The sequence below is a fragment of the Rhamphochromis longiceps genome, linkage group LG17, assembly GCF_057381845.1.
Source record: "Rhamphochromis longiceps isolate RC_006_pf linkage group LG17, R_longiceps_female_GT1.1, whole genome shotgun sequence".
NCBI classification, from domain to species: Eukaryota; Metazoa; Chordata; class Actinopteri; order Cichliformes; family Cichlidae; genus Rhamphochromis; species Rhamphochromis longiceps.
In genome coordinates this window covers 6,647,116-6,769,011 of record NC_140573.1, presented here as the reverse complement: position 1 = coordinate 6,769,011, position 121,896 = coordinate 6,647,116, and the positions used below count along the sequence as shown (strand labels likewise).

General features: G+C 41.1%; 8 protein-coding genes across 10 annotated transcripts; 1 reads left to right on the top strand and 7 right to left on the bottom strand.

The window, feature by feature from the left end:
* Positions 1 to 1,563: 1,563 nt before the first annotated feature.
* Positions 1,564 to 20,401, bottom strand: lurap1 (leucine rich adaptor protein 1). The gene is made up of 2 exons (XM_085387451.1): positions 19,703 to 20,401; positions 1,564 to 8,656 (listed from the first exon to the last, which is right to left on the bottom strand). Exons 1-2 carry the CDS (start codon positions 19,919 to 19,921, stop codon positions 7,784 to 7,786), a joined length of 1,092 nt encoding a protein of 363 aa, XP_085243577.1. The 5' UTR covers positions 19,922 to 20,401; the 3' UTR covers positions 1,564 to 7,783.
* A 4,848-nt stretch (positions 20,402 to 25,249) lies between these two features.
* On the top strand, positions 25,250 to 31,550 carry ttc22 (tetratricopeptide repeat domain 22). Its single transcript, XM_085386629.1, has 8 exons — positions 25,250 to 25,632; positions 27,112 to 27,412; positions 27,740 to 27,795; positions 27,868 to 27,983; positions 28,721 to 28,839; positions 29,565 to 29,726; positions 29,857 to 30,009; positions 30,092 to 31,550. Exons 1-8 carry the CDS (start codon positions 25,361 to 25,363, stop codon positions 30,629 to 30,631), a joined length of 1,719 nt encoding a protein of 572 aa, XP_085242755.1. The 5' UTR covers positions 25,250 to 25,360; the 3' UTR covers positions 30,632 to 31,550.
* A 13,040-nt stretch (positions 31,551 to 44,590) lies between these two features.
* Positions 44,591 to 46,914, bottom strand: LOC146649194 (macrophage mannose receptor 1-like). Of its 2 annotated transcripts, none has more exons than XM_085386927.1 (4): positions 46,881 to 46,914; positions 46,345 to 46,738; positions 45,526 to 45,884; positions 44,591 to 44,937 (listed from the first exon to the last, which is right to left on the bottom strand). In XM_085386927.1, exons 1-4 carry the CDS (start codon positions 46,912 to 46,914, stop codon positions 44,591 to 44,593), a joined length of 1,134 nt encoding a protein of 377 aa, XP_085243053.1. The 2 variants fall into 2 exon arrangements, with proteins under 2 accessions (XP_085243053.1, XP_085243054.1); XM_085386928.1 differs by having other exon boundaries at positions 45,526 to 45,882; positions 46,352 to 46,738.
* Positions 46,915 to 66,790: 19,876 nt separating this feature from the next.
* LOC146649193 (macrophage mannose receptor 1-like) lies at positions 66,791 to 69,206 on the bottom strand. Of its 2 annotated transcripts, none has more exons than XM_085386859.1 (4): positions 69,173 to 69,206; positions 68,545 to 68,938; positions 67,726 to 68,084; positions 66,791 to 67,137 (listed from the first exon to the last, which is right to left on the bottom strand). In XM_085386859.1, the coding sequence occupies exons 1-4, from the start codon at positions 69,204 to 69,206 to the stop codon at positions 66,791 to 66,793; spliced, it is 1,134 nt and encodes a 377-aa protein (XP_085242985.1). The 2 variants fall into 2 exon arrangements, with proteins under 2 accessions (XP_085242985.1, XP_085242986.1); XM_085386860.1 differs by having other exon boundaries at positions 67,726 to 68,082; positions 68,552 to 68,938.
* A 1,762-nt stretch (positions 69,207 to 70,968) lies between these two features.
* LOC146649192 (C-type mannose receptor 2-like) lies at positions 70,969 to 75,279 on the bottom strand. Its single transcript, XM_085386635.1, has 3 exons — positions 75,000 to 75,279; positions 74,171 to 74,530; positions 70,969 to 71,402 (listed from the first exon to the last, which is right to left on the bottom strand). Exons 1-3 carry the CDS (start codon positions 75,262 to 75,264, stop codon positions 71,056 to 71,058), a joined length of 972 nt encoding a protein of 323 aa, XP_085242761.1. The 5' UTR covers positions 75,265 to 75,279; the 3' UTR covers positions 70,969 to 71,055.
* Positions 75,280 to 95,301: 20,022 nt separating this feature from the next.
* LOC146649191 (macrophage mannose receptor 1-like) lies at positions 95,302 to 97,981 on the bottom strand. The gene is made up of 4 exons (XM_085386869.1): positions 97,948 to 97,981; positions 97,327 to 97,713; positions 96,500 to 96,856; positions 95,302 to 95,773 (listed from the first exon to the last, which is right to left on the bottom strand). Exons 1-4 carry the CDS (start codon positions 97,979 to 97,981, stop codon positions 95,427 to 95,429), a joined length of 1,125 nt encoding a protein of 374 aa, XP_085242995.1. The 3' UTR covers positions 95,302 to 95,426.
* A 3,045-nt stretch (positions 97,982 to 101,026) lies between these two features.
* On the bottom strand, positions 101,027 to 105,603 carry LOC146649190 (macrophage mannose receptor 1-like). Its single transcript, XM_085386560.1, has 4 exons — positions 105,570 to 105,603; positions 105,041 to 105,427; positions 104,224 to 104,583; positions 101,027 to 101,460 (listed from the first exon to the last, which is right to left on the bottom strand). The coding sequence occupies exons 1-4, from the start codon at positions 105,601 to 105,603 to the stop codon at positions 101,114 to 101,116; spliced, it is 1,128 nt and encodes a 375-aa protein (XP_085242686.1). The 3' UTR covers positions 101,027 to 101,113.
* An 8,810-nt stretch (positions 105,604 to 114,413) lies between these two features.
* On the bottom strand, positions 114,414 to 116,441 carry LOC146649189 (C-C motif chemokine 25-like). The gene is made up of 4 exons (XM_085386754.1): positions 116,332 to 116,441; positions 115,156 to 115,267; positions 114,933 to 115,021; positions 114,414 to 114,845 (listed from the first exon to the last, which is right to left on the bottom strand). Exons 1-4 carry the CDS (start codon positions 116,393 to 116,395, stop codon positions 114,838 to 114,840), a joined length of 273 nt encoding a protein of 90 aa, XP_085242880.1. The 5' UTR covers positions 116,396 to 116,441; the 3' UTR covers positions 114,414 to 114,837.
* Positions 116,442 to 121,896: the final 5,455 nt, after the last annotated feature.

Sequence of the window (121,896 nt, the reverse complement as noted above, 5' to 3'; positions counted from 1 at the left end):
GTTCTTAAAGGTTTTAAAAGGATTTTTTGTTGGTCTAGACAAGCTCCACTTTTAACTATCTACTTCTGCGGTTTGGCAGCTGGGTGTCTCAGTGCTCACCAACCCAGTGTGCATCGTCACACCTCGCTAACATCACCTCAGTCTGTTAGCCTAACATTTACATTTACATCAGTTGAGAACACACAACTACCATCATTTTAATCCACTCAGCTAAACATGTTCAGCAAACAGGAGCTCAGAGGTTGCTGTTAGACTACATCCCTGTCCTCTCTGGTGGATCTAAACTAGAAGAATACTTGATTTCTAAATAAACAACTACATACATACATCCCTGTGGATTCATATATGTTGAACTGGCTGATTTATGAAGCTGTTAAAAACTACATACTCGTTTGACACCCCCTAAAATCATAGTAATGGCTTTTGTGCCTTGACCCTTGAGCAGCTGTGATTCCCCCCCTCCCTTTTTTTCAGGATCGTTTTTCACACCTTTTGTAAAAGCTTCCTTTTTATCTGGTGCCATCAAGAGGCCAGCATTCTTTCAACCAATACTTTTAATTTATTTCTTCAAATACTAAAAGTTCTTGATTTTATGCTGTTCACCAGCAGTTGTTGTTGCATGTCTGCACGGACATTGTTAGCACTGCTGTGTCTGTGCAAACCATCTTATTGTCGATACTAGCTTATATTGTTTCCCAGCCTTCCCTTATCCATGATCTAGCTCGGAAAGACTTTCTTAGTAAACATGGTCCATGGGAAAAAATATAGTTAGAGGAGTTTTGATGGGATCTACAAAGTTTACTCTCCCACAGCTGTGAGAGCCGTCATTACTCATGATCATGATTCAGATAAGCAGTTAGAAAAATGAATGAATGGATGTATGAAAATAAATGGGTTTGCCACAAACACAAACTGAATTCTGGTATGGGCTGATGTTTGCACGTATGCACTCTTTATGCTTTCTACCCTTGAACAATATGTTTAGGCCTGTGACATCACAGTCTAATGTAGTAATGAACTTCGCTCTTCAAATGCAGGTATCTTCTGTTGGTATTTAGGTGAAGCTGAAATGTCTAAGATTCTTGTGCGTTACATATCAGTGCATCTACAGAGCTGTGCATATATTAAGTATTGGTGGTTTCATGGATACCAGTATTGTGGTCGATGACATTCTTGAGAATGGAGTCCATGAATGCTTTGAGTGCTAATGGATCTTCGCTGCACTCATTGGTCGGGCTAAATATTGATCAGGAATCCACTATTGAAAGCACTCAGTAGTTTACATTAAGCTGAAATAGCAGCTAATCAGGGAGATTCTGGTGTTGAATTTCCAGTTAGTTTGCTCTCATTGGTGGAATCTGATAAACTGAAAAGTTTTCTCAAATTGATCCCAAATGAGTGTTCAGGGAAAACAGCGTTATATGACTGTGATCTTCAAAATGCTCTAAATAAAATGCAATGATAGCACGAACCAAACATTTAAAATAGCTTTAATTATTAGACACACTCGTATAATTTACATACTTCATGATATATATCGCCCACATCAATGAACATAATCTGTTAATTTTTGAACATTTTGACTTTACAAGGAAAAAAAGACAAACATTTTTTCTAGAAGGCATATTGCATAACAAAATAAAGCTTAACTTTATTGATTCAGCTGAACTGCAGTCAGTCTCTCTGGCCTTTGTCTTTTAATCCTCTAGATTTTGTTTAGCTTAAGTCAGGTTTTGGACCTGGGTCAGCACCCAGCATGCACCCAGTAGGGTTTGATTCAGTTCTCTTGCATTTACTTTGAACATTCTGAGATGTGAACAAATACACAGAAACATGAGACTAAAATATAAAAGAACCTTAAAAGAAGGAAATGCTGTCAGCTATCTAGAGACCCATATCAGTCCCAGGATAAATTGTGCTTGGGTGTTGTGTATGCATAAGAGGAAGGAAGAAAACAGCAAGACTCTGGGAGTGGAAGCTTCCTTTTAGCTGCACGCTGTGCACTCGGCTCACTGTTTATCCGCTGACTCTGCCTCCAGAGAGACACACCAGTTTGCCTTCTCACTTTTCAAAAATGGGTAAAAAATGGCAGAAAAAGGCCTCTTGGGCGAATTTTAGGTGGCTGAAAGAGAGGATAGCTGAGCTTTATACCAAGGGTGAAGCAGGAAATGTCAAAAAAACAGAAATGAGCAATTTCCTCTGCAGCATTCCCCCCAAAATGCAGAATTCGTATCATTTTTAAAGTAATAGAAGAGCAATGAATGGGTGATACTGAATTTTATTTTTGCCTCTTGAGGACACTAAAAGTTCTGTTCTCTGCTTTAAAAAATGGACTTTGGGGCTTTGATGTGGTTATCACTGGGAAGTACAGATCACAATTTTTAGATACAGTGAGAAAGATCTGTGTTTTGCATTTCATGTGTTTAACATACATAGGGGGCTGTCTACAATGATTACATGTGTCACATGTAATCTGTCACTGGTACTCGACAGACTGGATTAAAAATGAGTTCTAAAACAGAATCACTTAAAAAGTATCATATTTTTAAAAGTCTTTTACATTGTTACTAACTACATTTGATACTTTTTTTATGAACTGACCTTATGTATAATGGTCAAATAATTTGGATGTCTGCTGTCTGCATTTATCACAGATTTTATCTCACCTGCTTTCATTTAGACTGTACTGCTATGCTGTTACTGGCACTGCAGTAAACATTGTTTTATGTAGCCACTAGAGCTCAAGCCTGCTTGGCCTCATTGTCATGGCAACCATGTTCGTGTGGGTATCCGCTCGTCTATGTAATCACACTGTTTGTCTTGCACCCAGAATAGCCAGAGGAGGTATTCTGAAGCCAAAAGCACCTGAAGCCAATGCAAACACGTTGCGCACCGGCCATCTGATAAATCTTGGACACAGAGAGAGCAGAAGAGAAGGATTTACGATCTGCCCAGTGATGTTCACCTTCATACCCTATGAAAAATTCTAGAAAGAAAGAGGACATTTCTCTCATTCTAGATTAAAAGTATTTTTCACAAGATTTTCAGAACTTAGTAACACTTCCATTGTTGCTAATGCACACAGCCGTTATCATCTCACTTTAAAAAACAGTCAGATCACAAGCAGTTCCCCCTGGCACCTAAACTGTCAACACTCTCTGCCAAGGAGAGGTTTAAAACATCGTCCATTTTCCAAATGTTCCAACTGTGCCCAGTGAAAACACATTAAACCATTAGAGGACAGAGTATAACTTCAGAAAGACACACTATAGCTTCATATAATGTGTTTTACAGGCTCATTCCCTGAACTAAACGTAGTTTTTTTTCCCCATATGCCTCCGCTAATTTGGAAAAAAACCCCAAACTGGCGGAGCAGACATTTTTTTGGCATGTTGCATAGCTTTACAGCCAGCATATGTTAAAAAGGGAAATGGTTTCAAATGACTTCATGTCTATACTGTGGTCGGAGGATATACCATGGCTGAAGTAACTATCCTGGGATGGAGAGATGCTCTGCTTGGCTTTAGGGATAAAAAAGATGGGATTTTTAACATCTTCACAGTCAGTTCAAGGTTGAGCTTCATCTCACTTTTCCTCCCTAGTCTCGAGGACTAGCCTACAGTCACTGCGTCTGTGGTGCCGGCTGTATGGTGCTGTCTTCGGTGAGAAGGCATTGTGTGCGCATGATGTGTGTTGGCACTGACTGAACATTTCCATGAAACCAGTGTGGTGGTGGAAAGTAGGACGAAAAGAAAAGCAGGAGGAGAGAGGAAACACTTCAGTGGCTAAAACAAATGGAGCTGTTGAGTTTAAGAACATGATTAAATTAGGATGGAGGGAATTGACGCCAAGTCATCACATTCTCTTTTCTAATAGTACACTTGGGAGAATTTTGTATCCAAAATTTGAGCCAGATAGGCTATTTTATCACATATCATTTCATTAATCTAGAATGTCTTTTCTAAATTATGTCAACGAAAATAGAGCTTTTACCAGAAAGCGAACTTGTCCTATCTAGCTAAAGTGACACTGACTGGCAGCAGGTTACGTACAAAAGCTCAGGTCACAACTTGCACGTTTACTCTTTATTATTATCCTATGACAGTTAGTCATGAAATTTTGCCTCCAGCATCTACAGCCAATATTATCCAAGGCCTCAGTAACACAGGCCTACAGACCACTTGCTGACAACCAAGAAAAATGGGTGTTTCATAGTAACATTTATTGCTAAATTGCACTTACGCAGGTCTAGAGCCCGGCTAGCTCCTCGGGTCATCGGAATATAATGTCTATAGCCTGACTGTTTGACAAATGGTTGCTTGATGTTGCTTTTAAATTGATTGCAAAGAGACACATGCTGCTGCATTTAAAACCTTGCGATTACTTTGGTCACATGCAGACCGCCATGGTTACCTCTAATTTGCATGTGAAATGCCAACTTGTCTGCAAACACTTGCTGCTTGCTGAGCAGTACTGAACAGTGCGACACACAAAATACTGTTCACCTCCAAAGTAAAACCAGTCTGTGTCTTCCATACAAACCATGGACAACTGCAGGAGCCTGCTAACTACCAGAGGAATTGCAAGGAGCTGGAGGCTTGAGGCCTGTGCAACTGAGCCTTTATGTAGCTTCCTGTGTGCATTTTTAAACTCCTCCTTACTTGATATTTTTTCCAAAATAAATAAGTCATAGTGTTATGGTCAGTGCAGAAAAATTTTATAGCTAGCAATAGTGAAATGAGAAGCTAACTCTCGTGTATCTGAGCCCCAAACTGCATATGTGGCATGTGAAAATAGAATCTGTGACCATTCAGATACAAAATGGCTGCATGAATAGTCATCTGGTTGTTTCAAAGAAAAATGAAATGTTATGTTGTTATGGAACCAAGATGACTGAAATGTGCAGAAAGTATGAAAAATGCCCATTTGTGTTGGAACCAGTATCAAAGCTCATATTTTATCAACACTCATATTTAATAGTTTCAAACACTTCCAGGCACTGAAAGAAACTGGACAGATTATGTAATATGTTCCCCTCCATTTACCACATGTGTTGCACCATCCCTGCACCATTAACATGAATAACTGCAGACTGGTGAGTGATGTAGTTACATTGTGATGAGTAAGCTGAAAAAATCTGCGATCCTTTGGGATTCATCTATTCTTATTCATACCTGGGAGGCCGGCTGTGTCTTTCTCTCGCACATGCACATAAAAAAAACAGAACAACAATTCCTTCATTAGTAGCACTGTCATCTATTGAAGATCAGACAGTATTATTAAATTTCAGTTGCTGAGAAGAGGCTGCTTATGTAAGCCAGCAGACAGCCTTCAGGAAATATTGCTTTTCTTCACTGATTGTGTTCAGTCTTCCGCGTACTGCTCACAAATCAACCAATAAAGATGTCAGCACAGGGCAAGCAATATCCACCCAGCCAGCATAACACATTTACCAGTCGATACTGAATAGCACACAGACTTTTGGTCTAGCTATTTGTACACGCAAGCAAAGCCCACGGAGAGGCAAAACTAATAAAAGATTATCATCACAACAGTGCAGTCATCTCAGGGAACAAACAGGCATATGTAGTTAAGGTTTACACCAATCAGGCACAACATTTGCTTTAAAGAAAACTAATACAGGTTAGCGTAATTGTCAAAACAGAAGAAAGATTTTCATCCAAAGTCAAGATTTGCCTATAACCAGTCACAACTAGTAACCAGTGCACTGGTAGCTGTACTACAACTCAGTGACTATACAATCGTGCACATGTTTGGTAACGCACTGAAGGGATTAGCTTCACAAAGACACAAATGCTATCACTGGCACTTTTTTTGTTTTTTAATGTGTTAAACTTTTATCTCAGTGCTTCGTCTTCTATTGCAAGTTTGACATATTTTCTAGTGCTGATCAGGAAAGTGTTTGGGGATAAACAGTTGGGGAGAAAATCACATTGTTTCTCTATTTTTTGTTGAAACAATAAGGCGGTCATTAACCACTGGAAGAGTAGTGATATATTATCAATAAACAAGGATCAATATAGCAATCTTTATTTAGGATTTCAATGAGAGGTTGATTTTACACTATTACTGCTCAACACGTTCTCACTCCCAAAGCGTAACACTAGGTGACAAATCGTCAGTATATTATGCTTTCGGCTGCCCAACACGTCCCTATATTATGAGTTTGGAAAACATGAGAACTGTCTGGAATGACTCTACATATGTATGTTTAATTTGTTTAAATCGCACAATCTGGCGCGTAGCTTAGAAACGCGGAAGGTAACCTTTCGCGTTTCCATGGAACGCCTCGGGACGCGACAAATCGTTAGTATATTATGCGTCGGGAGTGACTCTACTACTATCTTATATGCAGTACACTGGGGTTCATAAAAGCTGTTGTTTGTGGAGTGCGGTAGTCATTCCCAACCTCAGGGTCAGGCCCCTTCAAATGGGCCCTGAGGTAAATTTGAAGAGCTCAGAAGAAACAAAAGAGTTAAATACACAAAACATTTGGTTATTTCTCATCACACATTTGCTTTTGATTTGTGAAATACACAAAATATGGGCAAAAGTACCGGCCCACCCACACATTACACCAACAGGAGCTGCTCAGCCATTGAAATGATGCCATGAAGCTCCTGGCACACAGATGTTGTGCTGATGTTAATATCACAGGAGGTTTGAAAGTCTGCAACTGCTGAGTCAGATGAGCATTGGTGACTTTTATACCAGGTGCACTTTTAGCAGTTGGTAACTTTATGTGGTCTACCACTTTGAGGCTGTGTTGCTGTGGTTCCCAAACACTTTCGTGTTACAACCTGACGTATTGCAACAGTGGTACAGCGGTATCCTGTTACAGTACCATGCTTGAATTCCTTAGAACAACTCACTCTTTCACAAATGTTTGTAAAGGAAGACTGCATGGTTAGGTGCTTGATGTTATAGAGTTAGAACAATGAAACTAAAAACACCTGAAGGATTAAGGGACTCTGGCCCGATACGTTTGTCTATATATATTGCATTAAATCTTCTGCCCTAATACCTCTACAAACTAGTCCAGGAGTACATTTTTTATCGTCTGGCACAGCTACATTTACCTTATTACCCAGAAACTATCACCATAACTGAATAATTTTTCATTTGAAGAGGATAAAAGATAAAAAGTTGGGAATTACTTTCATACAGAATCCACAAAATGTTAAATTGATTATACAAAGTAACTAATAATAACTAGTTTTTGTAAAGGTTCAGAATTTATATATTGGTGGCAATATTGTTCCTAGATTATTTTTTAAAAAGTCAAAGTCAAGGCAAAGTTTCAATTTTGACTTGCCGATAAAGTATGTGTCAAACCATCTGAAGTCATGTTTCAGCTCTCTGGCAGATCGTCTCACTGTGCTTTATTTTTCAGGAAAACAAAATAACGTAAAAGAAAAGAAACTGAAATAATATCAGGGATTGTTAAAAAGACCCTGAGGAAAATCTGTGACACAGGATTTTAAAGTTGATTTTGTGAGGCACCCCTGTTTGGCTATATATGGTCCAAAATCCCTTAATACTGACATCAATGTTTTATAGGAAGTTAGTGCAGTTACAGGAAGGAACAAAAGAAGAAACAGGTAATTGTCTCTCATACCCAGTGTCTTTCACCGGGGAAAGCCCCATTATGTGCCTTTCACAACATCAGTGCACTCTTCTTTTAATCTTCAGTGATCTGGGTTTTGATGTTGCAGAAGGAGTGTTCAATAGTGGCTTTAGTCCCTCTCTGTGATTATTCTTCTTACAAAAACGTCACATCTTCTTGCGACTGCACCCAGCGCCAGTGGGCGTCGTACTCCAGATGCATTTTGCCATTCATTTTGCACGTGTCCAAGTCAATCTTTCCATTTTTGTAAGGTTTAACTTTGGGGCTCTGGCTGGTTGCCAGTTTCTCACTGAGACAGGTGCGGGTCGGGCTGCCTCTTTGTGTGGTTGATTTCTCCAGGACACCATTAGCTTTAAGGCCTTGCGTTGGAGTACTGACCTTAAACATGGGGCTTCCCTTATCTGTCTCTGCAGTCTTGGTCCAGATAGGAGCACCTTGCTTGAGGCCCTCAGACTTGGCTTGTGGACAGCTGCCAGGAGCTGCTGGCTTCCCACTTTCAGTTCCTCCAGTTCCCTTCCCAATGGCAACATTCCCAGGTCCACCTTTCACTTCTGGAATAATTCCAACCCCAGTACCATTCTCACTTCCCACAGCACTAGACCCGGACTTCAGGCCTAACACGGGCCCTGACACCGCTGCAGTGGCTGTGGCCACGGAGCCTCCCACCATGCGGCCCCCAGCAGTAGCCTCTGAAACTAGAGGTGTGGTGGAGCAGATGACGGATTCGGAGCTGGAAGGGCAGTACTCATCCATGTCGTCTGCCAGCGTGTCCAGGTAGCTGCCAATGGAGATGTTGTCTAGCTTGTCATTGGGGTCCTGCAAGCTGCTCCAGGAGCCTCTCCAAGAGGTGTCGGGTCCCTCCCCCAGGCTGTACTGGCTGCTGGTGAGGCTGCTGCAGCGGCTGGTCAGTGTGCTGCGCTCCTCAAACAGCCATTTCACTGCTTCGATGCCCTCGTGCACCGCCAGCAGCTGTTGCAGGATCTTAACGTCCACCGAGCGCAAGTGAGCCTGCGGACACAAAAAAGGAGATATTCTAAATTTACAATAATGATGCATGCTTACTTTCACAGTGGTCATGTTTTGATAGTGTGCAATGTGCAACAAAAGAGAAATCTAAACAGATGTTGAACCTAGGAGACCGCACATATTTATGTAAAGCTGTCAGCTTTGGCTCTAGGGACAAGTGCAAACACCGTTATAATGCTATTAAACTATTCCAGATTACCCTAATTGGAAGAAACTAATAACAGAAACTGCCTGGAATCCACAATACTAAAAATGGGAAACAAACAAAGTAAAGGTGGAGGGGAAACAAGGTTACAGATGGATATTACAAGGGAATGTGACTGAAGCTGAGTTTGTAGGAGAAGCTAGTGAGAGATGGAAATTTGATACAGTGGAAAGTAAGACGCATTAGTAAAGAAAGTCGAGAAAAAGACTTTTTTTCCTTTTCAGCTGACTTTTAAATGCTGTAAATGGTGCAAAGGATTCAAAAGTTAATCTACAACTTCTGTCATAAATAAATAAAGCAATAATTGCTTCAGCGGGCCTCTAGCAGCCATGGGTATCTTCAAATACAATATGTGTGTGGGAGGATAAGAAAGCTAAATGGTGACTTAGAAGGAGAAAGATGGCTGCAGTCATGGAAAATTCTTCCCTAGAATACATTTGCAGAAGTTCTCAAAGCAAAGTGCAGAGCCCAGAGGTGATATATGGCAACAACATTCAAAGCTCTGACCACTGAGATCACCTCGGCTTTGAGCCTTTGATTTCAAAGTATTCTTCAGTTTCCTCCTTATGTATCACTTTCTGCTGGTCTATTACTGTGCCCCGGGAGGCTGGCTGTATCCCTTTTTGGGAATCATTAAAATTTGTGGTAATTTATACATATTTGTGTATTTCATCTCAGATAATTTTGGGTCAGACAGACAAAATATACAATTATAGTTTTACAGTCTTTTTATATTTTATTTTACTACATCGCACTGTGAAAAGTGAAAGTCCTGCAAGTGTAACATTATGTATATTCCAGCGCTAACACAGCATTGGGATAATAAAGTGTTGAGTAAGTTTAACACCCCAAAAAACTCCGAGCAGAGGCCTCAGGCCACTAAGATCTTTCTGACCTTTTGGAGTTTAAGTGTAACAGTTTAATTGATCCTTATAAATCAATAAATCAGTCTGATGGAATGAATTGATTGATCCAACCTACTAAGTTACTCATGTTTATCAGTTCTGATGAAAACACTGGCAGAAGAATTAAGAAAGCTGCTCTATGGGGTGTTTAAAAGCCTGACGTTCTTCCATCCAGATGGAAAATGGTGCACGTGAGCATGAATTAATATGTCTCATACTTCGTTTCTATGCATAGGTAGTGGCTGACCTTTGGATAAGCCATTCACTGTTTAAGACCACACCACAGGCTGCTTGGTATAAAAAAAGGAAAGAAAGAAAAAGCTATGGCAAATTCAATCCACTGATGTTGAGTGGTTTTCCTCCATCTTCCTCAGTATCAAACCAGCAGGAAGCTGATCGACATCAGTGGTTTCTAAACTGGGTATTAAGAAAAGATCATTTCTGCCCCGTTTTTTCCTCTAAGACTGCTGAATACTTTGACCTCTTGAATCTTTCTAAAAGTGTGGTTTGACTCAGCTGCAGGAGGGAGAGGTAGGGCAGGATGGTTCAGGGAGCAGAGTCAGGGTGGGTTGATTGGCACAGCTGTCACATACTGGCTCATCAGTCTCTCCTTCTTATGCCGTAACATGCTCGAACCTTGGGCTGCACCACAGGCCAACCACAGAGTCCGGCTCTGTGCATCATGATTAAAAAAACGTAACCAACAATTGTCAAACTCATCAATGGGAAGCAGCAGTTTTAATCACTGCATGCTCAAAGTTGGTTGGTGCCCATCACCTAAAGAATACTAACTTTCTCTTTGAGCTTACCACATTTGCTCAAAAACCTTTTACTTAGTCTGTGCCGTGAAAGATTGAAATGGCTCACGTGACTTGTAGAACATAACCACAGCATGACTAAACCATAACCAGACCTTATCCAGAGTGTAATTTTAACTGTGGAGAAAACACACAAGATTGAACTTATGGGAACCAGCTTTTTTGTTGATTATCACAAGTAAACACAGGCAACACACTTCAGAAGAAAAAAAATGTGGATATGAGATGAAATAGAAGGGTTTCATTTTACTTTCTTTACTGGAGGAGAATTGAGCTGTGTGGTCAATGTTCTGGTAAATGCTGAAGCCAAAGTCAGTGGTTATGCTAAATTACACAGGCAGACACAGCTCTAATACACACACACACACACACACACATATATATATATATATGTATATACAGCTTTTTGTTCATGAATATGTGGGTATGAACCCACCGGCATCCTGGCACACACAAGTTTTGGGGTGGGGCTCAAGGCTTGAGGTTTTTGGCTGGCAGAGACCGAGTGCTTAATGAGGGTGGCAATAAAAGTAGCTCCGTGCCTGTCAGCGCTGAGGTGGCACAATGCTAACAAAGCTATGAGCTCCACCAGTCTATGAACACTTTGCTGCAGAACTACACTGACTTTAACTGTTGCTGTCGCAACAGGTCATTTTTTTTTCTGCGATATTAATTTGGGTAACTTGGGTGGTTGGTTAGAGATGATATTTTTATACTGTGTATTAACCAAATTCACCAATGCATGAAATTAAAACAAGTTATACACCAGAGATGCATTTGAGTATGTAATTTTACACAAGCAGAGGGACCATCTGTGAGTGGCCTTGCTGCCACACCTTAGCTTTTTGGGGGGATAATAATTCTTCTGTAAGGCTACTGCCTCTGAAATACAACTAGATATATGGCATTTGCTCTTAACACAATATCTCAGAAAGTGTTAGTGGAAAATCTTCAATAAAAATGTAAAAGAAATCATCTTTGTCATCTCAACTCTGCATGCCTTCTTTACTGAGGTCACAAAATAGATTAGTTGCCTACAAATCAACATATTAAAATATGCAAAGTTTTTTCGTAATGAAATTTAAACAATGACAGCCACGTGTTCCAGCTTTTTGCTAAAAGTGAAATCCATCATGTTTGTGTCAGCTGTTTCCTGCTTTGTTTGCTCTGCTGCTCTTCAAGTGGGACTTGTTTCAATCCCCACTATATTCATTACTTTGAGACTGATTTGAAGCATTTAATTACACAACAAAGTCAAGCGTGCACATCAAAGAAAGGATGAAAAAGGTCGAAGTGGGGCCAACAAAGTTTAATGTGAATGGGACTAAGCAGCCTTAAGGATTTAATATCATTAATCATGTTTTTTGCATTTCCTGAAACATCGGTACATCGCCAAACACACTCCTGCTTCCTTACTCAGCATGAAGCCACGCACCAGCTGGCAGACCCACAGGTTTCTGGAAAGCTAATTTTCCTGCCTTTTATATTATCAAATAAGACAAGTACCTGCACTCTGCAAACAAGTCAAACTCGTTGTTTCATATTAAAAGATTTCTGGTGCAGAAGAAAGACTTCATTTGTTTTGGATCCCTGCTAAAATCTTTGTAATATTTATCCGCCTCAGGAAATATTTATTACTGTGTAATGAAAGCACAAAAAGTACTGCTTCATAAAGTGTCAAAATATACGTCATAATAACATCATTAGGTATCTTTATCTTTAGCTCTCCACATTAACAGTGAAATAAATAACTTGAAGACGTGTTTCTGGTATCTGATCAGTTAATTAACAAAAAAAAACAAAAAACACAACACAGACAAACCAACAGTGTAAATGAGTACTTGTGGTCTTAAAATGTGCAAATACTGTAGCTGGAGCACACGGTGCCCACAGTGGGACGTGAGGAAAATCTTTTAGCTCTAAGAATATCAACAGAAGAAGACGACTGATGGCAACACTTGAGTGATCTCATCTGAGGGAATTTAATTGTTGAAGGGTTTCCTTCTCTAACGTTGCTTTGATCCCTTTCAGAGTCAACAGAACAAATGGAGAACCGCAATGTGCCCCGAAATGCTTTCAGCGTTCTGAACCTTACAACGAGAACACGTTATAATTGTTGGACAATTTACTACTCTAGATATTCACCTTTTTGACTTTTTTTTTCCTTCAGTACTTTTATGGACACCATTTTCTGTCAAGCTGTGGGGATGAGAGTGTTGAGCACGCGTAGTGATTAATACGCAGAGACCCTTGCAGAGACCCTCTAGTCTCCTCTAGTCTTCTTCCTGTTCTCTTTCAGACATGATGATTGAGTTGGCATTTCATGTTATGTTGATTTTGTTTGTGCACATATGTATGTGTGTGAATAAATGAATGTATATGTGTATTTTTTTTTTTTTTTTGCTTTACATGTCCGAAATTAAAGTTTATCATCATCATCATCCTGTAGATTGTGATAGGGTATGATCCATGACGCACACTGTCCCATGTGGCTTCCTATCATCTCACAGCAACCTAACAGATTGCTGAATTACTGCCAGCTGGAATACCAGCAACATAAACACAGTCACTGCTCTCTCTCTCTCTTTCGTATCCCCTGGTGCCCGTGTCTGCTGTTTCACCTTCCCAATCTAACTCGGGCCCTCAGACATACTGCGTCCTTGCAGAGACCCTCTAGTCTCCATTAGGCAGCAGAAGGTCAGCCCTGGCCCTCCATAACTCGCCAGCTGCTCCATCTGTCTGCATTCATGTCTGAATGCCATTCTTACTGTTCCTTTTCTTCTTTCTTACTACAGGACAGAATGCTGAATGGCAACATGCGAGATTTCACCGTAAGCACAAGTAAAGCCAAGTGAAGATCACTGTCTTATGAAATAGCAACGCAAACTACAAAGAAATGCTGAATTTTGGCCCTCATGGAGCATAATATGCAAGTCAATGGATACAAAGAGGAGCAGAGGCTCATTCTTCAAAGCTGATGTAGCCCCTTCTCTGTTTGTCCATCTACTTCCTGCAAACATTACTGTCTAAACCTGCTGTCACATAAGAAGAAATGAAGCCTGGACAGAAGACCTACCAGGCTCTCTGATATTATGGTTACAAGCAACAAAATGAGATGGAGAGAAAACAGGAAACAAAATTGTGGTGGAGGAATAAAAGAGCTGCAGGTCACTCAGGAATAATTGAATTTAACAAAACCCTGTACTGACTGTGACATCAGTGACAGCATAGCCAGTAGCCAGTTAGAGAAAGAAGCCTGAGATTAAACAGACTGGATTTTAATTCCCTACAGCTCAGCTCTGCACGGAGAGCTGACTTTGCACTGACATTCATCTGCCCAGAGGTGGAAGACAGAGAGAGGCTGACATGGGAAAGCTAAAGTGAATAAAAAAGGAGGAGTTAGCAAAAAGTAAGGACATACCTCGAGCAACAGCATAACATTTGCCCTTTGGTAGCTTAAAATACAGATGCTGATCATTAATAAAATGCACAAAGCAGCTTATATATAAAAGGCCCTTCAGTGTGTGTGTCTCTGTGTGTGTGTGTGTAAGGCTTAGTGCCAGTCTTCTCTGGCTTTAAAGGAGTGTCTCTATCCAGTAAATCTGTTTAGATCAGTGAAGTGGAGAGTGGAGATTGCTGGAGACGAATGCGAAAGGCAGATGCTTTCAAACTGCTCCCGCAGAGATGAACAGCAGCACTAAAATCATTCACAGCAACATTTATCTGCCTTCAGCTCTTTCCCCACCAAATCAAGTCATGAGCCGAGCCGGCGACAAACGTGTTCTGAAGTCACCCGTTACTGCAAACACATGAACACATTTGTCTGGAAGCAGTTACATAACACATTACTCTGCTAGAGTCAGTAATCACACTACAGCTACAGTATAATAAATCATTTAGAGCAGCTGCATCGAATATCTGATGAATTCTTTGTTCGTTTTTTTGTAGTATTACAGTTTTCTTGAACAAATATAGTAACTGCCAACTCAGGTTCACTTGTGTGATGACTTGCATTATTTTCAGATTTCTTAATTGTTAAACTGTATTGTTTTTAGGTTTTGAACTAGCTGGGTATCATTTGGGCAAAGAAACGTGTCCGTATCTTTCGCTTTCCTGAATAATGATCCTACGTCACTGTTTGGTGACTCTAAGCTGGCTGTCTTAAAAGTCTCTGATGATCCATGTCTATCATCCAAGTAACAGGAAATAGGATGTTAATGACCATAACAATTTTAAAGGCTAATTTTAAAGATCTGTAGTTTCGTTTTGATTTATATTTTGTACTTTAGGCCAATCGAATCAGTGTGTTTTTCTGGACTTGAGAGTTATGCAACATGTTTGTTTAAATCAAAGACGTACTGTATTAGAAATGTAACATGACTTCTTGTTTTTCCTGCTATTTAACAAGAGTAACACTTCAATATTAGTGGTAACGTACACACACACACACACACACACACACACACACACACACACACACACACACACACACACACACACACACACACACACACACACACACACACACACAAATATGCACAGTGTTGATCTTACACAGGCAGATGCTGCAGCCCACCAATGCCACACAGTGTGGTTATGGATACAAAGTAACAGATGAATGAGGAACAGAAGGGTCCACACAAACACACACTTTCAGAGTGGAAAAAGAAGCAGTTTATAGCCGACTCATTAACATCCCGCCTGTTCGTTTGAGCTTATCAGCATGGCAGAAAATGTTGGGGAAGAAAACAACATGGTGACTTTGCTAGGCTGTGTGCACGACTGTGTGCACGACTGTGTGCACGAGAGAGCTCTTCCATTTAGTATCTCCCTACAGCCTCTGAGCACACACATTAGTACTGCACATCTTACTAAGCAGATTTCAGATGATGCTCCCATCTCTTCTTCTGCACTCTCATTACACAGCACCACTCACACAGATGAAATAACCATGCACACTTGCATGCGCACACACGCACGCGGGCACACACACACACTCACATACTGGAGCAGCCCGGACTGTACTGAAAGTTTCACTCCCTAGAGTTAGAAAACGGTTCTTCATCACTATCACTTCTCTCTCTGTCCTCCCGCTTCTGCAAAAAAACTTGATAAATGACTAAAACTACTAACAGTCCAGCATGCTTCTATAGTCTTAACAGATTTCCAGCAAGTCTGGATGCCTTGTGAATACAAATGTGGGCTAAATATGCAATTAGGTTAGGTACTATACAACCTACAACAGCAGCTGAGCTTTCTTCTGTACACACTAACCCACTAACACTCATTTATTCATTTATATTCTGATTTATATCTAAATATTGCCATGTTTACAATACATATATGTATTATGAGAAGAAAAAAAACACCTTAAAACTCAGACTTTTTGCTTTTTAGAGCTAACACATCCATTACTACGGGGTGGCTGTAGCTCAGGTGGCAGTCCTTAGGGACTGAGTAAAGCGCTATACAAATGCAGGCCATTTACCATTTACCATTACAATGCGCCTTTCTGGTCACAAAATTACAGACAGGCAAGCTGCAACTACAGAACCCATGTGATGTTCACACTAAACCTCCCGCGTATGCGTATTTCCGTTGACATTGTGGTCAACATGTCCAGAGATCAGCTATGACTCAGATGTAGGACTACATATGCACTTGGCCCAGATGTGATGTGAAAAAGGGTTTTTTAAGACTTCTGTGGGAAAAAAAGGAAAAAACAATCTGAGTCATTCACACACACCACTTCTGAAAAAATAAAAAAAGGTTTTGTGATCCATCTTCCAATGGATTCACACGAGCCTACATCAGTTAGTTCTCAGACCACACCCGTCACCAAAAGCCCTGAACTGATACAACAACCTAAGAGCGAGCGTTTTATTACTCACCAGCTATTTAAGCTAACCTAAGATATACACACACACAGGCTCAAGGAATACGAGCCTAATTCAAACTCAAAGACATGTGGCAGAAAATACTAAACAAATGTGACGATGACAGCCGATCATCTTTCTTTCTGAAAACTTTGTTTACACCAAGCAAGCGAACTTAAGACACATGCTGCCACCATCATGAGTCCTGGAGTGAAATCAGCTTCTATTTCTACCATGCGACCAAACTGCTAATGTGTTTTTGGATGTTTGAATGTAACCAATGTGTTTTGGAGCGACTCTTTCAGAAAACAGCTTGTTTGGTTTGGAAGTTCGGTTGTGGCAGCGCACACGCTCTTGTGTCACAACCACAGATGGGGAGACGGGGTGCATGCCTGCATCTGCCGCAGGAATGTATGACATACATGAACATGGTTGGGGGGGCAACTGTAGAGTGGTGCATTATTGCTACAGACCTCCACTGTTTGACGCGAGGTGGGGTTGATGTAAACCAGAAAACAGAGAAGTACTTGTTGAACGGAAGCTCTGCTGTTGAAGAAATAATCAGTTCTGAAGAAACACAGAGCGGCCTGCTGTGGATAAACGAGGGATGGAATCATTTAATAAGAGAAACTGAAAAACAGTCTTGTTCAGAGGTATGATATGAGTATGTATCACACCAAAATTAAGCCCAGTGGACTGAAGATAGAAATGTATGCAATATGTTAAAAATTACTTTCTATAAATGGTGCAAGCGCAGCTAGACAATAGGAAGAGAGCGCCTTCACCACGGTCCTGTGTGCATTTTTACCTCCACTTATTTCCAAACAAAGTGCAGCTGCTGGCAGAGCAAAGAGCAGCTTGAATTATTGAATGAGTGGATACAAGGGGCCTTCACATTTTATTACTCAAGTCCAGTCAAAGTAAAATTACATCTGTTGCATTTAGTCACAATCAAATTCATCAAATGTAGACTCCTGATTTTCTTCTTATACTACTTAGTATTATACTACTTAATAATAAGAGCAATGTTCATATTAAAATTTAGTTTGCACACATGTTAGGGGAGGCTGTAGCTCAGGAGGTAGAGCGGGTCACCTACTGATCGGCAGCTTGGTGGTTCGATCCCTGGCTCCTCCAGTCTGCATGTCAAGTATCCTTGGGCAAAATGCTAACCCCAAGTTGCTCTCCAATGCATCCATCGGAGTGTGAATGTAGTTAGAAAAAGCATTAAGCTTAAAGAAAGTGAATGTGTTGTATAGAGTGCTTTGAGTATAAAAGTGTGATATCAGTCCACAAATTCCAAATTATTTTTGTCATAATCGTACAGCGACAGCAAAGTCAATGTCACATCTTTAATTTTACCTCCTATGGCGATCCTAAGTGAAAACATTACCAAAGAATACAAGAAATGTACAGAAAGACACAGCAAGTGTTGCATTGGGTGTAAACGTAGAATTTAATTATGCTGGATTCAAAATACATTAATACTTCACTGACCTAACTGGCTAATTTTGACATGTTGATAACATAGTAATTACGTTATCTAAGACATTAAAGAGAGATTGATGCTAACATTTAGCTTTCCAAAAGCTGAAACATCCATTGGCAAGTATAATTCTTAAAGCAGGCGTATGTAACGTTTGCTACTCAGTGATAACAGCAGCCCCTGTAGCTTCAACTGGTAATAAAAGGCCTCTGGACTTTGGAGTCTTTTAAGCTCCAGTACTGAATTGTAGTGAAACAAATCATAGCAGCTGCTCGCGCAACGAACAATTCAATTCAGTTTCATTTATATAGTGCCAAATCAAAATACAAGTAACTTCAAGGCACTTTATATTGTGAGGTAAAGACCCCACAATAATTCTCAGAAAACCCCAACAATCAGACGACCCCACTATATGAAAGCAGTTGGAGACTGGAGACAGTGGGAAGGAAAAACTCCCCTTTAAAAGGAAGAAACATCCAGCAGACCAGGCTCACGGAGGGGCACCCATGTGCCGTGAAACACAAAATCGTCATCTTGATATGGAATAGAATTTGTTGGTTTACTCTTCATCCACCTAACTTTAGGAACATTTTAGCCACAAACAGCCATAATAGAAAAGTTGGCATCTATTGCAAGTTATTAGAATAAAGTAATCCTGCTCTTGCTTTGTGTCTAACCAGCAGCTAAACCACTTGATTTTGTGTCATGTAGGCATAATCTGCCGAGCTCTGCCCTCAGTGTCTCCTTAGAAATGTACTTTCCTGGAAAACTGTATACATTCTCCCAAGTTACATACAGACTGACACTTTTGAGGGAAGGAGTGGGAACAAATGAGATGCTACTGGTGCTGTTACGAGTCAGCGAACTCAGAAATCATGCTGAGGCTGGTATTATTCCCAACATTAAGGTAAAACACTTACTTATTATAGCTTTAAATGTGTGAGCCCACACAATAATTAAGGAATATCCAAAAAGCTGAGGTTAGTGAGCTTACCGGAGGCCTAACAATTAGCAGGGGCCCTAAAAGCATCCTTAAATCTCACTGTCCTAAAGTATCATTCATCACCAGAGGCACGGGATAAGAAAATTATTTGGCATTTAGCGCTTTCTGAAATACAGATTATATGGTCATTTTAAAGAATGCTGACATTTTGCAGTGAGTCCCACTGTGGGCTCTGAGCGCACAGTGGGAGCAGGAAGGACGACTTGGAGTATAAAACACAGTCATTTATTTTTTCTCAGCTGTCAAGTGGAGCGTTACACTACAGTTTATTGTGTTAGGCTAGTGATCATGTGAACATGACGTGGTTTAGGTTCATCTGGTCAAAATTATACTGTTATACTACTTTATGGATTGTTACTTATACATTCAGTTATTTTAATATAAAGAGTTGAACAGAAAACAAGAACTTAATAAAGAGAAGTAAGGAAATTTTAAAAATGGCATGCTGTATAGTCAGATAACATGTTAAGTACCTCTGTCTCTGGGCTCTCAGGAGTTGTGCAGGCTTCTGTACCTGCACATAATTTCAGATACACCCCAGCAATGACAACCCGATCTGCTGATAAATGTTCAAGTACTCGAAACAAGGCTGTCTGCCGGAGCCGAGCCGGGCTCAGCATTCATCGTCATAATGACAGCTCTGTACCTGGCTGACTTTCGTGAATGACACATCCTGGAAAACAAGAGTCTGCCACGCATCCTGCGGGCACATATATGAGAACTGTGGATTCTTACCATCTCCATCTTCAGTTTTCTTATCTTTTCATCCAAACTCTTCATCCCGGTCTCTTTACCGGTGTCGTGCGCGAGGGCCAGCTTGGCGTCTGCCCGGAGAGAGGACGACTCTTCCCGCATCCACCTGAGCAAACCCTCGGGGGTCTTCCGGCCGATTTTCGCCTCTATGTCTTTGAGGTCTGGGATGCTCTCGCTGACAGTACCTTCGTCCATCGCCATGAGTGTTTTTACACCGATAAGATCCGCAGGACAAAGATTACGTCCTTCGGGTTCCTCGGAGATTGTTCCCTGTCAAGCTGCGAGAGTCACTTCCTATAGGCTTGTATGGCATCCTATGCGACTGCTGCTGAGTTGGACTGCGCCAGGCAAGGAAAACTGTTTGACAGTATCAACACAGCAGTGTGAGCTTATTCCAGCAGTATGATACAGAGAGAAATCCTCGATATGTGGGTTATTTTAACTCAGTCATCATGTTGTGTTAAATTGATGAAGCCTCTGTATCTAAACTGCTGATGGTCATCAAGTGATAGCGGAGGGGGGAAATCCAATTTGTTGCTTTCCCCTCCTTGATTGGTTCCTTTACAGCTGTAAATGCAGTCTGATCTCCGGAGTCCCGAGTCCTGAGCTGCAGCTCGGTGAGGCTGGTGTTTGGGATCTGTACGCTGAGCCACACTGCGCAGATTCCACCTGCATGATGACAGCGATCAGGAACCGCAGAGTGGGAGAGGAGACCCGATAGCGTCAAGTCACCAGCGATAACCCTCGGTAGCTTCCGGGAAAACTTTCAAAATACAATCTGTGTGAAAGCTCTGTACCGGAGAAAACGGTGAACTACCAAAATAAAACGACAAGCACAAAGTAAAACAAAAACAACAAAAAAGTCCTTTTATCCTCCTTTCTGCACAAAGACGTCTGTGCGTTTTATAAGAAGAAGATAAGCTTGTTAATATTGATACTCCAATCAAGTTATATATGTGAACATCAACCAGTTATATGTGTGAGCATCATGGAACAGAAACATAATCTAAACATAGTCATGAAAGGCGACCTTTGGGTGAAGATGTGATGTCTGTATCCATCTGCCTGTTGTCCACATTTATGCAGGCAAAAGGACAAAAGCACAAGATGAAGCTCTTATTTTTGCTTTTGCCTTTTTGTGAAAAACTTGATAGCTTTTCCTCCACGCAAAAATTAAGTGGGCATTAATAAACTATTAAAAAGGACTAATCTAAACATCTGAAATGCCCTAAAAAGACAAAAGCAGTGGGCCACCGACACATTACACTCAGGGAGCTGCTCAGTAATGGAAACGCATGGCATGATGCTCCCAGTGCTTAATTTTGTTTGGAACTCAGCAGTAGTGAGTCAGCAAAGGTTTAGCAACTTTTACAACTGTGAGCGTCGTCGACTCTGCTCCCTTGCTCTACGTGGTCTGCCACTTTATGGTTAAGTTGCTGTGGTTTCTAGATGTCTCCACATTGTAATAATACCACTCAGAGTTGATCATGGATATCTAGGAGGGAAGAAATTTCACAAATGAACTTGTTGTAATGGCAGCATCCCGTTACAGCACCACACTGGAATTCAGTGAGCTCTTTAGAGCGACCCATTCTCTCACAAATGCTTGTAAAGACAGATTGCACGGCTTTCATAAAGCTAAAAACACCTGAATTCAAAGATTAAAAGATGTGGACTCATAGTTTTGTCCATTGTGCACTAAAAAGAAAAGCAAGGCTCTTCTTTGAACACAGCAGGTGATGGTGTGACCATGTATGGAAGGCCCCAAGTGCCAAAATGAATAGAAAATATAATTAATGATGCATTAATTAATTAAAATGGGAGCTAATTAAATATTTTTTAATGTTTTCATTTAAATTAATTAAATCAAAAATATTTGGTCAAATGTTTAATAATGTATTTTAGAATTTATTTTAGAATTTATTTTAGAATTCGTGGTCCGCTGTAACTTAGAAGCTTTTAACATGGGTCACCGCCCAAGAGAAGGAATGAAGAGTCTAATCAGTGTAATGAAATACAACAGATCTCTGTGGCAAAGGCCGGATTACTTTACTCTTAATACACTAAACACACACTTACTCATACCCTGTGTCTCTATATGGAAACTTTCTCCCGGCCCACACAAACTCAGCCCAGGCAGACTTTTCCTTAACGGGCCTGGACCCCCTCATGTGGAACTGGAGCTCAGGTTAAAGCTTGTGGTTAAAAGACCAGTGGGTCAATGTTTTGGAACAAAGGAGATTAAATGCTGCTGTCAAGGACAATTCAATAAGATCCACAGCAGGCACAGGTTTTCCACCAAGTTTTTGTTTTCCTTATGGCTTTGGATGTATAACTGGATTTTTGTTTTCCAGGCGCTAACAAATAAAGATACATATCAAAAAATGTAAGAAAGAAAGGAACGATTATAGTCATCCTTTTCAGTAATTGTTTTCTGCTATAACTTACTGAAAATGCTGCATTCTTATTACAAATGTCTGTCACAACCAGAGACACCACAAAGACACATTCAGTGGCATAATCTGCAGTCAGGAAGGGCCTCTGGAGAGCTGAAGAGATGCTTTTCACTGTGAACACTTGCTCGGGCTGCCAGGATGAAGCTGACTGTGAGTGGAAATACAGTTGTAGTGGACAGCAATGAAGTGAGATGCAAAGGCAGGGGTTTCCAAATATTAGCAGCTAGTGATTGTGCATGTCTGTCTCAGACGGACAAAATGGAAGACTCTACTTAGGAAAGGTAGGGGGGGCTAAATTTGTAGCAAATAAAAATGGGTTAATAGCTGGATTAAGGCTGTCTCATTCTTTCTGAAATGGCATGAAGATTAAGCTTGGATATAAGACTATGTCTACTTTTCATTATTTAAGCTACGTTGATTCTAGAACCAGTATTTTGCACTGATTGTAATGGTTTAACAAAAGCTGAGGAGAGAGCAGCTTGGAGAGATCTCTGGTTTAATGACACTTTCCTGTGTATTCAGTCTCACATCTCATTGGAGGCTCCAAGCATCCTAACTCGACTGCAGAAATGAATTTAAAGACCCTTAATGAAATGTACACAGGTGCAGCTTTCACAAAAAATGCTATATTTGTGCAAAAATGTGATGCTGTTTGTCAGGCTGAGTGTTGGTTTTGCATATGTCAGTCATAATACACTGTCTGTGCATGAGGTTAAGACTGACATCAAAACAATTAAGGAGGTTAACAGGGTGTTAGTCTACAAGCAAAACATGTTGCATTTGAAACATCTATTATAATCTCAATTTAGGTGGGAGTAAACAACAAAAGCCAGATGGGTGTTCTGGGGGGTCAGGTCACTATTATAAACCTCTTTGTGTTTGTTAGATGAGAATTCAAAATGTATCACTAGCATGTGGTCACTTACGACAGAAATGCCTTTAAATTTGCTTCTTTGGGGCGTACAGTCATACAAACAGGCATCTGTAATCATTATGTTGCCATGCTATCAGCCTGGTATCCATGATGACCACCATGGCAACGGTTGTTGAGAGCAGAAAATTCTGATTTCTGCACACCCACGTGGTACAAATGGAAAAAAGGGCTGCCCACTGAGGGAGATCTACAGTACCAAATGCATGTTATACAACACTTTCTGATCGGTCGTTCAGAGGCATCAGCACTGTGCAAACCTGACTGAGGCCTTTGCATGTGGGTTTGAATGTTCTCTCTTTATTTGCGTGGGTTCGCCTCAAGCGCTCAAGTTTCCAGTCAAACTAAAATCTGCATGTTTAGGACTGCGGATAGTTTGCTCGCTGACCTTTGTGTAAACGCTCCCTCTTTGTTTTTCAAAAGTGCTGCAATTCAGAACCACAGCAAAGGATTTTAATGTTAGTTTGCTTATTTTGCAGTAACACTGGCCACTACGAGGAGTGGTGAAATACCATTACAACACCAGACATGTACAGTACATTTTCCACAAATGTGACCCCTGATCTGTAGGGAAACCTTCAAAACTTAATTTGGAAAGCTATCCTATCAAACTTAACTTAGTTTATGGTAAAAAATACTCATAAACTCATAAAGTTTATTTAACTTTAGCTCCTCCTGGGTGTCTTAAATTTTTATTGTTCATGTTAAATATTGATTTGTTACTACTGGAATTTACTTTCACAAAAACCAGAGATGCAACAAAACAGAGTATAAAGGGTTAAACAAACAGTAGAGCTCACAAAGACTACAGGGAGGCACAACAGGAACGTAACACAACAAAAAGCATGCACTAGTTACACACTGAGGGTTGACTGGAAATGGGAAACAGGGTAACTAGGAAACATGGTGAAAATAATCAAGACAAACGCAAAGAAGGAAGTAAAATTGACACAAGGTATGAAAAAAAAAACTGTAGCTAGAACTCGTGTAATAAAAATGAGCCTCAGTATTATAAAATATGAAAAAAAATTAAATTCAAATACAGAAAAACCTAAACACAAATCCAAAACTCACATTTGTTAACTAAAGATTCAAGTTTTAGACACAGCACATAATCCTGAGACTATGACACCCATTCCTATGCTGTTTCAAGCTTGGAGCTTTGCCTTTAGCTACGTTATCTGATAGATTTTTTCCTCTGATAAAAGTGATGTTGCACTCAGTGTCAGTAAAGTCTTGTAACACTGAACGAGCGTGCTCCCTTTGTTGCACCATCAGGCTGGTTTATCACAATGCAAGTTTACCCTCTAGTGGAAGAGTTTGGTTTTGTTCGCAGGAGCACGCAGTAACAGAAAGTGCTCACCTCATCTTTATCTGATTTTCAAAGACAGAATGATAAGGTGAGGATTTACAGGGATTCACTGCTTTTGTTGAACTGTTGAAGGTATTTGCATATCTCCAATACACACGCTTTCTTTTTTGTTTTTATAACTGACCATTTTTTGTTATGCCTTGAAAAAAATACCATTTTCAAATCATACTTACTACCCAAATAATGATTAAGAACACAGATTGGGTTTGACTGTTTCCTCAGTCACTCTGAGTGTGATGGTTTGCATTCTTGTGTGTGATAAAACAGGCTTAGAGGGAAGGCTAAAGAATCTCAAATATCTCTCAAAACAAAGACACAAAGATAATTTTACAAAACTCAGTCAGAAATTAAATCATCCTGTCACGAGGGACTTTTAATACACCCTACCACCCACCCACCCACCTACACACACACACACACACACACACACACACACACACACACACACACACACACACACACACACACACACACACACACACACACACACACACACAGAGAGAGACGCACGCTCGCACATACAAATTAGGCAAAGAAACATGGCTGAACAGAAGTGTGGCAGTTTTATTTCCAGACAATAAACATGAATATAGATGATTTCATGTATTCAAGAATTCTGATTGTGCAATAAGAATAAAAAGGTGGGCAAACATATTTTTTCAACAGCTTCACACTATCTTCAGTTATCATTCTTTTCCACTCCCAGTCACTCCCAAGCCCAACCTGTTCAACCTGTCCAAACCTGGAGCACAAGAGTGACTTATGTGAAAGTCGACTAAAGAGGACAAGGTGTGTTCTTAGGTACGATCTTCTGCTACCTTAACCATTACCCTGGTTAAGATTATTTTTTAGCATTTTTAGCGTTTCTTAAAGAAGAGAAGATGGAGGCCACAGAAAGGGAAAACACAGAGGACATTGAGACTCTCATGGAGGACATGGACTACATCCCTGGTCACTTCCACCTGGATCTAAATCTTAACTGTGATCCTACTGGGCCAGTGAAGCTGAGACATCGGGACACTTATTTAAGACAGGAAAGCCTGCGAGCTGAGCTAGAAGCAGAAGTTGGATATTTGCAATATGCTGTGCGAAATCTGTTGGGCCTGCTGGCTTTTAACCTGGAACAGCTGGACACTGCTGAGGAAATATTCAGGTGAATATTCACTGCCATCTTTTTTTTAAGGAAGAATATGCAGAAAATTCACTGAGTCAGAGGAAGGATATTAAATATACAGTGAATACATGATTTCTTCAGAGATCTTGACGGCATTTTCTTTTCTTTCTTTTGTTTTTGCTGCCTTGTGAAGGTTGTGAAGAAGGTTTATATGTGTAAAAAACATCATACACATTTTTATTTTAATTCAAGTAACTTAGCTCTCTGCAGACTTTAGACATTAAAATGGCGCTCGATTGTCCAATTTTTATTATTTATTGACACTTTTATTATCGTATGATTCAGCGACACATTTATAGTGCTGCAAGTTGAACCCATTTTTCTGCAAGCAACAGAAGACTGGTTTAATGCCAGCCAGAAATACAAAACTATGTGGTATTAGCTGCTATAACCCTTTGTGACAAGAGACAAGTCAAAAGTATCTTTAAGAAGAATTGGTAAATAATGAAAATCAGAAATACTCATTTGTCATATTAACACGTTAGCATTTGGCTGACAGCACTATTCACAGCTGCAGGTGACAGAAATGTCAGTTTCTGTCAATACATCCATCCATCCATCCATCCATCCATCCATCCATCCACCTTTCCATCCATCCATCCATCCATCCATCCATCCATCCATCCATCCATCCATCCATCCATCCATCCATCCATCATCAGTTGGGTGAAGGACAGACCACTTAGTCCTTTGAGTACTTAGTTTGAGTAGTAATCTAAAAATTAGTTTAGATTAAATATCTTTGCAAGTATGAGAACTTTGTTCATGTAAGCTATGTAAAATTTCACTTAAAGACTAAACAGGAGGTGTCATTCAACTGGCACAGCAATTGGCCAGGTAGTTTTACCTGGCCAGGTGTCTGTGTCCACCCCTATCGTAATGAATCAATCAGATCTATATTTTGAACATATAAGTAACAATAATGGACAAAAAAAAAAACTAATAAAGGTGAAATCATTGAAAGCCATCCTATTCACATGGAGAAAAAAAATGCTGACCACTCCCAGTTCAAAACAGAGTGGGAGGAAGCAAATGCTTATTAATTCCTACCCCTAGCTAGTTCATCATACATGTCTGTTTTGATTATACAGTGTGAACACATATAAATAAATATATGAATACATACATCTTTATACATTGAACTTTAATTTTTCAACTATAACTATCCACAAGTATTCCTTTTTTAATATGTCACTATATACAATTATCAGTTCTTACTGCACAGTACAAGAAACAAGAAAATGAAGAAAAGATAATTATCCCATTGCAACATAGTCATAACTGCAGTAGCTGGTAATTCTATAGTTAAAATTCCAACTTCACTCACAGCTGCCATTTCTTATTTTTTTAGTTAGATGCTGTGTGAAATGTCTTTAAGTGCCTCCTGGATCTGATAGCTCTTTATGTTAATCTGGACCTGATTCTAAGCCCCACTGTCTGTGTGTTCTGTCCTTTCAGGGGCATTTGCAAAGAGGACCCTGGGAATCTGAATGCCTGGGCAAACCTGGGCTACGTGTATGACAAGCTGGGACGAGAACTGGATGCAGGGGAGTGTGTGGACAAAGTGTCCAACCTCATGGGCTTAGACGGCGGTGAGGCGTCTCAGGATGAGATCAGGATTATGGCTGCACGCTGCCTGGTCGAGCAGGCCTACGTCTTTCCGTACGATATAGAGCTGGACAGCGACGACGACTTGAGAGAGCGACTGAACACTGCACTGTCTTTTTACAACAGAGCCCTGCATTATGGGGGTGACCTGGTGAGAGATATGAATACTTTAAATAAAGAGACAACACATGGTTAACTGCCAAGAATCACATTGCAGAGTGTAAAGACAAAGCGGAGCACTGATATAATGACTGGTTAGATGGTGAGCATTCACATCATTCTAGCTTTTCTACTGGAATTAACTGAAGGAATATGACAATGCTCAAAAGATTACACACAGGAAGACAATGAGGCCATTTTACTTTGTTGTAGTCTAAAATCACAAATTTAGTAGCAGATAAGAGCTTTCAAATCACTGTTTCATGTTGTAGGGAGCATTTAAGTGGGGTATTACTTAACTTGTGGTGCTGTTTTTCAGATACCGATAGAGGAAAAACGAAGCTGGTATTTTAAAATGGCAACAATCTACATAAGGTACAGGGTGATATGATTTAGATTACTATCACCACACAGTGTGAAAATATTCAAGTTATTTTCTGTCTGCAGGCTGGACAACATAGTAAAGACCAAAGAGGATTCTGAGTACTCCAGACTTTCGCACTACAATAAAGGACTCCAGTTTCTGAAAGAAACACTGGAATCTGAGAAAACACAGCACAAAGGTAAACATGTGACAGTATTGTATTGAAATTAATCCACAGTTCTTACAGATGTTCAAGTTTCAGTACAGCAAAAAAAAAAATCAAAATTAAAGGTGTTCATGAAGACTGGCCACACCAGATTCTAATAATCAGAGATTGATTATAAATGTATTAGTTTGTGCAAAATTTTGCAAAAAGGTGTTTGTATTTAAAATCTGATTATACAAACTAACTAAAGACAGATCAATACAGTTATGATAAATGCTTTCAGTCATGGAGTCAGAGAGAAAAAAGAAATACAAATCTGTTCCGCATGTGGTCCTTAAAGGTCTCAGATTAAAACTACAACACACAACATATTAGATCATGACATTATATATTTCTAAAAGAACGTCTACAATGATCTTACACAACCAATTCTGTCTACGCGTCAGTCTGAAGAGGTCATTCCCAAACAATTTGGAAAGTCAAAGTCAATCATTGCACAAGGGAAAGATTATTATCAAGAGAAAAACATTCAACATAGTCCCAACAGTCTCATTATGATTATTATGATTATTATCATTATCATATTATCATTATTATTATTGATTGCAAGTCGGTGAAGGTGTATTATCCATATCAATGAGCTACTAGTTTTTGTTGCTGAAATCATTTTGTTAAAACTACAGGCCAGTTCGTTTGTCTATTTCCTCAAGTACATGCTATTTACAAAAAATAAAAGCTGAAAAACCAAATCTTCTCGTCTCTCCCATCAGCTCTAGCTTGGTGTTATGTCGGCATCATGTTAGAAAGGAAGAAGGAGTTTTCCCCTGTGCCCATGTCCATACACGACTGCGGTTTCTCGGCTTCGGATCCTCTGTCCTGTTATGGAACTGTGAGTTAACTCATGCACCTCTCACCAAGCTGGGAAAAAAACAATTACTTTCCCTCAAACTGTTAGGACTAAACCTCTGCAATCAGCCTGTCATCTGACTTTTGTTAGCGATAAAGTATCTGAATTTCAGGAGTGGGGCCTCGCCTCCGAACACGCTCCTTCAGGTTCTTACCTATATATGTTCCCCCAGTTCTACAAGCTGTTCGTTTTTGTGCCCCTCCCTCGCTCCCCTTTTCAATTCTTTCACTTCTTCACTTCTATTTAGTACACGGTGATCTTCCAGGCCCGGGAGCCGCTGCCAGTCCTCTCCGAGGCCTTCCCCAAACTTCAGCTCAATTCATGTTTAAGCCATTCACCTTTATCTGCTAAAATGCTGTCAAACCTAAAATGAGGGCCAGTGAGTGAAATGCTTTTTATTTGAGACTTTTCAGTTCAAAAGATTGAAAAATATGTATCTAACTAGGACAACAGAAGGTTTTTTTCAGCTAAAAACTGCTGAACAAGTCATTAACTCACTCACTTACTAATTGCTCATTTGGTTTAACAATGAGCGACAGACTGGCGACCTGTCCAGGGTGTACCCCGCCTCTCACCCTATGACAGCTGGGATAGGCTCCAGACCCTGAAAAGGATAAGCAGAAGCGAATGGATGGATGGGTTTAAGAAATACTGCTGCACTGTTCCCTTTTAAGATGAGATAATAACAGCTCTGTCTGTGTTTCCAGGCCATAAATATGGCCAGTGACGATGCATTTATCCTGAACCTTCTGGCCAGAGTCTTCTCTCTGCTGGGTAAACATGAAATGGCTACAGGGATCTGCAATATGGCCCTAAATGTGCTGCCAGATCCAGAACTCAACTGGCAGGCTCACTGCACCCGTGCCAAGGTACTGTAGCTACGACTAATCAAGTCAGTTGCTATGACAGCTCCTTTTAAGGCCAGAATAGCTGTATTAGTTTAAAGTGGCTAGTACATGTAAAAAGTTTACATATTTGGACAACATGTTCTCTGTGTAGATCAATATAATCCTGTACATGGGGGACCTCGAGAAGGCAAAGCTTGGTGATGGTGGAATCCCAGACCGACAGAAGCTAATTGAAGCTAGAAAAGACTTAGACAAAGTACTCGGTGTACGCCCCTGTCTTCGAACACATTTGGAGATGGCACAGGTAAAAGCATAACGTGCAAAGCTGGTCAAATTCTGTGTTTCATTTCCCAACAAGGCTTTCAAGTTGATCTTTTTCATTTCAGGTATACTACTACATGGGTGTAGATGCACTCCAGGAGAGCCTTTTGGTGGATGAGAGTGCAATAAATAGTGCCCTGGTGAGTTTGTCTCACGCTCTGAAGTTTGAGCTGGGAGACTGCTTACCGGAACTTCATGTGCTCAGAGGACGCTGCCTCCTCGTGAAAGGCGAGGAGCAGAACGCCGTAGACTGCTTCAAAAAAGCTCTGGAGTTAGAGAAACAAGGGAGCAGAGACACCACAGCCCTGCGCTGCCTCTTACAGGCTCTCCTGACTCTGTTCATGCAGGGACACCCTGACCCTGGCATTGTCATCACTCAGCTGGAAATGTGGGTGCTCAAGGCAGAGGAGCTGTACTCTCAGGACATAGTGAAGGCTGAGCTGAGGTACCTTTATACGACACACACGGCAGAGGTTACAGAGTTATCGAGGGTTCTGATCAAGACAGGACGCCTGGACCTAGTGAGGAGGCTGCTGGATACAGTGGTGCCTAAACAGCTGGCTAAAAAGAGATCACTGGTCCTTAGGTCGGTCTCATTAAAATGATGCAAAGATATGGCTTGAACAGTTATTAAAGAATGACTTAACATCATTTCATGTATTTAAATAAACAGCTCTTACTAAGTGCTGCCTATACAGCATTTACAGGATGTTTTCTCCAAACTGTGATTAATCTATCGTTCTGTTTTTTGTAAGATAATAGCTGTAAGGTATCATATTTTTTGGAGTGCTTCGCAAACTGAGTAGTTTTACATCTTAAGCAGTCTTACTGCTATTGCAAAACCCACACACTGTCCCACTACCTCTCACATAGTAGATGTTTTACCACTAATGACCTGCAGATGGGGGTATATACCATAAGATTGTTGAACCAAAAACGGAGTCGGCAACAATGTATTGTGAGCCTTTGAGAAGTGTGATGTAAGTGTTTATAGGACATTTAAAATTGCATTTAATAAAATAATGACTTTTGGAACACTTAATACACCAACTCTTGCAGATGTGGAATCTCACAGGTTTGAGGGGGTACAAGCATTTAGTTGACACAGTGATTGTTGATATTTTCCTTAATTTAAATACATGTCTATTAATTTGTAGTTAAATGAATAAGTTATGATGACATATACAAAGCAAACCTGTTGCTTCATCCTGCTGCAATTTGAAGGATAAAATCACACAGAAATGTATGTTGGGACTCTGTATTTTTTATACTAACATATACGCAAGCCTTAGTTACCGTTAAGGAAAGTACAGCTGGTTTAAGGGTTTTCTTTCCCCAATATTTGAAAGGTACATTTCTAAATTAGGGGTGTAATCTTCTGTACTTAAAAATACTTACCGGCAAGTACAGTAGAAAGTGAAAATAAAATGAAAGTAAGAGTCTGGAAAGAAGATTATTGGAAAGATTATTTTTGCCAAAGTTTTTTTTTTTTTTTTTTTTTTAAAAAGATACAAATTAGTAAAACCTTTATATATGTTTTTCTTTCTTTTTTGTCTTGCCAAGGATATCAAAATGAGTCGAGTGTGAAGGTGAGTGATTGCAAAAGCAGCTGAAGCAGTTTCCACCTTTCTGTGGAAGCCAAAATGGATTTCCATTCCATTGTTACTCAAATATGTTCACGTAGCCTTGAGTTTGTCGTGACACATTTCAGACGCCTCTGCTGACTTCACTGCCACTACACTGGGGACTCATGAGATCTTGTTTACAGGATATAACATATTCTGAATATTCAGAAAATAACATATAACACGATGCTCAGGACGGATTTCATTCAAAAGTATAAAACAGTGGAAAATTACATTGTAAATTTTTACATAAAAGGAAAAATGCTTTTATTAAGTTCATTTGACAACTTCTTTTGTTGAGCGCCGGTGCAGAAAGATAGAAACTTACATGAAGGACAAAAACCACGTGAAAAAAGTTACAGAACTACACAAAGATTTCAAAAATGTTATTAATCTTTTTGTTCTATCAAATCATAAACAAGAAAACTGAAAGTCACAAAGTAAACCTAGACTGAATGCTGAATGAGCTAAGGCAAAGACAAACTTTAACTCTGCTTTCTTTAAAAGTTAGATTTATGATAATGATTTGAGTTACAATTTGTCTGATCCCCCATCGTAAGGCCTTTGACCGTTTCTTGTTTTATTTATTGCAAATGTGTTTGATGAGTCAGAGGTCTTTAAAACAGGGATTAAATTAAAAATATGCATGAATAAAACATATTGTTCTTGTCTTTAGATCATCAAAGCAAACCTCTTACCAGCTCTTTAAAAAAAAAGTCAAAACCAAATACCAGTTCACTTAGTCACACCAAACATAGTTAAACTCAATCAAATGCCTTTTTAAAGACAGAGCACACCAATGAAAAGCAACCCTGGCATGAAGCCATAACAGACTCTCATCTTTGCCTGTGGACTTAACTGGTGCAGGCTGCATGTTGATGACACTTGTGCTTTTCTTGCGAATTTTTAACTCACGGTGCATCTCACACCAAGAGCACCACACACAGAAACAGGAACTCATGATGTCCTTACAGATAGAACCCTGTAGAGAAATATTTGGTAATTATACACTTTTACCACTTTATCCAGTCATTAGTTACAGCTTCTTCTTCCTCCCATCACCCCAATCGGTTGTGGCAGATAGCTGCCCCTGCCTGAGCATGGATTTCTTTCTGTTCAAAATGAGTTTTTCCTTTCCACTGTTGCCAAATGCTTGCTCAAAGTGGGTCATTTGATTGTTGGCATTTTCTCTCTATTATTATAGGGTCTTTACCTTAAAAAATAAAGTGCCTTTAAAAAGATTGGATTGAATTAACTATTACTGAACTGAACTATTACTAATACTTGATTCTCTTTATTTCTGACTGTGGGAATGTAAAAAACAGCAGAAATTTTTAACAAGAATTTCTTTGACAAATTTAACTTGATGCCGTATTTATATCGAATCCCAACCTTAATGGTCAAGGCAGCAGGAGGTATAACATTTGGTATCCCAATGGCTGAGATCAGTTGTGCTGAACATGTCGCATAATGGGACACAGCGGTGGTCTCCCATCTGTCCTACAACTGTGCAGGTAAGGCAAGGGCATCACCAGAAACCATAGCAGCCTGAAAACAACTGCAGTTTTACGTCGTAATACATGAGACAACACATACTGTAGCTGAACAATTGCATAGAGAGTTGTTCATGCTTACAAGGGTGGTACTCTAGTTTGTCGATGATTGTGTTTCCATTGTTGTTGAATGTTAGTCACAGAATAAATTCAAATTACCTGTTGATACATAGGAATCAGTACCAAGCAACAGCACCTAAATAGCAAAATTGTCACTTTCAGCAGCAAATATTTGTTGTTGATTCAAATGCGGAACATTGATTTGGATGCTGAAATGCATAGTAACAACATTAAAACAGAAAAAACCCAACCTGCTATCTTCTACAGTTGAAATACATAAATGTCAATGTTAAGTTTTAAAGACAAAAACACTAAATCTACACACAATGCCAATAGACATCAGTTACAGGCCCTAAGCATGTTTTAAAAACTACTTCATGCTTTATGCTAGTACTATATACTGCTTTATGTCTTTCAATAACAATCACAATACATAACATTTCCTATGAAGAAACACGAAAAAAACAAAAACAACCAACAACAAAAAAAACTGTACCTGTCAAAGCTGGGTATGTTGTTGTGAAGTCAGGTAAATATGAAAGAACATGCCTTCTGTGCCTTTTGTATTATACAATCACTTGGCAAAAACAATGTTGTAGAACCAGAATTATTGCCAGAAAAAGGGTTATATTTCTGTAGGTGTGCCAAATGTGTTGTTGACTCCACATTAAACAAATATGTAAGACTGCTTTCTTCCATTTGCGCAACATCTCTAAAATTAGAAATATCCTGTCTCAGAGTGACGCTGAAAAACTAGTTCATGCATTTATTACTTCCAGGCTGGACTACTGTAATTCATTATTATCAGGATGTCCTAAAAGCTCCCTGAAAAGCCTTCAGCTAATACAAAATGCTGCAGCAAGAGTCCTGATAGGGACTAGAAAGAGAGAGCATATTTCTCCTGTTTTGGCTTCCCTTCATTGGCTTCCTGTTAAATCCAGAATTGAATTCAAAATCCTGCTCCTCACATACAAGGTCTTAAATAATCAGGCCCCATCTTATCTTATTAATGACCTTGTAGTACCATATCACCCTATTAGAGCACTTCGCTCTCACACTGCAGGCCAACTTGTTCTTCCTGGAGTATTTATAAGTAGAATGAGAGGGAGAGCCTTCAGTTTTCAGGCCCCTCTTCTGTGGAACCAGCCAAGGGTCAACCATACAATATAAAGCTCCTTGAGGCGACTGATTTGGTGCCATGTAAATAAAAGTGAATTGAATTAAATAAATTGAATTGAAGACACAAATATGTTCACGTGGACAAATATGTGGCACTAAGCTCACAACTCACTGAGCCATCCAAACAGCCAGTTATGCACTCATTCTGATAACCTCCATCCATCCATTCGCTTCCGCTGATCCTTTTCAGGGTTGCGGGGGGCGCTGGAGCCTATCCCAGCTGTCATAGGGCGAGAGGCAGGGTACACCCTGGACGGGTCGCCAGTCTGTCGCAGGGCTAACACACAGAGACAGACAACCATTCGCACTCACATTCACTCCCGCACACGTGTTACATTTTGTGTTACATTTTATATTTTTTACACACAATGTTTGCACATTGTGTGTAAACACACCTGAAAAGGGAGCTCCTGGTATTAGAATAGCTTGCTACTTGCTTGTTGGGCTCCCACAGATCGGCACATTAAGTAGTATAAAGTGAGGAATTATTGGATGAATTAAGAAATTTATTAATCTATTACTGTAACATATAATTTGATTTAAAAGATGTTCAGAAACTTCATTTATTTGAACAATGTTTTGCCCGTTTTTGAAAACTCACTTTGTGTTCTTTGTGAGTGTAAGTTATCCATCTCAGAATACCATCAAACATTTACATGGAAGCATGGATGCAAAGATAAACATCTTTGCATCTTCAAGACGTTGAGCCATATAGTGCTTTACTAGTCCCTATAAGGACCCCAAAGCGCTTTAGATATCCAGTCATCCACCCATTCACACACACATTCACACACTGGTGATGGCAAGCTACGTTGTAGCCACAGCCACCCTGGGGCGCACTGACAGAGGCGAGGCTGCCGGACACTGGCGCCACCGGGCCCTCTGACCACTACCAGTAGGCAACGGGGGAAATCTATCGATCGGCTGCCCTGATCTCCAGTCTGCATGCCTGGGTGTCATTGGGCAAGATTCCCAACATTTGCATTCTGATACATTCATCCGAGTACAAATGTTGTATAAAGTGCTTTGAAGGCTCAGGTAGAGTAGAAAACACTATGTAAGAAGCAGTCCATTTACCTTTTACTGGGGATTAAACTCCATAATCATGTAAGTCAGCAGAATGTCTTATTTTTTCAGATTTCTTAACCTTTATTATTTTCATCTTTTTGGTCTTTATGCTTTCAAACCATTGCACTGTAGGTTAGGAAAGCTGAGTAAGTAATATAAAACCCAGACTGCATATTTAAGCTTTACACTAAGTACTCTAATAAAATTGAAGAAAAATAATGCACCCTTAAAGTTGATCATTCAATCAAAAGTTATTTAAGCATAAAGTAATTGCATGTTGAAAATGTAGGGAGATTTCAAACTGTGCAGAGTTATGGATGCGTAAAAGATTTTTAATAAGTGTGGTATATACATGAATGTTCATTATTTTGAAGTATAATTAAGAACATATTTCTTATCTTTTTTTCTCTTTTTAAAAGACCTGAGGGTAAACTGTAACTGTAGTAGAGCATAACAAGTCATCTAACAGCTACTCATTATTTCATTTTGTCTTTGGATTCGGGTTTTGCAGCATGTCACACTTAAGTGTTTTCACAGCTGTGGAAATAAACACAAGGCTTCCAGCTTAATGGTGTTTGATGACATTTTAGAGAATGGATGTGTTCGTATCAACTGAAAGAGAAACGCATCTGTCAGGTAACCACAAGAAGGATGTGTGTATATTCATGTAACATCTACGTAGTGTCAAGCCAGTATTTTGGATTTTTTTGCAAGTTATGCATAACTTTAAAGTATACAACAATTCCCCCTGGTACAGTTTTTGCAAAAGCACATGCACACTGCCCCCAGCATTGGGGCCATCATGGTTCTGAGCACTGCAGCAGCGGTCTCTCACTGTCTTGTGTGCTCACGGACAGACTTTGGCAACACAATAGTAACACATTTTCACAGGTGTGTAAGGTTGAGAACAAAATTAATGATCCAACTTCATTTGTTTCAGTTCCATAGAAATATTTTGACAGCTTTTTGTTTCACTCTATATTAACTTATGTCAACATTTTTGTGGGTCTACAAAAAAATGTAGATGATAGTTTATAACTGAGGAAATTTGCTTTAAGTGCCGCTCCTCAGAGTACACTGTTTAATTCTCTCACAGCCTAAGAAGCGACAACAACACTTCCATCTACATCAGGTACGACAAATTAAAATTTAACATGGCAACGTATAAATAGTTTAAGTATATATGTTTATATATTATAAGTAATGATAGATATTTATCCAAAAAGTTCTTTTTTAATAAGGAAAAAAGTTCTTTTTTATTATTTTTCAGTTTCAAAGTTATTGAAATTGCTATAGTTTGGATTGGAGGATAAAGAAGTATAATGAAGGGATTTATCCCTATTAAAATATTAATAAATGCACACATATGAATCAGAATGCACTACAACAAATTTTGTCCCTGCCTTTTAAAAACCTTATATACTCTACCTTTAAAATGAAGGACTTGGAACGTAGCTGCTTTTTAAAAATGTAAACAGGCTTTCTGTTGCCACATTTTACTGAATTATTATTTATTTAAAAACAACCTGTTTATTTTATTGAGTCTATTGTATTTTTACTGGCTATTGTGGAACATCATGTTCTTATCAAGTTGACTCTTTCTGTGCACAGCGCTTAATAAATGAATTTTACTTACCAACAAAGAATTTCCATATGGATGCATTCACAGTAAACTGATTTCATTTTGAACAATGTTATATCTTCTTGAAGGATCCACAGTGGCAAACCTGATTTACATGAAACCATATTTATGATATTTAGAAACATGGAGCATAGAGGGTGTTTTATATTTGTGTGTTTGTTCTTTATTCTATTTTTTTTTATAGTTAACATATACAACACAGTTTTCAGATCCAATCAGGTCATCATCTGCAGCCCAATGACAGAGCCGTCGTCAGCAGAGTGGGGCTCTGGCCTCTTTGACTGCATGGAAGACAAGTTGTCTTGTAAGAATCAATACTGGACTTTAACTTGTATTTTTGATGTGTAAAAAATGCCAATATTTTACTATTTGTGTCATGATTTTCAGGTTGCTATGCTCTTTGGTGCTGGCCATGCGATGCGATCACCATTTCAAAATCACTTGGAGAGAACCCTTTCCTTCCGATTTTGGACATGTGCTCCCCTGGGGCACTATCGATCCTCGGGATACCATTGTTTGTTGCTCCCGTAGCCTTGTCATTCAGGATTACCATGAGAAAGAAATATGGAATTGAGGTATGACACCAATAAACAATTTTTAATTTTTTTTTAACAGATATCATTTATAAGATGCATTTCTTCATCTAGAAATGCAGATTTATAAAAATCTTTACACAAAAACCTTTTAATAAACAACCAAGAATGTGAAAAAAAAACCTTTAATGTAACGTTGCAAACCTAAGTGCAGTTATCTATAATGCAAATATTATGTTATAATTAAAGGATAGAAATAACAAACAGCTACTTCCTCCATAGGGGACTCTCCAGAGAGACATCGTACACACTTGTTTCTGCAACCTATGTGTCTGGTGTCAGATTGATCGTGAGCTAAAACATCGTAAGAATAGCTCTACTGTGCAATCTCAAAATCCTGTGACTGCACAACCTGGAGCCACTGGAAAGTAATTGTAACAAAAAGTACAAAATTAAAATACATGCACCTCATGTACTTACGTATTTCCCTTTCTCTTACTTTCTGTTACAATAAAGAGTTTTAGCGACTTTCTCTTTTTAAAACAAACATTTTTATTGAAAACAATAAAATTGTGATGTAATGTAATTATGATTCAACTATTTGAAAATTGTACTGCACTCCTGGATTATGTTTGGGTACAAAGTTAATATTGTGACTGTTATTCATCTACCTGGCTATAAATCTAATGGCTACTAATGTGTGCATGTAAGTATCTCTCAATCAGACACAATAAACAAATAAATCTGAGTAATATCTTTTTTTGTCTCTAATGATGAAGAACTTTAAAGCAAAGGAAATATTAAGTTCCAATTATTGGCAAGCTCGATGTTTTTTGTTTGTTTGTTTGGGTTTTTTTTGTGTATTTATTTTATTTTATTTTCAGTTGTTACAGACGGGACAGACATGACTGGGGGATAGAACAGGGAAAAAGAAAGAATGAAAGAAACAGAGGCAGAGAAAGACAAAATAGAGGGGAGAGAGAAAAAAAGCAAAGCAAACAAAAAAACAAACAAACAAAAAAGACAAAAAAAAACACCTTCATCACCTGTATGAGGAAATAAGAAAAGAAGAGAAAACAAAGAAGAGCAACATAATAAATACAACACCATCACAATAAACTAGCTAACAGTAGATACTAAATATTAAATGTTATTGTGCAGTACGCAAGATCGACAGCGCACAATGTGCTCTGAGGTAGCAGCCACAAAGGTGCAGTTTGTGTGTGTGAACAACCGTGTGTACACCTGTGTGCATACCTGTGTGGATCCACACGCTTGTATTCAAAAGGTTTCTCCATGTAACGATCTGCTAGGGAGTGTGGGGAGCCATAGCCCCGTCCCCCAGGGCATGAAGCAGGTATGGAGGAGATCCAGGCCCCAGACATCCAGAGGGCCCAGAGTACGAGGACCCAAGGAGAACCACCAAAGGGGCAACCGTGCCACCCTCCTGGGAAGAGCTGAGGAGAACCCAAGACAAGGGGTCACCCAGCAGCCACGGAGCAGAGGCCAGAGGGGGCTGCAGTGATGTGCCCACGGCAGCCCCCCCTTACCCCACCGCAGAGAAAACTGCACCCACCCCATCATCCACTCATCTTCCAGACTACACAAGACAATAAACACCCAGGTTGAATTCATTCTCCACCTCTCCTATATCTCGCCCCCACCAGCAGAGTGAGCTCCTGGAGAGAGGTGACCTCCTGCAAAGATGTAACATCCTGCCCACCAGTTGGAGAGCCCTCCAGGTGGGCCGATGCACTAGAGGTCTGCTGCACCAGGGCTGAGCCCCCATGCACCCACCCGCCCACAAACCTGGCGACTCAATAACCAGGATCCAAGCCCCCAAGGCCCAGCCAGAGCCCCAGCCAGGGGCCGGAGCACCACCAGACCCCCAAGCCCCCACGCCTGTCCCGGCAAGCTCGATGTTAGAATAGCATCACTGTCACCGATAGTGAGAAGAAGCCTGTGCTGTGTGTTATTTGAGGTTTCTGTGGTGTTTGTTACTGGTGTTTAGTTACACCAGCGTTCCCATCATATTACGTTCAGTATTTATCTCTTATCTTTTGGGTTATGTCCTGTTTTCTTAGCTTGTTTTCTGTTGAGTTCGGGTTCCACCTTGTCATTGTCTTAACTGTCTACACCTGTGTCCTGTTCTTCTAGCTGTATCTGTGTGTGTGTGTGTGTGTGTGTGTGTGTGTGTGTGTGTGTGTGTGTGTGTGTGTGTGTGTGTGTGTGTTCAGTCTGTTTGATGTGTGTGTGTGTGTGTGTGTGTGTGTGTGTGTGTGTGTGTGTGTGTGTGTGTGTGTGTGTGAGAGAGAGAGCCTGTCTGACTCAGATCACACAGCTGTTCTATGCTTGATAAAAGGAAAATATAATATGTTAGCTATCCAGGAAGTAAATATGGAAAATTTCACTTGAAAAAGTTTTACTTTAAAAACTAAAAAACAATTTTATACTCAATTATGAATGAGTAAATCTGACAAAAGGAACACACTTCTGGAGCGATAAATTTATCCCATGAATGAATTTACTGCAGTACAGTCACTCTGTGGTTACCACTGTTGGCTCACAGCAACAAGTTCTTGGGTAGAGACATAGTATGGTTAGGTTAACTGGTGATTCTAAGTTGCCCATAGTTGTGATTATGAGTGTGAATGGTCATCAGTCTGTCTTAGCCCTGTGACAGATTTGCAGTCTAACCAGTGTGTACCCTACCTGTTGGGCCGCTGGCAGGGCTGGGATAGGCTCCAGGCCCCCTCCCACCCTGAACTGGACAAACAGAAGAGAATGGACGGATAAATTTACAGCTGAAGCTTATGAATTGAGGTTTAAATGTTAAGATCTGACAAGTTTTGTGACCTGTTGACTACATAATCTAAGGTGATTCAAATATGTAATTTTTATTGATAAAATGATCTACTTATCCATCAGAATGAGCAGGCAATCCAGCACTGCATGTTTTTGAAACTGTTAACTGGAAATGTTGTTGTAATTTTTGTCATGGATCAATAAAAGCTGGACACAGTTGTGACTAATCGGACATTACAAGACAGGAAGCAAAACAGAATACACTGACACTGAACACCAGGGCTGGACTGAGACATAAAATCGGTCCGGGCATTTTGACTAGAGACCGGCCCACCAGGTATTATAGGAAAAGCCATAAAGCCTTTATAATAAACTTAAACTATACCATCCTGCGTATTCTGGTATTCCTATCAGTACTTAGCAAAAATATAAAACAACCTAATCAATAATTACATATAACTAAAAAAAAAAAAAAAAAAAAAAAAAATAGTAAACCACTCCCCCACCCTCCGCCTCAAGATGGTTAATTGACATAGCCGACTTTAATTTAATTCATGTATAAAACAAATTCACAGAAATCTATTATTTTTCTCCAGTAATTAAATAGATTCAACATCTTTCTAAAACAGAATTGCAGACTGCACAGATGGTACCTTCCCAGAGGAAAAAGTTCTATAACTTACTAGGGTACATACTAGACTTAATATTTACTACATACAATAATAGATTTCTATACATTTTACATCAGATGAAAACTTTCGTTGTAAGATTCAGATAATTACTTATTAAAAGCTAGACATTTGAAATGAGAATAAGAAAAAAAAGTATTTCTTTGTGCCCCCCTCTCCCTGTTAATGCCCTACCTGGCCCCCTGGCAACACTTTGCTAGATCCGCCCCTGCACAGCTATCAGCTGTCAGCTACTTAGAAAAGGATCCTGGTGTTATTTGTCTGTCAGAAACAGTTCATAACTTCCCTTCAACTCATTCATGTCACCTAAAAGGTAAACCTGTTTCTCCATCACCAGTTCAGCTCTGATGATTCAGTAAGGACATCTCCTGGTTTCATCTTCATGTTTCCCTCTCACCAGATATACAAATCGATATCATGACCAGCAGCTTTTACAGCTGTGGCTCCAGCAAACATCAGCTCATACTAGAAAGTAATATTAAATCAATTCTAACAACAGCTGATCAAGCTTAAACGTGCTGCTGTTGTTTAGCGCGACATCCGCTGGTTTCCTCTTTCTGGCGCAGAGAGAAAAGCATCAGCTGATCATTGATCAGTTTCATGATTGAATTAGCAACTTTATAGCTGAAGAGAAACGGGACAAATTGTATTCCTTTTCACCTGAACTTTAAAGTTTGACCTCCTCGGCTGCAATTGGTCCAGCCCAGAGTCGATCATGACCAACTGGCACATCCACCACAATTCATTTATACCGTTAAAAATAAATAAATAAATAAAACCCCATCGTTCCATAAAAACGAAAACTCACAAGCGGCCCACCGGGTATGCCCGATGGCCAGTCCAGCTGTGCTGAACACAGACTGTCAAAGTAAAACAGGAAACTAACACACAGACGCAGACATGACAAGGGGCACAGCAAACCTGGAACACAGAGACAGAAACAGAAGGACTCTAAATAACACTGAAACCAAAGACTAGAGATTCTAAATAAGACAAAAGCAAAGACTATTAATAATAAACAACACAAAACGCTGGGTCACCGATGCAGGACCATGACAGAAATATGGAAACTGTAAACGAAAAAGAACAAACATATAGATGAAAATAATGCAGCTAAGAATAAACAAAGAAGATTAGACAAATAAATGCTTCAACAACCACTGACTTATTGCAATGCTCTTACTCTGTGGAAACTATATGAAAAAAAATCTAATTTTAAACAAAGAAAGAAAAACTACTTAAACTTCAACCTACATATTATACATTTTGAAAAGCAACACAAAGTTTTAATGTATATTTGATTATTTGTGTTTCCTTGCTTCTCTCTGATGTCTCTATTTGATGTGTTAATGAAGACTGCATTCAATAAAGTTCCTCATCCTGCTCCAACAGAGAAGACTCTGTTGAATGGATTTGAATATGCAAACAAGAACTCTAAGCTGGCCAAACACCAGGCAATATAATAACAATATTTACATATTTCCATCATCAATAATAATTTAAAATTATTGTAAAACATTTCTTTCCAGGAATTCTTTTGAGAATATACAGAAAAATAAAAATGTGTGGACGGTTAAATTATGGCTGACAGCTGCTGCTGGAAATTTTTAAGAGGTAAATATTTTTAACCCAATAATATCATAGTGGTCACTTTTTTCTACTCAGAAGAGGCACCATTTACACAAATGTTCAGTCAATCCATAGAAAAACATGTCAGTGTGGTTTAACTCAGAAACTCTGATGAGCACACAGAGACACTCATGATGTGTCTCTGTGTGCACGTCTTCAGGTATTCCTGTCAGTTCACCGTGTTTAAGGGTTTTTCATGTTTTAGTTTTAGATCACCCAGTTTAGGTTATTGTTTCGTTTCACCCATGCCCTTCATTTGTATTTATTTTACCAGCCTTAGTAAACTGCTCGTTTTCTGTTACTCCACGTCACGTTTCACTTTCTGTTTTGGTCTGCATTTGAGTCCTTTTTTGCTACACATACAGTCTGCCACTGCCAGCATAGCACACAGTGTGTCTCTGTGTGCTTTGCTAATGAAGTCTGCACTCAGTAAAATATTCCATTCTGCTCCAGTAAAGAGGATTTTATTGTGTGCATTTGGATATCCTCATACAATACAATACATATACTATTATAATATTTGCATCATATCATTAAATGGAGAGCAAACACAATGGTGAACTTTGGATCAACCAGCCCCCCCAAAACCAGTCATTTCTGATGGGACTACATATAATGAAACTAAAATAGGCGAATGGGGGTTATTTTTTACTTTTTGAGATGTATTTTGAAAAAAACAACAACATTAAAACTTCAGATTTTTAAGAAACATAAACAATTTCTTATTCCTTCAGAAAAAAAAACAATGATCTTTGCTAATTTATTTTCAAATGATACCTAACGTTCATCCGACAGCTTTCATTACTAGTAAAAATCTTCATTTTTTGACTCTCTGCTGTGTTAATATTAAAGTGGTGCAAACACATTAGTCACGTTTTTGCACATTTATTTTATGCTGGCTTTAAAGTCTGAGTTAAGAATTTGGCAGCAGTGAATGTATCCAATGAATTAACTCATTGTTCTTGCTTATTTTTTCTCACATTTCACACAGTTGGCAGTTTCAATAAAGTAGCATAATTCAGCAAATATCAAGTTTCCAGAGTATTGTTGTAGTTTATGTGGAGCACTTTCAATTAGAGTTCAAAAGTATCACAAAATAGATACATTTAAATAAGGACACAACGGCGTATAAGAGAAAGGAACACACTTCTGGAGCGATAAATTTATCCCATGAATGAATTTACTTCTGTACAGTCACTCTGTGGTTACCACTGTTGGCTCACAGCAACAAATTCTTGGGTAGAGACATATAGTCAGTATGGTTAGGTTAACTGGTGATTCTAAGTTGCCCATAGTTGTGAATGTCAATGTGAATGGTCATCAGTCTGTCTTAGCCCTGTGACAGATTTGCAGTCTAACCAGTGTGTACCCTACCTGTTGGGCCGCTGGCAGGGCTGGGATAGGCTCCAGGCCCCCTCCCACCCTGAACTGGACAAACAGAAGAGAATGGACGGATAAATTTACAGCTGAAGCTTATGAATTGAGGTTTAAATGTTAAGATCTGACAAGTTTTTTTATTTTTTATTTTTTTTACTGCACTACAAACATCTTAGTACATTTAAAAAGAGAAAAAAAAAACCCCAAAATGATTACATGCAAAATCCAGTGTTATTCTATTAAACAAAAATCCTGTCCAGAGTGGAGGTTTGCACTCAGAGTGCTTCTTGTTGTTATATCCCATCAATCTCTAGCCTGGATAAAGGAAAAATATAGTAAGTGTGATTACAACACTTACTAGAAATATAAGATTTAAAACAATTAATTTAGCATGGTTTCAAAGCCTATGATAAAGAACAGATGAAGCTAAACATCTCTGCATCATTTTTCTTGAACCATTTATGTTCTCCTCTTGTCTCCATGGCTACAGCCAGGTTACAGTCCCCAGTGTCTGTGTCATCGGCCCAGTTCTCATAGCAGACAAGCTGGTCATTGACCCAGAACCACAGATCAAGAGCACAGCTGTAGCGCAGTCCCAGCCAGATGTGGGGTGTGCTGGCATTCTTGGCTTTCTGTTGCACCAGTTCCTGCTGTTCAAGGTTTGTGATGGAGACGAGGTCACGATGGTGCTTTCTGCAGTAATTTACAGCCTCATCCCAGTTTTTCCTTTCATTGATCAGGATCAACTTTTCTGCCATGAACAAACAGATGTTCAGTTCAAATTAAATGAAATCAGGTTTCTAGATTTTCTACCTCAAATACAAAAATACATGAGGAACAAACAAAAGAATACAAAAAACGAAACAAATTTCATAAAAATAAGTGTTGGACAGTTTGTCATATTTTTTACTTTCCTGCTGTAAGTTTTTCCAGCTTAGAATTTTCAATTTACTTTATTAAAGTCTTATTATTTAAATTTAAGTGAGCCTTTTTATATTTAATTTTCTTTTAATCAGGAGGATTTAGAAACAAGAATTATGTCTCATTATAGCTGTAAATCTAGAACCTATTAGAAACAGTAGCGATACCCACACTCAGAAACTAATATGACCCCTGTGACTCAGGTTCCTGATGAAAGGAGGCTGCATTATGTGTCTGGGGTGTAGCTCTATCTCCATAACAGCTTGCATTATTTAGCTTTATGATGAAACATATACCAACCTCTTCGTGTACAGATTTTCCATGAGACTAAGAAATATTAGTTTAGCTTTAACATTTATTCCTCAGTAAGAAAACTGACAGAAACCAGATGTGAAAAATGAATCTCTGTAAATCTCACCATCGTAGCAGAAGAAAGATTTTCTGGTGTTACAATCATCAGCTTTCCATTTTCCTTCTTTGTTTAATTCAGTCATCGCACATTTCCTGGTGCCGCTGTCAGTTTCAGACAGCTCTTCAGGTAACTCACCAACATCTCTCCAGTGTCTGTAAGAATAATTACTCCCATCTGACCACCTCCAGGTGTCTCTGAACAGGCCGATCCATGATCGTGTTTTATCAGAACTCTTAAATGTACTGACTGCTTCCTTTAACTGTTCTGCTCCACTGGCCAGGTCTGTGTGGTGCTCTCTGCAGTAGCTCTGAGCCTCACGCCACATTTTTTTATTGTCAATGAAATGTAGTGATTTGTTTTGTTCTGTGGAATAAAGAGAAAGACAAGACTCATAAGAAATGTACATTTCTATCTTTAAATGTATCTTTAAATTGATTTTCTAAAGACACAACTTAAAATAGCTCAAAACCTTCAAAACTAAACTATCAACATTATGGGAATAACCACAGCTGTGACATTATGCTCAGGATGACTTTGCTCTGTGTGGCAGAGAAACAGTTTTCTGATCAAAGGTCTGGTATGAAATTTTGTGTAATGACATTTGGCACCACGAGATGGTTCAGCAAAGCAAAGAACAGTGTCCTGGTGTAACATGAGAGGCAGAGAAAGCACCGTGGGAGGACGGGTATTCAAATGAGCAGGATAGCACACAGGGGCTAAAACACCAGCAGCCAATTATCGCATCTTCTCATTTTCATTAGAGATGAGCTGTAGATATGTTTAAATATAAACACTTTGTTTAATTAATACAATTATTGTCAAATATTCTCACCATTATAGCAGATAAAGCGGTGAACATGAGAAGAACCAATATCCAACAACCCACCAGAGCTGTCAATCAGTGCACAGTTCTCAAGATGTCCGCCTCCATCATTAGGTTCATTTCCACTCCATTTCACGTCTTTATCATTGAACTCCACTCCTGGCAGAGACCAGTGCCACCTCCTGTTTTCTTTTCCTGAGATGCTGTACAGCCCAATCCAGGTGTTTCCTTGATTCTCTGTAGAATCTGTGTACAGTGTCTTCATATGTGTCATGTTAGGCACTGTGGCCAGGTCTTTATATCCTTCTCTACAGTAGCGCTGAGCTTCGTCCCAAGTTTTAGGCTCTTTAATAAAATAGTATTTATAGCCTTGGCATAAAATCAAGGAACACTGACCTAAAAACAACAAAACAAAAAAAAACCCACAGGTCATTCAGAAATCTACTGATGGCAAGTTTTGTGAGCAGTTCACAGAAACCCTGCACTAATCTGAAGTGATGCAAATCTGCAGTTTTTACTGTTAAAATGATCGACTTACCCATCAGCATGAGCAGAAAAAGCCTCCGGTGCATATTTCCTCTGTTTGATGAAACTAAGATTTGAAAGACAGATAAACAACCATCAAAGTTAATATAACTGCACCACTTTCACAGATAATAGGGTAATATAGGTAAGGTAATATATGAGTAAGAAAACATAGTTTATTTTGCACTGTAAAAAAATACATTACACATGACGGGAATAGCTACTTTAAAAATGTTTTTGAGTCTTTTAAAAATCAGCAGAAATACAGAATAAATACTGTAAGTTTAATGTAAAGCCAGTGCTGAGCTAACAATGTAAATTGAGACTGAAGTTTGAACTTACATCTGATTATTCTTCTTTCCTTGCTTCAGTCCGATGCCTCTGCGTGTTGTGTTAAAGAAACCTGCACTCAGTAAAATGTCTCTGCTTCAACAAAGATCATTCTATGGACTCATTTAAATATTCCAACAAGATGGTCATAACAGAGGTAATATAATACTAATATTTACATAATGTCAAACAAAGAGAGGGTGTTATTTAAAATAATTTACTTTAACAACATGCTTCCTTCTCTCAGGAGTATTTATATATAATAAAACTTATAATAAAACTAAACTAACTGCATGTCTTTACTGTTTGCATTTTGAAGGTTCTTTGGAAGGTTCATAAACAAAATTAGACTACTGAAACAGAACTTAATGAGCTACACAAATCAATAGGAGCTATGATGTAAGGCAGCGGTCCCCAACCTTTTTTGCGCCACGGACCGGTTTATGCCCAACAATATTTTCACGGACCGGCCTTTAAGGTGTCACGGATAAATACAGCAAAATAAAACTAGTACCGGTACCGAAAAAATAAGATTTATTGATAACACACATGAAAAGACCCAGGAAAACCGAGTTAACGATAAAAACGATAACAAAATAACGCTGAAAACCGATAAAAACCCTGAAAATAATACATTTCACACCTGAGCCTCAACTCTCACGGCCCGGTACCAAACGACTCACAGACCGGTACTGGTCCGAGGCCCGAGGTTGGGGACCGCTGATGTAAGGTATGCACGTATGCTGAGATGTATGCAAGTGTTGTAAATGCAACAAACAACAAAGAGTAAAGAAAAGCAGTGCAGGAAGATTTATAATCTGGGATCCAAAGGCCCAGTTAGCACCAGATCTGAAACACTTTAGAGAAGGTTTAAAACAATGAGCAGGGTTCATCACACCTCTCCCAAAAAAGAAAGGTCCCACAGGAACCCCCACAAAATCCAATTCAGCAGCACATTTTAAGTTTACTCATTACCTGATTGATAGCGCGCACGTTTGAGATGTCTAATAGCCAGAAATTCTTAATTGGCTGAATCTTACTGAATGTGTGTGTATATGTGCAAATGTGCATGAACACAGTTTGGCAAACTGGCAAAAGTCCTTTTCAGCTACTACAACGAGTCTGCTATGATACAGCATTAGATCCTCTGAAGAGAGCTGTGTTTAGCCTCATAATAGTGTTTAGCTATGGCATACTCCTTGTTTGTTTAAGTGCTCTCTATGTGTGTCAAGTACAAGCTTGACCACCGGTGTATTTGAGCACACAGATAACTGATGTTGTGTTGCAGTTTGTGAACTGTTTAACAGACGACGTCTTTCCACTGTGTGGATGAGTAAAATACATCTGAAGCATCGTTCAGTTTATTTGGCTGAACAATATTGACAAGATGATCCCTAACTGTCTGAGCTCCTTAAAATAATAAGACGGGAAGTTGCTCCAGTATCAGCACTCAGCAATGCTTCAGCCTCTAGAGTGTGCCAGTGTCTGCAATGCGTATTGTTAAGCTGCTGATAACAGTGGTTGAATTCAGAGATGAAGGTTAGTCTTTCTGTTTTTCCAGTTGGTTCTGCTCTTCTCCCCTTTTCTGGGAGGCAGTGGGGAGGTAGAGTGTACAGTCCAATCTGGCGGGGAGGTGTGGGAAGCCAGACTGGGCGCCCCCCTTCCGGCTCTCCTCTCTCCTATCTTATCTTACTTACTTGTCTTACATCTCTCTATCACCTTTTCTGTCCCTTTGAAGAAATGAGGCTCCATAAATTTTAAAGAGGTAAATATTTCTCAGTTGCATTGAATAGATAGAATAAACTGTAGAAAACTAAACAGTAGAAAGAAGAAGAGAAATAGAAATTTTACATAAACCAGTGACAACCCTGATCAACCCTGGCAGGGCCTCCTTGGATGAGGGTGTCTAGTGATAATGGCCGAAACACCCGATGAATCAAAGGTCCACTACCGACGATGTGTCCCAAATTGTAAAATTATAATATAGATCAGATCTCTAAACCTAACCAAGGAAAAATGGCAGATTAGCTTAGGTCAAAGAACAAAAGTTGAGGCACACAACGATGTGTGCAGCTGGTAAAGTTTCTGGGCTGCTTTTCCTCATAACTGTAACATCTGGTCCTTTTACTGAATAAATCTATTTACACTCACTCAGTATTTCCGATTGCTCACCACAGTATCCAGACCGCTGATCCACAGATTCCTACACAACAAGAAAGAGCAGGTAAGTGTTGTGGCAAGTAATAAAAGGAGCCGTGATTTCACTCACTGCAGTAATGCAGCAACCCAGCACTGACTGAAGCTCAGCCGCTCAATTAAGTAGTGGCTCTTAACAAGGTGATCACAGACATTTGTGTGATTAAAAGCTCTCATAATGAAGTTTATTCACTGAGGAGGAACGTTAAGAGCACAAATAATGTTGAAAGTTTTCCATGGTTTTATTTAAATTTTGTTTATATCTGTGTAAATGATTGTATGAATATTTTCATAAATCCTTCAGGGATGCCAGCCCGAGCTTAAAGCCACTCTGCCTCAGTAATTATTACAAAGAGTAAGGCCAGACTTACTGAACAGAATAGATATTTTCACAGTTTTGAGCAAATTTGTGAGTCTTGAGTCAGTTCTGGGGAACTGATTTTGGAATCAAATCAAACACTTTCATGAAAATGATGAAAACTTTAATTGTGTTTGTGTATTTGTGACAGTAACGTGTCATTTCACACCAAAAACTGCAAGTGATGGGCCTTTAGTTTCCCGTCACTTGCATTTAGGATACAAAAGTCTTTCTGAACCAGGAGTCAGTGTTGTGCGTGACACAACCTGGCAGTGTCCGTGTGCACACACTGGCTCTGTTTCTTATGAGAGTTTGGCACTATAACTTAATATTTTGCAATAAGGGTTTTAAGCCCACAGACTGTTTGCACAAGAATGTGAACAAAATGAATGATCCAACTTCATTTGTTTCAGTTCCATAGAAATATTTTTGACAGCTTTTTGTTTTACTCTATATTAACTTATGTCAACATTTTTGTGGGTCTACAAAAAAATGTTGATGATAGTTGATAACTGAGGAAATTTGCTTTAAGTATCGCTCCTCAGAGTACACTGTTTAATTCTCTCACAGCCTAAAAGGTGACAACAGCACTTCCATCTACATCAGGTAAGACAAATTAAAATTTAACATGGCAACTTATATCTTGTTTAAGTATATACGTTTAAATATTATAAGTAATGATAGATATTTATCCAAAAAGTGTGATTTAATAAGGAAAAAAAGTTCTTTTTTAATTTATTATTTTTCAGTTTCAAAGTTATTTAAATTGCTATAGTTTGGATTGGAGGATAAAGTAGTATAATGAAGGGATTTATCCCTATTAAAATATTAATAACTGCACACATATGAGTCCGAATGCATTACAACAAATTTTGTCCCTGCCTTTTAAAAACCTTATTTACTGTATCTTTAAAATGAAGGACTTGGAATGTAGCTGACTAAATTTTTACTGGCTATTGTGGAACATCATGTTCTTATCAAATTTACTCTTTCTGTGCACAGCGCTTAATAAATGAATTTTACTTACCAACAAAGAATTTCCATATGGATGCATTCACAGTAAACTGATTTCATTTTGAACAATGTTATATCTTCTTGAAGGATCCACAGTGGCAAACCTGATTTACATGAAACCATATTTATGATATTTAGAAACATGGAGCATAGAGGGTGTTTTATATTTGTGTGTTTGTTCTTTATTCTATTTTTTTTTTAAGTTAACATATACAGCACGGTTTTCAGATCCAATCAGGTCATCATCTGCAGCCCAATGACAGAGCCGTCGTCAGCAGAGTGGGGCTCTGGCCTCTTTGACTGCATGGAAGACAAGTTGTCTTGTAAGAATCAATACTGGACTTTAACTTTAACTCACTGAAAAGCCTTCAGCTAATCCAAAATGCTGCAGCAAGAGTCCTGACAGGGACTAGAAAGAGAGAGCATATTTCTCCTGTTTTGGCTTCCCTTCATTGGCTTCCTGTTAAATCCAGAATTGAATTCAAAATCCTGCTCCTCACATACAAGGTCTTAAATAAACAGGCCCCATCTTATCTTAATGACCTTGTAGTACCATATCACCCTATTAGAGCACTTCGCTCTCGCTCTGCAGGCCTACTTGTTGTTCCTAGAGTATTTAAAAGTAGAATGGGAGGCAGAGCCTTCAGTTTTCAGGCCCCTCTTCTGTGGAACCAGCTTCCAGTTTGGATTCAGGAGACAGACACCATCTCTACTTTCAAGATTAGGCTTAAAACTTTCCTTTTTGCTAAAGCATATAGTTAGGGCTGGACCAGGTGACCCTGAATCCTCCCTTAGTTATGCTGCAATAGACATAGGCTGTCAAGGCTCTGTGTGCTGGCAGGCGGAGAGGAGGATCCAAACGCAGGACTCGAACATAGATTTGAGAATCAAAACCACAGCTTTATTGCTGGCCAGAAAACAAAACATAAACCAAACATGAAAACACAAGCTGGAACACACAGGCACGGTCTGAGGGTGAACAGACGTTAACGACGCGACACTGACATAAAGACACACTGGGTTTAAATACACTGAGGGAGTCATCAAGGAATTAGAGACAGAAGGGGGACACAGCTGGGAGAAATAAGACCTAACGAGACAGGGAGAGCGAAGCTGGAATACTGACATCAGACAGGAACAAGAACCTTCAAAGTAAAACAGGAAACAAAACACACTTTACTAAGACAGACTAGACGCTGACCAAAGTCTACTAAATAATAATCATAATCACAACAGTATCAGATCATAATATAAAAAAAAAAAAAAAAAAAAAAAAAAAAAAAAAAAAAAAAAAACACCAAGATAACAGAAACACCAAGTACCAGAGAAACATAAAGGAAAATCCATGATGCAAAAGTACCAAAACATAATGAACTCAAAATACTGGGTCCAACGGACCCAGAACCGTGACAGTACCCCCCCTCTAAGGGCTGGCTCCCGACAGCCCAAAACGAAAAAGCACAGAGCACCAGGCCAGGGCGGGCGGAGGGGGCCCAGGACGGAGGGTCCGAAACAAAAAGGAGCACAAGAGTCCAAACACACAAGAAAGCACATCAAAAACAAAATGAAACAAAAGCTCAAGAGTCCATGAAGAGGTCAGGAGACCGACCGTGCACACGGCAACGGCGGCGACAGGCAAAACAGTTCTGGAGGCCGACCGTGCACACAGCAACGGCGGCAACGGGCAAACAGTTCCGGAGGCCGACCACTTGGAAGGCAGTGGCAGCCACTGAGCAGGTCCGGAGGGCGGCCGCGATGCCAGCGGCGGCGACAGGCAAACAGTTCTGGAGGCCGACCACTTGGAAGGCAGTGGCGGCCACTGAGCAGGTCCGGAGGGCGGCCGCGATGCCAGCGGCGGCGACGACAAACCTTTTCCGGAGGCCGTCCCCGAAGGCCATGACGCCACCTTAGAGGCCTGGAAAACGGCCGGCAGAGGCGAGGCGGAACGGATCGAGCTGGCTCCGACGGCGGCGTGGCAACCGCAGGACCAGACCAAGGCGAAGACGGAGCAGAGGCCGGACCAGACGAAGACGAAGGCGGAGCAGAGGCCGGACCAGACGAAGCTGAAGCTGAAGCTAAAGGCGGAGCAGAGGCCGGACCAGACAAAGCTGAAGCTAAAGCCGAAGCCGGACCAGGCGAGGCTGAAGCGGAGGCCGGACCAGGCGAGGCTGAAGCGGAGGCCGGACCAGGCGAGGCTGAAGCGGAGGCCGGACCAGGCGAGGCTGAAGCGGAGGCCGAAGCCGGACCAAGCGTGGATGAAGAAGCGGAGGCCGGACCAAGCGTGGATGAAGAAGCGGAGGCCGGACCAGGCGAGGCTGAAGCGGAGGCCGAAGCCGGACCAAGCGTGGATGAAGAAGCGGAGGCCGGACCAGGCGAGGCTGAAGCGGAGGCCGAAGCCGGACCAAGCGTGGATGAAGAAGCGGAGGCCGGACCAGGCGACGGCGTGGGCGGAGCTGAAGCCGGACCAGGCGTGGATGACGGCAGCGGGACGGCTGCGGAACCTGACGGCAGCGGGACGGCTGCGGAACCTGACGGCAGCGGGACGGCTGCGGAACCTGACGGCAGCGGGACGGCTGCGGAACCTGACGGCAGCGACGCTGCAGGCGGTGATGCAAATGGTGATGATGTGAATGCCGCAGGCGGTGATGTAGGAGTCACAGGGGATGTTTCAGCAGATGGTAGCTGAACAAACTTCCCCGGACCGCCAGCAGATGTGAGGATGTGCTGGCTGGGTCCTCCAGGACCCTCAGCTAATGAGGCGTGGTGCTGGGCGGGCTCCTCGGACCCTCCAGCAGACGAGACATGAGGCTGGCTGGGTTCACCCGAACCCCCAGCAGACGACACTTGAGGCTGGACGGGCTCCTCAGGCCCTCCAGCTGACGACACTTGAGGCTGGACGGGCTCCTCAGGCCCTCCAGCTGGAGCAGATGCAGGGCCAGAGGCAATAGGGACCCCTGACTGAGGGTGGAGATGAGAGGCTGATTTAGCAGAAGACAAAGCTAACGATTCCTGCACTAGCTGCGCTACTGACTGGGCCATGGACCGTAATAAAGTCTGCAAAAAGTCTGATTGAGGTAGCGACTGAGCCATGGATAACTGAACTTGAGGTGATAGTGGTGGTGGTGGAGTTGGTGACTGGGCTACAGGTGGCTGCTGAGCAGGTGACACTGGAAACCGGGCTACAGGTGGCTGCTGAGCAGGTGACACTGGAAACCGAGCTGCTGGTGGCTGCTGAGCTGGGGACACTGTAAACCGAGCTGCTGGTGGCTGCTGAGCTGGGGACACTGTAAACCGAGCTGCTGGTGGCTGCTGAGCTGGGGACACTGTAAACCGAGCTGCTGGTGGCTGCTGAGCTGGGGACACTGTAAACTGAGCTGCTGGTGGCTGCTGATCAGCTAACTGAGCTGCTGGTGGCTGCTGATCAGCTAACTGAGCTGCTGGTGGCTGCTGATCAGCTAACTGAGCTGCTGGTGGCTGCTGATCAGCTAACTGAGCTGCTGGTGGCTGCTGATCAGCTAACTGAGCTGAAGGTGTGGAAATGAAAACTGCACCAGTCCGTACTACAGGAGAGAATAGAAGTGTGGTTGGATGATGATGATGATGGTGAGGGTTGCATTTCTTCTTTAAAGGTGGATCGAACGACTTGGCAATGAACCTTGGTAAAACATACTGCTGACGTCGAGAGCACCAAGTGGCAAGGGCCTCCAGGAGAGCAGCAGAATCCTCCTTCCCTGGGCCGCCCATGCCAAACAGTTTAAAACAAAAACTGGCCCTCAGAGCTGTTACTATTGTTTTTAATCCGTTAATGTCCAGAAAGGTTATGGTGAAGGTAGGGGATGACAAGAAGTTGTCTAGAAACACTACCTCTGGAAGCCTCCTGTAGTCATCCACAGCGTGAATTATGCGCCAGCAATAATCCCACAGCTGTGCGAGGTACTTTCCCTCTGAGGCAAAAGGTGAGTCCGCTGGATCCATCTTGTGGTCGCGTCGTTCTGTCAAGGCTCTGTGTGCTGGCAGGCGGAGAGGAGGATCCAAACGCAGGACTCGAACATAGATTTGAGAATCAAAACCACAGCTTTATTGCTGGCCAGAAAACAAAACATAAACCAAACATGAAAACACAAGCTGGAACACACAGGCACGGTCTGAGGGTGAACAGACGTTAACGACGCGACACTGACATAAAGACACACTGGGTTTAAATACACTGAGGGAGTCATCAAGGAATTAGAGACAGAAGGGGGACACAGCTGGGAGAAATAAGACCTAACGAGACAGGGAGAGCGAAGCCGGAATACTGACATCAGACAGGAACAAGAACCTTCAAAGTAAAACAGGAAACAAAACACACTTTACTAAGACACAGACTAGACAGACTAGACGCTGACCAAAGTCTACTAAATAATAATCATAATCACAACAGTATCAGATCATAATATAAAAAAAACACCAAGATAACAGAAACACCAAGTACCAGAGAAACATAAAGGAAAATCCATGATGCAAAAGTACCAAAACATAATGAACTCAAAATACTGGGTCCAACGGACCCAGAACCGTGACATAGGCTGCCGGGGGATTCCCATGATGCATTGAGTTTTTCCTTTCCAGTCACCTTTCTCACTCACTATGTGTTAATAGACCTCTCTGCATTGAATCATATCTGTTATTAATCTCTGTCTCTCTTCCACAGCATGTCTTTTATCCTGTCTTCCTTCTCTCACCCCAACCGGTCGCAGCAGATGGCCCCGCCCCTCCCTGAGCCTGGTTCTGCCGGAGGTTTCTTCCTGTTAAAAGGGAGTTTTTCCTTCCCACTGTTGCCAAAGTGCTTGCTCATAGGGGGTCATATGATTGTTGGGTTTTTCTCTGTATCTATGAAGCGCCTTGAGGTACCTGCTGCGGAGACTCAGGTCGTTTGGAGTGGAGGGCCCACTCCTGAAGACCTTCTATGACTCTGTTGTGGCTTCTGCTATCTTTTATGGTGTGGTCTGCTGGGGCGGCAGCATCTCTGCTGGGGACAGGAAGAGACTGAACAGGGTGATCCGAAGGGCCAGCTCTGTTCTAGGATGCCCTCTGGACCCAGTGGAGGTGGCGAGTGACAGGAGAACGGCGGCTAAGCTGTCATCCCTGTTGGACAACATCTCCCACCCCATGCAGCAGACTGTGACAGCACTGAGCAGCTCCTTCAGTGGGAGACTGCGGCACCCACGGTGTGGGACGGAGAGATTTCGCAGGTCTTTCCTCCCCACTGCTGTCAGACTCCATAATAAAGACTTTAACTGATCAAGCACACACATCCATACATATGCAATAATACTAAGTGCAATAATCCTTTCTGTCATCGTTGTATTTTTACTCAGTTGTATATAGTATTTGTATTTGTATTCTATTTTTATCTTATTGTATATTTATTTTATTGTATTCTACTGTATATAGTATTTTATTCTATTCTGTACAGTTGTGTACTGTATTTATTCTTATTGTATTCTAATTTTTGCCTCATAACTTTTGCACTGTCCACTTCCTGCTGTGACAAAACAAATTTCCCACGTGTGGGACTAATAAAGGTTATCTTATCTTATCTTATCTTATCTTATCTTATCTTATCTTATCTTATCTTATCTTATGTTGTGATTTGGCGCTATATAAATAAAATTGAATTGAATTGAATTGAATTAAGTTGTATGTTTGATAAGTGTAAAAAATGCCAATATTTTACTATTTGTGTCATGATTTTCAGGTTGCTATGCTTTTTGGTGCTGGCCATGCTATGCGATCACCATTTCAAAATCACTTGGAGAGAACCCTTTCCTTCCGATTTTGGACATGTGCTCCCCTGGGGCACTATCGATCCTCGGGATACCATTATTTGTTGTCCCCGTAGCCTTGTCATTCAGGATTACCATGAGAAAGAAATATGGAATTGAGGTATGACACCAATAAAACAATTTTTAATTTTTTTTAACAGATATCATTTATAAGATGCATTTCTTCATCTAGAAATGCAGATTTATAAAAATCTTTACACAAAAACCTTTTAATAAACAACCAAGAATATGAAAAAAAAACCTTTAATGTAACGTTGCAAACCTAAGTGCAGTTATCTATAATGCAAATATTATGTTATAATTAAAGGATAGAAATAACAAACAGCTACTTCCTCCATAGGGGACTCTCCAGAGAGACATCGTACACACTTGTTTCTGCAACCTATGTGTCTGGTGTCAGATTGATCGTGAGCTAAAACGTCGTAAGAATAGCTCTACTGTGCTATCTCAAAATCCTGTGACTGCACAACCTGGAGCCACTGGAAAGTAATTGTAACAAAAAGTACAAAATTAAAATAGATGCACCTCATGTACTTACGTATTTCCCTTTCTCTTACTTTCTGTTACAATAAAGAGGTTTTAGCGACTTTCTCTTTTTAAAACAAACATTTTTATTGAAAACAATAAAAATGCGATGTAATGTCATTATGATTCAACTATTTGAAAATTGTACTGCACTGCTGGATTATGTTTGGGTACAAAGTTAATATTATGACTGTTATTCATCTACCTGGCTATAAATCTAAAGGCTACTAATGTGTGCATGTAAGTATCTCTCAATCAGACACAATAAACAAATAAATCAAAGTAATGTGTAGGTAAACACAGACGACACGAGAGCTCTCGATAAACACTGCTCATTTATTACTCATCACCACAGAACTGAACACTTTCCCTCCAAAACACAGCAACAACACTTCCTGAGAACTGGGTGTGAGTGGAGCCCTCCAGTGGTCCACCACACATGCCCCCCCCCCCCCCCCCCCCCCCGAACACCCAGTAGGGCCATCCCCTAGTCCAGAACCCTTGCTTTAATTAAACGTCCAGAACGGCTGAACCGGGGGGGTGGAGAGCTGGCGGAGGGGAAACGAGCCTGAGGGCCAGGCTGGCATGGGCGGTCAGGAAAAACTGAAGATAGCTCGGGCTAAGGAAATGCTTGCGGCCCGGTTGAATAACCCGAAAGGGGCCGTCATACAGTGGACGCAGCGGAGGCCTATGAGCGTCATGCCTGACAAAAACAAACTGCGAAGAGTCCAACGACCTCGGAACAAAGGTGTCGGGCACACAATGGTGCACTGGGCCAGGAAGACAAAACGAGTCTCTTGGGGGACGGAGAGACAGCACAGAGGGAGCGAAGCACGGGGGTGAGCTCTCAGGCAAGAATTCCCCGGGGACCCGGAGGGGCTGACCAAGGACAAGTTCAGCCGGGGAAACCCCAAGGTCTTCTTTAACCGCGCAGCGCAACCCCAGTAAAACCCATGGAAGGCGGTCAACCCAGTTGCCATCTGTGAGAGAAGCACGGAACGCGGCCTTAAGCGACCGGTGGAAACGTTCGCAGATCCCGTTGGCCTGCGGGTGGTACGCAGTGGTTCGGTGGACCTTGACCCCCAGGCCGTCAGCCATGGCAGACCAAAGCTCGGAAACGAACTAGGGGCCCCTGTCTGAGGTAATGTCGGCGGGGGTACCGAAACGCGAAACCCACGTTGACAAAAAAGCCCTGGCCACTGCTGCTGCTGTAGTGGACGCCAGAGGCACTGCCTCAGGCCAGCGGGTTGTGCGGTCCACTACAGTGCGTGAAATCTTGTGACTGCGGCACAGGACCAACCAGATCCACATGCACATGATCAAAACGCCTCCCTGGAACGCGGAAGGATTCGAGGGGCGCCTGTGTGTGCCTATGGATCTTAGCGCATTGGCATGGGATGCACGCGGCTGCCCAGTCTTTCACCGATTTACGAAGGCCCGGCCAAACGAACCTAGAGCTGACCAGCTTGACCGAGGCCCGGACGCCTGGATGAGAGAGGGCGTGTACGGAGTCGAAAACGCGACGACGCCACGAAAGGGGAACTACAGGGCGTGGACGGCTGGTGGAAACATCGCAAAGCAGGCTAGGCCCGCCGTTCCACACGGGTCTGTCCTCCAGTACAAGGCCCGTTTGCGCAGACCGAAGGGCAAGGACGTCCGGGTCGGCCTGTTGGTCAGCGGCCATAGCCTCAAAGTCTATGCCAACATAAACGGGAGAAACCAGCACGCGGGATAGACAGTCAGCCACGCAGTTGGACTTACCAGCCACGTGCTGAATGTCAGTTGTGAACTCGGAAATGGCTGCCAACTGGCGCTGCTGGCGCCCGCTCCACGGATCAGAGACCTTGGACATCGCGAATGTCAAAGGTTTATGATCAACGTACGTGGTGAAGCTCCGACCCTCGAGAAAAAAACGAAAATGCCGTGTTGCGAGGTGGAGGGCCAGCAACTCCCTGTCAAAAACGCTATATTTGCGCTCACTGTCCCTAAGCGTGCGACTAAAAAAAGCGAGCGGTTGCCAGACACCGGAGACCCGCTGTTCTAACACTGCGCCCACTGCCACGTCTGACACGTCGGAGGTCAACGCAATCTCCGCCGACGGAAACGGGTGGGCCAGCAAGGCGGCGTTTGCCAGCAGGGCGGCGTTTGCCAGCAGGGCGGCGTTTGCCAGCAGGGCGGCGTTTGCCAGCAGGGCGGCGTTTGCCAGCGCGGTCTTGGCCCCAGAAAATGCCTGGATGCGTTCAGGGAGCCAATCAATCTGGTCCTAGCTGTTTTACCCTTCAAGGCAGCATAGAGAGGCTGCAGCAGGTGCGCAGCTCTGGGGAGAAAGCGGTTGTAGAAATTGACCATCCCCAAGAACTCCTGCAGCGCTTTAACGGATGCAGGACGCGGAAATGCGGTGGCCCAAGAAATCCAGAACCGGCAAGCCGAACTGGCACTTGGAGGGGTTGACGATCAGGCCATGTGCCGCCAAACGCTGGAAAACCTGATGCAGATGGGACGCATGCTGACTCTCAGAGCAGCTGGCCACCAATATATCGTCAAGGTACATGAAGACAAAAGGCAGCCCGCGCAAAACAGAGTCCATCAACCGCTGAAAAGTCTGGGCGGCGCCTTTCAGGCCGAACAGCATGCGCAAAAATTCAAACAGGCCGAAAGGGGTAATAACGGCAGTTTTGGGGACGTCTTCGGCGCACACGGGAACCTGGTGATACCCCCGCACCAAGTCAATTTTAGAAAAAATCGAGGTGCCGGCGAGGTGGGCGGAAAAATCCTGGATGTGGGGAATGGGGTAACGGTCGTTCTCCGTGACATTATTCAAACGGCGAAAATCCCCACATGGCCGCCACCGACCGTCTGACTTGGGCACCATGTGTAGCCCAGGCACTATTCGAGCGCTGCACTATGCCGAGGCGCTCCATTGCAGCAAACTCTTCCCGAGCGACGGAGAGTTTCGCGGGGTCGAGGTGGCGCACGCGTGCGAACACCGTCGGAATAATGTTCAACCCAGTGCTTCGTTGCCGTGTTCGAGAAATTAGGAACAGTCAGTGAAGGGAACTCCAAGAGCAAACGCTGAAAAACATTCCCTGAAGTCACTACATTAGCCCGATTCAGGGGCTCGATGGCGCGAGTGAAACAGGTTATTGAAGAAAAAGACAGTGCATCGATTAAGCGTCTGTTAGCGACATCGACCAGCAGTCCGTGGGCACAAAGAAAATCGGCGCCCAAAATAGGTATAGAGCTAGCGGCAACAACAAAGGTCCATTGGAAATCCCGACCATGAAAACAAACAGTCACGAACCTTTCCCCAAACGTTGCGATGGGAGAGCCATTAGCCGCAATAAGCTGCGGTCCGCAGCCCACTGCTAAACTGTCGGCTCCAGATGGGGGAAGGAGGCTCTTCTGGGAGCCAGAGTCGACCAGGAAACGTCTCCCAGAGCGCGAGTCTTCTATGAAGAGCAGTTTTTCTTTGTCGGCAGCGGTCGCGGCCGCTACAGCGCGCTGGCAGGGTCCATGTCCCAGGGTCGGAAAAGCGCAAGGCGGCAGGCAGCGGCACGCTTCGGCGCCAAAATGCTGAGGTCCCGTCCGTGGTGTCGCTGTGCCGCGATCTTTGCCGTCAGCAAAGGATCGGGTACGCCGTGGCAGGTCAGCGGGGAAGTGGAAGGCGCCGCCGGCGAGGCTGGAACTAGGTCGTGATCGTGGGAAGTGCGGGTAGCCAGGAGAATACGATCCGCTTCCTCAGCCAGGGAGCGATAATCCTTCATGCCCAGAAGCGGAGAGTTGGCGAGGCCGGCTCTCACGGCCGCCGCCGGCTGTCGGAGGAAGATGTGGGCAAAGAGGAATCCCCCGTCATCCGGTCCGAGAAAGGATAGCATGTGCTCTATCAGTTCGAGAGCCGTACCGCCATCCAGGCCTGAGAGGGAGAGGAGCTTCTCAGCTCGCTCTGCGTTGGTGAGGGCATAGCGCGAAGAAGCAGCTCCTTAAGGGCGGCGTACTTCCCTCGGGTGGGTGGGTCCCGGAGGAGAGTCAACGCACGACGGGTGGCTAGCGGGTCGAGAGAAGTCACCACATGGTGATATTTTGTGTCGTCAGCCGAGATGCCACAAAGGGCGAACTGAGCCTCCACGTGCACGAACCACGACGGGGGATCGTGAAGCCAAAAATCCGGCAGCTCGAGCGCCACAGCAAACGTAGCTGCAGCCGGAGGCAGAGGGCTGGCGGCTGCTGATGCATCCAGAGCGGAGTCGGTGCCACCATCGGACTGCAGCATGTTCGAGTCAGGGGTCACCAATGTGGAGGTAAACACAGACGACACTAGAGCTCTTGATAAACACTGCTCGTTTATTACTCATCACCACAGAACTAAACACTTTCCCTCCAAAACACAGCAACAACACTTCCTGAGAACTGGGTGTGAGTGGAGCCCTCCAGTGGTCCACCACAGTAACATCTTTTTTTTTGTCTCTAATGATGAAGAACTTTAAAGGAAAGTAAATATTAAGCTCCAATTATTGGCAAGCTCGATGTTAGAATAGCATCACTCTCACTGATGGTGAGAAGAAGCCTGTGTTGTGTGTTATTTGAACTTTCTGTGGTGTTTGTGACTGGTGTTTAGTTACACCAGTGTTCCCATCATATAATGCCATATCAGCATTTGTGGTCCCTATAATCACTTAACAATGCACTCAATCAATCTAAGGTGATTCAAATATGTAATTTTTATTGGTAAAATGATCTACTTACCCACCAGAATGAGCAGGCAATCCAGCACTGCATGTTTTTTGAAACTAATATGTTAACTGTAAATGTTGCTGTCATTTTTGTCATGGATCAATAAAAACTGGACAAAGTTGAGACTAATTGAACATTACAAGACAGGAAGCAAAACAGAATACACTGACACAGGACACAGACTGTCAAAGTAAAACAGGAAACTAACACAGAGACGCAGACATGACAAGGGGCACAGCAAACCTGGAACACAGAGACAGAAACAGAAGGACTCTAAACAACACTGAAACCAAAGACTAGAGATTCTAAATAAGACAAAAGCAAAGACTATTAATAATAAACAACACAAAACGCTGGGTCACCGATAATAATAATAATAATAATACATTTTATTTAAATAGCGCCTTTCAAAGCACCCAAGGACACTGTACAACAGATAAAAACTGGAAATATACACAATAATAAAAATAGAAGATAAAAGTTAAAGCATACAGAAATTTAAGGATAGGCAATTTTAAACAGATGAGTTTTGAGGGTGGACTTAAAAAGAGAGAATGAACTAATATTTCTGAGGTCCGGGGGTAGGGAATTCCAAAGTCGAGGGGCAGAGCAGCTAAAAGCCCTCCCTCCCATTGTAATCAGACGAGCAGAGGGAACAGAGAGAGAAAGAGAAGATGAAGATCTGAGGCAGCGGGATGGGAGCTTCATCTGTAATAAGTCAGAGAGGTACGGTGGAGAGAGAGAATGAATAGCCTTGAATGTATACAGAATTATTTTAAAATGGATGCGAAGTTTAACCGGGAGCCAGTGAAGTTGCTTCAGGATTGGGGAGATGTGGTGGGTAAAAGAAGTCCTAGTAATAATACGGGCAGCAGAGTTCTGGACACGTTGGAGCTTGTTGATAGATTTTTGTGTAAGGCCAAATAATAATGAGTTGCAGTAGTCAATTCTAGAGATAACAAGATTATGGATGAGAATGGCAGTGGCGTGAGGTGTGAGGAAGGGGCGGAGACGATTAATGTTACGGAGTTGGAAATATGCTGCACGTGTAATATTATTGATATGTGAGTTAAAGGATAATGTGCTATCGAGAATGACACCCAAGCTTTTCACAGAGGGAGAGATAGGGACCAGCGAGTTATTGATGGTGAGAGAGAAGTTGTTAATTCTGGATAGCAGTCGTTTAGTGCCAACCAGAAGAAGTTCCGATTTATTGCTGTTGAGTTTAAGGAAATTGGAGGAGAACCAAGAATTAAGTTCAGCTAGACAGAGGATGAGGGAGGGTGGAGGAAGAGTAGAGTCAGGTTTGGTAGAGAGATAGAGCTGGGTGTCATCGGCGTAGCAGTGGAACTGAATATTATATTTACAAAAAATATGTCCGAGTGGAAGAAGGTAGATGATGAAAAGAAGGGGCCCGAGGACAGATCCCTGGGGCACCCCAGTGGATAGAGGGGAAAGCTGAGAAGTGAAGGATTTTAATTGAATGAACTGAGTGCGGTCAGATAGGTATGATTTAAACCAGGCTAGTGGAGTGTGAGAGAGACCAATAGAAGCTAATCTGCTAAGGAGAATGGGATGAGAGATGGTGTCAAAAGCTGCACTCAGATCAAGGAGAATAAGGATGGAGAGGAGACCAGAATCAGCTGCCATAAGAAGGTCGTTTGTTATTTTTATAAGAGCAGTTTCAGTGCTATGTAGAGGACGAAAGCCAGACTGGAACTGTTCGTAAAGGTTATTATCAGTTAGGTGAAGATGGACTTGTGAAGCAACTATTTTTTCAAGGATTTTTGAGAGAAATGGTAGATTGGAGATAGGACGAAAATTATTAAAGTTGTTGGGATCTAGACCAGTTTTTTTCAGAATTGGGGTAATAGCAGCAACTTTGAAGGAAGCAGGAACAGTTCCAGTGGTGAGTGAAGAGTGAATAATAGCAGATATGAGGGGAAGGAGAGGGAGTAAGCAGGCTTTGACGAGGACAGTGGGGATAGGATCAAGCTGGCAGGTAGAAGGCTTTGATTTATGGATGAGATCAGCAATATCAGCTAAGGATGGAAGTTGAAAAACAGAGAGGAAGTGAGAAGGGGGAGAAGTTAGGACAGAGAAGCTACATTGAGCATTAGGGTCCAGGTCTAAGTGTATTTTATGAATTTTATCAATAAAGAATAGCATTAGAGCATCACAGAAGTTAGATGAATAGAGATGAGCAGGCAGAGAATCAGGTGGCCTGTTAAAAGAGTTGAATAGTGAGAAAAGGGTCTTGGTAGAGTTCTCACTTGAGCAGACAATGGCAGAGTAATAAGCAGATTTGGTTTGACTAATACATTCCTGGTAAAACAGAACGTGGTTATTAAACATATCCTTATGAATAGTAAGGCCAGTTTTTTTATAGAGACGTTCAAGCTGTCGGCCTTTAGCTTTCAGTAGTCGGAGTTCAGGGGTGTACCAGGGTGCAGAGCGAGAAAAAAGTACAGTTCTGGTTTTTTGTGGAGCCAGGGAATTTAAAATACTGCTAAGGCTATGATTATAAAAAAGTACCAGGTCCGATGCAGGACCATGACAGAAATATGGAAACTGTAAACGAAAAAGAACAAACATATAGATGAAAATAATGCAGCTAAGAATAAACAAAGAAGATTAGACAAATACATGCTTCAACAACCACTGACTTATTGCAATGCTCTTACTTTGTGGAAACTATATGGAAAGAAAAATCAAATTTTGAACAATGAAAGAAAGAAAAACTACTTTAAACTTCAACCTATATATTATAAACTTTGAAAAGCACCACAAAGTTTTAATGTATATTTGATTATTTGTGTTTCCTTGCTTCTCTCTGATGTCTCTATTTGATGTGTTAATGAAGACTGCATTCAATAAAGTTCCTCATCCTGCTCCAACAGAGAAGACTCTGTTGAATGGATTTGAATATGCAAACAAGAACTCTAAGCTGGCCAAACACCAGGCAATATAATAACAATATTTACATAATGTAATGGAAAAAAGGACAGACAAGAAGCCAAACCTGCTGTTTGACATGCTGAAAGACACAACTAAAAACATCCTTTCTGTTAGAGCAATGGTAAAAGACTAAATTAAATGAATGTTTTTAATAATTGAGATTTGTTTTTCTTTGTAGTTGTGGTCATTCTGAAAACTGACCAACAAGTTAAACAACAAGAAAGTATTTGTGTAGAAGATAAACTAAATTCATGCTGATAATCAAGTTTATAATCTTAAATCTAGAACACTTTTCTGTGTTCTAGATGTGTTCATATCTATTTTAACTACAACTTCTTAATAATACTGACATAGTTTGAATACTAGTAGTAGCAGAAAGTAGCATGTAACTAAAGACGTATGGAAAGTTTACAATCCAACACGCTGGACAGAGTTTATTTGTGTCGTCAATAATCATTTAAAATTATTGTAAAACATTTCTTTCCAGGAATTTTATTGAGAATATACAGAAAAATAAAAATGTGTGGACGGTTAAATTATGGCTGACAGCTGCTGCTGGAAATTTTTAAGAGGTAAATATTTTTAACCCAATAATATCATAGTGGTCACTTTTTTCTACTCAGAAGAGGCACCATTTACACAAATGTTCAGTCAGTCCATAGAAAAACATGTCAGTGTGGTTTAACTCAGAAACTCTGATGAGCGCACAGAGACACTCATGATGTGTCTCTGTGTGCACGTCTTCAGGTATTCCTGTCAGTTCACCGTGTTTAAGGGTTTTTCATGTTTTAGTTTTAGATCACCCAGTTTAGGTTATTGTTTCGTTTCACCCATGCCCTTCATTTGTATTTATTTTACCAGCCTTAGTAAACTGCTCGTTTTCTGTTACTCCACGCACGTTTCACTTTCTGTTTTGGTCTGCATTTGAGTCCTTTTTTGCTACACATACAGTCTGCCACTGCCAGCATAGCACACAGTGTGTCTCTGTGTGCTTTGCTAATGAAGTCTGCACTCAGTAAAATATTCCATTCTGCTCCAGTAAAGAGGATTTTATTGTGTGCATTTGGATATCATCATACAAACAGTGCTACAATAACAATATTTGCATCATATCATTAAATGGAGAGCAAACACGATGTTGAACTTTGGATCAACCACCCCCCCAAAACCAGTCATTTCTGATGGGACTACATATAATGAAAAATAGGCGAATGAGTTTTTTTTTTTTACTTTTTGAGATGTATTTTGGAAAAAAATAAATAAAACTTCAGATTTCTAAGAAACATTAACAATTTCTTATTCCTTCAGAATAAACAATGATCTTTGTTAATTTATTTTCAAATGATACCTAACGTTCATCCGACAGCTTTCATTACTAGTAAAAATCTTCATTTTTTTTGACTCTCTGCTGTGTTAATATTAAAGTGGTGCAAACACATTAGTCACTTTTCTGCACATTTATTTTATGCTGGCTTTAAAGTCCGAGTGAGGAATTTGGCAACAGTGAATGTATCCAATGCATTAACTCATTATTCTTGCTTATTATTATTTCACATTTTTTTCTCACATTTCACACTTTCAATAAAGTAGCATAATTCAGCCAATATTGAGAGTTTACAGTCCAGTGTATTGTTGTAGTTTATGTGGAGCACTCTCAATCAGAGTTCAAAAGTATCACAAAATAGATACATTTGAAATCCACAATGGTGTGGATTTATTTATTTTATTTTATTTTTTTTACTGCACTACAAACATCTTAGTACATTTAAAAAGAGAAAAAAACGAAAATGATTACATGCAAAATCCAGCGTTATTGTATTAAACAAAAATCCTGTCCAGAGTGGAGGTTTGCACTCAGAGTGCTTCTTGTTGTTATATCCCATCAATCTCTAGCCTGGATAAAGGAAAAATATAGTAAGTGTGATTACAACACTTACTAGAAATATACGATTTAAAACAATTAATTTAGCATGGTTTCAAAGCCTATGATAAAGAACAGATGAAGCTAAACATCTCTGCATCATTTTTCTTGAACCATTTATGTTCTCCTCTTGTCTCCATGGCTACAGCCAGGTTACAGTCCCCAGTGTCTGTGTCATCGGCCCAGTTCTCATAGCAGACAAGCTGGTCATTGACCCAGAACCACAGATCAAGAGCACAGCTGTAGCGCAGTCCCAGCCAGATGTGGGGTGTGCTGGCATTCTTGGCTTTCTCTTGCACCAGTTCCTGCTGTTCAAGGTTTGTGATGGAGACGAGGTCACGATGGTGCTTTCTGCAGTAATTTACAGCCTCATCCCAGTTTTTCCTTTCATTGATCAGGATCAACTTTTCTGCCATGAACAAACAGATGTTCAGTTCAAATTAAATGAAATCAGGTTTCTAGATTTTCTACCTCAAATACAAAAATACATGAGGAACAAACAAAAGAATACAAAAAACTAAACAAATTTCATAAAAATAAGTGTTGGACAGTTTGTCATATTTTTTACTTTCCTGCTGTAAGTTTTTCCAGCTTAGAATTTTCAATTTACTTTATTAAAGTCTTATTATTTAAATTTAAGTGAGCCTTTTTATATTTAATTTTCTTTTAATCAGGAGGATTTAGAAACAAGAATTATGTCTCATTATAGCTGTAAATCTAGAACCTATTAGAAACGGTAGCGATACCCACACTCAGAAACTAATATGACCCCTGTGACTCAGGTTCCTGATGAAAGGAGGCTGCATTATGTGTCTGGGGTATAGCTCTATCTCCATAACAGCTTGCATTATTTAGCTTTATGATGAAACATATACCAACCTCTTCGTGTACAGATTTTCCATGAGACTAAGAAATATTAGTTTAGCTTTAACATTTATTCCTCAGTAAGAAAACTGACAGAAACCAGATGTGAAAAATGAATCTCTGTAAATCTCACCATCGTAGCAGAAGAAAGATTTTCTGGTGTTACAATCATCAGCTTTCCATTTTCCTTCTTTGTTTAATTCAGTCATCGCACATTTCCTGGTGCCGCTGTCAGTTTCAGACAGCTCTTCAGGTAACTCACCAACATCTCTCCAGTGTCTGTAAGAATAATTACTCCCATCTGACCACCTCCAGGTGTCTCTGAACAGGCCGATCCATGATTGTGTTTTATCAGAACTCTTAAATGTACTGACTGCTTCCTTTAACTGTTCTGCTCCACTGGCCAGGTCTGTGTGGTTCTCTCTGCAGTAGCTCTGAGCCTCACGCCACTTTTTTGTATCATCAATGAAATGTAGTGATTTGTTTTGTTCTGTGGAATAAAGAGAAAGACAAGACTCATAAGAAATGTACATTTCTATCTTTAAATGTATCTTTAACTTGATTTTCTAAAGACACAACTTAAAATAGCTCGAAACCTTCAAAACTAAACTACCAACATTATGGGAATAACCACAGCTGTGACATTATGCTCAGGATGACTTTGCTCTGTGTGGCAGAGAAACAGTTTTCTGATCAAAGGTCTGGTATGAAATTTTGTGTAATGACATTTGGCACCACGAGATGGTTCAGCAAAGCAAAGAACAGTGTCCTGGTGTAACATGAGAGGCAGAGAAAGCACCGTGGGAGGACGGGTATTCAAATGAGCAGGATAGCACACAGGGGCTAAAACACCAGCAGCCAATTATCGCATCTTCTCATTTTCATTAGAGATGAGCTGTAGATATGTTTAAATATAAACACTTTGTTTAATTAATACAATTATTGTCAAATATTCTCACCATTATAGCAGATAAAGCGGTGAACATGAGAACAACCAAAATCCAACAACCCACCAGAGCTGTCAATCACTACACAGTTCTCAAGATGTCCGCCTTTATCATTAGGTTCATTTCCACTCCATTTCACGTCTTTATCATTGAACTCCACTCCTGGCAGAGACCAGTGCCACCTCCTGTTTTCTTTTCCTGAGATGCTGTACAGCCCAATCCAGGCGTTTCCTTGATTCTCTGTAGAATCTGTGTACAGTGTCTTCATATATGTCATGTTAGGCACTGTGGCCAGGTCTTTATATCCTTCTCTACAGTAGCGCTGAGCTTCGTCCCAAGTTTTAGGCTCTTTAATAAAATAGTATTTATAGCCTTGGCATAAAATCAAGGAACACTGACCTAAAAACAACAACAACAAGTTATTCAGAAATCTACTGATGGCAAAAATGTTGTTAACAAAATTATATCCGGAGGGCAGAGGTCCCATAGAGACTGCTCACACATGGTTGTTGACAGAAATTGTGTTTTGGATGTTGTTATCTGACAGGTTTTGTAAGCAGTTCACAGAAACCTTCATTAATCTCAAGTGATGCAGTAAATCTGTGGTTTTTAATGCTAAATTGATCGACTTACCCATCAGGATGAGCAGAAAAAGCCTCCCGTGCATATTTCCTCTGTTTGATGAAACTAAGATTTTAATTGTGTCGATTTTGAGTTAATATAGTTAGATGTTTGAGTTAGATGAGTTCTAAGGAAGACCAGTGAAAGATGGATGAAAAAATCAAGCTGTAAACAGGAACCACAACAAGCAGGACAATTTCAAATAATATGAATAAGAAATTAAAGGTTGGATCCAGTTTCTTTTACATAAAAAAGATTATTATTACAAACCAAGAGAATTCCTACTTTAAAAATTCTTAAAATGTTCATTCTAAAACTAAAAATGTTTTTCATTTTAAAAATGCAAATCATTTTAATATTAAGCAGAAAATGAGGAAGAAATAAATATTGTAGGTAAAAATGTTAATTTCAACTACAAAGTTTTAACTTACATCTGGTTATTCTTCTGTGCTTCGCTCTGATGCGTCTGCGTGTTGCTGTAAAGAAGACTGCACTTAATAAAATATTCCACTCTGCTTCAACAAAGAGAATTCTGTGGTACACATTTAAATATTCCTACTTTTGGTTTAACAGTGGGACTTTGTGTTTACTGGAAGCATATCCGGTTTGTTCTTTTTAAACTTGTTTTTTGTTGCTGTCTCTTCCTCCTGCGTGTGCAGTCCTCCTCATTGACACAGTGAACTGTAACAGCTCGCGTCACGTCTTAAGAAACTAAATGATAGAAAAGAGGAAGAAGTGAAATATGCACTGTTGGCTGTCCAGCAAATAAATACAGAAAGTGTCACTTCACAGAAAGACACTTCTGTGGGAGATAAACTAAAATAGTTGTTCATACCGAATTTTTATATTTAAAAATCAGACTTAGGGAAAAACAAAATGTTCTGTGTCATGAAACTTGCTTTTATTACCTGGTTAAATCACCATGGCAACTTATGGTGAACACACAACCTGGTTGAGAGCAGGTTGTGTGTTCAGGTTTTCAGTTTAAAATCAGTTCAGCTTTTTTATTTTTTATTTTACCATTCTCTAAGCTGTTGCTACATTTGCAAGTGACTGCAGCATTAATCTTCTATTTACAACAGTCTTGCATTTTACTATTTTATATTTCATGTTCTTAGATTTTTATCACAAATTTAACCACCATCAACATTGAAAAGAAAGAAAAAGACCTTCTAGTGTTTAACATGGACATTAATTGAAAATAACTAAAAGGAAACAATAAGATGGGAGCTCAGTCACAAAGCCCTCCTGGTTTTTTACTATATGATTGTAAATATTGGTCTATTTCTTTCTGAAAAGCATAAAAATGAAGTTTAAACTGTCTAAGAATACAAAACTTTATGAAAAATATATTTATTAGTTTTTCCACATTCTTTTACTTTGTTAAAACAAAAGCATAGTCCAACATAATTTCAGAGCTACTGTTTAATGTTGATTTACACAAAAAGACCAAACTGGGTAACATGAATCATTTAAAGTACAAGCACACGACTTTTCAGACATTTTTCAGTGGCTTGGCTGACTCGAATGCACCATCTAGTGTTCAAGAAAAAAATAGAAAAAAGAGAAATAAAAGTAGACGGAAACAGAATAAACTCTTTATGTTAGACACCAAACTAATAATTACATATATGTGGTTTTGAGACACATTAGCTATTATAACATTTTTAAGTTTGAAAAAACAAAACAAAAAAGGGATTCTTATTCTGTAGTAGGTAGTAGTAAACAATATGCAAAAAACAAAACAAAAAAACAAAAAAACCCTTAAGAATAAACACAAAGAGAAATTATCACTGTTAGATGTCATCTGCTTCTAGTTTTGATTTTGATTTTTTGACTTCATAATTACGAGAAATATCAACTCTATAAGCAGTCATTTAGACTGGTTTAAAAGCCTATCGCAGCGAACAGATGAAGTTAAACATCTCTGAATCATTTTTCTTGAACCATTTATGCTCTCCTCCTGTCTCCATGGCTACAGACATGCCACACCGTCCAGCGTGATCCTCATTGGCCCAGTTCTCATAACAGACAACCCGGTCACTGACCCACAGCCACAGTTGAAAAACACAGCTGAAGCGCAGTCCCAGCCACACATACGGTGTGGTGGCGTTCTTCACTTTCTCCTTCACTAATTCTTCCTCTTTGGGATTTGTGATACAGACCAGATCATGATGGTGCCGCTGGCAGTAAGTTAAGGCCTCATCCCATTTTTTGTTTTCTTTGATCAGAATGAAGTTTTCTGGCATGAACAAACACAGGATGGTCGGTTAAAAGGAAACAAATCAGGACAAAAACAAAAGAAAAAGAATTTAAGCATTTTCTGTTTCAAATCTTTACTCCTCTTGATTTACCCGTGGTAAAATCATTAATGTTATATGACTTGTTACCCAGAGTATACCTCGACCACCCCAAGTTATCGAGAAGATTTCTTTCTTTCTTAAGAATTATTTACATGTAAGTTGCATTACAGGCCCTCGCTGACAGAAACTAATGTGACTAATGTGTCTTAAGTTCCTTACAAAAGAAGTCTGCATTAAGCGTCTGGGGTATACCTTTATCTCCATAAAAGCTTGCATTATTTCGCTTTGATGATGACTTCTTTTCAATAAGAATAAGAAAGATTAGTTTAGTTTGAATATGTATTCCTCGAGTAAGAAACATGACAGATACCAGATGTGAAAGATGCATTTTTGCAAATCTCACCGTCATCATAGCAGAAGAAAGGTTTACTGGTGTTATAAGTAATAATAAGAGTTGGAAATATTTTTTACTTTCCTGATGTAAGTTTTTCCAATTTAGAATTTTAACTTTTCCTAATTTGCTTTATTAAAGTCCTATTAACTAAAATCTTTCATGTATGAGTGAGCCTTTAAAAAAAAGGGAAAAAAACTGGAGAATTCATAAACAAGTATTATTATAAACTAATATGACCCCTGGTTCTTATAAGGTTCCTATAGGGAGGCTGCATTATGTGTCTGGGGTGTAGCTCTATCTCCATAACAGCTTGCATTATTAAGCTTTATGATGAAACATATACCAGCCCTTCATGTACACTTTTTCAGTGAGAGAAGAAATATTAGTTTAGCTTTAACCTTTATTCCTTCAGTAAGAAAACTGACAGAAACCAGATGTTCAAGCTGAACTTAAGATGGCGGCGCGCACAGACGCAGCGGCCCGGAGCTCCTACACTGCTCCGGTCCTGAGCACTCATGAGCTGAGGCGTGTGTTCCGGAGCATTAACACCAGGAAGGCGGCCGGGCCGGATGGAGTGCTGGGCCGGGTGCTAAAAGACTGTGCTGCCGACCTGGCGGACGTCTTCACCTCTATATATAACACCTCGCTGTCCTGTTCACTGGTACCATCCTGTTTCAAAGCAGCAACCATCGTTCCCATCCCAAAACAGTCAAATGTCACATGTCTGAACGATTTCAGACCTGTGGCACTCACCCCCATTCCCGCCAAATGCCTGGAGAGACTGGTCATTAAACACATCAGAGCTGCTTTTCCACCATCCCTGGACTCGCACCAGTTTGCATACAGGGAGAACCGGTCAACCGAGGATGCGATCGCCACAGTGCTGCACACATTACTGAAGCACTTGGAACACAGGAACACCTATGCACGGCTCCTCTTTGTAGACTACAGCTCGGCTTTTAATACCATCCGGCCATACAAACTCCGTCCCAAACTCCACCAACTGGGACTTAACTCCTCTCTGTGCAACTGGATTGTGGACTTCCTCACTAACCGTAGACAGAGTGTCAGAGTGGGTAAGAACACCTCTTCCACCCTTGTGGTCAACACCGGTGCCCCTCAGGGGTGTGTTCTGAGCCCTCTGCTATACACTCTCTTCACCCATGACTGTATTTCCTCCTGCGCGTCCAATCTCATTGTTAAGTTTGCAGATGACACCACAGTGCTCGGACTTATATCCAACAATGATGAGACAAACTATAGGACAGAGGTGCAACAACTAGAGTCATGGTGCCACGACAATAACTTGGTCTTAAACACCAAAAAGACCAAGGAGATCATTGTAGATTTCCGGAAGAGGGGTCATAACAACCATCTGCCTCTCTTCATTGGCAGTGAGGCGGTGGAGAGGGTGAGCAGTTTTAAATTCTTGGGGGTAACTGTGACCGAGGACCTGTCCTGGGGCAACCATATCACCTCAGTTGTACGGAAGGCCCAACAGCGCCTCTACTACCTGAGGAGACTGCGGAGCGCACACATTCCCAGATCTCTGATGTTGAACTTCTACAACTGTGCCATCAGCAGCGTTCTGACGTATGGATTTCTAGTGTGGTTCCCCAGCTGCACCAAGGCCGATCAGCAAGCACTCCAGCGGGTGGTGAAAGAAGCTGGCAGAATTATTGGAACAAGTCTGCCAGAGATCAGTAATATCTTCCCCACTCGCTGTCTGAGGAGGGTGCACAGTATCCTGCGGGACCAACATCACCCTGCGCGCCACCTTTTCCATCTGCTGCCCTCAGGGAGAAGGTACAGGTCTATACAGGCCAGAACATCCAGACTGGCCAACAGCCTGTATCCACAGGCTGTGAGGCTCCTGAACTCTCTGCCCCCCTCTCACGGACAATAACCATATCCAACTTCTTAATAGCAATGAACTGGTCTGCATTGGTGCATCATATCTTTATTCTCTTCCCCCTCCTGCCCCCCCCCCCCCCCCTTTCTTAAATAGATAACTATCATATCTGATATCATATCTCACAGTACAATAATATTGAATGGGTTGCATTGTTGTATTTTGTCATGTTTCTCAGGTCTTTGTCTGAATTTCTACGAACATTATTGCTAAGGATTGTCTTATTGCATTGGAGTCACACTGGGTTAAATATGTACACTTGGGTTTTAAGGGGTATTTATTATTTTCTTCTTTTTTTTGGGTTGTATGGAAGCCCCAAATGCAATTTCATTGTTCTTGACAATGACAATAAATAAATAAATACTAAATACTAAATAAAGATGAATCTCTGTAAATCTCACCATCAGCGTAGCAGAAGAAAGATTTTCTGGTGTTACAATCATCAGCTTTCCATTTTCCTTTTTTGTTTAATTCAGTCATCGCACATTTCCTGGTGCCGTGGTCAGTTTTAGACCACTCTTCAGGTAACTCACCAACATCTCTCCAGTGTCTGTAAGAATAATTACTCCCATCTGACCACCTCCAGGTGTCTCTGAACAGGCCGATCCATGATCGTGTTTTATCAGAACTCTTAAATGTACTGACTGCTTCCTTTAACTGTTCTGCTCCACTGGCCAGGTCTGTGTGGTTCTCTCTGCAGTAGCTCTGAGCCTCACGCCACTTTTTTGTATCATCAATGAAATGTAGTGATTTGTTTTGTTCTGTGGAATAAAGAGAAAGACAAGACTCATAAGAAATGTACATTTCTATCTTTAAATGTATCTTTAACTTGATTTTCTAAAGACACAACTTAAAATAGCTCGAAACCTTCAAAACTAAACTACCAACATTATGGGAATAACCACAGCTGTGACATTATGCTCAGGATGACTTTGCTCTGTGTGGCAGAGAAACAGTTTTCTGATCAAAGGTCTGGTATGAAATTTTGTGTAATGACATTTGGCACCACGAGATGGTTCAGCAAAGCAAAGAACAGTGTCCTGGTGTAACATGAGAGGCAGAGAAAGCACCGTGGGAGGACGGGTATTCAAATGAGCAGGATAGCACACAGGGGCTAAAACACCAGCAGCCAATTATCGCATCTTCTCATTTTCATTAGAGATGAGCTGTAGATATGTTTAAATATAAACACTTTGTTTAATTAATACAATTATTGTCAAATATTCTCACCATTATAGCAGATAAAGGGGTCAACATGAGAAGAACCAATATCCAACAACCCACCAGAGCTGTCAATCAGTGCACAGTTCTCAAGATGTCCGCCTCCATCATTAGGTTCATTTCCACTCCATTTCACGTCTTTATCATTGAACTCCACTCCTGGCAGAGACCAGTGCCACCTCCTGTTTTCTTTTCCTGAGATGCTGTACAGCCCAATCCAGGCGTTTCCTTGATTCTCTGTAGAATCTGTGTACAGTGTCTTCATATGTGTCATGTTAGGCACTGTGGCCAGGTCTTTATATCCTTCTCTACAGTAGCGCTGAGCTTCGTCCCAAGTTTTAGGCTCTTTAATAAAATAGTATTTATAGCCTTGGCATAAAATCAAGGAACACTGACCTAAAAACAACAAAACAAAAAAAACCCCACAGGTCATTCAGAAATCTACTGATGGCAAGTTTTGTGAGCAGTTCACAGAAACCCTGCACTAATCTGAAGTGATGCAAATCTGCAGTTTTTACTGTTAAAATGATCGACTTACCCATCAGCATGAGCAGAAAAAGCCTCCGGTGCATATTTCCTCTGTTTGATGAAACTAAGATTTGAAAGACAGATAAACAACCATCAAAGTTAATATAACTGCACCACTTTCACAGATAATAGGGTAATATAGGTAAGGTAATATATGAGTAAGAAAACATAGTTTATTTTGCACTGTAAAAAAATACATTACACATGACGGGAATAGCTACTTTAAAAATGTTTTTGAGTCTTTTAAAAATCAGCAGAAATACAGAATAAATACTGTAAGTTTAATGTAAAGCCAGTGCTGAGCTAACAATGTAAATTGAGACTGAAGTTTGAACTTACATCTGATTATTCTTCTTTCCTTGCTTCAGTCCGATGCCTCTGCGTGTTGTGTTAAAGAAACCTGCACTCAATAAAATGTCTCTGCTTCAACAAAGATCATTCTATGGACTCATTTAAATATTCCAACAAGATGGTCATAACAGAGGTAATATAATACTAATATTTACATAATGTCAAACAAAGAGAGGGTGTTATTTAAAATAATTTACTTTAACAACATGCTTCCTTCTCTCAGGAGTATTTATATATAATAAAACTTATAATAAAACTAAACTAACTGCATGTCTTTACTGTTTGCATTTTGAAGGTTCTTTGGAAGGTTCATAAACAAAATTAGACTACTGAAACAGAACTTAATGAGCTACACAAATCAATAGGAGCTATGATGTAAGGCAGCGGTCCCCAAACTTTTTTGCGCCACGGACCGGTTTATGCCCAACAATATTTTCACGGACCGGCCTTTAAGGTGTCACGGATAAATACAGCAAAATAAAACTAGTACCGGTACCGAAAAAATAAGATTTATTGATAACACACATGAAAAGACCCAGGAAAACCGAGTTAACGATAAAAACGATAACAAAATAACGCTGAAAACTGATAAAAACCCTGAAAATCATACATTTCACACCTGAGCCTCAACTCTCACGGCCCGGTACCAAACGACTCACAGACCGGTACTGGTCCGAGGCCCGAGGTTGGGGACCGCTGATGTAAGGTATGCACGTATGCTGAGATGTATGCAAGTGTTGTAAATGCAACAAACAACAAAGAGTAAAGAAAAGCAGTGCAGGAAGATTTATAATCTGGGATCCAAAGGCCCAGTTAGCACCAGATCTGAAACACTTTAGAGAAGGTTTAAAACAATGAGCAGGGTTCATCACACCTCTCCCAAAAAAGAAAGGTCCCACAGGAACCCCCACAAAATCCAATTCAGCAGCACATTTTAAGTTTACTCATTACCTGATTGATAGCGCGCACGTTTGAGATGTCTAATAGCCAGAAATTCTTAATTGGCTGAATCTTACTGAATGTGTGTGTATATGTGCAAATGTGCATGAACACAGTTTGGCAAACTGGCAAAAGTCCTTTTCAGCTACTACAACGAGTCTGCTATGATACAGCATTAGATCCTCTGAAGAGAGCTGTGTTTAGCCTCATAATAGTGTTTAGCTATGGCATACTCCTTGTTTGTTTAAGTGCTCTCTATGTGTGTCAAGTACAAGCTTGACCACCGGTGTATTTGAGCACACAGATAACTGATGTTGTGTTGCAGTTTGTGAACTGTTTAACAGACGACGTCTTTCCACTGTGTGGATGAGTAAAATACATCTGAAGCATCGTTCAGTTTATTTGGCTGAACAATATTGACAAGATGATCCCTAACTGTCTGAGCTCCTTAAAATAATAAGACGGGAAGTTGCTCCAGTATCAGCACTCAGCAATGCTTCAGCCTCTAGAGTGTGCCAGTGTCTGCAATGCGTATTGTTAAGCTGCTGATAACAGTGGTTGAATTCAGAGATGAAGGTTAGTCTTTCTGTTTTTCCAGTTGGTTCTGCTCTTCTCCCCTTTTCTGGGAGGCAGTGGGGAGGTAGAGTGTACAGTCCAATCTGGCGGGGAGGTGTGGGAAGCCAGACTGGGCGCCCCCCTTCCGGCTCTCCTCTCTCCTATCTTATCTTACTTACTTGTCTTACATCTCTCTATCACCTTTTCTGTCCCTTTGAAGAAATGAGGCTCCATAAATTTTAAAGAGGTAAATATTTCTCAGTTGCATTGAATAGATAGAATAAACTGTAGAAAACTAAACAGTAGAAAGAAGAAGAGAAATAGAAATTTTACATAAACCAGTGACAACCCTGATCAACCCTGGCAGGGCCTCCTTGGATGAGGGTGTCTAGTGATAATGGCCGAAACACCCGATGAATCAAAGGTCCACTACCGACGATGTGTCCCAAATTGTAAAATTATAATATAGATCAGATCTCTAAACCTAACCAAGGAAAAATGGCAGATTAGCTTAGGTCAAAGAACAAAAGTTGAGGCACACAACGATGTGTGCAGCTGGTAAAGTTTCTGGGCTGCTTTTCCTCATAACTGTAACATCTGGTCCTTTTACTGAATAAATCTATTTACACTCACTCAGTATTTCCGATTGCTCACCACAGTATCCAGACCGCTGATCCACAGATTCCTACACAACAAGAAAGAGCAGGTAAGTGTTGTGGCAAGTAATAAAAGGAGCCGTGATTTCACTCACTGCAGTAATGCAGCAACCCAGCACTGACTGAAGTTCAGCCGCTCAATTAAGTAGTGGCTCTTAACAAGGTGATCACAGACATTTGTGTGATTAAAAGCTCTCATAATGAAGTTTATTCACTGAGGAGGAACGTTAAGAGCACAAATAATGTTGAAAGTTTTCCATGGTTTTATTTAAATTTTGTTTATATCTGTGTAAATGATTGTATGAATATTTTCATAAATCCTTCAGGGATGCCAGCCCGAGCTTAAAGCCACTCTGCCTCAGTAATTATTACAAAGAGTAAGGCCAGACTTACTGAACAGAATAGATATTTTCACAGTTTTGAGCAAATTTGTGAGTCTTGAGTCAGTTCTGGGGAACTGATTTTGGAATCAAATCAAACACTTTCATGAAAATGATGAAAACTTTAATTGTGTTTGTGTATTTGTGACAGTAACGTGTCATTTCACACCAAAAACTGCAAGTGATGGGCCTTTAGTTTCCCGTCACTTGCATTTAGGATACAAAAGTCTTTCTGAACCAGGAGTCAGTGTTGTGCGTGACACAACCTGGCAGTGTCCGTGTGCACACACTGGCTCTGTTTCTTATGAGAGTTTGGCACTATAACTTAATATTTTGCAATAAGGGTTTTAAGCCCACAGACTGTTTGCACAAGAATGTGAACAAAATGAATGATCCAACTTCATTTGTTTCAGTTCCATAGAAATATTTTTGACAGCTTTTTGTTTTACTCTATATTAACTTATGTCAACATTTTTGTGGGTCTACAAAAAAATGTTGATGATAGTTGATAACTGAGGAAATTTGCTTTAAGTATCGCTCCTCAGAGTACACTGTTTAATTCTCTCACAGCCTAAAAGGTGACAACAGCACTTCCATCTACATCAGGTAAGACAAATTAAAATTTAACATGGCAACTTATATCTTGTTTAAGTATATACGTTTAAATATTATAAGTAATGATAGATATTTATCCAAAAAGTGTGATTTAATAAGGAAAAAAAGTTCTTTTTTAATTTATTATTTTTCAGTTTCAAAGTTATTTAAATTGCTATAGTTTGGATTGGAGGATAAAGTAGTATAATGAAGGGATTTATCCCTATTAAAATATTAATAACTGCACACATATGAGTCCGAATGCATTACAACAAATTTTGTCCCTGCCTTTTAAAAACCTTATTTACTGTATCTTTAAAATGAAGGACTTGGAATGTAGCTGACTAAATTTTTACTGGCTATTGTGGAACATCATGTTCTTATCAAATTTACTCTTTCTGTGCACAGCGCTTAATAAATGAATTTTACTTACCAACAAAGAATTTCCATATGGATGCATTCACAGTAAACTGATTTCATTTTGAACAATGTTATATCTTCTTGAAGGATCCACAGTGGCAAACCTGATTTACATGAAACCATATTTATGATATTTAGAAACATGGAGCATAGAGGGTGTTTTATATTTGTGTGTTTGTTCTTTATTCTATTTTTTTTTTAAGTTAACATATACAGCACGGTTTTCAGATCCAATCAGGTCATCATCTGCAGCCCAATGACAGAGCCGTCGTCAGCAGAGTGGGGCTCTGGCCTCTTTGACTGCATGGAAGACAAGTTGTCTTGTAAGAATCAATACTGGACTTTAACTTTAACTCACTGAAAAGCCTTCAGCTAATCCAAAATGCTGCAGCAAGAGTCCTGACAGGGACTAGAAAGAGAGAGCATATTTCTCCTGTTTTGGCTTCCCTTCATTGGCTTCCTGTTAAATCCAGAATTGAATTCAAAATCCTGCTCCTCACATACAAGGTCTTAAATAAACAGGCCCCATCTTATCTTAATGACCTTGTAGTACCATATCACCCTATTAGAGCACTTCGCTCTCGCTCTGCAGGCCTACTTGTTGTTCCTAGAGTATTTAAAAGTAGAATGGGAGGCAGAGCCTTCAGTTTTCAGGCCCCTCTTCTGTGGAACCAGCTTCCAGTTTGGATTCAGGAGACAGACACCATCTCTACTTTCAAGATTAGGCTTAAAACTTTCCTTTTTGCTAAAGCATATAGTTAGGGCTGGACCAGGTGACCCTGAATCCTCCCTTAGTTATGCTGCAATAGACATAGGCTGTCAAGGCTCTGTGTGCTGGCAGGCGGAGAGGAGGATCCAAACGCAGGACTCGAACATAGATTTGAGAATCAAAACCACAGCTTTATTGCTGGCCAGAAAACAAAACATAAACCAAACATGAAAACACAAGCTGGAACACACAGGCACGGTCTGAGGGTGAACAGACGTTAACGACGCGACACTGACATAAAGACACACTGGGTTTAAATACACTGAGGGAGTCATCAAGGAATTAGAGACAGAAGGGGGACACAGCTGGGAGAAATAAGACCTAACGAGACAGGGAGAGCGAAGCTGGAATACTGACATCAGACAGGAACAAGAACCTTCAAAGTAAAACAGGAAACAAAACACACTTTACTAAGACAGACTAGACGCTGACCAAAGTCTACTAAATAATAATCATAATCACAACAGTATCAGATCATAATATAAAAAAAAAAAAAAAAAAAAAAAAAAAAAACACCAAGATAACAGAAACACCAAGTACCAGAGAAACATAAAGGAAAATCCATGATGCAAAAGTACCAAAACATAATGAACTCAAAATACTGGGTCCAACGGACCCAGAACCGTGACAGTACCCCCCCTCTAAGGGCTGGCTCCCGACAGCCCAAAACGAAAAAGCACAGAGCACCAGGCCAGGGCGGGCGGAGGGGGCCCAGGACGGAGGGTCCGAAACAAAAAGGAGCACAAGAGTCCAAACACACAAGAAAGCACATCAAAAACAAAATGAAACAAAAGCTCAAGAGTCCATGAAGAGGTCAGGAGACCGACCGTGCACACGGCAACGGCGGCGACAGGCAAAACAGTTCTGGAGGCCGACCGTGCACACAGCAACGGCGGCAACGGGCAAACAGTTCCGGAGGCCGACCACTTGGAAGGCAGTGGCAGCCACTGAGCAGGTCCGGAGGGCGGCCGCGATGCCAGCGGCGGCGACAGGCAAACAGTTCTGGAGGCCGACCACTTGGAAGGCAGTGGCGGCCACTGAGCAGGTCCGGAGGGCGGCCGCGATGCCAGCGGCGGCGACGACAAACCTTTTCCGGAGGCCGTCCCCGAAGGCCATGACGCCACCTTAGAGGCCTGGAAAACGGCCGGCAGAGGCGAGGCGGAACGGATCGAGCTGGCTCCGACGGCGGCGTGGCAACCGCAGGACCAGACCAAGGCGAAGACGGAGCAGAGGCCGGACCAGACGAAGACGAAGGCGGAGCAGAGGCCGGACCAGACGAAGCTGAAGCTGAAGCTAAAGGCGGAGCAGAGGCCGGACCAGACAAAGCTGAAGCTAAAGCCGAAGCCGGACCAGGCGAGGCTGAAGCGGAGGCCGAAGCCGGACCAAGCGTGGATGAAGAAGCGGAGGCCGGACCAGGCGAGGCTGAAGCGGAGGCCGAAGCCGGACCAAGCGTGGATGAAGAAGCGGAGGCCGGACCAGGCGAGGCTGAAGCGGAGGCCGAAGCCGGACCAAGCGTGGATGAAGAAGCGGAGGCCGGACCAGGCGACGGCGTGGGCGGAGCTGAAGCCGGACCAGGCGTGGATGACGGCAGCGGGACGGCTGCGGAACCTGACGGCAGCGGGACGGCTGCGGAACCTGACGGCAGCGGGACGGCTGCGGAACCTGACGGCAGCGGGACGGCTGCGGAACCTGACGGCAGCGGGACGGCTGCGGAACCTGACGGCAGCGACGCTGCAGGCGGTGATGCAAATGGTGATGATGTGAATGCCGCAGGCGGTGATGTAGGAGTCACAGGGGATGTTTCAGCAGATGGTAGCTGAACAAACTTCCCCGGACCGCCAGCAGATGTGAGGATGTGCTGGCTGGGTCCTCCAGGACCCTCAGCTAATGAGGCGTGGTGCTGGGCGGGCTCCTCGGACCCTCCAGCAGACGTGGCTTGAGGCTGGACGGGCTCCTCGGGCCCTCCAGCAGACGAAACATGAGGCTGGCTGGGTTCTCCCGAACCCCCAGCAGACGAGACATGAGGCTGGCTGGGTTCCCCCGAACCCCCAGCAGACGAGACATGAGGCTGGCTGGGTTCCCCCGAACCCCCAGCAGACGACACTTGAGGCTGGACGGGCTCCTCAGGCCCTCCAGCTGACGACACTTGAGGCTGGACGGGCTCCTCAGGCCCTCCAGCTGACGACACTTGAGGCTGGACGGGCTCCTCAGGCCCTCCAGCTGGAGCAGATGCAGGGCCAGAGGCAATAGGGACCCCTGACTGAGGGTGGAGATGAGAGGCTGATTTAGCAGAAGACAAAGCTAACGATTCCTGCACTAGCTGCGCTACTGACTGGGCCATGGACCGTAATAAAGTCTGCAAAAAGTCTGATTGAGGTAGCGACTGAGCCATGGATAACTGAACTTGAGGTGATAGTGGTGGTGGTGGAGTTGGTGACTGGGCTACAGGTGGCTGCTGAGCAGGTGACACTGGAAACCGGGCTACAGGTGGCTGCTGAGCAGGTGACACTGGAAACCGAGCTGCTGGTGGCTGCTGAGCTGGGGACACTGGAAACCGAGCTGCTGGTGGCTGCTGAGCTGGGGACACTGTAAACCGAGCTGCTGGTGGCTGCTGAGCTGGGGACACTGTAAACTGAGCTGCTGGTGGCTGCTGAGCTGGGGACACTGTAAACTGAGCTGCTGGTGGCTGCTGATCAGCTAACTGAGCTGCTGGTGGCTGCTGATCAGCTAACTGAGCTGCTGGTGGCTGCTGATCAGCTAACTGAGCTGAAGGTGTGGAAATGAAAACTGCACCAGTCCGTACTACAGGAGAGAATAGAAGTGTGGTTGGATGATGATGATGATGGTGAGGGTTGCATTTCTTCTTTAAAGGTGGATCGAACGACTTGGCAATGAACCTTGGTAAAACATACTGCTGACGTCGAGAGCACCAAGTGGCAAGGGCCTCCAGGAGAGCAGCAGAATCCTCCTTCCCTGGGCCGCCCATGCCAAACAGTTTAAAACAAAAACTGGCCCTCAGAGCTGTTACTATTGTTTTTAATCCGTTAATGTCCAGAAAGGTTATGGTGAAGGTAGGGGATGACAAGAAGTTGTCTAGAAACACTACCTCTGGAAGCCTCCTGTAGTCATCCACAGCGTGAATTATGCGCCAGCAATAATCCCACAGCTGTGCGAGGTACTTTCCCTCTGAGGCAAAAGGTGAGTCCGCTGGATCCATCTTGTGGTCGCGTCGTTCTGTCAAGGCTCTGTGTGCTGGCAGGCGGAGAGGAGGATCCAAACGCAGGACTCGAACATAGATTTGAGAATCAAAACCACAGCTTTATTGCTGGCCAGAAAACAAAACATAAACCAAACATGAAAACACAAGCTGGAACACACAGGCACGGTCTGAGGGTGAACAGACGTTAACGACGCGACACTGACATAAAGACACACTGGGTTTAAATACACTGAGGGAGTCATCAAGGAATTAGAGACAGAAGGGGGACACAGCTGGGAGAAATAAGACCTAACGAGACAGGGAGAGCGAAGCCGGAATACTGACATCAGACAGGAACAAGAACCTTCAAAGTAAAACAGGAAACAAAACACACTTTACTAAGACACAGACTAGACAGACTAGACGCTGACCAAAGTCTACTAAATAATAATCATAATCACAACAGTATCAGATCATAATATAAAAAAAACACCAAGATAACAGAAACACCAAGTACCAGAGAAACATAAAGGAAAATCCATGATGCAAAAGTACCAAAACATAATGAACTCAAAATACTGGGTCCAACGGACCCAGAACCGTGACATAGGCTGCCGGGGGATTCCCATGATGCATTGAGTTTTTCCTTTCCAGTCACCTTTCTCACTCACTATGTGTTAATAGACCTCTCTGCATTGAATCATATCTGTTATTAATCTCTGTCTCTCTTCCACAGCATGTCTTTTATCCTGTCTTCCTTCTCTCACCCCAACCGGTCGCAGCAGATGGCCCCGCCCCTCCCTGAGCCTGGTTCTGCCGGAGGTTTCTTCCTGTTAAAAGGGAGTTTTTCCTTCCCACTGTTGCCAAAGTGCTTGCTCATAGGGGGTCATATGATTGTTGGGTTTTTCTCTGTATCTATGAAGCGCCTTGAGGTACCTGCTGCGGAGACTCAGGTCGTTTGGAGTGGAGGGCCCACTCCTGAAGACCTTCTATGACTCTGTTGTGGCTTCTGCTATCTTTTATGGTGTGGTCTGCTGGGGCGGCAGCATCTCTGCTGGGGACAGGAAGAGACTGAACAGGGTGATCCGAAGGGCCAGCTCTGTTCTAGGATGCCCTCTGGACCCAGTGGAGGTGGCGAGTGACAGGAGAACGGCGGCTAAGCTGTCATCCCTGTTGGACAACATCTCCCACCCCATGCAGCAGACTGTGACAGCACTGAGCAGCTCCTTCAGTGGGAGACTGCGGCACCCACGGTGTGGGACGGAGAGATTTCGCAGGTCTTTCCTCCCCACTGCTGTCAGACTCCATAATAAAGACTTTAACTGATCAAGCACACACATCCATACATATGCAATAATACTAAGTGCAATAATCCTTTCTGTCATCGTTGTATTTTTACTCAGTTGTATATAGTATTTGTATTTGTATTCTATTTTTATCTTATTGTATATTTATTTTATTGTATTCTACTGTATATAGTATTTTATTCTATTCTGTACAGTTGTGTACTGTATTTATTCTTATTGTATTCTAATTTTTGCCTCATAACTTTTGCACTGTCCACTTCCTGCTGTGACAAAACAAATTTCCCACGTGTGGGACTAATAAAGGTTATCTTATCTTATCTTATCTTATCTTATCTTATCTTATCTTATCTTATGTTGTGATTTGGCGCTATATAAATAAAATTGAATTGAATTGAATTGAATTAAGTTGTATGTTTGATAAGTGTAAAAAATGCCAATATTTTACTATTTGTGTCATGATTTTCAGGTTGCTATGCTTTTTGGTGCTGGCCATGCTATGCGATCACCATTTCAAAATCACTTGGAGAGAACCCTTTCCTTCCGATTTTGGACATGTGCTCCCCTGGGGCACTATCGATCCTCGGGATACCATTATTTGTTGTCCCCGTAGCCTTGTCATTCAGGATTACCATGAGAAAGAAATATGGAATTGAGGTATGACACCAATAAAACAATTTTTAATTTTTTTTAACAGATATCATTTATAAGATGCATTTCTTCATCTAGAAATGCAGATTTATAAAAATCTTTACACAAAAACCTTTTAATAAACAACCAAGAATATGAAAAAAAAACCTTTAATGTAACGTTGCAAACCTAAGTGCAGTTATCTATAATGCAAATATTATGTTATAATTAAAGGATAGAAATAACAAACAGCTACTTCCTCCATAGGGGACTCTCCAGAGAGACATCGTACACACTTGTTTCTGCAACCTATGTGTCTGGTGTCAGATTGATCGTGAGCTAAAACGTCGTAAGAATAGCTCTACTGTGCTATCTCAAAATCCTGTGACTGCACAACCTGGAGCCACTGGAAAGTAATTGTAACAAAAAGTACAAAATTAAAATAGATGCACCTCATGTACTTACGTATTTCCCTTTCTCTTACTTTCTGTTACAATAAAGAGGTTTTAGCGACTTTCTCTTTTTAAAACAAACATTTTTATTGAAAACAATAAAAATGCGATGTAATGTCATTATGATTCAACTATTTGAAAATTGTACTGCACTGCTGGATTATGTTTGGGTACAAAGTTAATATTATGACTGTTATTCATCTACCTGGCTATAAATCTAAAGGCTACTAATGTGTGCATGTAAGTATCTCTCAATCAGACACAATAAACAAATAAATCAAAGTAATGTGTAGGTAAACACAGACGACACGAGAGCTCTCGATAAACACTGCTCATTTATTACTCATCACCACAGAACTGAACACTTTCCCTCCAAAACACAGCAACAACACTTCCTGAGAACTGGGTGTGAGTGGAGCCCTCCAGTGGTCCACCACACATGCCCCCCCCCCCCCCCCGAACACCCAGTAGGGCCATCCCCTAGTCCAGAACCCTTGCTTTAATTAAACGTCCAGAACGGCTGAACCGGGGGGGTGGAGAGCTGGCGGAGGGGAAACGAGCCTGAGGGCCAGGCTGGCATGGGCGGTCAGGAAAAACTGAAGATAGCTCGGGCTAAGGAAATGCTTGCGGCCCGGTTGAATAACCCGAAAGGGGCCGTCATACAGTGGACGCAGCGGAGGCCTATGAGCGTCATGCCTGACAAAAACAAACTGCGAAGAGTCCAACGACCTCGGAACAAAGGTGTCGGGCACACAATGGTGCACTGGGCCAGGAAGACAAAACGAGTCTCTTGGGGGACGGAGAGACAGCACAGAGGGAGCGAAGCACGGGGGTGAGCTCTCAGGCAAGAATTCCCCGGGGACCCGGAGGGGCTGACCAAGGACAAGTTCAGCCGGGGAAACCCCAAGGTCTTCTTTAACCGCGCAGCGCAACCCCAGTAAAACCCATGGAAGGCGGTCAACCCAGTTGCCATCTGTGAGAGAAGCACGGAACGCGGCCTTAAGCGACCGGTGGAAACGTTCGCAGATCCCGTTGGCCTGCGGGTGGTACGCAGTGGTTCGGTGGACCTTGACCCCCAGGCCGTCAGCCATGGCAGACCAAAGCTCGGAAACGAACTAGGGGCCCCTGTCTGAGGTAATGTCGGCGGGGGTACCGAAACGCGAAACCCACGTTGACAAAAAAGCCCTGGCCACTGCTGCTGCTGTAGTGGACGCCAGAGGCACTGCCTCAGGCCAGCGGGTTGTGCGGTCCACTACAGTGCGTGAAATCTTGTGACTGCGGCACAGGACCAACCAGATCCACATGCACATGATCAAAACGCCTCCCTGGAACGCGGAAGGATTCGAGGGGCGCCTGTGTGTGCCTATGGATCTTAGCGCATTGGCATGGGATGCACGCGGCTGCCCAGTCTTTCACCGATTTACGAAGGCCCGGCCAAACGAACCTAGAGCTGACCAGCTTGACCGAGGCCCGGACGCCTGGATGAGAGAGGGCGTGTACGGAGTCGAAAACGCGACGACGCCACGAAAGGGGAACTACAGGGCGTGGACGGCTGGTGGAAACATCGCAAAGCAGGCTAGGCCCGCCGTTCCACACGGGTCTGTCCTCCAGTACAAGGCCCGTTTGCGCAGACCGAAGGGCAAGGACGTCCGGGTCGGCCTGTTGGTCAGCGGCCATAGCCTCAAAGTCTATGCCAACATAAACGGGAGAAACCAGCACGCGGGATAGACAGTCAGCCACGCAGTTGGACTTACCAGCCACGTGCTGAATGTCAGTTGTGAACTCGGAAATGGCTGCCAACTGGCGCTGCTGGCGCCCGCTCCACGGATCAGAGACCTTGGACATCGCGAATGTCAAAGGTTTATGATCAACGTACGTGGTGAAGCTCCGACCCTCGAGAAAAAAACGAAAATGCCGTGTTGCGAGGTGGAGGGCCAGCAACTCCCTGTCAAAAACGCTATATTTGCGCTCACTGTCCCTAAGCGTGCGACTAAAAAAAGCGAGCGGTTGCCAGACACCGGAGACCCGCTGTTCTAACACTGCGCCCACTGCCACGTCTGACACGTCGGAGGTCAACGCAATCTCCGCCGACGGAAACGGGTGGGCCAGCAAGGCGGCGTTTGCCAGCAGGGCGGCGTTTGCCAGCAGGGCGGCGTTTGCCAGCAGGGCGGCGTTTGCCAGCAGGGCGGCGTTTGCCAGCGCGGTCTTGGCCCCAGAAAATGCCTGGATGCGTTCAGGGAGCCAATCAATCTGGTCCTAGCTGTTTTACCCTTCAAGGCAGCATAGAGAGGCTGCAGCAGGTGCGCAGCTCTGGGGAGAAAGCGGTTGTAGAAATTGACCATCCCCAAGAACTCCTGCAGCGCTTTAACGGATGCAGGACGCGGAAATGCGGTGGCCCAAGAAATCCAGAACCGGCAAGCCGAACTGGCACTTGGAGGGGTTGACGATCAGGCCATGTGCCGCCAAACGCTGGAAAACCTGATGCAGATGGGACGCATGCTGACTCTCAGAGCAGCTGGCCACCAATATATCGTCAAGGTACATGAAGACAAAAGGCAGCCCGCGCAAAACAGAGTCCATCAACCGCTGAAAAGTCTGGGCGGCGCCTTTCAGGCCGAACAGCATGCGCAAAAATTCAAACAGGCCGAAAGGGGTAATAACGGCAGTTTTGGGGACGTCTTCGGCGCACACGGGAACCTGGTGATACCCCCGCACCAAGTCAATTTTAGAAAAAATCGAGGTGCCGGCGAGGTGGGCGGAAAAATCCTGGATGTGGGGAATGGGGTAACGGTCGTTCTCCGTGACATTATTCAAACGGCGAAAATCCCCACATGGCCGCCACCGACCGTCTGACTTGGGCACCATGTGTAGCCCAGGCACTATTCGAGCGCTGCACTATGCCGAGGCGCTCCATTGCAGCAAACTCTTCCCGAGCGACGGAGAGTTTCGCGGGGTCGAGGTGGCGGACGCGTGCGAACACCGTCGGAATAATGTTCAACCCAGTGCTTCGTTGCCGTGTTCGAGAAATTAGGAACAGTCAGTGAAGGGAACTCCAAGAGCAAACGCTGAAAAACATTCCCTGAAGTCACTACATTAGCCTGATTCAGGGGCTCGATGGCGCGAGTGAAACAGGTTATTGAAGAAAAAGACAGTGCATCGATTAAGCGTCTGTTAGCGACATCGACCAGCAGTCCGTGGGCACAAAGAAAATCGGCGCCCAAAATAGGTATAGAGCTAGCGGCAACAACAAAGGTCCATTGGAAATCCCGACCATGAAAACAAACAGTCACGAACCTTTCCCCAAACGTTGCGATGGGAGAGCCATTAGCCGCAATAAGCTGCGGTCCGCAGCCCACTGCTAAACTGTCGGCTCCAGATGGGGGAAGGAGGCTCTTCTGGGAGCCAGAGTCGACCAGGAAACGTCTCCCAGAGCGCGAGTCTTCTATGAAGAGCAGTTTTTCTTTGTCGGCAGCGGTCGCGGCCGCTACAGCGCGCTGGCAGGGTCCATGTCCCAGGGTCGGAAAAGCGCAAGGCGGCAGGCAGCGGCACGCTCCGGCGCCAAAATGCTGAGGTCCCGTCCGTGGTGTCGCTGTGCCGCGATCTTTGCCGTCAGCAAAGGATCGGGTACGCCGTGGCAGGTCAGCGGGGAAGTGGAAGGCGCCGCCGGCGAGGCTGGAACTAGGTCGTGATCGTGGGAAGTGCGGGTAGCCAGGAGAATACGATCCGCTTCCTCAGCCAGGGAGCGATAATCCTTCATGCCCAGAAGCGGAGAGTTGGCGAGGCCGGCTCTCACGGCCGCCGCCGGCTGTCGGAGGAAGATGTGGGCAAAGAGGAATCCCCCGTCATCCGGTCCGAGAAAGGATAGCATGTGCTCTATCAGTTCGAGAGCCGTACCGCCATCCAGGCCTGAGAGGGAGAGGAGCTTCTCAGCTCGCTCTGCGTTGGTGAGGGCATAGCGCGAAGAAGCAGCTCCTTAAGGGCGGCGTACTTCCCTCGGGTGGGTGGGTCCCGGAGGAGAGTCAACGCACGACGGGTGGCTAGCGGGTCGAGAGAAGTCACCACATGGTGATATTTTGTGTCGTCAGCCGAGATGCCACAAAGGGCGAACTGAGCCTCCACGTGCACGAACCACGACGGGGGATCGTGAAGCCAAAAATCCGGCAGCTCGAGCGCCACAGCAAACGTAGCTGCAGCCGGAGGCAGAGGGCTGGCGGCTGCTGATGCATCCAGAGCGGAGTCGGTGCCACCATCGGACTGCAGCATGTTCGAGTCAGGGGTCACCAATGTGGAGGTAAACACAGACGACACTAGAGCTCTTGATAAACACTGCTCGTTTATTACTCATCACCACAGAACTAAACACTTTCCCTCCAAAACACAGCAACAACACTTCCTGAGAACTGGGTGTGAGTGGAGCCCTCCAGTGGTCCACCACAGTAACATCTTTTTTTTTGTCTCTAATGATGAAGAACTTTAAAGGAAAGTAAATATTAAGCTCCAATTATTGGCAAGCTCGATGTTAGAATAGCATCACTCTCACTGATGGTGAGAAGAAGCCTGTGTTGTGTGTTATTTGAACTTTCTGTGGTGTTTGTGACTGGTGTTTAGTTACACCAGTGTTCCCATCATATAATGCCATATCAGCATTTGTGGTCCCTATAATCACTTAACAATGCACTCAATCAATCTAAGGTGATTCAAATATGTAATTTTTATTGGTAAAATGATCTACTTACCCACCAGAATGAGCAGGCAATCCAGCACTGCATGTTTTTTGAAACTAATATGTTAACTGTAAATGTTGCTGTCATTTTTGTCATGGATCAATAAAAACTGGACAAAGTTGAGACTAATTGAACATTACAAGACAGGAAGCAAAACAGAATACACTGACACAGGACACAGACTGTCAAAGTAAAACAGGAAACTAACACAGAGACGCAGACATGACAAGGGGCACAGCAAACCTGGAACACAGAGACAGAAACAGAAGGACTCTAAACAACACTGAAACCAAAGACTAGAGATTCTAAATAAGACAAAAGCAAAGACTATTAATAATAAACAACACAAAACGCTGGGTCACCGATAATAATAATAATAATAATACATTTTATTTAAATAGTGCCTTTCAAAGCACCCAAGGACACTGTACAACAGATAAAAACTGGAAATATACACAATAATAAAAATAGAAGATAAAAGTTAAAGCATACAGAAATTTAAGGATAGGCAATTTTAAACAGATGAGTTTTGAGGGTGGACTTAAAAAGAGAGAATGAACTAATATTTCTGAGGTCCGGGGGTAGGGAATTCCAAAGTCGAGGGGCAGAGCAGCTAAAAGCCCTCCCTCCCATTGTAATCAGACGAGCAGAGGGAACAGAGAGAGAAAGAGAAGATGAAGATCTGAGGCAGCGGGATGGGAGCTTCATCTGTAATAAGTCAGAGAGGTACGGTGGAGAGAGAGAATGAATAGCCTTGAATGTATACAGAATTATTTTAAAATGGATGCGAAGTTTAACCGGGAGCCAGTGAAGTTGCTTCAGGATTGGGGAGATGTGGTGGGTAAAAGAAGTCCTAGTAATAATACGGGCAGCAGAGTTCTGGACACGTTGGAGCTTGTTGATAGATTTTTGTGTAAGGCCAAATAATAATGAGTTGCAGTAGTCAATTCTAGAGATAACAAGATTATGGATGAGAATGGCAGTGGCGTGAGGTGTGAGGAAGGGGCGGAGACGATTAATGTTACGGAGTTGGAAATATGCTGCACGTGTAATATTATTGATATGTGAGTTAAAGGATAATGTGCTATCGAGAATGACACCCAAGCTTTTCACAGAGGGAGAGATAGGGACCAGCGAGTTATTGATGGTGAGAGAGAAGTTGTTAATTCTGGATAGCAGTCGTTTAGTGCCAACCAGAAGAAGTTCCGATTTATTGCTGTTGAGTTTAAGGAAATTGGAGGAGAACCAAGAATTAAGTTCAGCTAGACAGAGGATGAGGGAGGGTGGAGGAAGAGTAGAGTCAGGTTTGGTAGAGAGATAGAGCTGGGTGTCATCGGCGTAGCAGTGGAACTGAATATTATATTTACAAAAAATATGTCCGAGTGGAAGAAGGTAGATGATGAAAAGAAGGGGCCCGAGGACAGATCCCTGGGGCACCCCAGTGGATAGAGGGGAAAGCTGAGAAGTGAAGGATTTTAATTGAATGAACTGAGTGCGGTCAGATAGGTATGATTTAAACCAGGCTAGTGGAGTGTGAGAGAGACCAATAGAAGCTAATCTGCTAAGGAGAATGGGATGAGAGATGGTGTCAAAAGCTGCACTCAGATCAAGGAGAATAAGGATGGAGAGGAGACCAGAATCAGCTGCCATAAGAAGGTCGTTTGTTATTTTTATAAGAGCAGTTTCAGTGCTATGTAGAGGACGAAAGCCAGACTGGAACTGTTCGTAAAGGTTATTATCAGTTAGGTGAAGATGGACTTGTGAAGCAACTATTTTTTCAAGGATTTTTGAGAGAAATGGTAGATTGGAGATAGGATGAAAATTATTAAAGTTGTTGGGATCTAGACCAGTTTTTTTCAGAATTGGGGTAATAGCAGCAACTTTGAAGGAAGCAGGAACAGTTCCAGTGGTGAGTGAAGAGTGAATAATAGCAGATATGAGGGGAAGGAGAGGGAGTAAGCAGGCTTTGACGAGGACAGTGGGGATAGGATCAAGCTGGCAGGTAGAAGGCTTTGATTTATGGATGAGATCAGCAATATCAGCTAAGGATGGAAGTTGAAAAACAGAGAGGAAGTGAGAAGGGGGAGAAGTTAGGACAGAGAAGCTACATTGAGCATTAGGGTCCAGGTCTAAGTGTATTTTATGAATTTTATCAATAAAGAATAGCATTAGAGCATCACAGAAGTTAGATGAATAGAGATGAGCAGGCAGAGAATCAGGTGGCCTGTTAAAAGAGTTGAATAGTGAGAAAAGGGTCTTGGTAGAGTTCTCACTTGAGCAGACAATGGCAGAGTAATAAGCAGATTTGGTTTGACTAATACATTCCTGGTAAAACAGAACGTGGTTATTAAACATATCCTTATGAATAGTAAGGCCAGTTTTTTTATAGAGACGTTCAAGCTGTCGGCCTTTAGCTTTCAGTAGTCGGAGTTCAGGGGTGTACCAGGGTGCAGAGCGAGAAAAAAGTACAGTTCTGGTTTTTTGTGGAGCCAGGGAATTTAAAATACTGCTAAGGCTATGATTATAAAAAAGTACCAGGTCCGATGCAGGACCATGACAGAAATATGGAAACTGTAAACGAAAAAGAACAAACATATAGATGAAAATAATGCAGCTAAGAATAAACAAAGAAGATTAGACAAATACATGCTTCAACAACCACTGACTTATTGCAATGCTCTTACTTTGTGGAAACTATATGGAAAGAAAAATCAAATTTTGAACAATGAAAGAAAGAAAAACTACTTTAAACTTCAACCTATATATTATAAACTTTGAAAAGCACCACAAAGTTTTAATGTATATTTGATTATTTGTGTTTCCTTGCTTCTCTCTGATGTCTCTATTTGATGTGTTAATGAAGACTGCATTCAATAAAGTTCCTCATCCTGCTCCAACAGAGAAGACTCTGTTGAATGGATTTGAATATGCAAACAAGAACTCTAAGCTGGCCAAACACCAGGCAATATAATAACAATATTTACATAATGTAATGGAAAAAAGGACAGACAAGAAGCCAAACCTGCTGTTTGACATGCTGAAAGACACAACTAAAAACATCCTTTCTGTTAGAGAAATGGTAAAAGACTAAATTAAATGAATGTTTTTAATAATTGAGATTTGTTTTTCTTTGTAGTTGTGGTCATTCTGAAAACTGACCAACAAGTTAAACAACAAGAAAGTATTTGTGTAGAAGATAAACTAAATTCATGCTGATAATCAAGTTTATAATCTTAAATCTAGAACACTTTTCTGTGTTCTAGATGTGTTCATATCTATTTTAACTACAACTTCTTAATAATACTGACATAGTTTGAATACTAGTAGTAGCAGAAAGTAGCATGTAACTAAAGACGTATGGAAAGTTTACAATCCAACACGCTGGACAGAGTTTATTTGTGTCGTCAATAATCATTTAAAATTATTGTAAAACATTTCTTTCCAGGAATTTTATTGAGAATATACAGAAAAATAAAAATGTGTGGACGGTTAAATTATGGCTGACAGCTGCTGCTGGAAATTTTTAAGAGGTAAATATTTTTAACCCAATAATATCATAGTGGTCACTTTTTTCTACTCAGAAGAGGCACCATTTACACAAATGTTCAGTCAGTCCATAGAAAAACATGTCAGTGTGGTTTAACTCTGATGAGCACACAGAGACACTCATGATGTGTCTCTGTGTGCACGTCTTCAGGTATTCCTGTCAGTTCACCGTGTTTAAGGGTTTTTCATGTTTTAGTTTTAGATCACCCAGTTTAGGTTATTGTTTCGTTTCACCCATGCCCTTCATTTGTATTTATTTTACCAGCCTTAGTAAACTGCTCGTTTTCTGTTACTCCACGTCACGTTTCACTTTCTGTTTTGGTCTGCATTTGAGTCCTTTTTTGCTACACATACAGTCTGCCACTGCCAGCATAGCACACAGTGTGTCTCTGTGTGCTTTGCTAATGAAGTCTGCACTCAGTAAAATATTCCATTCTGCTCCAGTAAAGAGGATTTTATTGTGTGCATTTGGATATCATCATACAAACAGTGCTACAATAACAATATTTGCATCATATCATTAAATGGAGAGCAAACACGATGTTGAACTTTGGATCAACCACCCCCCCAAAACCAGTCATTTCTGATGGGACTACATATAATGAAAAATAGGCGAATGAGTTTTTTTTTTTTTACTTTTTGAGATGTATTTTGGAAAGAAAGAAATAAAACTTCAGATTTCTAAGAAACATTAACAATTTCTTATTCCTTCAGAATAAACAATGATCTTTGTTAATTTATTTTCAAATGATACCTAACGTTCATCCGACAGCTTTCATTACTAGTAAAAATCTTCATTTTTTTTGACTCTCTGCTGTGTTAATATTAAAGTGGTGCAAACACATTAGTCACTTTTCTGCACATTTATTTTATGCTGGCTTTAAAATCCGAGTGAGGAATTTGGCAACAGTGAATGTATCCAATGCATTAACTCATTATTCTTGCTTATTATTATTTCACATTTTTTTCTCACATTTCACACTTTCAATAAAGTAGCATAATTCAGCCAATATTGAGAGTTTACAGTCCAGTGTATTGTTGTAGTTTATGTGGAGCACTCTCAATCAGAGTTCAAAAGTATCACAAAATAGATACATTTGAAATCCACAATGGTGTGGATTTATTTATTTATTTTTTTTTTTTTACTGCACTACAAACATCTTAGTACATTTAAAAAGAGAAAAAAAACGAAAATGATTACATGCAAAATCCAGCGTTATTGTATTAAACAAAAATCCTGTCCAGAGTGGAGGTTTGCACTCAGAGTGCTTCTTGTTGTTATATCCCATCAATCTCTAGCCTGGATAAAGGAAAAATATAGTAAGTGTGATTACAACACTTACTAGAAATATACGATTTAAAACAATTAAGTTAGCATGGTTTCAAAGCCTATGATAAAGAACAGATGAAGCTAAACATCTCTGCATCATTTTTCTTGAACCATTTATGTTCTCCTCTTGTCTCCATGGCTACAGCCAGGTTACAGTCCCCAGTGTCTGTGTCATCGGCCCAGTTCTCATAGCAGACAAGCTGGTCATTGACCCAGAACCACAGATCAAGAGCACAGCTGTAGCGCAGTCCCAGCCAGATGTGGGGTGTGCTGGCATTCTTGGCTTTCTGTTGCACCAGTTCCTGCTGTTCAAGGTTTGTGATGGAGACGAGGTCATGATAGTGCTCTCTGCAGTAATTTACAGCCTCGTCCCAGTTTTTGCTTTCATTGATCAGGATCAACTTTTCTGCCATGAACAAACAGATGTTCAGTTCAAATTAAATGAAATGAGGTTTCTAGATTTTCCACCTAGAATACAAAAAAATATGTGGAGCAAATAAAAGAAAAAACAAACAACAAAACAAGTCACAAATTTCATAAAAATAAGAGCTGGACAGTTTGACATATTTTTTAATTTCCTGCTTTAAGTTTTTCCAATTTAGAATGTTTACTTTTCCTGATTTACTTTATTAAAGTCTTATTATTTAAATTTAAATGAGCCTTTTTAAAAAAAAAAAAATGTAATTTTCTTTTTCTTTTTTACTTTCCTGCTGTAAGTTTTTCCAGCTTAGAATTTTCAATTTACTTTATTAAAGTCTTATTATTTAAATTTAAGTGAGCCTTTTTATATTTAATTTTCTTTTAATCAGGAGGATTTAGAAACAAGAATTATGTCTCATTATAGCTGTAAATCTAGAACCTATTAGAAACAGTAGCGATACCCACACTCAGAAACTAATATGACCCCTGTGACTCAGGTTCCTGATGAAAGGAGGCTGCATTATGTGTCTGGGGTGTAGCTCTATCTCCATAACAGCTTGCATTATTTAGCTTTATGATGAAACATATACCAACCTCTTCGTGTACAGATTTTCCATGAGACTAAGAAATATTAGTTTAGCTTTAACATTTATTCCTCAGTAAGAAAACTGACAGAAACCAGATGTGAAAAATGAATCTCTGTAAATCTCACCATCGTAGCAGAAGAAAGATTTTCTGGTGTTACAATCATCAGCTTTCCATTTTCCTTCTTTGTTTAATTCAGTCATCGCACATTTCCTGGTGCCGCTGTCAGTTTCAGACAGCTCTTCAGGTAACTCACCAACATCTCTCCAGTGTCTGTAAGAATAATTACTCCCATCTGACCACCTCCAGGTGTCTCTGAACAGGCCGATCCATGATCGTGTTTTATCAGAACTCTTAAATGTACTGACTGCTTCCTTTAACTGTTCTGCTCCACTGGCCAGGTCTGTGTGGTTCTCTCTGCAGTAGCTCTGAGCCTCACGCCACTTTTTTGTGTCGTTAATGAAATGTAGTGATTTGTTTTGTTCTGTGGAATAAAGAGAAAGACAAGACTCATAAGAAATGTACATTTCTATCTTTAAATGTATCTTTAACTTGATTTTCTAAAGACACAACTTAAAATAGCTCGAAACCTTCAAAACTAAACTACCAACATTATGGGAATAACCACAGCTGTGACATTATGCTCAGGATGACTTTGCTCTGTGTGGCAGAGAAACAGTTTTCTGATCAAAGGTCTGGTATGAAATTTTGTGTAATGACATTTGGCACCACGAGATGGTTCAGCAAAGCAAATGAACAGTGTCCTGGTGTAACATGAGAGGCAGAGAAAGCACCGTGGGAGGACGGGTATTCAAATGAGCAGGATAGCACACAGGGGCTAAAACACCAGCAGCCAATTATCACATCTTCTCATTTTCATTAGAGATGAGCTGTAGATATGTTTAAATATAAACACTTTGTTTAATTAATACAATTATTGTCAAATATTCTCACCATTATAGCAGATAAAGCGGTGAACATGAGAACAACCAAAATCCAACAACCCACCAGAGCTGTCAATCACTACACAGTTCTCAAGATGTCCGCCTTTATCATTAGGTTCATTTCCACTCCATTTCACGTCTTTATCATTGAACTCCACTCCTGGCAGAGACCAGTGCCACCTCCTGTTTTCTTTTCCTGAGATGCTGTACAGCCCAATCCAGGCGTTTCCTTGATTCTCTGTAGAATCTGTGTACAGTGTCTTCATATGTGTCATGTTAGGCACTGTGGCCAGGTCTTTATATCCTTCTCTACAGTAGCGCTGAGCTTCGTCCCAAGTTTTAGGCTCTTTAATAAAATAGTATTTATAGCCTTGGCATAAAATCAAGGAACACTGACCTAAAAACAACAACAACAAGTTATTCAGAAATCTACTGATGGCAAAAATGTTGTTAACAAAATTATATCCGGAGGGCAGAGGTCCCATAGAGACTGCTCACACATGGTTGTTGACAGAAATTGTGTTTTGGATGTTGTTATCTGACAGGTTTTGTAAGCAGTTCACAGAAACCTTCATTAATCTCAAGTGATGCAGTAAATCTGTGGTTTTTAATGCTAAATTGATCGACTTACCGATCAGGATGAGCAGAAAAAGCCTCCCGTGCATATTTCCTCTGTTTGATGAAACTAAGATTTTAATTGTGTCGATTTTGAGTTAATATAGTTAGATGTTTGAGTTAGATGAGTTCTAAGGAAGACCAGTGAAAGATGGATGAAAAAATCAAGCTGTAAACAGGAACCACAACAAGCAGGACAATTTCAAATAATATGAATAAGAAATTAAAGGTTGGATCCAGTTTCTTTTACATAAAAAAGATTATTATTACAAACCAAGAGAATTCCTACTTTAAAAATTCTTAAAATGTTCATTCTAAAACTAAAAATGTTTTTCATTTTAAAAATGCAAATCATTTTAATATTAAGCAGAAAATGAGGAAGAAATAAATATTGTAGGTAAAAATGTTAATTTCAACTACAAAGTTTTAACTTACATCTGGTTATTCTTCTGTGCTTCGCTCTGATGCGTCTGCGTGTTGCTGTAAAGAAGACTGCACTTACAGTTTTTACCGAATGCCTAAACACTAACTGTGAATCCTGTAGCACAATTTCTAAAACTAGTCAGACTTATAGCAAAACCACTCACTGAGTTTGCAAAACTAAAAGCACAAAAACTGCTTTGCACTCAGTTTGCAATTTTGTAACACACACTTTGCAAAACTGTAGGCACAATTCACTGCACAACACTCAATTTCCAAATTTCCAACACACTCCTAGCAAAAGTATACACATGTATGGCTATCATTAACACTAATTTGCCAACTGTCTGGCACACTTTCACATGTGAAAACTTTCTTAGATAATTCGTTCACTTTGCAATCAGCCTAAGCACTATTATACAGGTAAGCTCTGTGTGTGGAGTACAATGGAGGGAGCAGAAAGAGTGAGAAGTAGAGGAGGCCGAGGAAGAGGACGTGGAGGTGAAGAAGTAGGATGAAGAGGACGACAAGGACAAGGAGGAGCAAGAGGAAGACGAGGAGGGGGGAGAGGAAGATGAGGAGGGGGAGAGGAAGGGTAGGAAGAGTAAGAAATAGAATTGCTGATGACATCAGAGCTACAATAGTGGACCATGTAATCAACCGTGGAATGACCCTGAGGGTAGCTGGCCAACGGGTCCAGCCTAACTCGAGCCGCTACACTGGAGCAAGCACCATAAGGACATCTTGAAATGAGAATCGGTTAGTACAGTCACTTCGCACAAAGATTTGTAGCACTGCCATATGCCAATGAGAAACACACCAATACCATTGATGTAAAAATACTGAAATTGTTACTTTACAGAATTGCTAGATGACCAGATCCTGGGGGGCAGAGGAAGCATGTTCACTGCAGACCAAGTAACCCATATAGTCATTATGGCGACTGCAAATAATCCTATACTTGGAAATAAACACTTGTGTTTGTTTTGATGGGTTTGAATAAACACCAGTACTTGAAGTTTGGATCCCTCTATGCTTATGGATCTATGACAGAAGTATGAGCTCAAACTGACATAGCCTACCTTGTGCACAGAGAAAGCAAAAGCCAGATGTGTTTTGTATTCATACCATCAGTGTGCAGTTGGCGCATTGTGTGCTTAGTAGATGATGGCTTGTGTGTACTGTTTGATACGGAAACACCATTTTTACGAAGGTGTGAAGAGTTAATCTAGCTGTGTTTGCTTTTGCAAGAGAACTACAATGTTTTGATTATTGGGTGACAGGTTTTCTTATTTGTGTGAAGAGTTTTGCAAAATTAGCCAATAGTTACAAAAAATGTGCTTAAGCAATCAGAAAAAACTGTAATAAAATATTCCACTCTGCTTCAACAAAGAGAATTCTGTGGTACACATTTAAATATTCCTACTTTTGGTTTAACAGTGGGACTTTGTGTTTACTGGAAGCATATCCGGTTTGTTCTTTTTAAACTTGTTTTTTGTTGCTGTCTCTTCCTCCTGCGTGTGCAGTCCTCCTCATTGACACAGTGAACTGTAACAGCTCGCGTCACGTCTTAAGAAACTAAATGATAGAAAAGAGGAAGAAGTGAAATATGCACTGTTGGCTGTCCAGCAAATAAATACATAAAGTGTCACTTCACAGAAAGACACTTCTGTGGGAGATAAACTAAAATAGTTGTTCATACCGAATTTTTATATTTAAAAATCAGACTTAGGGAAAAACAAAATGTTCTGTGTCATGAAACTTGCTTTTATTACCTGGTTAAATCACCATGGCAACTTATGGTGAACACACAACCTGGTTGAGAGCAGGTTGTGTGTTCAGGTTTTCAGTTTAAAATCAGTTCAGCTTTTTTATTTTTTATTTTACCATTCTCTAAGCTGTTGCTACATTTGCAAGTGACTGCAGCATTAATCTTCTATTTACAACAGTCTTGCATTTTACTATTTTATATTTCATGTTCTTAGATTTTTATCACAAATTTAACCACCATCAACATTGAAAAGAAAGAAAAAGACCTTCTAGTGTTTAACATGGACATTAATTGAAAATAACTAAAAGGAAACAATAAGATGGGAGCTCAGTCACAAAGCCCTCCTGGTTTTTTACTATATGATTGTAAATATTGGTCTATTTCTTTCTGAAAAGCATAAAAATGAAGTTTAAACTGTCTAAGAATACAAAACTTTATGAAAAATATATTTATTAGTTTTTCCACATTCTTTTACTTTGTTAAAACAAAAGCATAGTCCAACATAATTTCAGAGCTACTGTTTAATGTTGATTTACACAAAAAGACCAAACTGGGTAACATGAATCATTTAAAGTACAAGCACACGACTTTTCAGACATTTTTCAGTGGCTTGGCTGACTCGAATGCACCATCTAGTGTTCAAGAAAAAAATAGAAAAAAGAGAAATAAAAGTAGACGGAAACAGAATAAACTCTTTATGTTAGACACCAAACTAATAATTACATATATGTGGTTTTGAGACACATTAGCTATTATAACATTTTTAAGTTTGAAAAAACAAAACAAAAAAGGGATTCTTATTCTGTAGTAGGTAGTAGTAAACAATATGCAAAAAACAAAACAAAAAAACAAAAAAACCCTTAAGAATAAACACAAAGAGAAATTATCACTGTTAGATGTCATCTGCTTCTAGTTTTGATTTTGATTTTTTGACTTCATAATTACGAGAAATATCAACTCTATAAGCAGTCATTTAGACTGGTTTAAAAGCCTATCGCAGCGAACAGATGAAGTTAAACATCTCTGAATCATTTTTCTTGAACCATTTATGCTCTCCTCCTGTCTCCATGGCTACAGACATGCCACACCGTCCAGCGTGATCCTCATTGGCCCAGTTCTCATAACAGACAACCCGGTCACTGACCCACAGCCACAGTTGAAAAACACAGCTGAAGCGCAGTCCCAGCCACACATACGGTGTGGTGGCGTTCTTCACTTTCTCCTTCACTAATTCTTCCTCTTTGGGATTTGTGATACAGACCAGATCATGATGGTGCCGCTGGCAGTAAGTTAAGGCCTCATCCCATTTTTTGTTTTCTTTGATCAGAATGAAGTTTTCTGGCATGAACAAACACAGGATGGTCGGTTAAAAGGAAACAAATCAGGACAAAAACAAAAGAAAAAGAATTTAAGCATTTTCTGTTTCAAATCTTTACTCCTCTTGATTTACCCGTGGTAAAATCATTAATGTTATATGACTTGTTACCCAGAGTATACCTCGACCACCCCAAGTTATCGAGAAGATTTCTTTCTTTCTTAAGAATTATTTACATGTAAGTTGCATTACAGGCCCTCACTGACAGAAACTAATGTGACTAATGTGTCTTAAGTTCCTTACAAAAGAAGTCTGCATTAAGCGTCTGGGGTATACCTTTATCTCCATAAAAGCTTGCATTATTTCGCTTTGATGATGACTTCTTTTCAATAAGAATAAGAAAGATTAGTTTAGTTTGAATATGTATTCCTCGAGTAAGAAACATGACAGATACCAGATGTGAAAGATGCATTTTTGCAAATCTCACCGTCATCATAGCAGAAGAAAGGTTTACTGGTGTTATAAGTAATAATAAGAGTTGGAAATATTTTTTACTTTCCTGATGTAAGTTTTTCCAATTTAGAATTTTAACTTTTCCTAATTTGCTTTATTAAAGTCCTATTAACTAAAATCTTTCATGTATGAGTGAGCCTTTAAAAAAAAGGGAAAAAAACTGGAGAATTCATAAACAAGTATTATTATAAACTAATATGACCCCTGGTTCTTATAAGGTTCCTATAGGGAGGCTGCATTATGTGTCTGGGGTGTAGCTCTATCTCCATAACAGCTTGCATTATTAAGCTTTATGATGAAACATATACCAGCCCTTCATGTACACTTTTTCAGTGAGAGAAGAAATATTAGTTTAGCTTTAACCTTTATTCCTTCAGTAAGAAAACTGACAGAAACCAGATGTTCAAGCTGAACTTAAGATGGCGGCGCGCACAGACGCAGCGGCCCGGAGCTCCTACACTGCTCCGGTCCTGAGCACTCATGAGCTGAGGCGTGTGTTCCGGAGCATTAACACCAGGAAGGCGGCCGGGCCGGATGGAGTGCTGGGCCGGGTGCTAAAAGACTGTGCTGCCGACCTGGCGGACGTCTTCACCTCTATATATAACACCTCGCTGTCCTGTTCACTGGTACCATCCTGTTTCAAAGCAGCAACCATCGTTCCCATCCCAAAACAGTCAAATGTCACATGTCTGAACGATTTCAGACCTGTGGCACTCACCCCCATTCCCGCCAAATGCCTGGAGAGACTGGTCATTAAACACATCAGAGCTGCTTTTCCACCATCCCTGGACTCGCACCAGTTTGCATACAGGGAGAACCGGTCAACCGAGGATGCGATCGCCACAGTGCTGCACACATTACTGAAGCACTTGGAACACAGGAACACCTATGCACGGCTCCTCTTTGTAGACTACAGCTCGGCTTTTAATACCATCCGGCCATACAAACTCCGTCCCAAACTCCACCAACTGGGACTTAACTCCTCTCTGTGCAACTGGATTGTGGACTTCCTCACTAACCGTAGACAGAGTGTCAGAGTGGGTAAGAACACCTCTTCCACCCTTGTGGTCAACACCGGTGCCCCTCAGGGGTGTGTTCTGAGCCCTCTGCTATACACTCTCTTCACCCATGACTGTATTTCCTCCTGCGCGTCCAATCTCATTGTTAAGTTTGCAGATGACACCACAGTGCTCGGACTTATATCCAACAATGATGAGACAAACTATAGGACAGAGGTGCAACAACTAGAGTCATGGTGCCACGACAATAACTTGGTCTTAAACACCAAAAAGACCAAGGAGATCATTGTAGATTTCCGGAAGAGGGGCCATAACAACCATCTGCCTCTCTTCATTGGCAGTGAGGCGGTGGAGAGGGTGAGCAGTTTTAAATTCTTGGGGGTAACTGTGACCGAGGACCTGTCCTGGGGCAACCATATCACCTCAGTTGTACGGAAGGCCCAACAGCGCCTCTACTACCTGAGGAGACTGCGGAGCGCACACATTCCCAGATCTCTGATGTTGAACTTCTACAACTGTGCCATCAGCAGCGTTCTGACGTATGGATTTCTAGTGTGGTTCCCCAGCTGCACCAAGGCCGATCAGCAAGCACTCCAGCGGGTGGTGAAAGAAGCTGGCAGAATTATTGGAACAAGTCTGCCAGAGATCAGTAATATCTTCCCCACTCGCTGTCTGAGGAGGGTGCACAGTATCCTGCGGGACCAACATCACCCTGCGCGCCACCTTTTCCATCTGCTGCCCTCAGGGAGAAGGTACAGGTCTATACAGGCCAGAACATCCAGACTGGCCAACAGCCTGTATCCACAGGCTGTGAGGCTCCTGAACTCTCTGCCCCCCTCTCACGGACAATAACCATATCCAACTTCTTAATAGCAATGAACTGGTCTGCATTGGTGCATCATATCTTTATTCTCTTCCCCCTCCTGCCCCCCCCCTCTTTCTTAAATAGATAACTATCATATCTGATATCATATCTCACAGTACAATAATATTGAATGGGTTGCATTGTTGTATTTTGTCATGTTTCTCAGGTCTTTGTCTGAATTTCTACGAACATTATTGCTAAGGATTGTCTTATTGCATTGGAGTCACACTGGGTTAAATATGTACACTTGGGTTTTAAGGGGTATTTATTATTTTCTTCTTTTTTTTGGGTTGTATGGAAGCCCCAAACGCAATTTCATTGTTCTTGACAATGACAATAAATAAATAAATACTAAATACTAAATAAAGATGAATCTCTGTAAATCTCACCATCAGCGTAGCAGAAGAAAGATTTTCTGGTGTTACAATCATCAGCTTTCCATTTTCCTTTTTTGTTTAATTCAGTCATCGCACATTTCCTGGTGCCGCTGTCAGTTTTACACAGCTCTTCAGGTAACTCACCAACATCTCTCCAGTGTCTGTAAGAATAATTACTCCCATCTGACCACCTCCAGGTGTCTCTGAACAGGCCGATCCATGATCGTGTTTTATCAGAACTCTTAAATGTACTGACTGCTTCCTTTAACTGTTCTGCTCCACTGGCCAGGTCTGTGTGGTTCTCTCTGCAGTAGCTCTGAGCCTCACGCCACTTTTTTGTGTCGTTAATGAAATGTAGTGATTTGTTTTGTTCTGTGGAATAAAGAGAAAGACAAGACTCATAAGAAATGTACATTTCTATCTTTAAATGTATCTTTAACTTGATTTTCTAAAGACACAACTTAAAATAGCTCGAAACCTTCAAAACTAAACTACCAACATTATGGGAATAACCACAGCTGTGACATTATGCTCAGGATGACTTTGCTCTGTGTGGCAGAGAAACAGTTTTCTGATCAAAGGTCTGGTATGAAATTTTGTGTAATGACATTTGGCACCACGAGATGGTTCAGCAAAGCAAATGAACAGTGTCCTGGTGTAACATGAGAGGCAGAGAAAGCACCGTGGGAGGACGGGTATTCAAATGAGCAGGATAGCACACAGGGGCTAAAACACCAGCATATTGTCATATTCATTAGAGATGAGCTGTAGATATGTTTAAATATAAACACTTTGTTTAATTAATACAATTATTGTCACATATTCTCACCATTATAGCAGATAAAGGGGTGAACATTAGAACAACTACGATCCAACAACCGACTGGAGCTGTCAATCAGTGCACAGTTCTCAAGATATCCGCCTCCATCATTAGGTTCACCTGCACTCCAATTCATCTCCTCAGCATTGAACTCCACTCCTGGCAGAGACCAGTGCCACCTCCTGTTTTCTTTTCCTGAGATGCTGTACAGCCCAATCCAGGCGTTTCCTTGATTCTCTGTAGAATCTGTGTACAGTGTCTTCATATATGTCATGTTAGGCACTGTGGCCAGGTCTTTATATCCTTCTCTACAGTAGCGCTGAGCTTCGTCCCAAGTTTTAGGCTCTTTAATAAAATAGTATTTATAGCCTTGGCATAAAATCAAGGAACACTGACCTAAAAACAACAACAAAACAAAAAAAACACAGGTCATTCAGAAATCTACTGATGGCAAGTTTTGTGAGCAGTTCACAGAAACCCTGCACTAATCTGAAGTGATGCAAATCTGCAGTTTTTACTGTTAAAATGATCGACTTACCCATCAGCATGAGCAGAAAAAGCCTCCGGTGCATATTTCCTCTGTTTGATGAAACTAAGATTTGAAAGACAGATAAACAACCATCAAAGTTAATATAACTGCACCACTTTCACAGATAATAGGGTAATATAGGTAAGGTAATATATGAGTAAGAAAACATAGTTTATTTTGCACTGTAAAAAAATACATTACACATGAGGGGAATAGCTACTTTAAAAATGTTTTTGAGTCTTTTTAAAATCAGCAGAAATACAGAATAAGTACTGTAAGTTTAATGTAAAGCCAGTGCTGAGCTAACAATGTAAATTGAGACTGAAGTTTGAACTTACATCTGATTATTCTTCTTTCCTTGCTTCAATCCGATGCCTCTGCGTGTTGTGTTAAAGAAACCTGCACTCAATAAAATGTCTCTGCTTCAACAAAGATCATTCTATGGACTCATTTAAATATTCCAACAAGATGGTCATAACAGAGGTAATATAATACTAATATTTACATAATGTCAAACAAAGAGAGGGTGTTATTTAAAATAATTTACTTTAACAACATGCTTCCTTCTCTCAGGAGTATTTATATATAATAAAACTTATAATAAAACTAAACTAACTGCATGTCTTTACTGTTTGCATTTTGAAGGTTCTTTGGAAGTGTCATGGTCCCTGTGCCTCCCCGGCCAGCCCAGTGTGGCCACAAGTGTTTGTTGTTTTTCTCTCGCTCTGTCTCTCCTACCTGTCTGCCTGGGCGGAGCTCTGATTGGGCTCCTGCCCTTGGCCCACGCACCTGCAGCTGATCTCGAGCGAATTGCAGTTCTGTGGCTCTTAAGGCTGGGGCTCTGAGCTATTCGTCGCTGGAATATTGAGTAACTCTCGTTAGTATTGCCTGGCTTCCTTGCGATTCTACTGTTCCCGTGTTTGCCTTCAACTTACCCTCGTCTGTGTACACAGGTTTACTTGGATCAGCCCTTTTGTGACCCCTGGACCCCGTGAGTAGGAGAGTGAGCTGCTTGTGTGGAGACTGTTTGGACGAGGAGCAGAGCGAGTGCGAAGAAGTGTGTCTCCCCAGCCTGTTGATCCCCGGGACCCTGGTGTTTCCCCCCCCTTCATGTGTATATAGTGCACCAGTGTGATTAATAAAGTGTCGTTGAACTGTGCTACTTCAGTCTGCGCCTGAGTCCGTTCCACTCCCGTGACAGGAAGGTTCATAAACAAAATTAGACTACTGAAACAGAACTTAATGAGCTACACAAATCAATAGGAGCTATGATGTAAGGTATGCACATATGCTGAGATGTATGCAAGTGTTGTAAATGCAACAAACAACAAAGAGTAAAGAAAAAGCAGTGCAGGAAGATTTATAGTCTGGGAACCAAAGGCCCAGTTGGCACTGATGAACCCTGCTGCACCCACCAGATCTGAAACACTTTAGAGAAGGTTTAAAACAATGAGCAGGGTTCATCACACCTCTCCCAAAAAAGAAAGGTCCCACAGGAACCCCCACAAAATCCAACTCAGCAGTTTTTCATATCCAAAATCAGGGAATCTCCATTAACACTCACACTGTCTCATCACTCCCATACCTCAGCAGCTGGATCCTGGAGGCAAATTAAAAGAGTGTAAGAGTGTAACACAGTAAAACATGAATGGGAAATGACCATATGCATCATATTCCTAAGTCCAGAATTGATTGTGTAATTATTCAGCCCTCATGGAACAACAAATACAGAGATTCCACATGCACACAAAGAGAGCAGAACCTCCGAATACCCTTTCAATAAAAATCGAATTTACTCACAAATGTAGCTGGACCCACTCGACCTATTGTCGACAAATTCTAAGCAGTCATTCGATTTCACATTAACCACTACCTTTGTAAGTCTGAGCAGACACACCATGATTCAGAGGTTGCTCAGCAGAGGAGGAAGAAACTTTCCTTAAATTGATATCCTCTGTATTTGCATGATGTTTGCCTCAGTTTGAGTCTGAGGGTTTGACTGAAAATGAAAATATATTCATGTTTAAGTTAAATCAGTGATATATAATGTTTTAAAATTTGAACATTACAGTATATACAAGTCACATATCAAACTCAAAACATCCAAAACAAATTTTTGTCATTAACAAACTACAACATTTTATTGAGTAAAAGTTCATCATTCAGTCTTTAAGGTGACAAATATCCAGAATTAGCAAATATCCAGAAGGCCTCTCTTCTCTTCAATAATAAGTTGTGGTTTTAACACCTTGGGGGTCATTGAACATGTTCAATGCAACCAAATCGTAAATACACAAAATCCTGTTTCATATCATTAAACTGAGCAGACCCTGTATAATCGCACTTTTGTGTTCATGTATTTTCTGTTTCAGTGATAAACTGAAACTGTTCCACATGTATGTGAAATGTACATGACAGACAGACAGACAGACAGACAGACAGATAGGTATATATGGTTAATGAGGTTTACTCCCTGGAGTGAGAAGCTACTTGAGCTGGAGTCTGATATTCCATTACAGGTGTGTGATTGTACTACTGAGTGTGGGGTTTTCTACAGCAGCAGAAATATCCTGCACATTACTTTGATTTAGATCTCATCCAGTGTCTGTTTCAGATGCTGCTGATCCACACTCTACCATCGGTCTCACCTCCTTCATGGACCTCCTGCTTCAGAGAGGCATGCCTGGTGTCTAATAAGCTAAAGGAGTATTACATGGTGGCAAAAGTCCTCTTCAGCTACTACAACTAGTCTGCTGTGCTACAGCATTAGATCCTCTGAAACACAAAAATATTCTCATTTCAGCCGTGTGGCCTTCGTCACGCCATGAACCAATCTATGATTGGTTTAAAGGAATCACATGGTAAAAGTCTCTCACTAATCTCATATCCATCATCTTAATGATGAGAAAAATTATGAATCTTACAACAGAGTAGTGTGCTGAGGGTGTCAGTTTTATCATAAACATTCTGTATTTTCATGTATATCATACAAGCTTGTTCACAAAAACTGTTTTCAGGCAAAATCCTCATTCACACCAGAAGGTGTCATTGTGCTCAGCACTGAAGTCGCACACGTCTCTCTCTGAGAAAACGCCTTAGATAGCCTTCCCCTAAGAGTGGGAAGTCTAATGCTCAATACCAGTAAAATGTAGGGTGGGAGGAGAGCTGTGTTTAGCCTCATAATAGTGTTTGGCTATCTAATTCTTCTTGTTTGTTTAAGTGCTCTCTTTGTGTGTCCAGTAAAGCTTGACCACCGGTGTATTTAAGCACACAAATAACTCATGTTGTGTTGAAGTTTGTGAACTGTTTAACAGGCGACGTCTTTCCACTGTGTGGATGAGTAAAATACATCTGAAGCATCGTTCAGTTTATTTGGCTGAACAATATTGACAAGATGATCCCTAACTGTCTGAGCTCCTTAAAATAATAAGACGGGAAGTTGCTCCAGTATCAGCACTCAGCAATGCTTCAGTCTCTAGAGTGTGCCAGTGTCTGCAATGCGTATTGTTAAGCTGCTGATAACAGTGGTTGAACTCAGAGATGAAGGTTAGTCTTTCTGTTTTTCCAGTTGGAGTTCAGATCTGGACAATATTAAAGCTTGTAGGCTCTCCCAGTTATGGAGGGATGGTACTTTCTTTCATTAAATCTTGATCTCACTACTTTCGCTCTGTTTTAAATCCAAGTGTGATAAACAAGAATTGTTTTAAGCTGTGAATCATGCAAAGCTACTTTAGAGAGTCCAAGAATAAGAACATATGAAACAGGAAATGAACAGAAGAGGTCCAATTTAAATAAAAAAAATCTCTCTAAAACCAGTGTATCAGTAACTTATGACGAGAGGACGCGAAGCAGTATTGCTACATCCAATAAATGCGCAGTTAAACTGAGGAGTTCTTTGTCTGTCAGCATTAAATCCGAACTTTGAAATTTTTTAGCAAATTTGTTGATTTGAGACATCAAACCAGACAATATATTTACACTCACTCAGTATTTCCGATTGCTCACCACAGTATCCAGACCGCTGATCCACAGATTCCTGCACAACAAGAAAGAGCAGGTAAGTGTTGTGGCAGGTAATAAACGAAGCCGTGATTTTACTCACTGCAGTAATGCAGCAACCCAGCACTGACTGAAGCTCAGCTGCTCAATTAAGTAGTGGCTCTTAACAAGGTGATCACAGACATTTGTGTGATTAAAAGCTCTCATAATGAAGTTTATTCACTGGGGAGGAACGTTAAGAGCACAAATAATGTTGAAAGTTTTCCATGGTTTTATTTAAATTTTGTTTATATCTGTGTAAATGATTGTATGAATATTTTCATAAATCCTTCAGGGATGCCAGCCCGAGCTTAAAGCCACTCTGCCTCAGTAATTACAGTGGCTTGAACTTTTCCACATTTTGTCACATTACAGCCACAAACATGAATCAGTTTTATTGGAATTCCACGTGAAAGACCAACACAGTGGTGTACACGTGAGAAGTGGAATGAAAATCATACATGATTCCAAACATTTTTTACAAATAACTGCAAAGTGGGGTGTGCGTAATTATTCAGCCCGCTGAGTCAATACTTTGTAGAACCACCTTTTGCTGCAATTCCAGCTGCCAGTCTTTTAGGGTCTGTCTCTACCAGCTTTGCACATCTAGAGACTGAAATCCCTGCCCATTCTTCTTTGCAAAACAGCTCCAGCTCAGTCAGATTAGATGGGCAGCGTTTGTGAACAGCAGTTTTCAGATTTTGCCACAGATTCTCAATTGGATTTAGATCTGGACCATTCCATTGTTGCCCTGGCTTTATGTTTAGGGTCGTTGTCCTGCTGGAAGGTGAACCTCCGCCCCAGTCTCAAGTCTTTTGCAGACTCCAAGAGGTTTTCTTCCAAGATTGCCCTGTATTTGGCTCCATCCATCTTCCCATCAACTCTGACCAGCTTCCCTGTCCCTGCTGAAGAGAAGCACCCCCAGAGCAGGATGCTGCCACCACCATATTTGAAAGTGGGGATGGTGTGTTCAGAGTGATGTGCAGTGTTAGTTTTCCGCCACACATAGCATTTCACATTTTGGCCAAAAACTTCCATTTTGGTCTCATCTGACCAGAGCACCTTCTTCCACGTTTGCTGTGTCCCCCACATGGCTTGTGGCAAACTGCAAACTGGACTTCTCATGGTTTTCTGTTAACAATGGCTTTCTTCTTGCAACTCCAAAAAGGCAAACTTATGGCTGTCCTATGGACAGATTCCCCCACCTGAGCTGTAGATCTCTGCAGTTCGTCCACAGTCACCATGGGCCTCTTGGCTGCATTTCTGATCAGCGCTCTCCTTGTTCGGCCTGTGAGTTTAGGTGGACGGCCTTGTCTTGGTAGGGTTACAGTTGTGCCATACTCCTTCCATTTCTGAATGATGGCTTGAACAGTGCTCCGTGGGATGTTCAAGGCTTGGGAAATCTTTTTGTAGCCTAAGCCTGCTTTAAATTTCTCAATAACTTTATCCTTGACCTGTCTGGTGTGTTCTTTGGACTTCATGGTGTTGTTGCTCCCAATATTCTCTTAGACAACCTCTGAGGCCGTCACAGAGCAGCTGTATTTGTACTGACATTAGATTACACACAGGTGCATGCTATTTAGTCATTAGCACTCATCAGGCAATGTCTATGTGCAACTGACTGCACTCAGACCAAAGGGGGCTGAATAATTACGCACACCCCACTTTGCAGTTATTTATTTGTAAAAAAATGTTTGGAATCATGTATGATTTTAAGTTCAAGGGGGCCAAATACTTTTGCAAGCCACTGTATTACAAAGAGTAAAGCCAGATTTACTGAACAGAATAGATATTTTTTCACACCGGTTTTGAAGTATTTCCCCTCCAATCTCTACGTCTGGACAATTCTGGTTCTTTTCTTTCAGCAGTTTCGGCATCTTCCCCCAAGGATGATACGACTGTCTTTTTCTGCAGCATGTGCAAGACTCCAGATTTTTACAGTTTCCAACAAGGATTCTGCTGGGGTGTAAAATTTTATTTATGATGAATTATTTGTAATCCTTGAAATTTGATAAATTAGTGAATCTTGAGTCAGTTCTGGGGAACTGATTTTGGAATCAAATCAAACACTTTCATGAAAATGATGAAAACTTTAATTGTGTTTGTGTATTTGTGACTGTAACATGTCATTTCACACCAAAACGTGCAAGTGATGGGCCTTTAGTTTCCCGTCACTTGCATTTAGGATACAAAAGTCTTTCTGAACCAGGAGTCAGTGTTGTGTGTGACACAACCTGGCAGTGTCCGTGTGCACACACTGGCTCTGTTTCTTATGAGAGTTTGGCACTATAACTTAATATTTTGCAATAAGGGTTTTAAGCCCACAGCCTGTTTGCACAAGAATGTGCACACATTGTGTGGGCAAGAGCAAACATAGAGAGGGGTTATTAACATCGGAATAGGTGCCAAGAATACGTCTTAACTTGCTGATTGTTTAGGAATCCTGTTCTTGCTCAATATCACTACTTGAAGAGTCTCTGTTATCGTTTCCACTTGAGAAAGTTGTAATCTCCACAACTTTCTGCGCAATTATTCATTAAACAGTCCAGCTGCATCGGTATACCTAAACCAGCTGAACTGTAATCCCTGAGATATGCAGGAAAGCTGTAAGAAGACCACAAACAAAAGGACCAGCAACTAGTGGCTTGCCGCTCACACACCCAGTTTAGTTAGTGAAGCTAGTGAGCAAGCTAACCTTAGAGGGCAACAATGTGCACTCTGACACTAAGCTGTAGGCAGGATGACAAAAACAGCAAGACTGACACGCAGGGACAGATTTACACCAAAAACAGTTTTCAATCCTTTGTATCCTGCACTGGACTGAAACGAGGAGGTGGGGGAGTTTCACCCAGCTGGAAGAAATTAAACTATCTAAACTGTTACTTGTATGCATCAGCCCTCAAGAAATACACAGAGACCAGGCAGAGGGGAAATCAGTATGATGGTTTTGGAGAAAAATGCTGCTGCTTACTGTAATAGTTTAATCAGAGCTTTTCTTTTTGTCCTGTTTTGTTGTAAATCTACCTAAAACATGGCTGCACACACACTGCACCACAAATTCTTTTGCACATTAAAAAACCAGCCAGTTAAGGGTGCGGGCTTGGGAGGATTAAGAAGCTGATGAAAAGGTTCTTGGCTGCATTATCAATCAGGGACATGCTGTTTTGATGGGCCATGTCTTTGCCCTTAGACTACCAGTATACCCTGTAGTTGTTGCTGACGTCTGAGGGCTTTTCACGGTACATTAGTCATGTTCTAATAAATGAGTGGCATTGTGATGTGTGAGGGATGAACATCCGAACTTCCAGATTCACCTGGCCAGGTGCAGTGCTCATTTGGCACACATTTGGCCATGGCACAGACTCAACAAGGTGCTGGAAACAATCCTCAGACATTCTGTTATTGCACAGTTGGTGGAGAGTTGTGGGTTGCACATCCATGATGTGAATCTTTTGTTTCAGTAAATCCTCAAGGTGCTCTGTTGGACTGGAATCTGATGACTGTGGAGACCATTGTTCTGGAAACCAATTTGGTATAATCTGAGATATCCCCTACACCAGCAGTCCCCAACCTTTTTTGCGACACGGAACGGTTTATGCCAATATATTATAACAATGTTTTAAAGGTGTTGTGGATAAATACAACAAAATAAAACCAGTACTGGTACCAAAAAAAGAAGATTTATTCATAACAGACAGGAAAAGACTCAGGGAAAACGAGTTAACGATAAAAATAATAAAAAATAAAATAACGGTAAAAACCAATAAAAACCCAGAAAACCATAAATTTCACACCAGAACATCAACTCTTGCAGCCCAGTGCCAAACGACTCCGGGGGTTGGAGACCGCTGCCCTATACCATTGCATCCCCACCACCATCAGGAAGCATGGATCCATGCTGTCATTTTTTTTTATCCCAAATTCTGACCCTACTTTTGAATTTTGCAGCAGAAATTGACCAGACAATGTTTACCCAGTCTACTACTCTCCAATTTTGGTGAGACTGTGTGAACTGTAGCCTCAGTTTTCTGTTCTTAGCTGACAGGACACCCAGCTGCACACAGTGTGGTTTTTTGCTGCTGTTGCTCATCTGCTTTAAAGTTCCATATTTGGTGCATGTAGAAAGCCTTTTCTGCACAAGTTGGTTGTAGTGAGTGTTTATATGAGCTACAGTTGCTTTCATGAGCTTGGAGAAGTCTGGCCATTCTCCTCTGACCTCTGACATCAACAGATATTTTCTGTTTTTCACTTTCTGTATCGTGTGGAAAATCCCAACAGGTCAAAAGTTTCTGAAATACATATGCCGCATTATGTGGAAAATGTACCAAGTATGTAGGAATGTAATATAAAATGTAATAAATACATTTTCGTGGGAGTACTGTGAGTAATATGGAGACATGACTAATGTTGGAAACACACTTACAATGGAGCACTGACAGCTAACAGAACCAGTTTTAATGTGTGCATGTGACTGTTGCTTTAAGACAGATGTGAAATATGTTGAATCTGTCCTTTAATCCCGACTGGATTGATTGGTTAAGGCAACGCATTCACTTTTATCTCAACTCTGAGTGTTGGATTAAGTGTACAGTAGAACAAATACCTTGTTTAATGTATTTTACAGTTGTAGCACATAGACAATTAACAGCTCAAATCGCTGCCAAAAGAATATATCAGAGATTACTGAATCAAAGGCTGGTTGCTTTACCTCATCTGGGCCTTCTAGAAAACACCAGAACAGGGATTAGATATTTAAAACAGATCCTGGCTTTTCTGATTAATTACAAACTTTTGTAGGACAACAGAGGTTTTGTATGGTTTTGCTTTTTATTGGCAATAGAAAAAGACAAAGTACAATTATAGTGCTGATACAAAAATTAGCAAACCTGTTGTATATAATGAAAAAATAAAGTGTATGTTTCTCTCAGAGATGCACTTTGTATTCACTCACGATTCAAAGCTGAATAGTACAATATCATATATGTTTTATATACATTCATTTTCCCCACAACCGTTCTAACATTAACGTCTTAATGCCAAATGTATCTTATCTGATATATACATGGGTGTCAAAAAATAATTAGAATTTTCTGACAGTTATTTATGGTTCAGCCTTTAAAAGGATTAGGATACAGTATTTTTCTGTATTGGTGAACTGTGCACATGACCAAAGGATGATATACGATGTCTGACAGTTCGTTGAAGCGTCCGCTGTCCTCTCTGATCTTCCTTTTCTCGCTTAGCCATCTGTAAAGAGGCAGGAGTTATGATGATTCATGTGCATAACCTGTGAAAGTGTATGCCATTTTAAGAGCATGTTGTGTAACTTCTTACGCATTAAATCCAGCCTCCTCATCTCCCTCTGCACCCAGTGATCATTTGGATTGGCACACACGGGTTGTTCCCTCTTCTTCCACTTAAACCTACACATATGAGTATCGTTATTAAAAATCTGTGGATAAATGGGGATCAGTCACTTCCTCGGTCTGTGCCAAGTCATTATGATGGAATTTGACAAAATGTGCCAAAAGTGAAGGACTTCACAGTTGATACTCACAAAACAGCTCTGATGTTGCAGTCCCCATCTGTTTCCTGCATAGTGTAACTGACAAGGTTTCTCTTCTTTTTTATCTCACGAACGTAGCCGAGGCAGCAGTTGGCATACGAGCCTGGAGAGAAAGTTAAAGAGAATTATGATCAAATAAACCAGCCCACTGGAATTTGACCGTTTTGATGATTTGAACAGATCTGAACGTCTGCCAGAGCAGCCCAGGAAGATTCCCACATCCCCTTACTTGGGGATCTTTTTCAGGATCTATTTCAGCAAATTCACCGCTCACCCCTCTCCTTAGTTTTATTGTTGTTTTTAGCTGACTTTACCTTAACCTCAACATCTCTGCCTGAACTGATGCTGCTGATTGAGAATTCCTCTGAACAAAGCCAGCTTGCACAAATGCTGAGAAAATACGATGTCTGTAGACCTGTTGCACTTGGCAGCAGCTGCAAATAATTTCACAGCATGCACTGAAAAAAAGTGAAAGCACTTGAACATGAAAGGGCTGGTTTTACATGAAAAGTATTTGGATCCTTTAGGAATCTTTACTTTAATCAAAGTAGCAATACTACAGTATAAAGGTATCAATAGTATTTAATCAGATAAGTAGTACTCATTTCAAAATCATACCCACATTACTGGTTCATGATTAATGTCTGTGTCCCTCCCTTGAATGTTGCAGCTGCATCAAAGAAACAATTATTTTAGACATAAACATACAGTACTTAATAAAAATGATTTTGTTTTAGTCCAACTTTACTTTTCTTTTATTATTCAATTGTTTAAGAATTTTTTTAGAACTTCATTTATTATTTAAGTCCTCTGTACATGTGACAGCTGTCCTTATGTCCTTTTTAAAATTCTGCAGATTGCCACATTCAAGTGATCATGTGCATTTAAAGAGTTGTGATAAATGGCTTTGAACAGAATCTCATTCACTGAAAAATTGTCCTCACAGTTTCAAAGAGAAGTGGCTTCAGGAGCTGTGGTTAAACCAGAACAGGTCATAAAAAGAGACACTCAGGTGCATATTTTCAGTAATTTGCTTTGTCCAGAAAATGCTTTTGAGATACCATGAAGAGCTGCATGGTTAAACTTTTGTGAATTCTCTTAAAAATACATTTTTAAGTGGAAATGTTAAAGTAGTGATTTGAAACCAGACAATTCTGTTTCACTTACCTTGTGCCAGACTCAGGTACGTGCAGAGGAAGAGCAGCATGAAAACAAAAGCATGAAACTTCATGGTTGCTGCTGCTGTTCTTGTGTTGCAGACTGCACAGAAAGTTAGAGGCAGAATCTATCACCCCCACTGTCTTGAAAATGTTGGGCAAATATATAGTTTTTTCTCAAATCCCTCCCTCAGAGCTATTATGAAAGAGCACAGAGGGAGGGATTACTTTTTGTTTCTTTAGCTGAATCAACACAAAAAACCCCAAAGATAACACAGTTTGACATACATAAAGAAAGAGTTATTAGCTAAAAAAAATAAATAATAAAAAATATTTATATCAGCAAGTGTCCCCTTTAAAAACTGAGGATAATCTAGCTTTCATGTGAAAGGCTAGCTCAATTGTTTTGAAAGAAGAAATATGACCCAGTTCATCAAAGGTCATAAACATGATACTGGAGTCGTGCAAGGATGATGAACTAAATTGAGGGGCATTTTTTAAATGTAAAATATTGTATTTTATTTATTTATTTTTCCATCCATTTTTGTAATAGCGTATCTATTTCAGGCACACAAAGGGACCGAAGCTTAGGTGGACCCTGGAAAGGTCGGGGCTAACGTAGAGACACAAACATTCTTGTTCACATTTACACGGCTGCCAATTAACCCAACATGCATTTGGAGTGTGGGAGGAAGCCAACATGACATCCAGCCATTAATCAAAAGACATCAGTGTAAATTTGGGGAAGCCTTTGAGCTGCAATCTTTGGGGATTCAGAGAAGAGCCAGTAGCACCAGAACAACCGTTAACACTATTAACTTTAATACTTGGACAAACATTTAGAGTCACAGATTATACTACATAAAAAGACAGAACATACAGTAACTGTGGCTGTGGAAATCTGTGGCTTGTCCCACATAAACTGAGCTCCATTTTGAGCTCCATCTAAATTTTTTCACCTTTTTATCTCATTTGTATGTACAAACTGTTTCCATTTAAATCCTCATTTAAATAATTATTCAATAAAATTAATTTTTAAGTCATAGTGATCAAAAAGTCTTTCAGCAGAGAGAAAATCCAGTTCACACATTACACATAAAGAACTTGTCTGGCAGTACCTGTAGTCTGGGTTTGATGGCAGGTAGGGATTTCTCCAAAACCAAACGCTAAACAATGAATGTTCATTAGATTAACTGAGATCCAGTCACTCATTAGAGCTTTCCAGCCACACATACGTATTTGTCAATATATGTGGCTTTGTTGTCAGGCTTCTCTCTTTTCCCTTTTGACTCATGGAACTCAAAGGTAACTGGATAAACATCATTTTAAATATTATGTTTCCATCCAAGTATGGAAGTTTTTAATACTTGGAGGATTTAAGCCTTGTCTCCTCTCCTATTGATGCTTTACTTACTCAACAGCTCACACAGTGAACTGTGATATAATAAAGGTTTTACCCTGGTCTATGAATGCAAATGTTTGTAAATAATATAATTATTTATTTATATATTATTTTATTCCTTAAAAAATGTCCAACATACGTTCACAGCTATAATGATCGTGATTACTGATTTTATACGTAAAAGACACGTGGCAACATGATGCATTTAGTGGATTTTATTTAATTTGTTTATTTAATTCATTTAATGTACATAATTCACCTACTTGCTGCACATAATGTCCCCCTTGTATATATTCGTTAATGTATATAATGCTCTTCTCTCCCCTTTTGCACAGTCGAAGAGCGAGTCAGGATACATTTCACTGCGTTTTGCATTTGACAAATAAAGAATCTTGAATCTTTAATGGCTCGAGTGCGCCATCTAGTGTTGGTGTGAATTACTTCTTGCAGAAAATGATCTTGATCATCTGTACAAGTTTCTTACTGATTGAAGAAGAAGAATTAGAGGATAAGAAAGTACAAGTAGATCTGAATTAGATTCAGATCTACTTGTACTCTCAAGTCCAGTTTTCCTTAACTGGCATAAGATATCCCTTTATTGTTTGAAAATGTAAATAGAAACAAAACACTAAAGCTATTCTGTTACACCTGTATGCAAAAAACGCACTGCACCCAAAATAATTTGCAGTTCAGCAATTCTGATCTTTTAGTTTAAACTTTTAGATGAACTTTAAAAAAAAAACAAATAAAGTATTTCAAGTAATATTCCAAAAGTAATTTAAAATGCAATTTTATGCAGATTTCAAAAACTCTTTGGTTCTGAAAAAAGACGTGCAATATCAGCACAAAATAATGTTTAAATTTAACAACTTAAAAACAGAACAGGTTGGAGAAGGGACTCTTTTATAATTAAGGCTTAACATAAACATAAACAAAATTTTAAATATTAGATAATACAAGCAAACACAAAATGCAGTTTCTAAATATACCCAAACCTGCATGCAGACTTCCCATGTCTCAGTTAAGGTCAGAGTTCATAACTCCACGAAAAGAAAGAAACTGGGCAAAAATGGTGTGCATGGCAAAAACCACTGCTGAGCAAAAGGAACATGATGGCTCATGCCAGTTTTGCCAGAAAACATCTTCCTGATCACCAAGACTTTTGAGAAAATGCTCTGTTGACTGACGAAGGTTTACCTCTTAGAAAGGTTTGAGTCCCGTTTCATCTGGCGTAAAAGTAACACAGCATTACAGAAAAGGAGCATCATACAAACTGTATAATGGGGTGGTGGTAGTGTGATGGTCGGGGTCTGTTTTCCTCAGGACCTGGAAGACTTGCTGTGGTAAATGGAACCATAAATTCTGCTTTCTACCAAAATCTCCTGAAGGAGAATGTCCGGCTATCTGTTCATGACCTCAAGCTGAAGCACGGTTCTGTAGCATGCCAATGATCCAAAACACACAAGAAAGTCCACCTCTGAATGACTTAAGAAAAACAAAATGGTAAATGGACTGGTTTTTATATTAGTGCCTTTCTACTCTGAGCGCTTTACACAACTTGCCTCATTCACCCAAGCACTTTTTCTAGGCTCTAAGCACCTTCTATCTAACATTCACAGTCCGATGGCTGCATCAGAGACCAATATGGGGTTTGTATCTTGACCAAGGATATTTGGCATGCAGCGTGGAGTAAGGTATCGAACAACCAACCTTCCGGTGAGTAGGTAGGTGACCTGCTCTACCACCTGAGCTACAGACACCCCAAAATGAAGACTTTGGAGTGACTTAGTCAAAGTCCTGGTGTAAATGTGAGACCTGCCTCTATGACATTCATTTAACCTCTTTCTAGATAAAGTATGGTGGCAGGACAATAAGACTTCTTTACACAAGGTCCTTCAAATACAGCGTTTCCTGCTGATGCCTTGTGTTATTGTTGGTAAGTGATTTGATTCTGTCTGCTTTTTATTTTGTGCCCTAAACCTGAAACAAATAAAATGTTGTTTTAAATTAATCTTACATTTCAAACAGCTATTTTCAGAAAATTAAATGCAGCAGATGTGTAGTTCATGTTTTCTACTCAACTTTACTGATGATGTTTTAGTTTTCTGCTGTGTTTAAGCTGCTCTTTGTCTTTCAGTGTTGGTGGTTATCTTAGTTTGGCAGAAGACATTCACAAGTGAAATGAATAAGCTCTGGCTGCTGACTGGTTATATTCTATAACCAGGCTAGTAGATTATGTATAGCATATTCAATACTATAACCTATAATACTAGAAGTGCTGGATATACAAGTCTGGCCTAAGTCTTCGGGCAGAAAGACTACCAGGAGTTGAGTTCACTGTCTTTAATTAAGCTCCACAGAAGAATTGGTTACATCAGAGCTTCCCATGTGTAATCCAAATGTGGTGCAGCCATACATGAACTTATAGTTGTAGAAGATACAGTATATGCGAATATGAGCTTGGATGTAGGTTCATTAACACACACGTCATCACACAAAACCGTGTTACAACTGTGATGCTCTGCTGCTGCTCCTTCAGTCTCTCTCCCTCAGCTTGCGCACATGACCACTGATGAGCTCATTGCTTGATTCTTTCCTCTAGACATCCTGAGGCCAAGTCAGCAGGGAATTTTCTGTATGACTGGTGGTGACTAAGAAAAAGTTCCCTCTTTGTCTCAAAATATGTATTACAGGGGTGGGGAGATCCAGGCCGCAAGGGCCAGTGTCCTGCAGGTTTTATATGTCACCCTGGGTCAACACACCTGAATCAAATGATTAGTTCATTACCAGGCCTCTGGAGAACTTCAAGACATGTTGAGGAGGTAATTTAGCCATTTAAATCCGCTGTGTTGGATCAAGGACACATCTAAAACCTGCATGACACAGGCCCTTGAGGCCTGGAGTTGGACAACCCTGGTATATTAGGATTTCTTTCAAAATTTGGCTTTTGTTGCATCTGCGAGCAATTTCTGAATTGTTTAACATAGATGTAGTTTTATCTTATAAGCTACTTAATAGTTTTGACTGTTGACTGGAGGTAGCACTTTCTACTACAGCTCGGTAATAAAGCGGTAATAGAAGAGTAACAAGGCAAAAACAAGAACATAATAATGTCGTAATTTAAATGCATGCCAATAGATGTATGTAATTCCAAACATAAAAAGGTTTTTAAAATTATACAAAATAAAGAAGAAAAACTAAAAAGTACAAGAAAAGGGTGCACTGTAAAATATAACTTGTTGTTTCAACTTAAAAATATGATGTAAAGGGCTGCCTTAAAATTTTAAGTTAATTCAAGAAATAGAGTTTGTTCTTGTAACACAACTAAATGTTATGTTGATGAAAAATCACATGTTGTCTAAACTTTTGTCTTAGTTTAGTTGACTGCGATTTGTTAGTCAGTTCAACTCCTTTAATTGTCATTAAAGTTGGGAAAAATTGGGAAAACCCTTTCAGCTAAATTAAAATAATCTATTGTTTAAACTCTTGTCATAGTTCAGTTGACTTGGGTTTTTTAGTTAATTCAAATACTTTAGTAGTTCTTTTAACTTAGGAATCTATTTTAGCTTAACTAAAATTATTTGTTAGCTAAGTTGATTTAAGTTTATTAATTAACTGAGCTCTTTAAGGTAGCTGTGTGAACTCATAAATCAGTTTCATTTTAATTATCAGGGTTGATTGACTGGATGTAAAGAAAATGTGTATTGAACATCTTAAGTATTTTTTTTTTAGCTTTCCAATTTCATCCATTTCAGCAAAACTACCTGTTAGGTTTATCTCAGGTTTAAATATCTACATTCCTTTAAATAAATTTTCTGTTGTTTACAGAAAAAAATAAAACCCCACAGATTCCATTAAAGTGTATCTGATCATTGCAGGCAGAAAGTTTGTTTCAAGAACATGACAAGACAATTACTCATGAGCACCCAACATTCACCATTTATTGTGCCATCTTAGTCATCTGAGAAACAGAAAAATCTGTGACGTAGCTCATCAGGCTCACAATCCATCAAAACTCATAGGTTGCTCCCTGTGAAGCAATAAATTTGAACTGGGTCTTGAGCCCAGTTTGGGTGAAGACAGATTGGGTGATTATTTTGCACAAGTTTGATTAAATTCTGACCAATACTTTAGGAGCAGTAGTGATTCTTGTGAATTGCGGACAGCTGGTCA

Excerpts from the sequence above, each read along its gene's own strand:
- lurap1 (XM_085387451.1), bottom strand. The coding sequence starts at position 19,921 with ATGGCGATGGACGAAGGTACTGTCAGCGAGAGCATCCCAGACCTCAAA. Across the intron at positions 8,657-19,702 it reads GAAAACTGAAGATGGAGATG|GCTCACTTGCGCTCGGTGGA; the intron begins GTAAGAATCCAC and ends TTGTGTCCGCAG.
- LOC146649192 (XM_085386635.1), bottom strand. The coding sequence starts at position 75,264 with ATGACACATATGAAGACACTGTACACAGATTCTACAGAGAATCAAGGA. Across the intron at positions 74,531-74,999 it reads CCCCTTTATCTGCTATAATG|AACAAAACAAATCACTACAT; the intron begins GTGAGAATATTT and ends TTTATTCCACAG. Across the intron at positions 71,403-74,170 it reads TTTCTTCTGCTACGCTGATG|AAAACTTCATTCTGATCAAA; the intron begins GTGAGATTTACA and ends TGTTCATGCCAG.
- LOC146649191 (XM_085386869.1), bottom strand. The coding sequence starts at position 97,981 with ATGCACGGGAGGCTTTTTCTGCTCATCCTGATCG. Across the intron at positions 96,857-97,326 it reads CCGCTTTATCTGCTATAATG|AACAAAACAAATCACTACAT; the intron begins GTGAGAATATTT and ends TTTATTCCACAG. Across the intron at positions 95,774-96,499 it reads ATCTTTCTTCTGCTACGATG|AAAAGTTGATCCTGATCAAT; the intron begins GTGAGATTTACA and ends TGTTCATGGCAG.
- ttc22 (XM_085386629.1), top strand. The coding sequence starts at position 25,361 with ATGGAGGCCACAGAAAGGGAAAACACAGAGGACATTGAGACTCTCATG. Across the intron at positions 27,984-28,720 it reads TGAGAAAACACAGCACAAAG|CTCTAGCTTGGTGTTATGTC; the intron begins GTAAACATGTGA and ends CTCTCCCATCAG. Across the intron at positions 28,840-29,564 it reads CTCTGTCCTGTTATGGAACT|GCCATAAATATGGCCAGTGA; the intron begins GTGAGTTAACTC and ends CTGTGTTTCCAG.
- LOC146649190 (XM_085386560.1), bottom strand. The coding sequence starts at position 105,603 with ATGCACCGGAGGCTTTTTCTGCTCATGCTGATGG. Across the intron at positions 105,428-105,569 it reads TTTTCTGCTCATGCTGATGG|GTCAGTGTTCCTTGATTTTA; the intron begins GTAAGTCGATCA and ends TGTTGTTTTTAG. Across the intron at positions 101,461-104,223 it reads TTTCTTCTGCTACGCTGATG|AAAACTTCATTCTGATCAAA; the intron begins GTGAGATTTACA and ends TGTTCATGCCAG.
- LOC146649193 (XM_085386859.1), bottom strand. The coding sequence starts at position 69,206 with ATGCACGGGAGGCTTTTTCTGCTCATCCTGATGG. Across the intron at positions 68,939-69,172 it reads TTTTCTGCTCATCCTGATGG|GTCAGTGTTCCTTGATTTTA; the intron begins GTAAGTCGATCA and ends TGTTGTTTTTAG. Across the intron at positions 68,085-68,544 it reads ATCTGCTATAATGGTGAGAA|AGAACAAAACAAATCACTAC; the intron begins TATTTGACAATA and ends TCTTTATTCCAC.
- LOC146649194 (XM_085386927.1), bottom strand. The coding sequence starts at position 46,914 with ATGCACCGGAGGCTTTTTCTGCTCATGCTGATGG. Across the intron at positions 45,885-46,344 it reads ATCTGCTATAATGGTGAGAA|AGAACAAAACAAATCACTAC; the intron begins TATTTGACAATA and ends TCTTTATTCCAC. Across the intron at positions 44,938-45,525 it reads ATCTTTCTTCTGCTACGATG|AAAAGTTGATCCTGATCAAT; the intron begins GTGAGATTTACA and ends TGTTCATGGCAG.
- LOC146649189 (XM_085386754.1), bottom strand. The coding sequence starts at position 116,395 with ATGAAGTTTCATGCTTTTGTTTTCATGCTGCTCTTCCTCTGCACGTAC. Across the intron at positions 115,268-116,331 it reads GTACCTGAGTCTGGCACAAG|GCTCGTATGCCAACTGCTGC; the intron begins GTAAGTGAAACA and ends CTTTCTCTCCAG. Across the intron at positions 115,022-115,155 it reads TGCAACATCAGAGCTGTTTT|GTTTAAGTGGAAGAAGAGGG; the intron begins GTGAGTATCAAC and ends TCATATGTGTAG.